General features: G+C 42.7%; 1 protein-coding gene across 1 annotated transcript; it reads right to left on the minus strand.

The window, feature by feature from the left end:
• Positions 1-19,012: 19,012 nt before the first annotated feature.
• On the minus strand, positions 19,013-112,580 carry LOC126273398 (uncharacterized). The gene is made up of 5 exons (XM_049976951.1): positions 112,428-112,580; positions 108,945-109,170; positions 83,811-84,115; positions 42,437-42,649; positions 19,013-19,543 (listed from the first exon to the last, which is right to left on the minus strand). Exons 1-5 carry the CDS (start codon positions 112,578-112,580, stop codon positions 19,019-19,021), a joined length of 1,422 nt encoding a protein of 473 aa, XP_049832908.1. The 3' UTR covers positions 19,013-19,018.
• Positions 112,581-144,179: the final 31,599 nt, after the last annotated feature.

Raw genomic sequence — 144,179 nt, forward strand, 5'->3', positions numbered from 1 at the left:
GTTCTTGATTTATCTTCTTTTATTACTATGTTCATGTCTCTCTGAGTGGATCAGAGTCGCCTGCCGGGGTTACCGAGCGGTTGTAGGCGCTGAGACTGGAGCCGAACGACGGCTATGGTCACAGGTTCGAATCCTGCCTCGGGCATGGATGTGTGTGATGTCCTTAGGTTAGTTAGGTTTAAGTATTTCTAAGTTCTAGGGGACCGCACATTTTTGTTGCAGCATTGTGCACCCCTTCCCGTGTTCAACACGTGCGGAGGAGAAAAGTAGATGACTGAAGTTATTTGAGATCTCGCCACTACGAAAAAGGTCTTTTGAGTGATTCCCACACCAAAATAACTCGTGCGATACTCTCTTCCCTTTTTCGAAATCCTCCTCCTGTTCGGTAATGATCTTAAACGACGCAAAAGTAGTAGGGAAGTGGATAGATAAGCTCAATGTAGGCAGTCTCTTTAGTAGATCTGTTGTATCTCCGAAGGGTTGTGGCAATAAAATGCAGTATGGTTCGACCTCTCCACAATCTTATTGGTACAATGATTCCCATTAATTTTTTTGTAGTTGTAGTCCCTAGGCATTTAGTGAATTAAGATGATATTTAAATTTGTTTAATTTGTGGTGCAACCTAAATTAAACGTTTTTTACTCATTTAGAAGACCTCTTATACATACACCACAACGGAATGTAGGAGTAAGATTGTGTTAGTGCTTCAGTCACAGTTGCCTGCGTTATAAAATCAACTACAAAGCAGAGAATTGAGAATTACTCTGAATAAATTAAATGTTCTGTTAGTGCACTGTAACCAGAACCGAAAGGATAACGCCAAGTGGGCAGCACAAGTATATTTAGTAACTACATAGTGACACATAGTTACAAATGGTGGTCAAATGAAATTCAGTATGCAATATTCCGCACTTAAATATAAATACATTAAAAGTTAAGCAAATAGAGCGCTAACTAAATTACTATATTACATACGTAATTTAAACAACTTACTATTTGTGTGTGTGTGTGTGTTTGAGTCCACGGTCTCCTCCCAAACTCCTGGATCGATTTCAGGGAAATATGGCACAAAAACAGCAGGGCACAAAAGTGTTAACACTGTGAGGTTTGCCGGCCAGTGTGGCCGTGCGGTTCTGGGCTGTGCAGTCTGGAGCCGAGTGACCTCTACGGTCGCAGGTTCGAATCCTGCCTCCGGCATGGATGTCCATAGGTTAGTTAGGTTTGATTAGTTCTAAGTTCTAAGCGACTGATGACCTCAGGAGTTAAGTCGCATAGTACTCAGAGCCCTTTGAACCAAATGTGAGGTTTGTAACTACCTAGCTCCTATTGGAGCAGAGATATATGCGAAACGAAATTTTCTAGGGCCCTGTGGTATTGGCTGCCCTGCATGAGAGGCATGTTGTGTTGGCACAGTATCGTAGGAAGCAGGGCTGGATGAGATGGTGAAGAGAGAAGGGGAAGAAGGAGAGTTATAGAGAGAAATGAGGGAGAGAGAGTTGATGGACAGAGAGGGCAGTACAGACAGAAACTGATGCAATTCATCTTTATGGGAAATAAGACATTGTGCTATCAGTTCGTTCCAGATTTTGAATGACAATGGAATGATGTCCGCTCTCTTCTCCACCGGCCTAAAATGAATCATCTGTTAAAGTCAAATATAAAGATTCTTTTGCTAATCACTTCGTTTACAAAGATTTAGTCTACCGGAAATTCGTGCATCACCCCAATCTTCAGTGCAAAATTTTATGAGGAAGTTTGCAAAAATGTTCAAAAATTCTGCGGCTTCGACCAGAGGTGTACGTGGAAGAGAAGTGGTGTTTGTAGCACGCCGACGACTGCCTCAAAAGTGAGAGCCGTGTGTATAATTTCGTGGTTAAGCGTGAGGCAGTTGTTAGAGAACGTCAGTGATATTCTCCAGATAGGGCCTAGAGTTTTATGTATGTTTCCCTGCGTTAGAGGAATCCTGCCAGCACTCATTGGATGGACATTCCGGACTTACAGATCTGTGTGACAACAATGCTTCTGTCCACTATAGATGCATCCTTGAGTGAGGTTGCTCAGCAACGTCTGGATTTTTTACTGTAGTATGTTGCTGTCAATGCAAAACTCCTTTGAGTGCAAAATTTGATTTGTATCTGGCGTTTTCTTGTGTAATACCAAAAACGCTCCTTCTGTCTCTACTGGATATACTGCTCAAGAAACAGAAGTACGAAATTAAATGTTACTGTACGTTGCACTTCAGAAAGTTGTTCGAAAAGGCAACTGGGCAAATGAGTGAAAAATATTGACTGGTCAGACATTTTAATATGGTCTTTAACTGTTACGGCGTAAAGTAAAGCGCCGGATCGTCAGTCACGAACGGTACAGCAGAGAGGGCTGGGAGAAGAGGTCAGACAAATGCACTGTCCTCTCCAGGACAACAACACGGCAGCAGCAGGCGAAGAGGACATAAGCAGCGCGCCCGACTGGTCGCTGCCCAGTCGAAGAGAAGGTTCAAGACTAGTGACATTAATAGGAGCATAAACTTCATTACTTTGCTTGTAATAGCATCGTATATACTGGAGTACTTTTTATTTTGCATGTCGTTCTTTGTTTGGGATAAATCTTTGTAATACTCAGGGTTCGGTATTGTCATTTATTTGTTCATAATAAAACTCATTAACGCGATTTGGTTGCATTGTTGTCTGGCGGATCTGACAAAGCAGCTTTCTTAGACACCCCATATTCGAATACAAGGCAGGATTTAACATTAGCGCTACACTTCGTATTTCAGAAAAGCAAGTGGACAGCTGTAAGCTGCAGATAACACGAGCAGATAAAGACAGGGATTACATTTCTCTCCCACTTTATCTCTCGACACAAGGAATGCTGTGGTATTTATCGCGTCCGACATAAATCCAAGAGAACGAGTGAAATAGTTATTATGTGCGCAGCTGGGTACGTTTCGCAGTCCTGTATTTGCCTTCTAAACCTTCGCCTTGACATGACGTAGTGGAGCTGATACTTTTCCGTGTTTTCCGGTCATTTCTAAGGATATGTTTCCCCTAGTGTTTTCTTGAGATCATGTTTACTACAGTGAGAGGGATCCTACCACAGAACACCAACCTTTAACGTTTCTCTCCCCTCGCACAGATTCTACCAGTGAGTGAGTCGCTTCAGGGTTCTGGCAGTGTCCTCACATCCGGGAGAGCGGTGCTCAAAATCACGTTAGGCCATCCCATTTAATGGGGTGCATTGTTTCATTGTATCGATTCAGGTCATTGACAGTAGTATTCTTTCGAAAAGAAAAAATTCGATTCCTTATCCCTTCTCATCCAATCCGTTCCTACGTCCGTCTCTAATGATCCCATACGGGACCTGATGTTAAACCAAGTCTTCCTACTTAGCTACGATATCAGTATGTAACGTGGCAAGTTATTACGAGATGACATTCGTTGCAGTAAGGCAATCAACCGTTTGGAACGGTGCCTGCAGGATGGCTACGCTTTTTTGTCGCTTTGCTCATAGCGCAGCTGACGCTGCCTGCCGTGAGAACTGAATACCGTAACGGTCAGTCAGTACCAAGATTCGTACCCTCTACGAATGTAAATAAGCCGCATTAGTTATACGCAGCTTTTGTTATTAATGAAATGATGCTGTCAAAATTTTAGATTTTTATTTATTATAGTGCCGGAGATAAAGAAAATTACCTGGAAGTCATATTACCAATGATTGTTTTTTAAAACCGTGTTATGAACAAATACAGAATGACTTGCATTATCATTTGAAGCCATTACAAAGTTACCAGTGCATAAAAATCAGGTACACTAATGGCCATTAAAATTGCTACACCAGGAAGAAATGCAGATGATAAATGGGTATTCATTGGACAAATATATTATGCTAGAACTGACATATGATTACATTTTCAAGCAATTTTGGTGCATAGATCCTGAGACATCAGTACCCAGAACAACCACCTCTGGCCGTAATAACTTCCTTAATACCCTTGGGCATTGAGTCAAACAGAGCTTGGATGTCGTGTACAGGTACAGCCTGCCCATGCAGCTTGAACACGATACCATAGTTCATCAATAGTTGTGACTGGCGTATTGTTACGAGCCAGTGGCTCGGTCACCGTTGACCATACGTTTTCAGTTGGTGAGAGATATGGAGAATCTGCTGGCCAGGGAAGCAGTCGAAGATTTTCTATATCCAGAAAGGCCCGTACAGGACCGGCAACATGCGGTCGTGAATTATCCTGCTGAGATGTAGGGTCTCGCAGGGATCGAATGAAAGGTAGAGCCACGGGTCAAAACACATCTGAAATGTAACGTCCACTGTTCAGACTGCCGTCAATGTGAACAAGAGGTGACCGAGACGTGTAACCAATGGCACCCCACATCAGCACGCCGGCTGATACGCCAGTATGGTGATGACGAATACACGCTTACAATGTGCGTTCACCGCGATGTCGCCAAACACGGATGCGACCATCTTGATGCTGTAAACAGAAACTGGATTCATCCGAAAAAATGACGTTTTGCCATTCGTGCACCCAGGTTCGTCGTTGAGTACACCACCGCAGGCGGCCCTGTCTGTGATGCAGCGTGAAGGGTAACCACAGCCATGGTCTCCGAGCTGAGAGTCCATGTTGCTGCAAACGTCGTCGAACTGTTCGTGCAGATGGTGGTTGTCTTGCAAACGTCCCCATTAGTTGACTCGGGTATCGAGACGAGGCTGCACTATCCGTTACAGCCATGCGGATAAAATGCCTGTCATGTCGACTGCTAGTGATACGAGGCCGTTGGGATCCAGCACGACGTTCCGTATTACCCTCCTGAACCCACCGATTCCATGTTCTGCTAACAGTCATTGGATCTCGACCAACGCGGGCAGCAATGTAGCGATACGATAAACCGCAATCGTGATAGGCTGCAATCCGTCGTTTATCAAAGTCGGAAACGTGATAGTACGCATTTCTCCTCCTTACACGAGGCATCACAACAACGTTTCACCAGGCAACGCCGGTCTACTGCTGTTTGTGTTTGAGAAATCGGTTGGAAACTTTCCTCATGTCAGCACGTTGTATGTGTCGCCACCGGCGCCACCCTTGTGTGAATTCGCTGAAAAGCTAATCATTTGCATATCACAGCATCTTCATCGTGTCGGTTAAATCTCGCGTATGTAGCACGTCATTTACGTGGCGTAGTAATGTTAATGGCCAGTAGTGTAGTTAGACTTTAACTTTTTAACCCTTTGGTCACTGTGCATTCCGTAATACAAAAACGCGTCAAAATTATTATTTCATTATATTTTGTTGTGTGAGTGCGTGAGAATGTCTGAGAGAGTGTATGTGGGACATACGTTAAAACGTAATGTCATTTTTCATATCACCTTGTACAAATAGACCGTGGGAGAATTATGGTGCAACCATGATTCAGATGGCGTATGTCGGTGTGTGCTTGCTTTTGTATAAAAGCAGCCATAATGGAAGACGGAATAAGTTTATTTATCAATTTGGAAAATGGTTCAAATGGCTCTGAGCACAATGGGACTTAACATCTAAGGTCATAAGTCCCCTAGAATTTAGAGCTACTTAAACCTAACTAAACTAAGGACATCACACACATCCATGCCCGAGGCAGGATTCTAATTTGCGACCGTAGCGCCCACGCGGTTCCCAACTGAAGCGCCTAGAACCACTTGATCGCAGCGGCCGGCTATCAATTTGGGGAATAATTTGTACATAGCTTATTTTGATTAAACTATATACTAGAAATTTAAGTTCTGATGACGTTAATTACTATCAGATCATTGGTTGGCTAAGATAACTGCTGCCGCGAGGATGATCTGGAAGCAACATTCTGATTGGTCGCTTTGATCAACAGCCAGTCAGAATTAAGCTGTTCCCTCACGAATATAGTGGACTCGGCAGTGAGCAGAATAGTTCGAGATAGTCACTTGCTAAACAGCCTACGGATAACCTCATGTTAGATAACTCCGTAAAAAAAAAAAACCAGAAAAATAAAAAAAATTGTCAGTTAATTGCGGTTCGAATACCTCGTCAATGAAGCTACTGTAGTTACGAACATTTTAATGAAAGTTTGGTGTAGTTTGAGAGTTATGACTGTGTGAACTTCCTGGTCGTAGTAAAAATTCCGCATGGCATGTTTCGTAATCTGTGCAGAATACTTTGGAGAGCACTCCTTACGAAGAAGACCACTGAAACGACCGAATGCTTAACTCGCGAATAGTTGTGGGTCGGTGACTGATAGAGCATGAAAACTGGTCGCGCAAGACTTGGAAAATTCGGACTACTTTTTCGAGTGAAACTATGTTGTAAAGAAAGTGAACTTTGAATGATAGAGCATTACCATATTAAATACAGATATGATAGCCATATTAATGTGTTTCCATATGAATAACAAGAAGATTCAATATAATTTTAAATGCTTTCTGCAAGGAGACTGCATCCTCCGAACACAAGATTTAAAAAAAAAAAATGAAATTTCAGGAACCGATTTTCAACTCGAGTTTCACGGCCTCTGTGTGGTAGGTATTACACTAGTGCCATTAAAATTGCTACACCACAAAGATGACGTGTTACAGACGCGAAATTTAACCGACGGGAAGAAGATGATGTGATAGGCAAATTAATAGCTTTTCAGAGTATTCACAGAAGGTTGGCGCCGGTGGCGACACCTACAACTTACTGACATGAGGAAAGTTTCCAACCGATTTCTCATACACAAACAGCTGTTGACCGGCGTTGCCTGGTGAAACAGGAGCGCCTGCGATGGTGTACTCAACGACGAACCTGGCTGTGGCAAAACGTCATTTTTTCGGATGAATCCAGTTTCTGCTTACGGCATCATGATGGTCGCATGCGTGTTTGGTGACGTCGCAGTGCACACAAATGGGAAGCGTGTATTCGTCATCGCCATACTGGCTTATCACCCAGCGTGATGGTATGGGATGCCATTGGTCACACGTGTCGGTCACCTCTCGTTCGTACTGACGGTACTTTGGACAGTGGACGTTACATTTCAGATGTCTTATGACCCGTGGCTCTACCCTTCCTTCGATTCCTGCGAAACCCTACATCTCAGCAGGATAATGCTCGACCGCATGTTGGAGGCTCGTGTTCAAGCCTTTCTGGATACAGAAAATGTTCGATTCTTGCCCTGGCCACAACATTCTCCAGATCTTTCACCAACTGAAAACGTCTGGTCAACGGTGGCCCAGCAACTGGCTCGTCACAATACGCCACTCACTACTCTTGATGAACTGTGGTATCGTGTTGAAGCTGCATCGACAGGCTGTACCTGTAGACGCCATCCAAGTTCTGTTTGACCCAATGTCCAGGCGTATCACGGCCGTTATTACGGCTAGAGGTGGTTGTTCTGGGTACTGATTTCTCAGGATCTATTCCCCCAAATTGCGTGAAAATGTAATCACATGTCAGTTCTAGTATAAGATATTTGTCCAATGAATACCCATTTATCATTTGCATTTCTTCTTGGTGTAGGAATGGCCACTAGTGTAGGTAGCGGTTTCATCGACATTGCTTTACACTGTCTAGCACGTATCTGCTACTACCGAGTGAAGGGACGTCGGAAAGAAGTATATCGAGGTAGGTGGACTTTCGGTAACTGTAAAAGCGAGAATACAGACGAGCGACCCCGGCCCGCCGACAGTATAGTGTGAACGCTGTGTCAACCAAGGCTTTCTCATAGCACTTAGCACTTTTGTCCACTAAGCCAGAATCTCATTATGCAAACTAAGACATTATACCTAATTAAGCTCCTTCTCACCTGTTCGATTAACATTTCCTCATATACTGTCTGTTACCAGCGGCCGAATTGCGGAAATGTCGTAGCCGTGTGAGACCAACACAGGTGACATTTTTAGCCTTCTGGTTTAATCTGACACGGTTGCGACATTTACGTTGCTACCGAAAACAAATTAACACACGATAGTCAAATTTAAAATGGGGTGCGCCCCTTCGCTTTCGCTTCTCTAGTGGTGTGCTGCGGTACGGTGGCGCTGGGATTTGAATATGTACCGGGACTGCAGACATTTACCAGCGAAGGCAGAATTATCTACGCTACTCAATTTCTTGAAGGTAGCAGTTAGACATTTTTTATTCCGGCTCGCATGGATCCACTTCTCACTTTAATGTCGCGTTGGTCCGACTCTCTGATTCTTGAATTCGCGAAGTCAGAGATCATGAAATGTAATGTACTGTTAATAGTGCATAATCTGCTGTATAAAATTCATACATCCTTCAGTTTCCACAAAAAAATAGTGTTTTTGAGGTCAGTAGTTGACTTGTGTCATCTGCTATAATATAAAGTTCAGTTCTGCTCACCTGTTTCATGAAATTTTTTCCTTGGCATAAGAACCTTATTTAGGTACTTTCACCGTCTGTGCTAGGCAAGCAATTGTGGTTACGATTGAGCCTGTGGGTTCCTTAAATGATCGTATGGCCCTGTTGACCGGGAGGCCCCATGCGGGGAAATTCGGCCGCCGTGTTGCAAGTCCTTTTCAGTTGACGCCACTTCGGCGACTTGCAAGTCAATGATGATGAAATGATGATGAGAGACAAACAACACCCAGTCATCACAAGGCAGAGAAAATCGCTGACCCCGCCGGGAATCGAATCCGGTACCCTGTGCGCAGGATGCGAGAACGCTACCGCATGGCCACGAGCTGCGGGCATTAGGACAGTGAATAATGGTGTTCGTCATCTTGCTATTTGGGCTGTTGCCACATGTCTCCCCAGGACCTGATACTAGGTAAAAAGTAAACAAGTTTCTAAAACACTACAAATTCTTAAAATGTTTCTTACGGATATTAAAAGAGAAGGCCCCCAACTGTATTTAAGATTGAAATCTACACGAGAAAGGGCTCTTACAGTACAAAAGAATAGTCCACAACAATCCGTTAAATGTCTAACTTGCCAAGAACTCAGACAGCCCTCTTACCACGCCGTAAATCTTATTGTATCTGTATGTATGGCGTTATCTGGTACAACAGAGCCGGCATAAGACTGTAGCTCCATCGACTAGAAAAAAGTTACTGGCTTTACGTGATGAAGATATGAGTGGTTAAAGAGAATATTTGTTGAGTCTTTTAAAAATAATGAAGCATCCGTTATATAATGAAGTAACGATAGAGTGAATTTTAGATTTTTGTATTGACTCAGTGACAAGTACTACACATACTCTGAAAGTTATGCAGCAAAAAAGATATGGAATAATTACAGAATGAAATCATTTATCGTTTCAGAAGTATATATGTGCATAGGGAGCAGCAGTTAAAGCATTCCATGAATGGAGCTTATAAATAAACATAGATATATAAACAATTGTGTAGGAAACAGTCGAAATAAATTGCTTAGGAAAGACGTCACTGACAATTTGAGCGTTATGAACAAATGTGAAGATTTTCAGCAGATATAATTTCAGGAACGATGGAAAATAAACATTGAGGAATTAAACAGACTTTTGGGGACATGAGAAAGATACAAATGGAAAATGACTCTTCCGAAGAGAGCAAAATTTGTTGGGTGTCTTAAGTGTCATGAACATTTTTAGAAATGAAAAGATCTGGTTACTAACATAGCAGACGAAGAGGTGGATCTTGGTATAGAATATCTGTGAAGCCATGCATATAATGATCTGCAGTGACGTCAAAAGTGTGGATAACATTATTCTAGATTAATGCAATAGATCATTCCTTTGTAGCATACGCTTATCTTACCATTTACTTTCTGTGTCCGAGATAGAATATTTAAACTCTCTTCTTCCTAACGACCTTGTCATTGCTTAAAACTAGATCTTCCATTGTGCAAATAAACTCCATTGTTGTGCACGGGAGCAAATGTTCAATAGTATGTGTTGCTAAGCATTCACACTGGTCATTGTCAGTGTAGGCCTACTTAACTTATCTGCTTTGTGTTTTGAGGTTCCTGCTCTTAATCTATCCACTGGTCTCCATGTAGTTGCTGCCTTTATACCATCTTTTATTTGGGGTACAGGTTTGTACAGTGCAGAGAGACCGAGTATAGTAATACACTGCGAGTCGACGATCATCCTTCTAGCGGTACTGTGCGTTGGATAATGCTCTTCCTTCACTTAAGACGAGTTGGAATGGTTTGGTGGTTTTACACACTTTTCGTCTGATATTTGGTGCTGTTATCGCCGCAAGTGGGTAAGGTGTAGGCCTCAGGCAAACGGCGACAATCCTTACTGTATCATTTAAACCGTCTTCCACTTCTTTGGAGTGGCAAGATGCCTCCCATATCGGTGCCGCATATTCTCCTGCTGCAAAACAGGGTCTTATTGCTGGTGATCGAAGAAGTTCAGGCTGAACTCCCCAGATTGATTCAGTTTACGAATAATATTCTCCTTTGCACACATTTTTCCTTTTAGATCAGTGCAGTGTTTATTAAATGATAGTTTGTGGTCCAGGCTGATTCCAAAGTATTTTTCTTTGGTGCAGTGGTGTAGCCTAATCCATCTCCTTTCTTTTTCCAGCTATCTTTATGCTTCTCTATGACTAAAGTCCAATGCGCTCATTTAATTTTTTTTCTGAAATAGGTTGCAGGTGATTATTTTTGTAGTAGGTCCCCAAGATATCCACAGCCTTTGTCAGTTCTCGTTAAACCTATTCAAATGTTCTTCTTTCAGTAGTGTGGCTGGTCATTTGAGAACACATTTCGCCAACTTTCGGCTTGCGAACGCGACTGTTCTGTCTTCTTTATTTTCTCCTTCTCCTACCTCTAGAAACTATTCTACTCCTAAACCATAATTAGATGTGTCTGTTCCCTTATGGAAAATAATACCAGGCAAGGCATTCCGCTTGACAATATACACACCATCCCATAGACCCTCGAACTTTGTCATACAGTGAGGATTACTCTACAATCTTTTGATGCACTGTCGCTTCCAGGATGATCTGAACTGAATCCTATTTAGCAATCCACGGGGACCATCAAGAAAATGGTTCAAATGGCTCTGAGCACTATGGGACTTAACTTCTGAGGTCATCAGTCCCCTATAACTTAGAAATACTTAAACCTAACTAACCTAAGAACAACACACTCATCCATGCCCGAAGCACGATTCGAACCTGTGACCGTAGCGGTCGCGCGGTTCCAGACAGTATCGCCTAAAACCGCTAGGCCACTCCGGCCGGCCCATCAAGAAAGATTCATAAAACTTGGACCCAATCCAACCAGTGTGAATGTATTGGGAATGGAGGTTAAGCAGTCGTCGATCAGGATGGTTCTCCTAAGATTTCGTTTTCTTGCAGTGTCCATGGACCCTCATAAGGGCGAAATGTTGGACACGAAAACACTAGATAGGTTTCTCTAGTCATCTGATTATGAGTGTCTGCTAGTAACATCATGGTCATGGCCATACAACTCATCCTGCGGATCAGAGAGAGAGAGAGAGAGAGAGAGAGAGAGAGAGAGAGAGAGAGAGAGAGAGAGAGAGAGGGGGGGGGGTGATTTTTTAAAGAGGATTGGGAACGGAGAATGTTGTTTATTAGTCATCTAACTATTTTGGTGTGACTCACCACGACTTCCTCTTGTGTGTCAACCTCTTCATCTCAGAGTAATGCCTACAAACAAGATATTCAGTTTTTTGTCGACTAACTAAAGTTTTGTCCTCACTTTCAATTGGCATTGAGTTTTAATGCAGAATTGTGAATTAACATGACATGTCCTCACTGGAGGCGAGAATACTAGAGTCGACCTACAATCCTTATGTACTGGGGTGTCAAGAATAATGTGACTTTGAAATAAAGAATAGGAGCATTAAAATAATTGTCTAGTTTTAAATATTAATAGATATTTTCCTGAAACCAGTGAATTGGGATTTGTTGACTCAGAATTTCAACCATATAATAATCTCTTCTTGAAATGACACCCATTAACAAACACAGTATAACAGCACAGAAACGTTTACTTAACATCTGTTGATTAGTTGGGCATCAGCTATTTTCTACCCTCTTCCCTTTCACATTGAGACAAATTGTCTACAATAATACTTCAATATGAGGCATCAATTTTCTATGTTGTATGTTCTACAATATTTACATAAAAAACATCATGACAAAAGAGAAAACTTTTACTTCGAATTTTTGAAATCTTGTTTACAATAGAAATACAAAATTTTGTGAGTAAGCAGTAGAGATCATCACACTGGAAGAACTGCAAACACATGTAGACTCTTTCTCAGCAACTGAGAATATAAATCAGGGGTGATGGGATACAGAGGGTCGTTTGAGTGCACCTCTGACCAGAAATGCGTCATTATTAGTAGGGATTAACTGACAGAAGCCATGTCATTCTGCAGCATTACATCCTCAGAAGTGGAATAACTATTTTGACACAAATTACAATTGAATTGTTCTTGAAAGCAGGATTTTGACAATTAAGAAAATAGAAGAAGAAGAAATAGGTAAGAGGTAAGTCAGAAAGTACTGAAGACAGTAGTGGCAAACACTACATTTGCTGGAGAGTTCAACAATGTAATGAGAAGAAGAGGAAAAGGATCCTACAGGAAGTAATTAGCAGGTGAGAAATACAGGCTGGTCCAGTACGAAACTGGTGAAAGCGGGGTAGAGACATAAGAAGAAACTAGATAGTAAGGATATGTTATGGAGAGAAGTAGCAAATTGGTAACAATTGAAATTCATGGCCATAGGAATTTTATGTGGAAGAGAAAATTGTACTTGTTATATGAAACTACTCTTTCACAAAATTATTTAATAACTGTCCTTCGAATACAGAATTTTAGTCAGTGATTACATGTGTGAACATACACATTCATACATTTCTGAAGCACTGACATGTGAACAGATGTGTCCCAGTTTTACTGCACTTACTTAAACATGAAATGCACAGTATGAAAAAGTGTATATAAAATTACGCAATTTAACACAAATGTTGATGTAATTATAGTAAATGTGCATCTCAGAATTTGTAACTACATTTCTTTCCCATTATCCTATTAGAAGTCAGCTCTTATTCATGATGTTTGATATTATCTGTTTTTATGCATTAACTGCCCTTTATTAATGTGATTAATGAGGATATGAGACTTCCCAATCTATCAGGTAAAACTTCCTGTTACTTCCCAATCCCAAACAGAAATAACAATCTATATAAACTTATGCACTGTTTAGATATCAACGATGAAGTTCTGTCAAATACCAGAATGACTAATGTATTTGGGTTTGAAAATGATTAAAAGACTACAGTGGATAATATAATGACATCACACAATAATAATTTTTTTAATTACTCAGAAATTTGCATAGCTACAGTCACATACATTTGTTTCAATGTGCTAACTGCACTCAAAATTCGATCCAACTCTCCACGTTCTCTCTACAGACTTACCTCCTTTACCAAAATGACTGTCTGCTGACGGTTCCAAATGCGAGATACTAACCTCTCCATTTCCTCATCTGGTTGTCCTGTGAAGCACAGATCTCCACAGTTTTATGTGATGTATGGAAACTTACTGATCATCAGTTGTAAAACATATATTTAAGTACTCAGAAGCTGCAGCAGAACATATGAAATAGTGTGATAAAACAAGGTGACAACTAACCTACATGAGAATATATTAATTGGTCATAAATCAGCTAAATACTTTTAAGGGAAATCTTATCTTTAGGAAAATACTAGCACTATTGTCTACGTAACGTTGGAAGTTTATCACAAAGGTAAACATATAATAGTGTACATTGAATGAATAAGTAATCATCCTAGCAACATTAATGTTGATCTTTAAAGGAAATGCTAAAATAATCTCTGCTGTCTGTTTGTTGTGCATTTAAGCATTATTTCACTGCAATACCATCTTTGAGGTGTACATCCATCCAGATATGATCCATCATTACTACTAATTTTAGTAAGCACCAGAGGAACAGCAAAGTCGTATGTTACTTACTTATCTCTTTCAGTTACTCAGGACTTTCAACAATCATAAATCGTAGCACCTACATAACTGAGAACAGTCTGCCTTCAGTCTCTTATTGGCAACATTGGTTTGAGCACCCAAAAGTTCTCAAGAAAAAATACTGATTTCTGCTCTACCATATGTTACAAGTACACTAATCAGCATGTATAGTATAGTTCGAATACTGTAGTCACCAGTAATGTCGACAATGATATTTTGTTGGTAAAATATTTTCTATAATATACATGAGAAAATTTTTCATCAGTATAATCCAAGTACGTTTTGTTCCACATGCACTCTTATAAAACATTGCGTGTTCTATAGTTGATGAATGAACCAATGTCTGCATGATTTTTTTATTTACAAGATTAATTATGTCTTAGATTTAACACAGTCAAAACGTGATTTAGATATACAAAGTGCATAAATACTCATAATGATGTGACAACTGTGACTCAACAAGCCACAAAAAAAAACAGCTTTAACAGTAAGAGTACTTTTAACACAAAATGGAAGTTAATATGAAATATATAAAAAATATGTCATCTTGTGTGAAACTTGTAATAAGTAAGAAAAAGTTTTCTACAAAGTAACAGAGTTTCTCAAGATGACTAAACATTTTATTGAATCAATCTTACGAGTGGTTTCAGAAGAAAACATTGATTCTCAAGTGGATTAAGGGAACTGACTTTTTCTTCTGAATTGCACAGATATCTCATCTGTATTATTGTTTCCATAGCATCCCATATCGTCTGTGATGCCTTTTTAGCCTTTAAGACTTTTGGCTGTGTTCTCTCCACTATTTAGCTTAGTATGTGACTCACTGTCCTTTCTCTTAGCGGAATAATATGCAAACTACCTCTTTCTGTCTGTCACATACAAAGTCCACTCATTTCATTCTCTATCTATCCACATAAGCAGAACAAAAAATTAATCATTTCTTTTGCGGCAAATTACAAATAACAAGTATTACCCAAAAATCAAAAAGTAACAAACGGTAATCAGTAAAAAAAGACTGATAATAATAATAATAATAAACTTATGTTAAGAAATGACAGAACACCTAGAACGACTAGAGATATTACGTTCATTTATATATTTATTTAGCGTATGGCTCATAACATCACAGTAAAAATTACAGAAACAACACGATTTAAAAAAAAATCACATATGTATAAACCGAGCAATAAATAGCAGTTTGTAATAAGGACACCACCAATTGTAAATTTACACTCACAGAAGAGCAATCACAAGCAGACGTCCAGCTTAGATAATAAATAGTCGATTGCTTCTTGGGTCGAGATTAGGAAATCCTGTGGGTCACCCTCGTATGTCCTTAGTGGGCATTCCTGCACGATGTGTTTGACCGTCTGTCTCTCAGCGCCACAGTCGCAAGCGGCCGAAGGAGGTTTACCCCATCTGTGTAAGGAGTCGGCGCATCTCCCACAGTTGGTTCTGATGGGATTAAGAGTTCACCAAACTTTGTGAGGGCAATCAAATCCATTTGGTTTACTAAAGATGCATGGCATACTGTGGCAGTTTACTGCTGTTCTGCTCTCCCATTCCTCTTCCCATCGGTTCATATTAACAGGACATGTAAATTAGTATGTTCTGTAGAAAATATTAGCATTTCAACCATGTCGACACGTGGGTACGAGGTCAACACCGATATCGGAGGAGGAGCAGCAGATTAGTGTTTAACATACCGTCAACGACGGGGTCGTTAGAGACGGAACGCAAGCTCGATTTACGGAAGGATGGGGAAGGAAAGCGGCCGTGACCTGTCAAAGGAACCATCTCGGCATTTGCCTGATATGATTTAGGGAAATAATGCATCGATTTCGAGGTGCAACTTCACCTGCCCATAAAATGTGCCCGCATCTCTCATTGTCGCTATAAACCGAGGGTGAGGGATTAGTCTGACTTACAGGGTGACAATTATTGAACCATATTAAATACAATGGTCATAACTTCTGAACGATTGGCGTTAGGACGTTCAAATTGCACTGTTGGCCGCGGGGCATGATGGAAATTGTTGATGTGAACATAGTTTGGTTTAGCGACAAAGCCCACTTTCATTCTGATGCATTCGTCAATGAGCGAAAGCCCAATCACAGAATAATCGGTGCGATATTCCTTGATGGCACAGTGATTACAGAACGATACGTGAAGGTTTCGGAGGACGATTTCAGCCCCATTATCCAAAGCGACCCTCATTTTGACAAGATGTTGTTCACACAAGATGGCGCTCGACCCCATCGGAGCTAGAGAAAGATGTACTGCAGGAGCACTCTGGGGACCGCATTCTGGCTGTGGGGTCCCCAGAGGCCAGTGGCGTGGGCCTCGAGTGCCGACATTATTGTCCGTATCTTAACACATGCAACTCCTTTTAGTCGCGCTATATTAATGACAAGGTACACAGAAACAATCTCTGAGCTGAAAACAGTCATTCAGGAGGTCAAAGACAGCAAAGGTGATCGATCCTACACTTCAGAGGCTCATGCAGAATTTTGCTACTTTTCTGCGCCACATCATCGCCAGTGACGGCAGGCATATCGAGCATGTCACAAGCTAGATTCGAATATCTGTAGTGACGGTTACATGTTGAATAAAGTGCACGCACGCAGTAGTTTGTAACTAATTTGCGTTTTTTTTCATATAGTTCAATAATTGCCAGCTATAACCGACACGCAGTATGCTTCGCAGACGTATGGCAAACCATGCGGTAAAATCAGTCAGTGTGAAAGAGGGCGCATTATGGGCATGAAATAATGTCATGCATTCATCCGGGAACCTGCTGCTCGTGAAGGACGAAGTGTTACGGCAGTGCAACGGGTGTGTGCAGACTGATACGTAGAAAGCCGTAGAACACGACTAAATGAGTCAGGCCGCACCATCAGAAATCCCTCGAAAACATCGGCGTCTCATCGGAAAAGGAGAGATCTGCGTCCACTTCGGCTGTGGCCTAACAGTGGAACACTGTAACACAACGTACTCTACGAGGAATGACAATCAGTCGCCGTTTATTACGTTATTTGTTACGTGCGCGACGTCCACTTCTCTGACTACCTTTGACGAATGTGCAGTAACATGCTAGACGGCAGTGGTGCATCGAACGTCGTCCCTGGGGACAGGAATGGCATCAAGTATTGTTTTCGGACGCATCCAGGTTATGTTTGTTTCAAAATAACTGCCGCATTTTGCTTCACTGCAGACAGCGGGAGTGGCATCACAGTGACTAGATTCGCACACGCCATACAGCGTAATTCAAGCCCTGTGGTTTGGGGTGCTATTGGATACAACCACAAATAACAGTTGGTGCTTGTACAAGGCACTGTGACTAGTGTGACCTACGTGAATGATATCCTGTGAACCGTAGCCATATTCTATCTGCACAACATCCCAGGTGCCATTTTCCAGCAAGGAAGTGCACTAAAACATGTTGATGCACGAACACGTGTCTTCTCTGTGTCACAGGATGTCAGCCATTTGCCCTGGCCCACCAGATTACCAGACTTGTCACCAAATCGAAAATGTGTGGGATATGGTGAAATGATGAAATCAGTAATATGACCAAATGCCACCTGCCACAGATGAACTTTGTAATCAGGTAAACGCAGCATGGAAGGCTATATCGCCGGCCGAGGTGGCCGAGCGGTTCTAGGCGCTACAGTTTGGAACCGCGCTACCGCTACGGACCTCAGAAGTTAAGTCCCATAGCGCTCGGAGCCATTTGAACTAAGGCTTATATCATAGGACGGCATTCGCGCCTTATACAAGTCGATGGCATCATCCACGGAACAAGTTACCTTGGCCCATGGCGAACCCTTTGACTATTAGGCAACAGGATGCAGGCTGAAATGAAGTAACTGAAATGCTTATCATTTCTGCAGAACATGCTAATTTATATGTCCTGCAAATATGAACGCCCAATCTCTACTCGTTTAAGGTGTTCTGTTGCTTTTCAACATGAGAAGCAAACAAATAAAGTGAAACTGTAGCTATGTCATACTACTGTGCTGCAAGTTTGACAATACTGATATAATCTAAGTAATATAGTGCCAAACTTATAGTGCTTTCATTGCAACACTGGCTTCTAAACACTGCACAAATCTTGCATTACAAGGAACAAAAAACTTTGTTAAACACTTCATGTACCATGAACTGAAGCTCAAAATTGTAGGGTACTTCTACCTAGCATAAACATGTAACTATACCTTATACACAATATTACAAGGTAAAATTGGTGAAGTCCTTAGTAATAAAAACACACGTTGCATTTACTCTAAAACAATTGTGTTACGGAAACTGTTGCAAAAAAAACCAACATTTTTTCTTTCGCCATTCCAGTTCGGAATGCACAAACTCCCTAAGTACACCGTTTTTATTTATCACATTGCCTGTTTACAGTATGGACAAATTGTGTCCTGTTTCTCTACGGCATTTGTCATCAGTTTCTCTATATCATTTATCAGTTCCTCAACGTGATCTTTGTACCGATGATGTACCTTATGAACATAACGAATGAAGGCTTTGGACATTTGAATTTCGTGTTTCAGATCGAAACGGTCGTTATCTACGAACTTATGAATCTGTCTTTCAAGGTGCAGAGTTTCATCATATGTAGCCATCATTTCCCTAACAAGCTTGCTGACGTGGTACCAGATAAGCTGCCACCATTTAGCGTATTTATTGTTGGTCCTGGAGCACATCAGATGTGTGAGCTCATTCACAACTGACATCATAAGCACAAGCTCATTTCTGCCTATGTTTATCCGTTGTATTCCCTGCTGCAGCTGTGACGTAAGTGCATTTATTGCCTCCGTCGCGTCACTGCTCAGCGACGTGTTTCTACCAGAGGAGCCTGCAGTGTTAGAGTTGAGTACTAAGTCAAAACGAGCTCTGAAAGTGGCATCGGATATTTTGCCCTGCGATGCCTGCTTGGCCAATGAGAGGAACTCCTTCCTTTGCACTTTGCCCAGCTCATACAACTTCATTGGGTGTATTTCTGCACCACCATTCACGATAATGTTTCCATTTTCAGAAAAAATTGCTTAGTGGCCACCAAAGTCTTTTCTCGTCCTAACGATGCCAGCAAAGAAGTCGTCCTTATTATCTATGCTATGGATGCCCCTAATAACTCTTGCATTGCCGTCCACCAAACTGTCACCAGTAGCTGCGGTGTTACTTGCCAACTTCTTGAACGCTCTCCTGTGTCTGTTGCTCCGCAGACTCTTCTCGTAATCTTCTATTACTCCCCTTTGAGTGTCCTTGATTATCTGTGAAGCTGTCTGGAAGTTGATTGTTGCATGGGCGAAAAATAGCACCGAGGCACTGAACTGGAGCACTTCGAGAGGTGTTGCCTCGCCCTCCTTGAAGCGCTCACCAAGGCTGAAGGCTCCGATACCAATACCCGTCGCGTTGACAGCGAGCGAGGTGACGTTGAGGGCGTTGCACGCTATTTGGCCCGTCCTGCTCATCACGTGACCGTTGCTGGCCAAAGCGGCCGCTCTGCTGGTCGCTGCCCCTGCAGCCACTCCGACCGCGCTTCCCGCCACGGACAGCCACGACACAGCCGCCTGTGAAGCAGAGCACGAGATCAGGGCGCTGTCCACAGAAAGATGGAAGCAAACATAAAAACGTTCCCTCTGCCTGTAATTACATTCTCGCCACTGGCACATTTCTCCCTCTCCCCCTCTCTCTCTTTCTTTCTGTCTCCCTCCCTCCCTCCCTCTCTCTCTCTCTCTCCCTCTCTCTATTCCTCTCATCATTAGTATGTCACTGAAAGATCTGAGGAATTCAGCCACAAATACACTGCGGTCGAAAATAAACGCAACAAACGGAAATCTTGCAAGGTAACATTTACACTACTGGCCATTAAAATTTGACCGACAGGATGAAGATGATGTGATATGGAAATGATTAGCTTTTCAGAGCATTCACACAAGGTTGGCGCTAGTGGCGACACCTACAACTTGCTGACATGAGGAAAGTTTCAAACCGATTTCTCATACACGAACAGCAGTTTACCGCCGTTGCCTGGTGAAGCGTTGTTGTGATGCCTCGCGTAAGGAGGAGAAACGCGTACCATCACGTTTCCGACTTTGATAAAGGTCGTATTTAGCCTATCGCGATTGCAGTTTATCGTATCGCGACACTGCTGCTCGCGTTGGTCGAGATACAATGACTGTTAGCTTAATATGGAATCGGTGGTTTGAGGAGGGTAATATGGAACGCCGTGCTCGATCCCAACGGCCTCGTATCACTAGCAGTCGAGAAGACAGGCATCTTATCCGCATGGCTGTAAAGGATCGTGCAGCCACGTCTCGATCCCTGAGTCAACCGATGGGGACATTTGCTGGACAACAACCATCTGCACGAACAGTTCGACGACGTTTGCAGCAGCAGGGACTATCAGTTCGGAGACCATGGCTGCGCTTACCTTTGACGCTGCATCACAGACAGGAGCGCCTGCGATGGTGTACTCAACGACGAACCTGGGTGCACGAATGGCAAAACGTCATTTTTTCGGACGAATCCAGGTTCTGTTTACAGCATCGTGATGGTCGCATCCGTATTTGGCGACATCGCGGTGAACGCACATTGGAAGCGTGTATTTGTCATCGCCATACTGGCGTATCACCCGGCGAGATGTTATGGGGTGCCATTGGTTACACACCTCTATCACCTGTTGTTCGCATTGATGGCACTTTGAACAGTGGACGTTACATTTCAGATGTGTTACGACCCATGGCTCTACCCTTCATTCGAGCCCTGTGAAACCCTACATTTCAGCAGGATAATGCACGACCGCATGTTGCAGGTCCTGTACGGGCCTTTCTGGATACAGAAAATGTTCGACTGCTGCCCTGAGGAGCACATTCTCTAGATCTCTCACCAATTGACAACGTCTGGACAATGGTGGCCGAGCAACTGGCTCGTAACAATACGCCAGTCACTACTTTTGATGAATTGTGGTACTGACTCAATGCCCTGGCGTATCAAGGCCGTCATCACTGCCAGAGGTGGCTGTTCTGGATACTGATTTCTCAGGGTCTCTGCATCCAAATTCCGTGAAAATGTAATCACATATCGGTTCTGGTATAATATATTTATCCAATGAATACCCGTTTATCATCTGAATTTCTCCTTGTTGTAGCAATTTTAAGGGCCAGTTGTGTATTTTGCCTTAAAACGGTATATAAAAATGATAGTAAAGTAGAAACGACGTAAAGCATACAGATGTAATCAACTGCAACATGCATAACGGTAGATAAAAGTGTTGTTCGTTCTTTTCTGAACTTAATGTTTTCTACTCATACAATCTGACAACTGGTTAATCTGCTCACTATGGAGTGTGACCACGTCTGGCACCAATACACGCCTGACAACAACGGAGCTTGCTGTGAATGATGTCATCAACCTCAATTTGAGGCAATAACGCTGAGCTGCTCACTAGCCTTGGAGAGTGGTTGGTTGATGCTGACTTGATGCAACCCGTCTCCCTTGTGCATCCCAGACGTTTTGTATGGTATTCAAATTGGGAGCGCACGCAGGTCACGCCATGCCTGCAATATTTCCGTTTCCAAAAAACGCCTATGAGGTCGGACATCATCGTCCATCAGTACGGTGTCTGGGTCTACAGCACCAAGCAACAACCGCAAATGAGGTCTCGAGATGTCGTCACGATCCGTAACAGCAGTTAAACCTTGCCGATTCGCCTGCACTCTACTCAAGACGGTCCTCCCATCTGAAGTCACACGTGGTCGGCCCTGCCTTGGTTTTCGGGATACAGTTTCGGTGTCTACAAACTTGTCGCCTCATTCGAGAAACAACAGAACAATCTACACTAAGCCATCAGTTTACGAGCCCCCTGCTTCCAGTCTTCCTATGGCTTCCACAGCAGAGAGACAGTAGGCGTCTTCTCTGTGCCATACTGCACAGTCTGCGGCTGTGTACTCAACGATTGTGGATGTGGTTCTAGCCTGGAAACATTACCCCGCTTGATAGGTGCCATGATGGCATCGTGGGCGTTGTTTTCCGTTGACCGAGATGCCATCTTCCGTGCTGAATACGATCGTTGAAGATTTGTATGACTGTACCGTGGATGAGACACAAGACGGGAAAACAGCAGTTTGGTGATTTGATTTTGGACACCAGTGTACCTGACCAACTACTCAATGATCTAAGAAATAAAATAATAGAATGAACCTCATCAACTAAAATCTTTCTACTTGACACTTCACTGAGAAAGTACAGCGAAAGTAATATACTTCGTGTGCCACTTATCTCGACCATCCACTGCCAATTAAGCTGAAGTCGAAGAAAGTACCTTTTCACGTAATATTTAAATATCTTTGTCATGTCCAAGACTGCTTCGTCTTCCATCGCAGGAGCCTTAAGTGTCCCATTTACGGGACTATGTAGCAACTTGGGATGCTAAAATGTCAGCGCAGAAGCTTTGTCAAACATTTTCACATTATTTTTCACTATCTTACTTGCAGCAGACAATCTTCACTCTTCATGGCCCGTAATGAAGTTACCTGTTCTGCTACACACTGAAACATTTACGTTTATGCTCTCATTTTTAAATTTTTTCTCTCATCTGAAAAGTTTAATGGTGGTGCATTGATACACAGTAACGAAAGCAATGGCTCAAGAACGGAACACTGAAGCATCATCCGCTTTACAAGACTCCAATCAGATACAAATTTGTTTATTCTTGATAAAAACAGCACATAATCTGCCTACACTCGTGGCTAATTTGTGAATAGTGGAATACCGTTATCGTTTGGTGTCCCTCACGTTCTATTCACAGACAGTGTAAGGGAAGAACAACTGTCGGTAAGTTTCTTTGTCAAGTGGTGTCTATAATCATCATCGTTATCTGTCATACAACGACGAAGGGAACTGAAGGCGAAAAATATGTATGAGACAGACCAGCCTAGCGTCGGTCAGTACCCGCATGACGCTCGCTCGTTAATCCTGAGCATGGCAGCTGCTCGGGAGTGAGTGTGCGAGTAACTCGTGGTTTGAACACAGGCGCTCACGAGTTAGGCAACTGACTCATACTCATTATTTCATCTTCATAATATTTTGATCTTTGCATTTTAGTTCTACCATGCTTAGAAATACTGTACAAGGTGTACAACTTGGCTTCCGCCGTTTTTTCCCCAACATTTGAGGCTTTAATGAAACTAATTGGTTACACATGTATCATTGAAAGTATTTTCCATCGATAGCCACTACTTTCTTCCATCTTTCGGGCAGTGTACGAATCCCGCGTCGAAAAAGTTTTGAAGCGATCCAAGAATCGATCCGATTTGTGAATTCCTCATGAGATCGGAAGTGTTGGTCAGCCAGGCCACGCGCCATTGATCTAAACAGGTGATAGTCAGAGGGAGCAATGTCTGTAGAATACGACGGGTGGGGTAGGACTTCCCATTTTAAAGTTTCCAAGTACGTTTGGATCTCTTTTGCAACGTCGGGTTGAGCGTTGTCGTGCTGCAAAAACACTTTATCGTGCCTCTCACTGTATTGCGGCCTTTTGTCTTTTAATGCTCTGCTCAGACGCATTAATTGCTTTCGATAACGAGCACCAGTGATTGTTTCACTTGGTTTTAATACCTTAGAGTACATGACGCCGAGCTGGTCTCACCAAATGCAGAGTATGATCTTGGAGCCGTGAATGTTCGGTTTGGACATCGACGTGGAAGCATGGCCGTGATATCCCCACGATTTTTAGCATTTAGGGTTATCGCAATGAACCCATTTTTCGTCCCCGGTCACAATGCGATGCAGAAATCCATTGAGTTTTTTGCCTCTGAAGCAACTGTATCAAACACAGAGACGCCGTTCAACGTCTCTTGGTTTCATCTCACACGGGTTCCAAGTTACTTCTTTGTGAATCATACCCATAGCCTTGAGACGTATTGAAGTGGCTTGCTGTGTTACTCCCACTAATCGTGCCAATTCTTCTTGAGTTTGACGTGAGTCTTCACTCAGCAATGTCTCCAGTTCTGCATCTTCAAAAACATTCTCTCTTCCACCACTATGCCGGTCTACGACGTTAAAATCGCCGTTCTTGAAGCATTTAAACCACTCACGACACATTATTTCACTAACAGCGTCCTTACCATACGTGCCTGAGAGCATTCAATGAGACTCAGGCCCTGTTTTCTTCATATGGAAACAAAACAGTAACACCTCCCACAAATGACGAGATTTAGGGTCGTTAACTGACATTTTCAATCAAGAACAACTTTATGATACAAACACAGTTCGACTAATGTTTGAATGAGGTTACGTTGACCGAGGTCCAAGCTAACTGCCTGTCTGTTTCTTTCAACCGCTACTTACCGTTGTCGCCACCTATCGGCAAACGGCGGAAGCAAAGTTGTACACCTTGTAGAAATAGGAAATGCTCTCACGATTCATTCGTTGAACACGTGCCAGGAAGTAAAGCTTTTCCCCACTATAATCAAACGCATTTCATGACTGTTTAATGGAATCAATAATATTATTTATACTTAAGTAAAAAGTAAGATTAAAACTACTAGAGTAATGAATGATCAAATTGAATCAAACTATGAAGTTGAGATTGAAGATAACGTAACACAGAACAAAATATGTTGGTAACAGGAACTTGTGAATACAAACCTGTATACTACACTTATATTATAGAAGTGGAGGCTATTTAAAACAGATTGTTTGTGTTCCATCTCGCGTGACATTACTGTCTTCATACAATCATTTCCTCGTCCTTCTTACTGTTATGAATTAAGAAAACGTTATTGACACGTTCTGGATCGATACAGCAGCGCTTCTCCGATGCACTTAAGCCTGCCCTGGTAAAATTGTTTTCGCTCGCTGCCCTACGATCGGAAATGCAGAGGATTTGTTTCGCCACATATTAAAGAGCTTGGGGAAGGCAAAGGCTTTTGCCTACGACCGCGACAAAACATTCTTTACGTCATAGCCTAGGACGTCCATGTTCAAATATTTCACCAGGTAATCTTTGCGTTTAGGTGTTGATGAACGCCACCTTCAGAAGTTTTTTTACGGGAGAAGGAATGGAATCTTCTTCCACGACTACACTGTTTCGGTCCTTTTGAAAAATTTTATAAATATTTTCTTACCTCGATTCACTCAGCAGTAAACGTTCCTAGAAATATGAAGGAAAAACAGTAGCCATATAATGAGAATCCTTTAGTTCGTTAACGGCTTTCTCTTTTAGGTAGGTTTCTGCACGTCCTATCTGCGATTTGACTACTGCATTGCTGCATTGCCATCTACACTTTGGTATATACCTAGTAAACTAAACGCCCACTGCACCACAAAAGGCAGTGACTGTTCTGTCCCACCTTCAAGGTTCCTTCTCGCATTTTAAAAGTTTCAATAAATTTAATTGTCCCCTCCACTACATCAGTTTGGTACAGAGATATCATTTCCTGATTGTTTTCTTTTTCAATTTAATTTTTTTATGACTGAAGCGCATCCAACATCATGTACATGCTGTTCCCTCTCGTTTCAACATCTTGATGTAACGTTTTTTGAAAAATTGCCACCAAGCCAGGGTATTTCATATACCCTGCAGTTCTGCGCACTGCCTAGATGGATTCATAAATATCAGGTAATTCCTGTCTAAGAAACTTGTGATGGAATGTGTGTCTTAACGTAGTGTTCAAAGAGGTCACTGCCCATTGCAGACGTTTGTGGCGTTGAAGAGCTTTCTTTATGTTCGGCCCTTGGCCCGTTACAAATATCACTTTGTTTAGTTCCAGAACACATGTACCTATCTCAGACAATTTTTCTTATAACTCTGTAAGAATACATTCACTCGTTTTTGAAACGTTCAGAAACTTCATTGTGAGGAGCATATTGTTTCTCAGTTGAAACCAGTCCTCAGAGTTTACAACAATAGTAGGATGCGACAGTCAGATAACGTATTTGTGATAATTATCAGCCAAAAGATTGCACGTCATATAACACTCATTCTGGTCAATAGATTTTTTTTACTTGCGGCAAGATCTCACTTGGTACTCGATCGGCAATATCTTGTATATGTCGAGAGACAGCTCTCGGAGAAGGCTAAATTTCTTGCGCTGAGACTGTCCCGCACTTGACACCAACATCGATTAGCTATTGTCAAAGGCTATTAAACCCCTCCACACTAACCATGTTGTATAGCCGTAGATCCGACACACACATTTTCACACAGCTGTCCCTAATTGACTCTTCAAGGCTGTTCAAAACTTTTGTAGAAGTAGAATGGGTGATACTTTTGCTCTCTATGTCTTTTCATGCTCGTGGTGCTTCTCTTGTACACGAGTAGGGCCTTGCATGCCTCTCTTCGGCATTGTGGGCAGACCGCGGGTTCACACACATCCCCTTAAGCTATTATATAAAGTTAAAAATGGCGTTAATAAACATCAGTTCGGTCGAATACAGATCCTGGTTTTTTCCCGTATTCCTTAGCATAATGCAGCATTTTCTTTTCGGAAACTATGAAGCAACTAAAAAGCAAAGCGTAAAATATTTTAGTTGATTTCTCACAATGTCCCGAGTTGAAATCTTGTAGACAGTGCCTTCAGTACATTATAAATATCATTAGGATCTCGGGGTAAAGTCGAAGGAACCCAATTCCGTTCGCAACAAAGTATTTTTCATTTTATGTCATTTTATCTTTAACAGCGACCTTTGTCCGTGACTCAATTTTTCAGTTTTATGTGGAACTGAGTTGACTTAAGTTAGACTATGACTGAAATAAATGCATCAGTTTCTCTAGTTTGTAGTTTGCACGTCCAACCTTCTGCCTAGCTGGTGTTAATTGTGTTAGCCAAAGCTGTGAATATTATTTATATAAACTGCGCATTGCACACGTGAAAATACGCCAGATAACGAAACATTGTACTACATACCACACTGTTATTATGCCATTAGAGCAGAAGAAACTTCAGAAAATCTACACTTTAATTTGTAGAGGCTGTTCGACAAACTTGCATTAAGCGGTGCTGATAGCTCTTCGAAACAACACGCTTTCAGCGAGCTGTGTCGCTTATTAAAGCAACTTATGTGATAATGTGACAATTTAAACCAGGCACTCAAAATATCTGGTAGACACCGATTTATTTCCACTATTAAATACAGATCGTACATTTGCTACAAGTCTTAAACAGACGGAGCGAACACTGGAAGTAAGTAAGAGATCAATTGGAATTTAGTTTTATTAGCATTTTCAACCAGCAAGTGGAAGCAACTAGCAGCACGGAGTACAAGAGTTGTAACTTAACAGAGCGTCTCTGGTTCACTTACCGGCAAAGCGTAACTGTTACGTGCCCACGAAGTCCACATTCGTAATAACATTCGCAAATAAACAGAACGCTCTAATAATGTACCACTAGCCTTAACCAGAAAGCGAAAGAGATGTGAATACAAATCTTGAGCATTCTTGTTATACATGGCTCTAAGAATAAACTTCACGAAAATCGGGCAACATTGTCGTTGGCACCTCGTTTCTATAACACTAAATGACTCAAATTACTAATAAAATTAAACTAGTGCTTTACTTTGTGACGGGTGTTCCGTTTTCATCTGACTGTCACTCATAATGAGGCTACATGATGCAGACCGGCAACAGCAAGAAATCAAAGAAATTTATCTTGTTTAGTTCCTACATCTACATCTACATTTATACTACGCAAGCTACCCAACGGTGTGTGGCTGAGGGCACTTTACGTGCCACTGTCATTACCTCCCTTTTCTGTTCCTGTCGCGTCTGGTTCGCGAGAAGAACGACTGTCTGAAAGACTTCGTGCGCGCTCGAATCTCTCTAATTTTACATTCGTGATCTCCTCGGGACGTATAAGTAAGGGGAAGCAATATATTCAATACCTCATCCAGAAACGCACTCTCTCGAAACCTGGCGAGCAAGCTAAACCGCGATGCAGAGCGCCTCTCTTGCAGAGTCTGCCACTTGAGTTTGCTAAATATCTCCGTAACGATATCACGGTTACCAAATAACCCTGTGACGAAACGCGCCGCTCTTCTTTGGATCTTCTCTATCTCCTCCGTCAACCCGATCTGGTACGGACCCCACACTGATGAGCAATACTCAAGTATAGGTCAAACGAGTGTTTTGTAAGCCATCTGCTTTGTTGATGGACTACATTTTCTAAGGAGTCTCCCAATGAATCTGAACCTGGTACCTGCCTTACCAACGACTAATTTTATATGATCATTCCACTTCAAATCGTTCTGCACGCATACTCCCAGATATTTTACAGAAGTAACTGCTACCAGTGTTTGTTCCGCTATCATTTTCGTGGATAATGCATTAAACAGCGAGATCAGTTGTCCCTTGGTCAACAAGTAGTTCATCTGGAATTAGTGACGTATACCAGAAAGCTGATTGGTTATAGAAGTTCCAGGTACTTATAATTAAACCAAAGGTTTTGTAAGTGTTACAGTGTGAGCTGTATACATCACAAGATGCTGAAATATCGTAGATATTAACGGATGAACTCGTGGAGTATGCTGAAAAAAGTAATAGTTCTACTGAAACTTCCTGGATGATTAAAACTGTGTGCCGGACCGAGACCTGAACTCGGGACCTTTGCCTTTCGCAGGCAAGCGCTCTAGCAACTGAGCTACCCAAGCACAACTCACACCCCGTCCTCAGAGCTGTGAGTCTCGGTCCGGCACAAAGTTTGAAACTGCCAGGAAGTTTCATATCAGCACACACTGCGCTGCAGAGAGAAAATCTCATTCTGAATAGTTCTACTTTCTGACACCATATGAAAATATGGTACTATAGGCAATCAGAATGTGGTATGGGTACAGAAAAAAAAGGGGTGGAATGATCGAACACATGACATCGGTGGTTCTGGCACGTTTGTTAGGATGCGCTCACATGTTACAAAACACGGTCTGCCGACTCAGCAATATGCCGCATCTGTAAGAAGGTATAGTTGACGTTCGCTCACAGCGCGCTCGGAGTAATCAGCGCCAAATGTCGGCGTATAATTATCCTTCAGACTAGAAAGAGTCCAGTTGCGACCTTGATAACACGATCTTTCAGAAATACCCACAACCAGTAATCACACGATGCTAGGTTGGACAGTACTGTAGGCCACACAGTTTGAAATTGGCTATAGATGATGTGGTCGTTACCTAAGGTTTATCGAAGCAACTCTTTGACCTGCTAAGTGACAAGTGATACAGCTCCATCCTGCATTACAGTATTGCTGTAGCTACAGTTGCATTCTTGTAAGGCTCGAACCACGTGGTTCACAAGGACGTTCAGATGGCACTTGACACCAGCAGGTCCGCGAGGTGTCATTTTCTTGAAGAAAAATTCGGGAAGAGGACGGTTCAATCCCACGTCGCGCCATCGTGATATAGGTTTCTCGAGATTTCCCTAAATCGCTCCAGGCAAATGCTAGTGGCCTGCCGGAGTGCCGTGCGGTTCTAGGCGCTACAGTCTGGAGCCGAGCTACTGCTACGGTCACAGGTTCGAATTCTGCCTCGGGCATGGATGGGTGTGATGTCCTCAGGTTAGTTACGTTTATTTAGTTCTACGTTCTAGGCGACTGATGACCTCAAAAGTTAAGTCGCATAGTGCTCAGAGCCATTTGAATCAAACCAAATGCCAGGATGGTGCCTTTGGAAGGGCATGGCCGACTTCCTTCCCCATCCTTCCCTAATCCCATGAGACCGATGACCACGCCACAGTTCCTGCACAACATGTGGCAAAGTAGAACGCCATACGCAACATTTCTGGGCCTTCACGGCACAGTGCAGAGTGAAATGTACCTCGTCCATCCAAAGAATGTTCCTTGGCCTCACGTTATCCTAGTCACAGCGTGGTAGCCTTTCTTGGGGCTACATTTGGTGCACATTCTGAATCTTGTAGGGATACCAGTGTAATCCGAAAAATCTTTTTAAATGTTGACCGGGGAGAAATAATTTCCATGACTCAAATCGAGCACTGGCTAAGGATTTTGAGCCACGTACTGCACGGTCGGTTGTAGCTACGGAAATTTCATCAGCAACTGTCATGGAACTGGGAGGCCTCCATCTCCCTGGTGCACCACCTAATTCATCCGTTTCTTCAAATTTCTTGATAATGTGCTTTAGCCCACCTCTTTCGAGCGATATTGCTGCAATGCAGCGCTGTAATTGATGCCGTTTTGATAAAATAGTTTTGCCAGTAGAGTACGGCATCTCTTCTCAATAGCCGTTGCGTTTCACACCGAAAACTTGAACCCTTTTAACCCTTTACACCAACGGTCACTTCACAAACGAAATCAACACGTGTCACCACGTGACAAACATCATACTGATATAAAAACAGGAAGGTTTCACATTCTGACTGCTTAGAGCGCCATATTTGCAAGTGGTGGCAGAAATAATTAGTTTTTCAACACACTCCGCAAGCGAACCCATTAATGAACGTACACTCCTGGAAATGGAAAAAAGAACACATTGACACCGGTGTGTCAGACCCACCATACTTGCTCCGGACACTGCGAGAGGGCTGCACAAGCAATGATCACACGCACGGCACAGTGGACACACCTGGAAGCACGGTGTTGGCCGTCGAATGGCGCTAGCTGCGCAGCATTTGTGCACCGCCGCCGTAGGTGTCAGCCAGTTTGCCGTGGCATACGGAGGTCCATTGCAGTCCTTAACACTGGTAGCATGCCGCGACAGCGTGGACGTGAACCGTATGTGCAGCTGACGGACTTTGAGCGAGGGCGTATAATGGGCATGCGGGAGGCCGGGTGGACGTACCGCCGAATTGCTCAACACGTCGGGCGTGAGGTCTCCACAGTACCTCGATGTTGTCGCCGGTGGTCGGCGGAAGGTGCACGTGCCCGTCGACCTGGGACCGGACCGCAGTGACGCACGGATGCAGGCCAAGACCGTAGGATCCTACGCAGTGCCGTAGGGGACCGCAGGTGAGCGCCACAATCAGGACTGCATACGACCGAGGCACACAGGGCGAACACCCGGCATCATGGAGTGGGGAGCGATCTCCTACACTGGACGTACACCTCTGGTGATCGTCGAGGGGACACTGAATAGTGCACGGTACATCCAAACCGTCATCGAACCCATCTTTCTACCATTCCTAGACCGGCAAGGGAACTTGCTGTTCCAACAGGACAATGCACGTCCGCATGTATCCCGTGCCACCCAACGTGCTCTAGAAGGTGTAAGTCAACTACCCTGGCCAGCAAGATCTCCGGATCTGTCCCTCATTGAGCATGTTTGGGACTGGATGAAGCGTCGTCTCACGCGGTCTGCACGTCCAGCACGAACGCTGGTCCAATTGAGGCGCCAGGTGGAAATGGCATGGCAAGCCGTTCCACAGGACTACATCCAGCATCTCTACGATCGTCTCCATGGGAGAACAGCACCCTGCATTGCTGCGAAAGGTGGATATACACTGTACTAGTGCCGACATTGTGCATGCTCTGTTGCCTGTGTCTATGTGCCTGTGGTTCTGTCAGTGTGATCATGTGATGTATGTGACCCCAGGAATGTGTCAATAAAGTTTCCCCTTCCTGGGACAATGAATTCACGGTGTTCTTATTTCAATTTCCAGGAGTGTATTTACCATGAATTAGTTTTCTGCGATGTATATACCCCACACTGCAGAATTCGAAACACTATCGGATTACTTATTACCATGCCGAAATCAGGAGTGGTAAAATTAAGGCACTGAAGGAAATATTGATGACAGAACTTAGAAATTATGGTATCTGGTAAGGTCACTACGTGGGTCATGGCAAACAATACGTCTCCCAGGACTCATCTGTTGCAAGAAAAATCCCACACCATCCGAGCCCCAGCCAACTCTACTAATGCCAAAGGTACTTGCAGAGTGAAGAATGCCTTTTAGCCAGAAGAGTCGTAACAGTAAAATTGAGAAGGCTAAAAATGTAAAGGATATCAGTTGGATCGACAATAAATCAAGATGAGAAAAATAACCAAATCAGCGGACGGGTAGTGCCATACGAGGACCACCCATGGCTGTGCTTGCCTGTGGCGTAAGCAAGTTGTTAACAGTATCTAAAAGCAGAAGTGAAACAGGGGTGACCGAGACAACTGGCAAATGAGATTGGGTCGATGGTCACCCAGACACACTATGTAAAGAGGGACATACCAACCCCAATACACCACACCGAAAATCGTTTTTAAATGTTAAGCTGAGAATACTTCTCAAAAGTAGTTTTTTCGCTTCTTTCAACACTGTGTCAAACTCAATTTGGAGTACTCTTAAAAGCCTTTCTCCTTGTTGTCCTGAAGACACCTTTCGCCCACGCGAAGTATAATGTTCATTCCTTTCGACGGGTTTTTTGTCTTCCTTAATCCTGCTTAAAGCCTGCTAACTTTAGTGCCTGTATCCGGGGCCTCGTGTATTTACTTCTCTACTGAAAGTTCCTTTCACTTACTTCATTGCATGTCCCCTCTAACATATCTGTTTCATCAAGCTACCGCTTGAAGTAAGTGTCAATTCCCAACTTCATGTCAGGCACGCCTTACAAGAAAGAAAAGCAGCACACTGGTCCAAAGAAATACTGTTTCAAGTGTAGTATACAACACAAGTAGTAACAGTACTCTCAAATAGCAAATCCAATTTCACAAGGCGATCTCTGTAAACTACATCGAAGTTTGTCGCACTTCGGGTCGATGCAAGATGCGTCTATAGCTGTCGTGGCTGGCTGTGGACCTACTGGACATCTGCTGACATCTCTCTTGGGGAACTGTCCAATTCTGAACACCAGAACAGCTCTCAGGAACTGCACTTCAGAACTGTTTTCGGAACTGACTGCCAGCTCACACGTGGGGTGTGTCTTATGTTTTAGCATGGAGCTTTACTATGATTCTGCTCCGTTGGTTGCTAGTTTGGAGCGATAGGAGATCTTTGCACGATTGACTTCACATGACAAGTGACCTGCAACACAGGCCCTTGCAATTGTGGAGGGCTACCGGAATACTGCCGTCTTAGCATTGCCTGCTGCGTGTGTAGTCCCATTTGCTACCGATGGCTCAGGAATGGAACGGACTCTGCAGTAGCGTTTGTGACAGACTCACATCGTCATTTTAAAAATTGGACGAGAGTGGCGGTATTCTGCAATTCTGGCTTTCACCATTATCAGTCCGAAATGGCTTTTCTGGACCTTCCAGACTTTTACTCGTAAATAACTGTTGAACGAAGACACTGATCTCTTTCGTAGTAAATGACGATTACATTTCTAGTGATTCTGATGTGCCTAGTGAAATATATCGGCAGTTCTGGATGATTGTCATAAACAAAATGAATAGGTAAATGCCCAATTACGCTGGTAAAATCAAAGGCTTTGTATTTCCTCAGAAAGACACAAGCACAACCAATATAACATGTTAATCACTAAGTCCTATGTTAACGTGAATAGCGATTTCCTATTTTTCTTGTAGTTCTTGGCTTCATTCCGTGGTATAGTTTGATGTAGTTCTCCTTACTACTCTATCCTGTGCACCTTCATCTCCGAATAAACTCTAACATTTTTGACCCCATACGTCCCTCCAAAACTTAACTCTTGATCTCTTCATGTCCCAGAACGTGTGGAATCAACTGATTCCTCCTTTAGTGAAGTCATACCACACATTTTTTTTCGCCAAATTCTATTCAGTATCTCCTCATCTGCTATGTGATCTACCCATCTAATCTTTAGCATTCTTCTGTATCATCTTATTTCAAACACTTCTGTTCTCTTCCTTTTCTGAACTGCTTAACGTCAACGTTTCATTTCCATACATAGCCACACTCCACACATACGCACAGAAAAGACTCCCTGACAACTTTCTCTCCGAGTTTAACGAATTCATCATCAGCAGAAACGCTTTTCTTGCCACTATCAGTCGAAATTTGGCATCCTCTGTAATTTTGCAGTAATTAGTTATTTTACTGTCTAAATAGCAAAAGTTGTAGTGCCTCATTTCCTAATCTACTTCCATTATTTAATTAGTCCTCATTCCATTGCCCCTGTTTCGTTTTTACTGATGTTCGTCTTAAGTCATCCTTTCAAGGCACTGTACATTTCATTCAACTGCTCTCCCATATCCTTTGCTGTTTCTGACAGATTTACGATGTCAACTGAACATTAATTCCTAGTCCAAATTTTTCGATGTTTTAATTTCCTGCTTGCTCAACGTATAGATGAGTAGTATCTGGGACAGGTTACAACGCAGCCTCTCCTTTCTCATTCACTGACATATTTGCCCTACGAAACATAACAGCCATCTGGTTTTTGTTCAAGTTGTAAATAACATTTCATCTCCTGAAATTTACCACCGCTACCTTCAGTATTTCAAGGCAACGGCCTTGCCGCAGTGGCTACGCCGGTTCCCGCGAGATCACCACAGTTACATCTACATCTACATCTACATTCATACTCCGTAACCCACCCAACGGTGTGTGGCGGAGTTAAACGCTGTCGGGCGTGGTCGGCACTTGGATGGGTGTCCATCCAGGCCGCCATGAGCTGTTGCCATTTTTCTGGGTGCACTCTGCCTCGTGATGCCAGTTGAGGAGCTACTCGACCGAATAGTAGCGGCTTCGGTCAAGAATACCATCATAATGACGGGGAGAGCGGTGTGCTGACCCCAAGCCCCTCCTATTCGCATCCTCCACTGAGGATGATACGGCGGTCGGATGGTCCTGGTAAACTGAGTGCTTACCTTCAGTATTTCAAAATTTCAAAAATTGTATTTCACAAATGTGTTGTCTCACGTTATCTATAAGACTAAAAGTGCTGAAAACGTAGGTTCACCTTTCCTTATCATATCTTCTAAGAGAAATCGTAAGGTCAATACTGTCTCATTTGTTCCTAGGTTTCTCTAAAATTGAAACTGATCTTCCATGATGTCGTCTTCTACGAGTTTTTCCATTCTTCTCTAAGTCATTTCTGTCAGTATTTTGAAACGATGACTTATTATACTGAAACTTAGATAATATTCACACCTGTCGGCAGCTGCCTTTTTTGGAAATCAAATTATTACACTTTTGTTGCACTCTGATGGTACATCCTCTATCTCATACATCTTGTACACCATGTGAAATAATTCCGTCATGACTAACTCTCCCAAGGGTTTCAGTACTTCTAAAGGAATGTTGACTTCTGCAAGTACCTCATTTTGACTTGGGTCTCTCAGTTCTCTGTCAAATTCTCGCAGTATCATATCCCCTATCTCATTTTCATCTATATCCTCTTCCACTCCTATAATATTTCTTTCAATTTCATGTTACTTGCGTAGACCCTCTGCCTACTCCTTCTACTTTCCATCTTTCCCTTCGTTGCTTAGGACTGATTTGCTGTCTTGATATTCAGACAGCTGCTTGTTTCTTCTACAAAAGCCTCTTTAGTTTTCCTAGAGGGAATCTCGTTCTTTCTCTATTAGTATGTGCTTGTATAGCTTTACATTTATCCTCTAGTCTTTGCTGATTAGCCATTTTGCACTTTCTGCCAATCTCATTTTTTGGGGTTCTGTGTTCCCTTTTTTATCAACTGCTGCATTTTTATATCGTCCCCTTTCACCAGTTCACCAGTTAGTATCTCCTGTTATATGCAAGGGTTTCTACTAAGCCATGTCTTTTCGTTTGTTTGATCCTCTGTTGCCTTCACTATTTCGTCTCTCAAAGCTATCCATTCCTCTTCTTCTGTACACTTTTACCAGTTTCAGTCAATTCCTGCCTAATGTTCCGTTTCAAACTCTAAATAAGCAATGGTTTGCACGAACATATCCAGGTTCCGTCTCTTAAATGTCCTATCTGTTAGAAATTTCTTTGGTTTTAATCTATAGTTCTTAACCAATAAATTGAGGTCAGAGTTCACATCTACCCCGGGAAATGTCTTACTGTTTAAAATCTTGTTCAGATATCTCTGACTTATCATCATATAAACTATTTCATACGTTCCGGTGTTTCCAAGTTTCTTCCACGTATACAACCTTCTTTCATGATCGTTCAGTCACGTTTAGTGGTAGGTAAATTGTATTCTGTGCACAATTCCAGCAGGCAGCTTCTTCTTTCATTCCTTTCCTCCAGTCTGTATTCTCCTACCATTTTTCCTCCTCTTATGCTTCCTACTATCGACTTTCAGTCCTCCATCACATTTAAATTTTCTACTTTTTCCCTTAACTATCTGGACAGTTTCTTTTATATCATCATACATTCATTCAATCTCTTCAACTGCTGCGCAAGTTGAAATAGAAATTTGTACTATTGTGGTGAGTGTTGGCTTCATACTTATCTTGGCTACCATAATGCTTTTACTATGCTGTTCATGGTATCTTACCCAGATTTTATATCTTATTCGGTATTATACCTACTCCTGGAAATACCCCTATTTAATTTTTTAGTTATAACGCTGTACTCTCTTGACAAGAAGTCCTGTTCCATTTGCCATCAAACTTCACAAACTACGCAATGACTGACATTTACCTATCCAATTTCCTTTCCAAATTTTCTAACCTACCTGCATGATTAACGGATGTAACATGCCAGTCTCCAACCCTCTAAATTCCAATTACGACTGTAGTTTTCCTTGCTTTCAGCTGCTCACAGAACCAGCACATCAAGACCAATTTGGCTGATGTTATAAAATCAGTTTAGTTAATCATCCAGACTATTACCCATGGCACTACTGGAAAGGCTCTTTCCCCTCTTCAGGAACCACATGTTTGTCTGGCCTCTCAACAGATACAGTCATTAGATAAAATAGGTACAGATACGTAGCTTCCAGGGGTGATAGAGTGCAATGTTATCATTAACGATATTGTCTCTAGAATGAAATTTTCACTGCACAGCGGAGTGTGCGCTGATATGAAATTTCCTGGCAGATTAAAACTGTGTGCCGGTCCGAGACTTGAACTCGGGACCTTTGCCTGTCGCGGGCAAGTGCTCTTCCAACTGAGCGAAAGGCAAAGGTGCCGATTTCGAGTCTCGGTCTGGCACACAGTTTTCATCTGCCAAGAAGTTTCATCAACGATATTGTTTGCTGAAATGGCGTGATCGGTTTAAAATTTATTAATTTCGCAGTTTACTGTGAAAATATTTAGTCACTATAAATTACTGAGTTCTGCAGTTTTCAAGATACTGAACATATTGTTGTCTTACTGAAGGCGACTCTTTCTCCTGAGATCTCAGATGTCTTCAAATTTGCTCTATTGTTGAGCTGTGGTTTATTATTGAATTTCTAATTGGTGTATGTAACCATGATTTAGACTGCAATAGACTGCGCCGTAACAGGTACATCTCCTGTACTCAATCCAATTTACTGTCGTATGTCATACCTGCATTGGTCATATCAGATAAGCCCCTAGTTTTATTTTGCGTAACGAGCAACCCCCACATTGGGGTTGTGGAATCTTAGAGATAGTAGATCACGTCCTGGTGGAATGCTCTTCCATCTGGACATCCCTCCTAAGCATAATTTCATGATTCTTTGCCTCTAATACAGACGACGACTCATTGACAGTTGAGCTGGTTTTCTCTACCTCTATGAAAATGGATTTTATTCTCAGCTTAACATTTAAAACGATTTTCAGAGTGGTGTATTTGGGGTTGGTATGTCCCTCTTTACATAGCGGGTCTGGGTGACCATCGACCCAATCTCATTTGCCAGTTGTCTCGGTCACCCCTGTTTCACTTCTGCTTTTAGATACTGTTAACAACTTGCTTACGCCACAGGCAAGCACAGCCATGGGTGGTCCTCGTATGGCACTACCCGTCCGCTGATTTGGTTATTTTTCTCATCTTGTTTTATTGTCGATCCAACTGAAATCCTTTACATTTTTAGCCTTCTAAATTTTACTGTTACGACTCTTCTGGCTAAAAGGCATTCTTCACTCTGCAAGTACCTTTGGCATTAGTAGAGTTGGCTGGGGATCGGATGGTGTGGGATTTTTCTGGCAACAGATGAGTCCTGGGAGACGTATTGTTTGCCATGACCCACGTAGTGACCTTACCAGATACCATAATTTCTAAGTTCTGGCATCAATATTTCCTTCAGTGCCTTGATTTTACCACTCCTACATTCGGCATGGTAATAAGTAATCCGATAGTGTTTCGAACTCTGCAGTGTGGGGTATATACATCGCAGAAAACTAAGTCATAGTAAATACGTTCATTAATGGGTGCGCTTGCGGAATGTGTTGAAAAACTCATAATTTCTGCCACCACTTGTAAATATGGCGCTCTAAGCAGTCAGAATGTGAAACCTTCCTGTTTTTATTTCAGTATGATGTTTGTCACGTGGTGGCACGTGTTGATTTCGTTTGTGAAGTGACCGTTGGTGTAAAGGGTTAAAAGGGTTGAAGTTTTCGGTGTGAAACGCAACGGCTATTGAGAAGAGATGCCGTACTCTACTGGCAAAATTATTTTTTCAACACGGCATCAATTACAGCGCTGCATTGCAGCAATATTGCTCCAAAGAGGTGGGGAAAAGCTCATGGCGGCCTGGATGGACACCCATCCAAGTGCCGACCACGCCCGACAGCGCTTAACTCCGGCACACACCGTTGGGTGGGTTGCGGAGTATGAATGTAGATGTAGATGTAGATGTAACTGTGGTGATCTCGCGGGAACCGGCGTAGCCACTGCGGCAAGGCCGTTGCCATGAAATACTGAAGGTAGCGGTGGTAAATTTCAGGAGGTGAAATGTTATTTACAACTTGCACAAAAACCAGATGGCTGTTATGTTTCGTAGGGCCTGCAAATATGTCAGTGAATGAGAAAGGAGAGGCTGCGTTGTAACCTGTCCCAGATACTACTCATCTATACGTTGAGCAAGCAGGAAATTAAAACATCGAAAAATTTGGACTAGGAATTAATGTTCAGTTGACATCGTAAATCTGTCAGAAACAGCAAAGGATATGGGAGAGCAGTTGAATGAAATGTACAGTGCCTTGAAAGGATGACTTAAGACGAACATCAGTAAAAACGAAACAGGGGCAATGGAATGAGGACTAATTAAATAATGGAAGTAGATTAGGAAATGAGGCACTTCAACTTTTGCTATTTAGACAGTAAAATAACTAATTACTGCAAAATTACAGAGGATGCCAAATTTCGACTGATAGTGGCAAGAAAAGCATTTCTGCTGATGATGAATTCGTTAAACTCGGAGAGAAATTTGTCAGGGAGTCTTTTCTGTGCGTATGTGTGGAGTGTGGCTATGTATGGAAATGAAACGTTGACGTTAAGCAGTTCAGAAAAGGAAGAGAACAGAAGTGTTTGAAATAAGATGATACAGAAGAATGCTAAAGATTAGATGGGTAGATCACATAGCAGATGAGGAGATACTGAATAGAATTTGGCGAAAAAAAATGTGTGGTATGACTTCACTAAAGGAGGAATCAGTTGATTCCACACGTTCTGGGACATGAAGAGATCAAGAGTTAAGTTTTGGAGGGACGTATGGGGTCAAAAATGATAGAGTTTATTCGGAGATGAAGGTGCACAGGATAGAGTAGTAAGGAGAACTACATCAATATATACCACGGAATGAAGCCAAGAACTACAAGAAAAATAGGAAATCGCTATTCACGTTAACATAGGACTTAGTGATTAACATGTTATATTTGTTGTGCTTGTGTCTTTCTGAGGAAATACAAAGCCTTTGATTTTACCAGCGTAATTGGGCATTTACCTATTCATTTTGTTTATGACAATCATCCAGAACTGCCGATATATTTCACTAGGCACATCAGAATCACTAGAAATGTAATCGTCATTTACTACGAAAGAGATCAGTGTCTTCGTTCAACAGTTATTTACGAGTAAAAGTCTGGAAGGTCCAGAAAAGCCATTTCGGACTGATAATGGTGAAAGCCAGAATTGCAGAATACCGCCACTCTCGTCCAATTTTTAAAATGACGATGTGAGTCTGTCACAAACGCTACTGCACAGTCCGTTCCATTCCTGAGCCATCGGTAGCAAATGGGACTGCACACGCACCAGGCAATGCTAAGACGGCAGTATTCCGGTAGCCCTCCACAATTGCAAGGGGCTGTGTTGCAGGTCACTTGTCATGTGAAGTCAATCGTGCAAAGATCTCCTATCGCTCCAAACTAGCAACCAACGGAGCAGAATCATAGTAAAGCTCCATGCTAATACATAAGACACGCCCCACGTGTGAGCTGGCAGTCAGTTCCGAAAACAGTTCTGAAGTGCAGTTCCTGAGAGCTGTTCTGGTGTTCAGAATTGGACAGTTCCCCAAGAGAGATGTCAGCAGATGTCCAGTAGGTCCACAGCCAGCCACGACAGCTATAGACGCATCTTGCATCGACCCGAAGTGCGACAAACTTCGATGTAGTTTACAGAGATCGCCTTGTGAAATTGGATTTACTATTTGACAGTACTGTTACTGCTTGTTTTTTATACTACACTTGAAACAGTATTTCTTTGGATCAGTGTGCTGCTTTTCTTTCTTGTAAGGCGTGCCTGACATGAAGTTGGGAATTGACACTTACCTCAAGCGGTAGCTTGATGAAACAGATATGTTAGAGGGGTCATGCAATGAAGTAAGTGAAAGGAACTTTCAGTAGAGAAGTAAATACACGAGGCACTGGATACAGGCACTAAAGTTAGCAGGCTTTAAGCAGGATTAAGGAAGACAAAAAACCCGTCGAAAGGAATGAACATTATACTTCGCGTGGGCGAAAGGTGTCTTTAGGACAACAAGGAGAAAGGTTTTTAAGAGTACTCCAAAATATAATTGATGTTTTCTAACCATCCAAATTGAGTTTGACACAGTGATGAAAGAAGCGAAAAACTACTTTTGAGAAGCAATATTACACAGAATAGTCAAAGCAAGAAAGATGCCAGAAATAAAAAGCTTTTTTCTGCTGACAGACTGATATGGTAATAAAGACTCCCCAGAAAGTATTATGTCTAGGTAGATCATGGATCATCGGAAACGTGTGGAAGAAGAAATTGGGAAGTTTGAAATGTGGTGGTATAGAAAATTGTTTAATATGAGATACGCAGACAGAGTACAGAAGGAAGAAGTTCTAATAACTGTAGTTGGGAAAGAGCGTTACTTGAAGATGGGACTCGTTAGTGAGGCATACATTGTGCCATTCATGAACAGTAAGGGGAGAAACAGCAGGGGGAGCAAAGACTAAAATATGATAAACAGATTAGAGAAGACGTAGGGTGCAATGTTTGCATACGAAGGTAAATGTGAGCGTAAGGAAGAACAAGATAGTGTGCAATGTCAAACTACGAGAAAGACTGGCGATTTAAAAAATATATAAAATTATGTTCTTTGCTTTGTGAGCCCAAACTTCGGAATTTACCGTGCTGACGAGAGGAATAGCGTTAAATATCCAGGTGCCATGTGGTATGTCGAAATACAGACTCGTAAATGTGCTGAAGAGACTATTCCACCATATTTCGAAACATGGTCAGTTCTCTTGGAAATATCGGCAATTCTGAGAAATCACATCTAACGAACACATGTTCTTCACAACCTCTGCCATAACAAAAGTCACGTAATAAAGAAGATGTGTCTAATAATGTTACCTCTCGCTGACACATACACAGTTAATCTTCTGTCTTCGTAAACCGAGTCAACCACAGCTCCAGTAAATACTTTAAGAAGCTATGAGTGGCGTTGTTCCGAATTGGGGCCATCATGATGGGGCTAACAGTTATGACTGAAATCCCCACAAACACTGCATAAGCCGCGGCTTCAAGATACTGACAACAATTTTTAGGAGTAGAACAGCGATCTGGTACAAGCCCACCCTGAGAAGATAAGCTTCGGTTTCTGAAAAATGTAGATATGTATGAGGCATGTTTTAGTAGATATGTTGAAGAAAGGTTCTTGCTGCGCTTATTCACAAGAAGTACGATAGTAGCACCTAATGGAGTATGTGTGTGTGTGTGTGTGTGTGTGTTTGTGTGTGTGTGTCGAAATTTGTTAACTAGAACCTGAAAAACAGTGTTTCACGAGAAGTACGCGAATCGAGGACGGACTTCTTCACGCAGTGTTGGTGGAATGTCAAAACGTAATTATAACTCCTTATGCGGTGAAGCTACTGTATTCATGGATATTTATCATGAACGATTACCTAAAGAAAAACAGTGCCAAAAACACCATCTGTGAGACAGTCTTCTGACTGTTTCGATGTAGACCACCACGAACTCCTCACTTGTCCCAACCTGTTCGTCATAGTAGCACTTTCACACTACGGCCTTAACTATTTGTTGGATGTGTTTCCATCCCTCTCTTCCCCCACGGTTTCTGACCTCTACAGGTCCGTCTAGTACCAGGGAAGTTCCACCCCGATGTCATAACACATCTCATATCATTCTGATCTTTCTTCACCCGCAGATTCTACGGAGAAACTTCTCATTACATTTTTAGTCCACCTGTAGGAGGACACAAGTCTACGATTTACCACAGATAAATTACCTGACGATCGTCCAAGGGGTTGATAGTTTGGCCGTGAGCACCACGGTCGATCAGTGTCGAGCTACTGCGTATTGCGTTGTACAAGCCAGTAACAGCAGTACAAGTACTAGCTGCTGCCATCAGTGGACCCAAAGGCGTAAACAGACCGATGACGCACACAGCTGTCCCTGCAAGCTTAGCCGCACCACTGACCTTATCCACAGCCTCAATCACCTGTAAGAAAATGAAAATATTGCTCAAGTTAAACACCTGGTTCAGTAAGGGAAACAGAGTTTCAAAGGTAACTAGGTCTGTTTTTCAGACAGAGAATACAACGGCATTTTTCTGTAGCTGTCTTTGACGAACAATAATTTGACAACTGTGAGTCAAAGTCGTAGCTTCTACAGAATATTACTGGTCAAGGTTATATGTAAAAACACTAAATTTTTATTCAATGTATATGTGTAATAAATGCAGATATCAGACAACCGACTTCGATTTGTATAATTAATAGCTACAAACACATTTTAAATACCATTACTGGTAAATCATAACAGTCACTGTCATGAACAAGAGGAACTTAACTGTATAGTGAACACTTACTATCTTAGCTTCTCTGAAATTTAACTGGATCTAGCGTGTAGACAATTTCATCGAAACCACTGAATTAAATTGACCAAAACCACACCCACACCCAAAATCACACATATCAAGAGAAAAACATCAAAATCGGTCTTTTTTAAAAGGGTTTAAATCAGGGAAACCAACTTAGTGGATAAATTAAAAAGGTAACTATTTTCGAAGAGAAATACCAAGAAATAAGAACGTCTGCTCACATGAACTGGTAGTAAATGTCCCCTTGATTGGTGTATAACTGTTACACAAATTCTAATATTTGCAACGTTATTGACATTAAAAATATGAAAACAGCAGCCCCTTTCCCTAAAAAAAAAAATCGGTACCATCCGATCGCCGTGTCAACCTCACTTGTAAATGCAGATAGGAGGGGCGTGGGGCCAGCACATCCCTCTCCTAGTCGTCACGATGGTTTTCTTTGAACGGAGCCGCTACTATTCGGTCTAGTAGCTTCTCAATTGGCATCACGAGACTGAGTGCACCCCAAAAAATGGCAACAGTGCATGGCGGCCCAGATGGTCACCCATCCAAGGACCTGCCACGCCCGACAGTGCATAACTTCGGTGATCTGATGGGAACCGGTGTATCCTCTGCGGCAAGGCCGTTGCATAGCAAAAGGAACATGTGAAAATATTGGTAAAGGTACATAAAACTCAAATCTTTTCACTTATGGAGAGCTGTTCCTCAGTAATTATGATATGCAGTACTACTTTCGGTAGTCCAACTCAAAAGTTCTTCGTAGAAATGCTTGTGCTTATTTGGAATTAACTGCTGCGTCCTTTCTAAGTTTTGGATTTTTTGCTCATTAATTGACGTTCGTCCTACTGGGTAGGGGCGGCTTGTTGGTGGAGGAACAGGTTCTCCCTCATGTGCCACGAAGAATGTGTGACTCACTAAACCGCTCATACACCTCCAACCTTCGATGAACCCAAATCTGGAATCGAATACGCAAAGTGAGAGAAACTGCTGATTGCAAAGTTATATCTGTCACATCAGGGTTTGTTTATTGTATCTTGATAAACTGTCGTCTTCTTGTAATATTTTGTCCACCAGCCTTTAAATTCAGAATGTTAGATGTTTCAGCTTCCCTAACTATAAACGTTCTACATTCTGTGCCACTTTGTAGACAATGCTGTGTTATTCTATGAACATTGAACATCGAGTAATTCTATTGAAGATTCCTTGAAATGATGACAGAGTCTCGATCGCACTGTAAGAAACTGTTTCCTGTCACTGGGAAATACTGCAGAATACGTCCGAGACGTGCACAACCTGTCGTGGAAGTAGGAATCTACAGAGCGTTTGGTTTTTGTTCTGTCTCGTGCAGCTAGCACAAAGCAGTCGAATCTCCGTTTTATTTTCAGGGATGGATTTCAGATAATCAAATAAAAAGGAACCCACTTCATTGGCACGATTTCCATCTCTTCCTTCAAGGGCTTGACCACTTTTCGTGTCCTCGATGTTTGTACTGACCAGACCGTCGCCAACCGTTCAGCTTCAAAAGGGCGCAATTCAGTGACTTTCACCCATTTAAAACAAAATGGGATTTTCAGTTCCATTTTACAAGGCAGCCGCACGTGTTGCACACGCCCTTTTAAACACAAATGATAGATGTACCCTCATAATGTATGAACCAGAATAAAATGCAACGTATTCAAAGTAGTGACCTACGCTCTTTTAGAACAGACCGATTCATACTTTACCCTATAACTTTACCGTCGTGGTAAACTTGTGTTTGTGTGTGTGTGTGTGTGTGTGTTTGTGTATATGTGTGTAGATACGGAACACTTTTCCATGCCAGACTAAGTATTATGGGACAGACAAAGAATAAATCGGCCGTAATTCAAATTTGCTAAGTGTCCTACATAAAAATAAATTCTTTTAAAATAGGAACCCCTATTTTTTATTAAATATTCGTGTAGCACGTAAAGAAATATGAATGTTTTCGTTGGCCTACTTTTTTGGCTTTGGGATAGATGGCGCTGTTATAGTTACAAACATGTGGTTCACAATTCTAGACGAACAGTTGGTAACAGGTAGGTTTTTATAAATTAAAATATAGATCGTAGGTACGTTTGAACATTTTATTTCGGTGATACACGTACCTTTGTGAACTTAACATTCCTGAGAACGCATGCTGTTACAGCGTGATTACCTGTAAATACCACATTAATGCAATAAATGCTCAAAATGATGTCCGTCAAGCTCAATGCATTTGGCAATACGTGTAACGACATTCCTCTCAACAGGGAGTAGTTGGCCTTCCGTAATGTTCGCACATGCATAGACAATGCGCTGACGTATGTTGTCAGGGGTTGTCAGGTGATCACGATAGCAAATATCCTACAACTTTCCCCACAGAAGAAATCCGGGGACGTCAGATCCGGTGAACGTGTGGGCCATGGTATGGTGCTTCGAGGACCAAACCACCTGTCATGAAATATGCTATTCAATACCGCTTCAACCGCACGCGAGCTACTTGCCGGACATCCATCATGTTGAAAGTACATCGCCATTCTGGCATGCAGTGAAACATCTTGTAGTAACGTAGGTAGAACTTCACGTACGAAATCAGCATACATTGCACAATTTAGATTGACGTCGATAAAATGGGGACCAGTTATCCTTCCTCCCATAATGCCGCACCATACATTAACCCACCAAGTTCGCTGATGTTGCAATTGTCGCAGCCATCGTGGATTTTCCGTTGCCCAATAGAGCATATTATGCCTGTTTACGTTACCGCTGTTGGTGACTGACGCTTCGTTGCTAAATAGAAAGCGTGCAAAAAATCTGTCATCCCCCCGTAATTTCTCTTATGCCCAGTGGCAGAACTGTACACGACGTTCAAAGTCGTCGCCATGCAATTCCTGGTGCACAGGAATATCGTACTGGTACAGTAGATGTTGATGTAGCATTCTCAACACCGACGTTTTTGAGATTCCCGATTCTCGCGCAATTTGTCGGCTACTGATGTGCGGATTAGCCACGACAGCAGCTAAAACATCTACCTGGGCATCATCATTTGTTGCTGGTCGTGGTTGATGTTTCACATGTGGCTGAACACTTCCTATTTCCTTAAATAACGTAACTATCCGGCGAATGTTCCGCTCTGGCGGATACAACGTACTTATACGTTTGTGACTACAGGGCCATCTATCACAAAGCGAAAAAAGTGGTCCAACTGAAACACATTTCTTTACGTACTACACGAATATGTAATAAAAAATGTGGATTCCTATTTTAAAAAGCGCAGTTTATATCCGTTTGACCTATGGCAGCGCCATCTAGCGGGCCAACGATAGCGCCATCTGGTTTCCCCCTTCAAGCTAGACGAATTTCGTTCTTTGTAGTTTTTTCGTTTGATGCTTATTTCGTGAGATATTTGGCCCGGTCACTATCAATGGACCACAATGTATACTCAAGAATATTTTGTCGAGCGAAAAGTGACCAGTGTGGGGAGGTACTCATTTCAATGTGTTTAATTTTAAGAAAAGCATTATCCTTTCAGTGATGACGAAACGACTGAACTATTTTAAGGAACTGTGAACGTGAATGGCCTGATTTACCGGAGTTATGAATACGCGCCACTGCTGGACCTCAGTGTCTTTCGTAGTATGCTAGTCTTTTGTAACAGGCTGTTTGGTGCGGATGGGTCTGGTGGGCAGTTGGTGACGACACTCGGTGGTTCTCTATAGGAGCTTAACTCAGTGCCTTCGTGACAATCCAGCGGCAACGTTCCAACGCTTTAAAAATCTTACAAGTGTAAGAATTTTGGGCAGTACGTGGGGAGTTAGATATTTTCAGTTTTCTTTCAACTATGTTTTCGCGACGGAAAGTCTGACTTTGAAGCAGAGTTGATCTATTTCATTACGTACTTTAGTCAGAATCAACACTGAGGAACTCAGGATTAGCACATACTGGGACTTGGACTTTCGGTCTGCTTTTAGCTACTGCCAAATCTTTTTTCGCTATTCGCTCAATATTTACGACACTTATTCATAGTTGCGATCATAATTCTTCAACATCCATGTGAAAACAGCGTATTTAACGGTTTTATGTAGGGCTACCATATTTATTTCTATCTGCCAGAAAAATATGACCACCTTCCTACTATCGGTATAATCCCGTCCAGGTGATAGCAGCGTCACCTAGCGTGCAATGACTGCTAATCAGACAGACGCACTGCGCAATTAATATTAGTGAGCGTGCTGTCCGTGTGTGGAACGGGAAGACGCGCGATCTATCTGAGTTGGACCGAGGGCAGATTGTGATGGCCCAGAGGCTCGGAACGAGCATTTCGAAAATCTGCATGACTTGTCTGGTATCCGAGGAGTGCTGTGAAGAGAGTCTTCAACATGTGGCGAAATCGAGGTGAGACCACGTCCAGATGGCGTGGGGCTGGCTGGCCATCCCTCGGTACAGATGTCGGCCGTCGTAGCCTGGGCAAGACTGGTAAATCAGGGCAGGCGGCGAACTGCGGTGGAACTGACATAGATTTTAATGTCGGGCAAGTGTGCCTGAATACACAGTGCACCAACAGTAACGATTGGCCTCCGCAGCCGACGACTCATGTGTGTGAAAATGTTAACACTATGACGTCGGCCACTGCGACTGGAACGGGCACGGTATCGTCGGCACTGCATGTTGAGCAGCTGAAAAATGTTGCATGGTCAGATGAATCCCGATAACGCTTTCACTATGCCGATGGGAGGGTGCGAATCCGTCGTCTTCCAATGAAACAGCTTCTTGTCATCTGTACTGCGGAGCGGAGACTTCGTTATGCTCTAGGGAAAATTCACGTGATATCCATGGGTTCAGAAAGCTCGTGCACTGCACCATAACGGCCAAGGTGTTTCGTACACTGGTTGCAGACCACGTATACCTCTTCATGACGATCATGTTTCACGACGGCAATGGCATTTTTCAACAAGATAATGCCCCATATCACAAGGCCAGGAGTATGATGGAATGGTTTTAGGAACATGGTGATGAGTTCCAATTGATGTGCTGACCACACCCCCCCCCCTCCTCCCATCCCAACTCACCACATATGGGATGTGACTGAACGTGGCACCAGAGCTCATCGAACCCCTCCCTGGAATTTGTGGGAATTAGGTGGCTTGTGTGAGTAGATGTGGTTCCAGTTCCCTCCAGGGACCTAGCAAGGTCTCACTGCTTCCATGCCACGACGCGTCGCGTTTTAAGTTCTAGGGGGACTGATGACCTCAGAAGTTAAGTCTCACAGTGCCCAGAGCCATTTGAACCATTTTGTTCTCCGTGTAAAAGGTGAACATACCGGCTACTACGTAAGGGGTCATGGTAGTCTGGCTGATGAGTTACAGTACCCTAATCGCCTTCGCCACTGTGTTGACTACATTCATTAGCTTTTTGTTTCCACAGAATTTTCGATAACTATATTTGACTGAATGTGTTAATTCGGCAACTACTGGAATGTGATCTAAACTTCAGGAGTGTAAATAAATACTTACCTGACAAAACCTACTGTAAACAGCTTATGTTACTAGGACATATGAACAACAGTCCACCGCTATGATTGTAGAGCCGCTCTTTGTCTCTACGGTCGTTCCCTAGAGCGAATCCCAGGAAATCCTAGAGTTAATACGAGAACATTGACGGAACACATCTTGATAAATAACTTCGGACGCCAGCTTGCTTTCGGCAACTAACGGGTGTATTCGGGAATGTGTTATATTCGCTGGTGTATTTACTGCATTAATGTCAGTCTGTCGTCAATCTGAACACTTACTATGAGCCTGAGTTACTTCTACAAGACGTACATTGAGTATGTCAACGGAACGTCTGACGATTCCAAAGTTCACCGTTTACGTTCCCTTACCAAAATTACCATTTTAACTTAAAAGATTCGGGACATGCTGTACAGTGAAACATTGCTTTTCTAGAAAACACCGGTAACAGAGCGGAACCTGCACTGCATCCACAAAGTTTTCAAAGCGAAAGGATATTGTATTGCCGGTTTGCACAAATAATCACATTGTGATGAACATATTAAGAATTCGGAAAGAAAGAAATTAATTTTATTTTGATTGCTAGCCTCTAGACGGAAATCGTCAAGTATGCGGAAGTAGATATCTGAAGCGTTTTGCTTTAGTTTGATCCTTACGTGTCTCTTCAAACGAGGGGCTCAGAGCTTCGACTTCGCATCACAGTATCCATCTTAAGCCACTGCTTCAGTGGGTCTCTTTCCGTTTACAGTAGCAGCTTATAACCCTTCGTATGCAGTTTTGCTATACACTGTCTAATAGATAGATCAGAAGTAAAATTTTTTCTTGTGTTTTTCGTTTATAAGACGGTTAAAGTGTTTTCCTTACACAATGTGCGAAGTCCAAATTTTGTTCGTTCCATTGTCGATCATAAGAGTACGGTACAGAAAAGGCATTCTGTATGTATCATACTATAGAGGAAACCGAATTTGATGTAGTGACTTCAAATGCTGAAGTGTAGAGTAGATAACTATTGTATGTACGTTCCGGACTTGACCATTTCGAACCAATTAGAAATAAGAAGACATGGGATAACATATGTAGGAAATATAACAGGAATTTTGACACTTTGCCATAACAGGAGAAGAAAATATCAGGAGAAGACACTCGACGCCTCCCCATTCATCTTATAATACAATATGGGAAAAATCAGTTTTTTGTAATTTTCAACTGCTGTTTTTTTTTACAACCACTCTATAATTCTAACACATTTTGCTTGTTTTAGCAACGAATAAATTTGTTTTATACTCACTTTGGAGCCACTGCCTGAATCTCTTCCATAGACGAGTATTTTCTGTTTTTTCTTTTTCTTGAGTCATCTGTCTCCCGACTGGTTTCATGCGGCCCGCCACGTATTATTTTTCTCCTGTGTCAGACTCTTCATCCCAGAGTAGCACTTGCATCTTACGTCATCAGTTTTTCGCTAGATGTATCCCACTCCCTGTCTTCCTCTGTATCTTTTGCCCTCTACAGCTCCCTCTAATACCGTGGATGTCGTTCCCTGACGTCTTAACAGATGTCAGTGATTTCCACATATTCATTTCCTCTCTGATTCTGCGTAGAACATCCTCGTTCCTCGCTTTATCACTGCACCTTCAAATGGCTCTGAGCACTATGGGACTTAACATCCGAGATCATCAGTCCCCTAGAACTTAGAACTACTTAAACCGAACTAACCTAAGGTCATCATACACATCCATTCCCTGGACAGGATTCGAACCTGCGAACGTAGCGGTCGCGCGGTTACAGACTGAAGCGCCTAGAAGCGCTCGGCCACAGCGGCCGACTCACTCCATCTAATTTTCAACATTTGTCTATGGCACCGTATTTCAAATACTTCGATTCTCTTCTGTCCCGTTTTTCCCACAGTCCCATGTTTCACTACCATAGAATGCTGTGCTCCAAAACGTACATTCTCAGAAATTTCTTCCTCTGATTAAGGCCTAAGTTTGATACTGGTAGACTTGTCTTGGCTAAGAACGCCCTTTTTGTCATTTGCCAGTGCTACTCTGCTTTTGATATCCTTCTTGCTCCGTCCGTCACAGGTTATTTTGCTGCCTAGGTAGTAGATTTCCTTACCTTTATCTACTTCCTGAGCATTACTCCTTATGTTTAGTTTCTAACTGTTCTCATTTATGCTACTTCTCATTACTTTCTTCTTTCTTCCATTTACCCTCAATCCATATTCTGTACTCATTGGACTGTTCCTTCCATTCAACAGACCATGTAATTATTCTTCCCATTCACTCTGGTTAGCAGTGTCATCTGCGAATCATATCATATATAATGTTTCACCTTGAATTTAACCCGACTGCTGAACCTTTCTTTTATTTACATAAGCGCTTCTTCGATGTACAGATTGACTGTAGGGGCAAGAGGCTACACCCTTGTCTTACGCCTTTTCTAACCAGAGCACTTCGTTCTTGCTCGTCCACTCTGATTATTCCCTCTTGGTCGTTGTACATTTGTAAACTGCCGGTCTGTTCCTATAGCTTACCCCTGTTTTTCTCAGAATTTCGAACATCTTGCACCATTTGACATCGTCTAACGCATTTTACAGATCGACAGATCCTATGAACGTGTCTCGATTTTATTTAGTCTTGCCTCCATTATCAACCGCAACGACAGAATTGCCTTTCTGGTGCCTGATCTTCATCTAACACAACCTTAGTTTTCTTTTCCAATCTTCTGTATAAAATTCTTGTCAGCAACTTTGGTGCATGAACTGTTAAGGTGATTGTGCTATAATTCTCGCACTTCTCAGCTCTTGCATTCTTGGGAAGTGTGTGGATCACAAGATTAGTCGGTTTGTTGTCGCTTGCCACAATGAATTTAATATTGTTTCCAAAACTTTCTTAAATTCTGGTTCTAACACTGGACCGCCTCTCTCTTCTAAATCCACTCCTGTTTCTAGCTCTATCACATCAGACAAGTCTTCACCCTCAAACAGGCCTCTAGTGTATTCTTTCCGCCTATCCGCTCTCTCCTCTGCATTTAACAGTGTAATTTCCGGTACACTCTTCATGTTACGACCCTTGCTTATAATTTCACCGAAAGTTGTTTTGAATTTCCTATATGCTGAGTCAGTCCTTCCGACAATCATTCTTTTTCGACTTATTCACATTTTTCATGCAACCATTTCGTCTTATATTTCATGCACCTGCTGTTTATTTTATTCCTCATCGACTTGTATTTCTCTCTTAGTGTCATACCATCACACACACAATAAGGAATATCTTGAATGTGTATTCCGTGACGATCGCTAGCGAATGATCCATGATTAAATTTCATGCGAATTGTGGAACTTATAAACTTTTTATTTGCTCTGATTGTGTGGATCCATAGCTTCCGAGAATCAGTGAGCGGGAATTTGGCTTGGTGCGCCTAATTGTGAGGAAAGCCCACACGATGGCCGCCGTTTCGCGGCTTGAAAGACACAGTTCTATGAGCCTACCTGGTGCGAATAGAGACTGCTTGACCTCCCGGCAGTCACACCAGTACAGGTCAAAGGTCAGCGCATGGTGGCTGCTCTGCGTACTTTCTTGAAGATTTTAATGAAACTAAATGGTAATAAGAATTATTATTTCGTATCTTATACCCTCACTTATTAACTTCACAGTGAACTGGCTATCTTTTCGTTAGTGGTCATAGGTGTAGCGAAATTTAGAAATTATGTAACCTACTGCACGAAATTACAATAATTTGCTCTTAAAAATGCAGGTCGTTATTATCCTACGAGTGGTGCACATTACGTCATTTGAAAGGGAAGCAGTGTTTGGAAAGGGGGTGAGACATGGTTGTAGTCTATCCACGATGTTATTCAATCTGTACTCTGAGCAAGCAGTAAAGGAAACAAAAGAAAAATTTTGAGGTTTTCCGACGACATTGTAAATCCGTCGGAGACACCAAAGGACCTGGAAGAGCAGTTGAACGGAATGGATAGTGTCTTGAAAGGAGGATACAAGATAAACACCAGCAAAAGCAAAACGAGCATAATGACTCTGAGCACTATGAGACTTAACTACTGGGGCCATCAGTCCCCTAGAACTTAGAACTAGCTAAACCTAACTAACCTAAGAACATCACACACATCCATGTCCGAGGCAGGATTCGAACCTGCGACCGTAGCGGTCGCGCGGTTCCAGAGCGTAGCGCCTAGAACCGCTTGGCCACTCCGGCCGGCCGAGCATAATGGAATGTAGTCAAAGTAAATCAGGTGATGCTGAGGGAATTAGATTAGGAAATGAGACGCTTAAAGATGGGTTTTGCTATTTGGGGAGAAAATAACTGATGATGGTCAAATTAGAGTGGATATTAAATGTAGACGGGAAATGACAAGGAAAGCGTTTCTGATGAAGAGAATTTGTTAGCATCGAGTTAAGATTTAAGCGTCAGTAAGTCTTTTCTGAAAGTATTTGTTTGGTGTGTAATGTAATCCATGTATGGAAGTGAAACATGGACGATAAATAGTTTAGACAAGAAGACTATAGAAGGTTTCGAAATGTGGTGCTACAGAAGAATGCTGAAGATTAGAAGGGTCGATCACGTAACGAATAAGGAGGTACTGAACAGGTTTGGGGAGAAGTGGAATTTGTGGGAGAACATGACTAGAAGAAGGGATCGGTTGGTAGAAGCTATCACCAATTTATTATTGGAGGGCAGTGTGGAGGGTAAAATTTGTAGAGAGGGACCAAGAGACGAATACACTAAGCAGATTCAGAAGTATGTAGATTGCAATAGTTACTTGGACATGAAGAAGCTTGCACAGGGTAGAGTGTCATGGAGAGCTGCTTCAAACAAGTCTCTGGACTAAATACTACAACAACAACAACAACCTGTCCAAGATATAAAAACTAAATTATATTTGCTCATACCACGATATGACAGTTAGTTTCAGCAAATTAAATTGCCACCTACAAAGCTGAAGAAGTGTTATAAAAATTGTTTTAGTTTAATAATAGTTATTCAATACAAAAAAATTTATTACTGAATTTCATATCGTCTACATACATAAATCGATGTACCACCCTAATTGTAACAGCTAGTTGCTGACTATTTTTCACTAGTCTAGGTCTACTGTACATATAACACCCACAAGCGATTGTGAACCCTACTTTTATTTTATCGCTATACTTTCGATGTAATTCATAAAATTTTTAAATATTTGCCTGTATTACCCTTTAATGTACGCTAATCTTTCGTTGTTCATGGAGAGGAACCGCCTTCTGACAAGTTCCTTGTTTCCACCTACATTGTCCTCCTTATCCTGTGATTCTAATCGTCAGATTTGTTGGAATGATAATGTTTTGAGTAACTTGTATTGACTGTACAATACTTTCAAATTTTATTCCTTTTGTATCTGATTGTCACTGTCACTTCTTATCTTCTAATAGAAGGAAAATGCATGTCCCTTGTTTGTAGTAATGAAACATTTCAGTCGCAGATTATCGCCATCTTTTTGTGTGTTGTACAAACGCTGAAAACATTTAATTATTATGTTTCTAAGTTATCGTGTACAAGAATGCTGCCACCTGATACTATCCCTGAACACCACATAGTCCGTTAGACTATGCTTGGCATTTTGCCGTCAGCAGTGAACATGGAATCATTAGGCAATATCCTATGAGCCATATATAGTATACTTTACCAGAAATTTTTGTGCGTGTTTGCCACAACTATGGTTTTTTGTATAACGTGTTTCGTCACACTGGAGCGTGATCTTCAACGACGTATGTTCATCTCAGGCATGTTACGTTTTATACTTTTTAGTTTGGATTTTCCATAACCGTTTTTATCTTCATTAGGACTGTATACGCCCATGACTAAATGACCATGCACTACAAAGAGAGACACAATGGTCTCTGTAGGTATGTAATATGTGTATTAGAATTTCATTTTTTAATGAGCAACGATTATTAGACAGTAAAATTTTCTCTAATATTTTTTTTCAGATCTGAAGATGGCAATTTAACTTTCCAAACTTCTGTAGTAAGAGGATTTAATTATTTAAATTGAGGGTGGCTCTCCTGCTAGATAAAAGCTAGTTTTTGGTAAATAATAGCCTACAAAGAGATTAGTATTTTGCCATGTGGTTAGTATGCAAAACCGTGATAGCTCTGAGACAACACAATAACTGTGACCATTAAGGGAAACATAGGAAGTTCGCAGTGAATCTTACATATGAGCCAGTAAGATGCGTAAGAATGAATCTCTTCCTCTCATTGGTTTGTTTAAAACTACTTGCGAAAGATTGCACAGCAGCCGGCGTGCAAGCGCTGGAGTTAATCGTATAAAGTAAGTTGGTCACCAGCCATGCTGGAGAACACTTCGTTAATTCCAGCCAGCGGTGCGCCGCCTGTCCTCTGTTGCGGGTAAGAATGGTATTCCTTGCCCTCCTTCAAGTTGACTCACGCTTGCTTCGAGTACGGAGGTAACCTGCTTCCTTTGAGCATATTTTTATGACTGCCTGCAAGAAATTGCTCACGGCACACAAATCCACAACCCCATGGCCGACAACTTCGCTGCTACCTGTGCCCTGCACTAGATTACAAAAAGATTATACATGTCGCTAGCAGTACGATACTAAAAACTCACACTGCTCTTACATCTCTTCCTGCTGTAACAAAGCACCAGGCAATTAAAAAAAAAATATATTGACCATTACCAACAGTAACTGATCGCCAGCTGGTCTCTCAGTTTTTGCTAAATGAGAAGAAATGGAAACCCATACACGATTTTCTTCTTACCACCATGAATGCTGGACAGGGATACTCTCGAACCAGACAGAGATCGCATGACTCAAGAAAATGATTTAGATCAAGCAACCACAAGAAAATTTGTATTATTACGAACAATCACTTTTCCATCACAAATAATCGTTTGTCAGTACACATTGCTTCAAAAATGTTAAAATGTGTGTGAAATCTTATGGTACTTAACTGCTAAGGTCATCAGTCCCTAAGGTTACACACTACTTAACCTAAATAATCCTAATGACATACACACACACACCCATGCCCGAGGGAGAACTCGAACCTCCGCCGAATACACATACCTGTCTGTAGAGTGCTGTAATGAAGTAAAGCTTAAAAACAGAATCCTGATTACCGGAAATTATTGACGCCATTTTTATTCTATCTCATTGACTGGCAGGAGCTTTCATGGTCCACGTTGGTCCGAAATTTTAGCCACTTCCCATTTTACGATATGAAACACAATAATACAACCCACTACATCAAGAGCACCGACCATATTTGGTCATAAATGCCAAGTAGGAAGCAGATTACAGCAGAGCCACCTGCAGGCAAGCAGAGATGTTATGCCTTACAAAATATAACATAGCCATTGCACATTCCGAGGCGAACTGGCCAGGTGGGGAGATAGCCAACGCAGTAGCAGCTATGCAGAAGAAGGTGGAAGCTTTTACACTCCAGAAACCGCGGAAATATTTAGTATTCCTGCCGTGTCACCAGGCGCAACAAAACCCATGCAAACACAGCCCGTGTTCATATAATAAGCTAGCCACATTTACACTGAAATCATCTTGTATTGCTTATCGCAGCACCACCACCTTGGTTCTGTGACGCCTGAGGCGCCATTAGGAATACTGTATGGCGTCCACAGTCCGACTACGCTTCAAGGCGGTCTGGTCTGAGACACTAGACACGGAACCGTGACTGCTTCAGGGACAGCCGAGCCCTGGGACATGGCACGCTGGACATAGCGTGCTGGCCACAGCTTTACTGTAGTGGGTCGTTGGCGATTCATCACCTGTTGCCGCCAGCCAGGCAGCGCTGGAGGTAACAGCCATATCTAACTTCAACCTGTCCATTTCCGTTTTTAAATTTTCTGACCTACCTGCCCAATTAAGGGATCTGACATTCGACGCTCCGACCCGTAGAACGCCAGTTGCCTTTCTCCTGATAACAACGTCCTCCTCAGTAGTCCCCGCCCAGAGATCTTAATGGGGGACTATTTTACCTCCGGAATATTTTACCCAAGAGTACTGCATCGTCATTTAACCATACAGTAAAGCTGCATGCCCTCGGGAAAAATTACGGTTGTAGTTTCCCCTTGCTTTCAGCCGTTCGCAGTACCAGCACATCAAGGTCTTTTTGGTTAGTGTTACAAAGCCAGATCAGTCAATCATCCATACTGATGCCCCTGCAACTACTCAGAAGGCTGCTGCCGTTCTTCAGGAACCACACGTTTGTCTGCCCTCTCAACAGGTAACCCTCCGTTGTGGTTACACCTAATGTACGTCTATCTGTATCGTTGAAGCACGCAAGCCTCCCCACCAACGGTAAGGTATATGGTTCATGGGGCGGGGTGGGGGGGAGTACCAAGTAACTTTTCAAAAATTTAAAAGACGCATTGCTCAGTGATCAACGCTTAGTTCACTTTGATCCCGACAAACCAGTTGTATTGCAAGTTAACGCTTCTTCTTACTGAATCGATGCAGTGCTTTCGCATAGAATTGGTGATAAAGAGAGGCTTATCGATTTCTCATCAAAAGTGTTGTCCCGAGTAACTAGTGACGGATCACTAGGCATTGCAGTCCTTGTTTCATCCGCGAAGTGCCCAAAAACTGTGAATATGGGCTTTGTTGTTGTCTCATTACCAGTACGAGATAGGGTATCGTCCGACAGCTTAACATGGCAATGCGGACGCACTTTCACGTTCGTCCGATTCCTTATCGACTTCATTTACGTCCGGTACGATGGACGTGGAATAATTATGGGCAAATTTTAAAAGCATTGTAAATCACGCATTGGACAAGTATGTGCCGAAAAAGTGAGTTACGGACGGAAAAGACCCACCGTGGTTTGACAGCGCAATTCGGAGACTGCTCAGGGAGCAAAGGCAGTTGCACTCGCGGTGCAAGAAAGATCTGGAGAGTGAGGACATGCAAAAGTTAATAGAGATTAGTGCTGCTGTAAAAAGAGCGATGAGCGAAACATTCAATCACTACCACCGTCATACCTTACCAAAAGATCTTGCTGAAAACGCAAGGAAATTCTGGTCTTACGTAAAATCGGTAAGCGAGTCGAAGGCTTCCATCCAATCACTCACTGATCAGTTTGGCCTGGCAACGGAAGACAGCAAAACGAAAGCTGAAATTTTAAATTTTGCGTCTGAGAATTCTTTCACGCAGGCGGATCGTACAAACATACCGCCGTTTGAGTCTCGTACAAATTCCCGTATGGAGGACATAGACATCCCTGGGGTTCTGAAGCAGCTGAATGGGTTAAAAATAAATAAATCGCCAGCTCGTTATGGGATTCCAATCCGGTTTTACAGAGAGTACTGTACTGCATTGGCTACTTACTTAGCTTGCATTTATCGCGAATCTCTTGCCCAACGTAAAGTCCCGAGCGACTGGAAAAAAGCGCAGGTGACGCCTGTATATAAGAAGGGTAGGAGGACGGACCCTCAAAATTACAGACCAATATCCTTAACACCGGTTTGGTGCAGGATTCTCGAACATATTCTCAGTTTGTATATAATGAATTTCCTTGAGACTGGGAAGTTGCTGTCCATGCATCAGCACGGCTTCAGAAAGCATCGATCCTGCGAAACGCAACTCGCCCTTTCTTCACATATCTTGCGAACCATGGATGAAGGGTATCAGACGGATGCCATACTCCTTGACTTCCGGAAAGTCTTTGACTCGGTTCCCCAACCGCAGACTCCTAACTAAGGTACGAGCATATGGGATTGGTTCCCAAGTATGTTAGTGGCTCGAAGACTTCCTAAGTAATAGAACCCAGTACGTTGTCCTCGATGGTGAGTGTTCATCGGAGGTGCGGGTATCATCTGGAGTGCCCCACGGAAGTGTGGTAGGTCCGCTGTTGTTTTCTGTCTACATAAATGATCCTTTGGATAGGGTGGATAGCAATGTGAGGGTGTTTGCTGATGATGCTGTGGTGTACGGGAAGATGTCGTTGAGTGACTGTCGGAGGATACAAGATGACTTGGACAGGATTTGTGATTGGTGTAAAGAATGACATCTAACTCTAAATTTAGATGAATGTAAATTAATGCAGATGAATAGGAAGATGAATCCTGTAATGTTTGAATACACCATTAGTATTGTAGCACTTGACACAGCCACGTCGATTAAATATTTGGGCGTAACATTGCAGAGCGATATGAAGTGGGACAAGCATGTAATGGTAGCTGTGGGGAAGGTGGATAGTCGTCTTCGGTTCATAGGTAGAATTTTGGGAAGCCGTGGTTCATCGTTAAAGGAGACCGCTTATAAAACACTAATACGACCTATTCTTGAGTACTGTTCGAGTGTTTGGGATCCCCATCAGGTCGGATTGAGGGAGGACATAGAAGCAATTCAGAGGTGGGCTGCTAGATTTGTTACTGGTAGGTTTGATCATCACGCGAGTGTGACAGAAATGCTTCAGGAACTCGGGTGGAAGTCTCTAGAGGAAAGGAGGCGTTCTTTTCGTGAATCGCTACTGAGGAAATTTAGAGAGCCTGCATTTGAGGCTGACTACAATACAATTTTCTGCCGCCAACTCACATTTCGTCGAAAGACCACAAAAATAAGATAAAAGATATATGGGCTCGTACAGAGGCATATAGGCTGCCATTTTCCCCTCGTTCTGTTTGGGAGTGGAACAGGGAGAGAAGATGCTAGTTGTGCTACGAGGTACCCTCCGGCATGCACCGTATGGGGGATTGCGGAGTATGTATGGAGATGTAGATGTAGGCCCTGACAGAGCCTTTGACGCTTCTGCTGCATCTTGTTGTCACATCGATACTAAGGATTCTTAATTGGTCCAATCTTTTCCTCTTAACTATAGGTAGATTGCACAGGCCATGGAAGCTGATTCAGACTTGAACATTTTGGTATCATACATTCATACATTATAGTGCACCGATACTTGGCACATCGTCATAGCCTCGGTGTACAGAAAGTTGTGATTCTTGTACAGACTGGAAGTGGCCAGTCACGTGTGTTGATACTTAATGTTTTGCAAATAGAAGTGTTGCAGTTACTTCACCAAAGACACTGGGGGATTGTTCGTACAAAAAAGTTAGCGCGTCGACACTGTACTTGGCAGAGTATGGACACCAAGTTAGGGCAGATGACGCCACAGCGTCTTATATGTGTGGAAAATCAGTCTGCTCCGCCACAAAAGTTCTCTCTTTGGTGTAAGTTGCAATAACCATGGCAACGTGTGCTCTTAGAGTCTGTGGGACCTTTTTGGAACACTTGATGGTTGATTGTGATTGACTTGTTTGGCAAGTTCCCTTTTGCTGTGCCAGTGAACTCGGCGACATCACGTAGCACAACTCAGGTGTTGTCCTCTATTTTTTGCCTCGAAGGTCTGCCTGAAGTCATAGTGTAGGACAACAGCCCTCAGTTCTCGTCAAATGAATTTGAAACATTCTGTGAACTCAATGGCATACAGCATCTAACAAGTGCACCGTTCCATCCACAGCCAAACGGCGAAGTGGAACATTTTGTCAGAACTTTCAAGCAGCAGACGGCCAATCTTTGCTCCGCACACACCAGGGATCAAGCATTGCAACTGTTTCTCACCTCCTATTTCTCGCACACATGAGATGGATCATTCCCCGGCGGAATTGTTTCAGGATGGCCACCCTTCTCAGCATCCGGCGCCGAAGGAAGGGCGCAAGTATCGCTTCGCGCCGTATGATACTGCGACGGTAGGGGCGAGGCGAGATCGTCCGTCGAATTGGCGCTTGCAAGTATTTCATTTCAGGTCCAGACCAATTGCAACGCCGACTTCACAATCAACTTCGCCACTGCCATGTGCACGGTGATCCTTCCGTATTTCCTCCCCCAGATTCACGGATCCCGTGGTCACCGCGGCCGCAGCCGCCGCCAGAGGTGTCATCTCGACACCGTGGGATGACCCCATGGAGACGGAGCCTCCGCCTCCTCCGCCTCATCTCGTCTACATCTAATTTTACATTATACTCCGCAAGCCACCCAACGGTGTGCCACTGTCACTACCTCCCTTTCCGGTTCCAGTCGCGTATGGTTCGCGGGAAGAACGACTGCCAGAAAGCCTCCGTGCGCGCTCGAATCTCTCTAATTTTACAGTCGCGATCTCCTCGGGAGTTATAAGTAGGGGGAAGCAATATATTCGATACCTCATCCACAAGCGGACCCTCTCGAAACCTGGACAGCAACCTACACCGCGATTCAGAGCGCCTCTCTTGCAGAGTCAGCCACTTGAGTTTATTAAACATCTCCGTAATGCTATCACACACCAAATAACCCTGTGACGAAACGCGCGGCTCTTCTTTGAATCTTCTCTATCTCCTCTGTCAACTCGACCTGGTACGGATCCCACACTGATGAGCAATTCTCAAGTATAGGTCGAACGAGCGTTTTGTAAGCCACCTCCTTTGTTGATGGACTACATTTTCTAAGGACTCTCCCAAGGAATCTCAACCTGGTATCCGCCTTACCAACTATTAATTTTATATGATCATTCCACTTCAAATCGTTCCGCACGCACACTCCCAGATATTTTACAGAAGTAACTGCTACCAGTCTTTGTTCCGCTATCATATAATCATACGATAAAGGATCCTTCTTTCTATGTATTCGCAATACGTTACATTTGTCTATGTTAAGGGTCAGTTGCCATTCCCTGCATCAACTGCCTATCTTCCCGTATTTCGGTACAGTTTTCTAATGCTGCAATTTCTCTGTATACGACAGCATCATCCGCGAAAAGCCGCATGGAACTTCCGACACTATCTACTAGGTCATTTATAGATATTGTGAAAAGCAATGGTCCCCTAACAGTCCCCTGTGGCACGCCAGAGGTTACTTTCACGTCCTACCCATGGAGTCGGACCCACCCACACGGCAGCTGACGACTCCTTCTACATCTCAGTAGGTGGACGCGTACCCTTCTGGTTGTTTTCCACGGGACGTTTCCGCCAGAGCGAGGGCTGTATGGTGGGCTACGACCGGAAGCTTGACGTCCCCTGCAGCCACAGCTTCCGGTCCAGCGAAGCGTCCGCACTGCTGCCTCCCTCGTCGTTGTCGCGCTCTCTTCACAATGACGGTCCGTACTTCGGAGGGGAGGAATGTTCCGGCTAACGGCAATCGCCGGCGCGACGATCCACAACGGAAGAGCAGAGAGGGCTGTGAGACTACGGTAGCCATAGTACGCTGACGAACCCCTCCCTAGGACGACACCAAGACAGGAGCGGCCTCTACACGAAAAGAATACAGGCGCCGCACTGCCTAGTCTGGCCAAAGCGGAAGACGAGCAGTCGTACAAACGCTTGAACACTGACTTACGAACTGTATTGTTTTGCGTGCATTGATATTGTGTATATCAAAGTACATGGATTATTTGCATGTCGCTATTTGCTTGCGACACACCTTTGTGAATACACAAAGTTATGTACTGTCAATTTAACTAAACAAATTCATTAATACGATTTGCTTGAATCGTTGTCTAACGATCTGAGAAAACAGCTTCCTAGGCACCCTATATTAACGAGTGGGCAGACACAATAGTGCGAAAGTGGGATATGTAAGGATGGATTTGTTCCAGCAAACAGATGGTGTGAAATAAGGCAGCTCATTGCCACCTCTCCTCTTCATTGTGGTGTTGGGTCAGATAATAACTAAGGTGGCAGAAATAACGGGAGAAAACAAGATGAAAACAACTGAGTTTACAGGTAACTTGATCACCTGGGAAACAAGGAAGAACGGGTTCAGTAACAGCTGGATGCTTGGAAACAAACTAAGAGACAGTATGGGATGAAAGTTAGTCCAAAAAAATTAGAGAACTTGATTATAACAAGAAATAAAGAAAGTAGAATAAGGAATGGAGGTGAACTAATGAAGTTTCAAATATTTGGGAAGTGGTATAGAGGAAAATGGTAGAAGTGAGAAAAATATTTGCGAATGAGGCAGACAGACAGAAGTATTTCTGCGAAGTGTTAGGAGCCTGGTTTGGAACAAAGACATCCCACAAAACTAAAAAAAATTCTTATATGCCGATTACCACATCCCAGTATTGATTCAAACATCTGAAATATGGATAATGAAGAAATGAGATGTTAGCAGATTACAGGCATGGGAAATGGAGTTCCTGGGATGTAGGATAGTAGTAACAAGGAGAGATAGGATCATGAATGAAAGGGTAAGGGACATAGAGAAAGGGCAACCCTTGCATAGCACGACAGAAACATCAACGCTAAGATTGTATGGGCACTTAAAGGGAATGTAAAACAAGAGGATTTCAAAGAAAATAGTCGAAATGGAGATGTAAGGAAACGAACAAGAGTATGACCAATGAATATATGGCTGAAAGGTGTGGAGGAATGTGGTAAAAATGAAATAAAATAAAAGAAGAGGCGAGGACTGGACCAGAATGAAAACGGAAATGCAGTGGGAAAGCAGGACTGGATGTCGAGGCTTGTGTCCCAAACATACCCAGTCTGGGTTGGAAACTATTCTAGATGATGGTGATGATAATGATGACCTTCAAAACGTCAAGAAGAGACGGACAGGATGTCCGACTTATCTGTACTCAGCTGTCACATCAGCAGTAGAATTTGAAGAAACTGACACGTCAGTCAGAGTGTACGTCAGAGAGACGCTGTTTTCAACCAGTATAAGGTGTTATAGATATGAAAAACAGGGCGTATGAGGTGGCAGTGATGCCATCCTCGGGACAAAGGGAGTAGAGCCACAGGTTTCAGTAGTTTCAGAGGTAGAGAACCTTGTAAGAACTAGACATTACACGTCAAAGGAAACCCAAGGTCCACCAATGGTCAATCCCAGTAAGATTAAATACTATGAAGTCGTATGCATAGGTGGATTGTGCTGTCAGAGGGACATTACGAAAAGGGAATTGCAGAATGTTGTTGGACACAGGGTCGTATGTGGCAGCTGCCAGCGTTGATCTGCTGGAACATAAGTAATAGAATCCACCATGGTACAGATTACGTGTTAGCGAATGAAGGTGTCACACAGTTGGGATCAGTGGACTTCGATTTTTGCCTGGGTATGGTTCAGTTCATACAATGTCAAGCGGTATTGCCACATGTGAGTGAGGGTTACATGTCTCTGGGGTTGGATATCTTGTATCAGCACTGTGCCAAAATCGATGTTTGGTACCATATGATGGACCCTGACAGGAAAATGTTTCAGTTTGTAACCGCTCAATGTCATTCAATACGATCACGACGACACCCCTCGATCGACGTTAACACTCGTGGTGTCACTCGCCTTCATACATGGCAGTGGACGTTTGAAAATTCGTGACGCTAGCTCAATGGTCGTCAATTGATTTAAATGTATTTCCCGGCTGACTCTTAATTCAATTGCTGCCACGGAGGTGAGGAGAAAGAACACATCCTGGTGGTAACAGCATTATGCGTATTTAGATGTTCGATTAATCAGAATGGTTTGCTATGTTCCAGCGATTCTATTCGAACTCTATGCTGATGTACCGACAAGGACCATTTTCGCAGATAAACATGCAAGTACGTAATGGATGTTCAGTTTCTCAATATAGTTCGTCGCACTCACACATTATACATCCGCTGTAAGAACAATTTCATGCATTTACATTTTTGGTGTCCCACAATATTGGTTGGCTAAATATTATGACGATACGTTGCATGCAACTTCCACAGATATTGTTTGTCACGTAGTCAAGACTACGTAATGAAGCCAAAATCGTGCATAAAATTGAAATGTAGTTTGTTTATTAACACTTCTCTTTTCACTAATTAAATATGAAATATGAATCCAAAATTGGAGGTGACGATCCTATCCTTCTTTTTTAGTATTTTAGGTCCCCGTTAATTAATACCTGGTAGTCAATAAGCGAAATATTTTTTATGCTGGCGCGTTGTTTGTATCAGTTACTCCCGCAACCGTCCAAGGATAAGATTCTATTAACGTTTCGCACACACACACGTTTAACCATTTTATAAAATGCAGAATTACGTAAACTATAGCTTTCCGTTGCGGACAACTTCCATGGGTTCCAACACCATAATAGTTTCCCAAGAGTATTTTTCCCAGCTAACACAAAGTTCGAATTATGTTGTCGAATTCATTTTCACTCCACCCGACAATAAACGTCTCTGATCACTTCCTCACACGTAATGCATTTTAAACGTGCTTGAGAAGTCTTTAAATAACCCCCTTAACGGATTTCGCAGTCGCGTACCACTTTTTCATCGACTAGCCCGATCGCAATAACTGTAGGTAGAGATCTCAATAATGTGTTATATGTTCTTTTATATGTATTAAAAAACAAACGTGCCCCTATATCTTTCTGTCCCGCTTGGTCTTTGCTACTTTGCTTTATATTACTTTTTATTATATTGCTTCTTAGTATTGCTGTGCAGTTATTAAAGTTTCGTATTAGTTTCCTCTTTTTAATTGTTCGAAAATAAAATCTATTTATCCCCATTTTCATTAATATGATGCTAATTGACACGCCTGCCCGCAAAGTACCGTTATAAGTTGGGTGAAGCCGCTGCCGGTGTAGGGATGCGGTGAGGTGAATCTATCACGAATGACAGACTACTTATACTACGATCACTCTAAGATTCGACTCACACAACTGTGTACCTGTGGGTACTGGGAAATCGGTTTGAGTTAATGCTGAATATAGCTTATGTCTGGTGGAAACGTTGTAAATAAATCAAATATTCGATATGGCAGAGTGCTCACTGAAGAGAAGTGCTGAGAGCGTATGAGAGTAAACGGTGGGAAAATGGTACCTGTACTTTCAGCGCCAAGGATTTAAGGTTAATGAAGTGGTTGTTGATCGCCATAGTGGGTCTCCTGGAGAAGGAAAAGTGGGACACAAGGAGTGTTGGTAACAGCCATTCGCCAAAAGTCACTGAATCAACATTACGAGGAAAGGTAAAGCACCTGAGGAGAAGTGACAGGAAATTTAGAGATTTGTACTTTCCAAAAATGCTACTGTCAGCGACATATTTTATGCAATACCGGATACCAAAAGTAAATGAACCACCACTCTACCGTAAAATGTATGGGACACCGAAATTTTTCCAACTGTTTTTGGAAAAATTTATCTATTAGCAGCTGAAGGATGAGATTATCGAAGAGATTAATAGCCCGTGGTGTGCCAGACTTGCAGTCACGCCTAAGAAGTCAGTGGATGGATCACGGAATTATAGATTTTAAGGCACAAAGGGATTACAGACACTGGCTGCGAATGGGCTTTGATTGAAATCAATGGGGAAAGTTGAAAATTTGTGCCAGACAAGTATTCGAATCTGGTTCTCCTGATTACTAGACAGACGCGCTGACCACTAAGCTATCTGCTCACAGTGGTCCCCGCAAATGCATGGACTACCCTAGCACGCCTCCCGTCAGACCCAAGTTCTCAACTTATCCACACACTACGAAGGTAGCGCCTTTGCCCATTATCCTCAATTTACTCTTTTGTTTTGACATAGCCACAGTAGTAGCAAGCATGGAGCAAACGTGTATATTTAAGAAGTTTCCGGTAGCGGGAAAGCAGGGGTAGTACCAATATTGTGTAGTCTACTTATATCCCATTAAGTGGGGGGTGCTGAAGAAGTTTGTCAGAGTAAATATACAACGGTTGTTACTGGCTACACAGCATGTAGGTGTAAATGGAAGAAGTTGAGATACAGAAGTGTAAGAGGAGTGAGGTCACGATTTTTTCAAACGGGTAGTGAAGAAGGTCAGAATTCCAGGACGCTGAAGTTCCTGCTAGTTGAATATACTGCTGGGTCAGAAAGCGGAGAAGGATTGCGAGAACGAGTTGGTTAGACCTGAGCTCTACTCCCAGCAGATTAATGCACATTGGCTATACTCTACCTTTTATAAACTAGTAGTTGTAGACAGTTGTTTCGAGCGTGGTAAACTCACGATAGCAAAAAGTTTATAGACGGGAGTCGATTATTAGCACACGGGACATCATGTGAAATAGTGGGACCTGCTTTCCATCTACCCGCCCCAATTTTGGTGATAACCTATGTAAGCATTTCGCAACCTCGATTGTATTGGCCAAAAAAACGCATGGATGTGTTACCAGCTACAAATCTACGTTAAACGAGACTTGCGAACCCGAGTTATTGCAGTCCGCAGACATACTCGTTAGCAAGAATGAGGGTCGAATTTCCCTGGAGATTCTGACTAAGCATGTGAGTCAATACAAGGAAAATCAGTACCAGAGTGAAACAACATTGACTGTTGTCGTACCACCCTCTGCAGCGACACTTACTCTGCTAAGCATAGTCCTTGCTTATAAGAGCGAAAAGTGGAATACAAGACTACGTTCTGACACAGTTGTTGTTCAGATTCTTGAGACCTGGATTCCCAGAGCCTAGGAGCCAGTAGAGAGAACTTTAACAGTAAGTTAAGTCGAGGAGATAACTAAGGAAGTTAGACTGAGTAGTATTTAAAGGAACTTGATGGTAAAAGTTTTGTTGAAAGAGCAGACTAGAGACAGTTGGGACAGCCGCCAAGATCTGTCATTCTAATGTTTTAGGATAGTTTAGTGGAGGCGACCCAAGTGACCAGGCCTCTTTATGAGGAAGGAAAATTTAGCACAATGACCATATTCAGTCACAAACGCGTGAAACACAGCCAGCCACATGTGAGCGGAAATGTTGAGCCTTGTTGTTGTTCTGGTCTTCAGCACAGACACTGGTTTGATGCAGCTCACCCTGCAACTCTATCCTGTGCAAGCTGCCTTATCTCCGAGTCACTACCTCAACCTACATCCTTCTGAATCTGTTTATCTGTTTAGTATATTCATGCCTGGGCCTCCATCTACGATTTTTACGCTCCGTCCTTCCCCCAATACTACTAAACTATCAAAGGATACGTTCTTCTAATCAAAATTCCTCTTCTCGCAAGTTCTATTCAGTACCTCCTCATTAGTTACGTGATCTACCCATCTAATCTTCAGCATTTCTCTGTAGCGTCACATTTCGATAGCTTCTATACTCTTCTTGCCTACACTATTTATCATCGATGTTTCACTTCCAAAATGGATACACTCGATACAAATATTTTCAGAAAATGCTTCCTGAGACTTAAATCTTACCCAGCGTTAGCAAATTTCTCTTCTTCAGTCTACATTTAATATCTTCTCTACCACGACCATCACCAGTTATTTTGCTTCCCAAATACTACTACTTTAATTGTCTCATTTCATAATCTAATTCCTTCAGCATCACCTAATTTAACTCGACTACATTCCATTCCGGGAACATTCCATTAGAACTACTGACAGCCTTGGGAGAGCCAGTCATGACAAAACTCTACCAGCTGGTGAGCAAGATGTATGAGACAGGTGAAATACCTTCAGACTTCAAGAAGAATATAATAATTACAATCCCAAAGAAAGCAGGTGCTGACATGTGAAAATTACCGAACTATCAGTTTAATAAGTCACAGCTGCAAAATACTAACGCGAATTCTTTACAGACGAATGGAAAAACTGGTAGATGCGGACCTCGGGGAGGATCAGTTTGGATTCCGTAGGAATGTTGGAACACGTGAGGCAATACTGACCTTACGACTTATCTTAGAAGAAAGATTAAGAAAAGGCAAACCTACGTTTCTAGCATTTGTAGACTTAGAGAAAGCTTTTGACAATGTTGACTGGAATACTCTCTTTCAAATTCTGAAGGTGGCAGGGGTAAAATACAGGGAGCGAAAGGCTATTTACAATTTGTACAGAAACCAGATGGCAGTCATAAGAGTCGAGGGGCATGAAAGGGAAGCAGTGGTTGGAAAAGGAGTGAGACAGGGTTGTAGCCTCTCCCCGATGTTATTCAATCTGTATATTGAGCAAGCAGTAAAGGAAACAAAAGAAAAATTTGGAGTAGGTATTAAAATTCATGGAGAAGAAATAAAAACTTTGAGGTTCGCCGATGACATTGTAATTCTGTCAGAGACGGCAAAGGACTTGGAAGAGCAGTTGAACGGAATGGACAGTGTCTTGAAAAGAGGATATAAGATGAACATCAACAAAAGCAAAACGAGGATAATGGAATGTAGTCAAATTAAATCGGGTGATGCTGAGGGAATTAGATTAGGAAATGAGACACTTAAAGTAGTAAAGGAGTTTTGCTATTTAGGAAGTAAAATAACTGATTATGGTCGAAGTAGAGAGGATATAAAATGTAGACTGGCATTGGCAAGGAAAGCGTTTCTCAAGAAGAGAAATTTGTTAACATCGAATATAGATTTATGTATCAGGAAGTCGTTTATGAAAGTATTTGTTTGGAGTGTAGCCATGTATGGAAGTGAAACATGGACGATAACTAGTTTGGACAAGAAGAGAATAGAAGCTTTCGAAATGTGGTGCTACAGAAGAATGCTGAAGATTAGATGGGTAGATCACGTAACTAATGAGGAGGTATTGAATAGGATTGGGGAGAAGAGAAGTTTGTGGCACAACTTGACTAGAAGAAGGGATCGGTTGGTAGGACATGTTTTGAGGCATCAAGGGATCACAAATTTAGCATTGGAGGGCAGCGTGGAGGGTCAAAATCGCAGAGGGAGACCAAGAGATGAATACACTAAGAAGATTCAGAAGGATGTAGGTTGCAGTAGGTACTGGGAGATGAAGCAGCTTGCACAGGATAGAGTAGCATGGAGAGCTGCATCAAACCAGTCTCAGGACTGAAGACAACAACAACAACATTCCATTATCCCTGTTTTGCTTTTGTTCATGTTCATCTTATATCCTCCTTTCAAGACACTGTCTATTCCCTTCAATTGCTCTTCAAGGTCATTTGGTGTCTTTGACAGAATTACAATGTCGACGGCAAACTTCAAAGTTTTTATTTCTTCTCCATTTATTTTAATTCCTACTGCAAATTTTTCTTTTGTTTCCTTTACTGTTTGCTGAATATAGAGATTGACTAACATCTACATCTACTACATCTACATCCGTACTCCGCAAGCCACCTGACGGTGTGTGGCGGAGGGTACCCTGAGTACCTCTATCGGTTCTCCCTTCTATTCCAGTCTCGTATTGTACGTGGAAAGAAGGATTGTCGGTATGCTTCTGTGTGGGCTCTAATCTCTCTGATTTTATCCTCATGGTCTCTTCGCGAGATATACGTAGGAGGGAGCAATATACTGCTTGACTCTTCGGTGAAGGTAAGTTCTCGAAACTTCAACAAAAGCCCGTACCGAGCTACTGAGCGTCTCTCCTGCAGAGTCTTCCACTGGAGTTTATCTACCATCTCCGTAACGCTTTCGCAATTACTAAATGATCCTGTAACGAAGCGCGCTGCTCTCCGTTGGATCTTCTCTATCTCTTCTATCAACCCTACCTGGTGCGGATCCCACACTGCTGAGCAGTATTCAAGCATTGGGCGAACAAGCGTACTGTAACCTACTTCCTTTGTTGTCGGATTGCATTTCCTTAGGATTCTTCCAATGAATCTCAGTCTGGCATCTGCTTTACCGACGATCAACTTTATATGATCATTCCATTTTAAATCACTCCTAATGCGTACTCCCAGATAATTTATGGAATTAACTGCTTCCAGTTGCTGACCTGCTATTTTGTAGCTAAATGATAAGGGACCTATCTTTCTATGTATTCGCATCACATTACACTTCGCTACATTGAGATTCAATTGCCATTCCGTGCACCATGCGTCAATTCGCTGCAGATCCTCCTGCATTTCAGTACAATTTTCCATTGTTGCAACCTCTCGATACACCACAGCATCATCTGCAAAAAGCCTCAGTGAACTTCCGATGTCATCCACCAGGTCATTTATGTATATTGTGAATAGCAACGGTCCTATGACACTCCCCTGCGGCACACCTGAAATCACTCTTACTTCGGAAGACTTCTCTCCATTGAGAATGACGTGCTGCGTTCTGTTATCTAGGAACTCCTCAATCCAATCACACAATTGATCTGATTGTCCGTATGCTCTTACTTTGTTCATTAAACGACTGTGGGGAACTGTGTCAAACGCCTTGCGGAAGTCAAGAAACACGGCATCTACCTGTGAACCCGTGTCTAAGGCCCTCTGAGTCTCGTGGACGAATAGCGCGAGCTGGGTTTCACACGATCGTCTTTTTCGAAACCCATGCTGATTCCTACAGAGTAGATTTCTAGTCTCCAGAAAAGACATTATACTCGAACATAATACGTGTTCCAAAATTCTACAACTGATCGACGTTAGAGATATAGGTCTATAGTTCTGCACATCTGTTCGACGTCCCTTCTTGAGAACGGGGATGACCTGTGCCCTTTTCCAATCCTTTGGATCGCTTCGCTCTTCTAGAGACCTACGGTACACAGCTGCAAGAAGGGGGGCAAGTTCCTTCGCGTACTCTGTGTAAAATCGAACTGGTATCCCATCAGGACCAGCGGCCTTTCCTCTTTTGAGCGATTTTAATTGTTTCTCTATCCCTCTGTCGTCTACTTCGATATCTACCATTTTGTCAACTGTGCGACAATCTAGAGAAGGAAGCACAGTGCAGTCTTCCTCTGTGAAACAGCTTTGGAAGAAGACATTTAGTAATTCGGCCTTTAGTCTGTCATCCTCTGTTTCAGTACCATTTTGGTCACAGAGTGTCTGGACATTTTGTTTTGATCCACCTACCGCTTTGACATAGGACCAAAATTTCTTAGGATTTTCTGCCAAGTCAGTACATAGAACGTTACTTTCGAATTCATTGAAAGCCTCTCGCATAGCCCTCCTCACACTACATTTCGCTTCGCGTAATTTTTGTTTGTCTGCAAGGCTTTGGCTATGTTTATGTTTGCTGTGAAGTTCCCTTTGCTTCCGCAGCAGTTTTCTAACTCGGTTGTTGTACCACGGTGGCTCTTTTCCATCTCTTACGATCTTGCTTGGCACATACTCATCTAACGCATATTGTACCATGGTTTTGAACTTTGTCCACTGATCCTCAACACTATCTGCACTTGAGACAAAACTTTTGTGTTGAGCCGTCAGGTACTCTGTAATCTGCTTTTTGTCACTTTTGCTAAACAGAAAAATCTTCCTACCTTTTTTAATATTTCTATTTACGGCTGAAATCATCGACGCAGTAACCGCTTTATGATCGCTGATTCCCTGTTCTGCATTAACTGATTCAAATAGTTCGGGTCTGTTTGTCACCAGAAGGTCTAATATATTATCGCCACGAGTCGGTTTTCTGTTTAACTGCTCAAGGTAGTTTTCAGATAAAGCACTTAAAAATATTTCACTGGATTCTTTGTCCCTGCCACCCGTTATGAACGTTTGAGTCTCCCAGTCTATATCCGGCAAATTAAAATCTCCACCCAGAACTATAACATGGTGGGGAAATCTACTCGAAATATTTTCCAAATTATTCTTCAGGTGCTGAGCCACAACAGCTGCTGAGCCCGGGGGCCTATAGAGACATCCAATTACCATGTCTGAGCCTGCTTTAACCGTGACCTTCACCCAAATCATTTCACAATTCGAATCTCCGTCAATTTCCTTCGATACTATTGCACTTCTTATCGCTATAAACACGCCTCCCCCTTCACTGTCCAGCCTATCTCTGCGGTATACATTCCAATCAGAGTTTAGGATTTCATTACTGTTTACGTCTGGTTTCAGCCAACTTTCTGTTCCTAGTACTATATGGGCGTTGTGACCGTTTATTAATGAGAGCAGTTCTGGGACCTTTCTATAGACGCTTCTGCAGTTTACTATTAGCACATTAATATTGTTATTCCTTGTTGCATTTTGCCTACTCCTGCCTTGCCGCGTCTCAGGAGGCGTCTTGTCGGGCCTAGGGAGGGAATTCTCTAACCTAAAAAAACCCCATGTGCACTCCACACGTACTCCGCTACCCTCGTAGCCGCTTCCGGCGTGTAGTGCACGCCTGACCTATTCAGGGGGACCCTACATTTCTCCACCCGATAGCGGAGGTCGAGAAATTTGCACCCCAGCTCTCCGCAGAATCGTCTGAGCCTCTGGTTTAAGCCTTCCACTCGGCTCCAAACCAGAGGACCGCGATCGGTTCTCGGAACGATACTACAAATAGTTAGCTCTGATTCCACCCCGCGAGCGAGGCTTTCCACCTTCACCAACTCCGCCAACCGCCTGTACGAACTGAGGATGACCTCTGAACCCAGACGGCAAGAGACATTGGTGCCGACATGAGCAACAATTTGCAGTCGGGTGCACCCAGTGCTCTCTATCGCCGCCGGTAGGGCCTCCTCCACATCTCGGATGAGACCCCCCGGCAAGCAGACAGAGTGAACACTGGCCTTCTTCCCCGACCTTTCCGCTATTTCCCTAAGGGGCTCCATCACCCGCCTAACGTTGGAGCTCCCAATAACTAATAAACCCCTCCCCCCGTGTGCCTGCTCGGACCTTGCTGAAGGAGCAGCCACATGTCCACTCACAGGCAGAGCGGGCGATGCCACACGGCCAGCCTCCACATTGACCCTCCGTCTCGTGCGCCGCGAACGCCGCTGAACCCGCCACTCCCCTTGGGGAGAGGGTGGCCCAACCGCGCCCGGCACCCGCGAAGATGTCTCGACAGCAGGGACAGTGGGTGAAGCATCTAACACCTGGGGTGCACCATGCGACGCACCAGACTCCCCACTACCGCTACACTCCGAGGCAGCAGCCTGAAGACGGCTGACCGCGGCCATCAACACGCTCAGCTGTTCGCGAAGAGTGGCCAGTTCCTCCTGCGTCCGTACACAGCAGCCACACATCCTAGCCATCCTAAGAAATCAGTTTACTATAGAGTGTTAATCAGCTTTTAACTAGACTGCTAATTCACTAAAGGCGGTTGATTATTGACTAAACTGTGATTGCTAACCACTTCTTGTAGAAACAAGGAAAATAGCACTACCTGTCTCTGGACGGTATTGAAAACAAACACTAGCACTACGAGCACTATGGCTGACTAAAGGGACTCTCTGACTGTATTCGAAACACACACGAGATCTATGGAACACTTAATAGCACTCTACTATTAAAGCTTCCTAAAAGCAAAAACACGCAGAAGAAGAAGTGACAAGTAAGAAAAATACAGATAATACTTAAATTAAGGTAGCTCGCTGCACAGCAGACGTGAAGCAGACGGCGGTTAGGGCGATAGGCTAAAAAATCTCACTCCCTTCTCGACCATTGCTTCCATTTCGGGCCCCTCGACTCTTATAACTGCCATATTGGTTCTGTACATACTGTAAATAGGCCTTCGCTCCCAAAATTTTACCTCCGCCACCTTCAGAATTTGAAAGAGAGTATTCCCGTCAACATTGTCAAAAGATTTCTCTAAGTCTAGAAACCTACCCCCATGAACCATGGACCTTGCCGTTGGTGGGGATGATTGCGTGCCTCAGCGATACAGATCGCCGCACCGTAGGTGCAACCACAACGGAGGGGTATCTGCTGAGAGGCCAGACAAACGTGTGGTTTCTGAAGAGAGGCAGCAGCCTTTTCAGTAGTTGCAGGGGCAACAGTCTGGATGATTGACTGATCTGGCCTTGCAACACTAACCAAAACGGTCGTGCTGTGCTGGTACTGCGAACGGCTGAAAGCAAGGGGAAACTACAGGCGTAATTTTTCCCGAGGGAATGCAGCTTTACTGTATGGTTAAACGATGATGGCGTCCTCTTGGTATCATGTTGAGGAGGTAAAATAGTCCCCCATTCGCATCTCCGGACGGGAACTACTCAGGAGGACGTCGTTATCAGGAGAAATAAAACTGGCGTTCTACGGATCGGAGCGTGGAATGTCAGATCCCTTAACCGGGCAGGTAGGTTAGAAAATTTAAAAAGGGAAATGGATAGGTTAAAGTTAGATATAGTGGGAATTAGTGAAGTTCGGTGGCAGGCAATTACGCGTTTCGTCCTTTCGGGGCATATCAGATTGACGTAAAAATCAATATGGAAAACCAACGAAAGGACAATGGTTACAGATAAAATTTTATCTTAACGATGTATACGGGCATTAATGGACAAATACTGGTTTCCCACATAGATTTTTGCGTCAATCTGATGATGCCCAATAAAGGTGAAACGCGTCATTGCCTGTAAATAAAGAAAGATTTAGTAAGGAAGACTGTTTCGCTTCAAGGAATCCTCAGAATAAATGTAGCCGAAAACATTGATATTCTTTTCAACATTCAGTTAGTGATGCAACATGTGATGCTGGGCTATAAGAGATCTGACACTACAAAGTGTCCAGATCAGTACAATGAGTTCGTCAGTTTGGGGAATCGCTTCAGACCATCCGCCAAACGTAGATGCTGTAGTGGCTTTGAAGGAAAATCTTTAGCAGTCAGACAAAATACGAGCAATTAAAAGGAAGGCCAGTGTTGGCCATAATATTGATGTTTCTTTGATAGCAGAATCGACTTTAGATCACGTAGTGATCATCTACAGTGCTGTACAAATTAAACTCAGACACTGTTATCAAGTTATCAATAACCAAAACTGAGAAGCGATCACAATATTGAGTTATTGTGATTGCTTGTAACTTTCGTCATTAATAACTTGATACCCGTGTCTGAGTTTAATTTTTACAGCACTGAAGATGATGACTAAGTGATCTAAAATCGATTCTGCTATCAATGAAACATCAATATGACGGCCAACGCTGACCTTCCTTTTAATTTAACATATACGGTCGTTGTGCACAGAGCACTCCATGGGGTCGCCAATCAATAAAATATGAGCATTTGCAACTTGCCTGCACAGGACCTCAATTTCTTTCATCGTTATCGCTGAAGACCCATCTCAGATCCACAATATTTGGCTTTCCGCGCTTCAGAAAGACTGAGAAGATACCTATTTCCTATAAATGGAATAGCTCTTGGTTTTGTGCTTGCTTTTGGGTATGTAGTACGATGGGTGGATCAAGCTGACTGGAATCGTACTATATAAAAGTGATGTATTACGATACAGAGGATATGTGTCATACACTGTAAAAATTGGAGTAATTAAAAAGTGTAGCATCGTTGCCAAACATTCCTTGCCCCATTTCTGTGAGGTACTCCTCTTGCTCGCTTACAGAAGTAAGGAATGACAGCTTATAAAATTACGCTGCATTTACGAGTAACCTTATTTGGCAGTCATCATTTTCAAGGAGTTGCAAAGTATGCCAAGGAATTTAAATAGCCGCGCGGGATTAGCCAAGCGGTCTACGGCGTTGCACTCATGGACTGTGCCTCTGGTCCCAGCGGAAGTTCGAGTCCTCCCTCGGGCATGGGTGTGTGTGTGTTTGTGCTTAGGATAATTTAGGTTAAGTAGTGTGTAAGCTTATGGACTGATGACCTTAGGAATTAAGTCCCATAAGAATTCACACACATTTGAACGTTTGAATTTAAACAGAAAATGCTTTTTTTAATAATAATTAGCATCTTTCTCCAAAGATCCTGAGATTACGGTTTTGACCATTTCCACTGCTCTTCTTCGTGGATGCTCAATATCCGCACTGTGGTTACATGGTACGGAGGCATTACGTTTTACACTCAGGCCACAGTGTGTAATGTAGCAGACGGCTTATGAAACGTCTATTGTACTCTGATCGGAAATATCTAGACATTCCTGCATAATTCAGAAATGACCACTAGATGGCATGAGTGTTAGACCCACTAGTCCAACTGGAGGCCGGAAGTAGTTTGTCAAGAGAGAAAAAAGAACAGCAACAAGTGTCTGTCTGGAGAACTCAGTGAGCCCAAACGTGGAGTGGTCACTGGATCTCAACCGAGTAACAAATCTGTGAGAGAGATTTCAATCCTTTTGAAGCTAACCATGTCGACTGTTCATTATGTGACAGTGAAGTGGAAATGCGAATGAACAGCCACATCTAGGCGAGGAACAGGCAGACCTCATGTGCTGGCGCGCTGCGTCCGTCCAGCCTTGCTGAGGATGGTTGTAAGAAATCGCACGGTATCACCGGAAGGGAGTTCCATGGTGCTGCCAGACAGTGGAAATGCGTGAAGCTAAAAAGAATGGGGTTCAAATGACGAACAGCTCCTCATAAGTCACACACTTGTTTAGCAAATTCTAAGCAACACTTGAGTTTAGGGCTATTGATAAAGTACCGATACATCGAATAACCGAAATATCGATATGTGAACGCCAATATCGAATGCCGACATTTTTCTTTATATTACATTTTATCCGCAATTACCGGCAAATATTTGAAATCGTTCTTTTTAAATAGTAGTATAACATAATTTTGCTTTCACTATATGAAGGAGCGTTACCACATTTGGAGCTTCCGTCGCGTCCAGTTTTTATATTTGAGTTAGTGAAGCAGGTATAAGTGGCACAGAAAAGAAGTGTGATTGCACTCGGGGTGGTGGGGTGAATGGATAACAAGATTTCCCATGTTAAGAAATAGCACACCTGTTGCGTTAAGAGCCCGCATCTCGTGGTCGTGCATTAGCGTTGTCGCTTCCCACGCCCGGGTTCCCGGGTTCGATTCCCGGCGCGGTCAGGGATTTTCTCTGCCTCGTGATGGCTGGGTGTTGTGTGATGTCCTTAGGTTAGTTAAGTTTAAGTAGTTCTAAGTTCTAGGGGACTGATGACCAGAGATGTTAAGTCCCATAGTGCTCAGAGCCATTTTTTGTTGCGTCAAGAAACAATTTTTATCGCAGCTGGTATGTTATTTCTTCACATCGACATTCTTCAGAAACAGTTACTGAACCGGGTGAACAAAAATCTAAATTACGAGACTGCTCTTTGCGGAGGGCAGAGACGTGCGAGGGGAAATGCTGCCGTAGTAGGCGCTCGGCTCTTCCAACAGAAACTCCAACGTTTAACTTCACCACTCAGTTTTGACACTACAACTGCAAGTTCACTGGCGTTTGCAGAAACGGAAAACTGGGTAGTCGACATTAAGTGTTCCAGTGAAATCCGATGTGTGGCGAAACTAACGACGGACCCGTCGGATACCATTTATTGTGCCACTTACATGCTGTTACCATCGTTATGGAAGTGGTTACCGTCAAGCATGAAAATGCAATGTTTTCCTTTCAGTTCTTGTTCTAAGTGGTCATGACAGTTACGAATAACTTAAATTCGAAGGAACACACAGAAAATGTTATGGGGAAGACTAACCAAAGACTGCGATTCATTGGCAGGATTCTTAGAAAATACAACAGATCTACTAAGGAGAATGCCGTACACTATGCTTGTCCGACCTCTTTTAGAATATGCTGCGCGATGTAGGATCCTTACAAGACAGGACTGACGGAGTACATCGAAAAGCTTCAAATAAGGGCTGCACGTTTTGTATTATCGCGAAATAGGGGATAAAGTGTCACTGAAATGATATACGATTTGGAATCGATATCATTAAAACAAAGGCGCTTTTCGTTGCGGCGGAATCTTCTCACGAAATTCCAATCACCATCTTTCTTCTCCGGATGCGAAAATATTTTGTTGACACCAACCTACATAGGGAGAAACGATCACCATTGTAAAATAAGGGAAATCAGAGCTCATACGGATCGATATAAGTGTTCTTCATTTCCGCGCGCTATACGAGATTGGAATAATAGTGAATTATGAAGCTGGTTAAATGAAATCTCTGCCCTGCAATTAAATGTGATTTGCAGAGTGTCCACGTAGATGTAGATGTAGAAGAAGTCTGCTAGCTTTTTGATTTACAGAATATCCAATAATAAATTAATAGTATTGGTTAAAAACAGTCTTGGTTGCAGTTTTGGTTCCTTATTTTTCAACGACGCGTTTCGCCTTATTTAGGCATCTTCATGTTTTCTTAATTTGGTATTTCTTAGAAGAATCCTTTAGTCAGTGTAGTATTGGTTAAAAACAGCCTTGGTTGCAATTTTGGTTCTTTATTTTACAACGACGCGTTTCGCCTTCTTTAGGCATCTTCATGTTATCTTTATTTGGTATTTCTTAGAAGAATCCTTTAGTCAGTGTAGTATTGTTTAAAAACAGTATTGGTTCGATCTTTGTTCTTTATTTTTCAACGACGCGTTTCTCCTTATTTAGGCATCTTCATGTTATCTTAATTTGGTATTTCTTAGAAGAATGCTTTAGTCAGTGTAGCCGAAGGGTATCGTCTAATATATCAGCCCAACATCGCCTTCGTTAAACTAAGTAAAAACTGTCGCTCCTATTAACGGGAAAGCGTTATGCACATCTTGGTGTCACTCGCGTCCACCTGAAATGTTTTATTGAGTTTAACGAAGGCGATGTTGGCCTGATATACACTCCTGGAAATGGAAAAAAGAACACATTGACACCGGTGTGTCAGACCCACCATACTTGCTCCGGACACTGCGAGAGGGCTGTACAAGCAATGATCACACGCACGGCACAGCGGACACACCAGGAACCGCGGTGTTGGCCGTCGAATGGCGCTAGCTGCGCAGTATTTGTGCACCGCCGCCGTCAGTGTCAGCCAGTTTGCCGTGGCATACGGAGCTCAATCGCAGTCTTTAACACTGGTAGCATGCCGCGACATCGTGGACGTGAGCCGTATGTGCAGTTGACGGACTTTGAGCGAGGGCGTATAGTGGGCATGCGGGAGGCCGGGTGGACGTACCGCCGAATTGCTCAACACCTGGGGCGTGAGGTCTCCACAGTACATCGATGTTGTCGCCAGTGGTCGGCGGAAGGTGCACGTGCCCGTCGAACTGGGACCGGACCGCAGCGACGCACGGATGCACGCCAAGACCGTAGGATCCTACGCAGTGCCGTAGGGGACCGCACCGCCACTTCCCAGCAAATTAGGGACACTGTTGCTCCTGGGGTATCGGCGAGGACCATTCGCAACCGTCTCCATGAAGCTGGGCTACGGTCCCGCACACCGTTAGGCCGTCTTCCGCTCACGCCCCAACATCGTGCAGCCCGCCTCCAGTGGTGTCGCGACAGGCGTGAATGGAGGTATGAATGGAGACGTGTCGTCTTCAGCGATGAGAGTCGCTTCTGCCTTGGTGCCAATGATGGTCGTATGCGTGTTTGGCGCCGTGCAGGTGAGCGCCACAATCAGGACTGCATACGACTGAGGCACACAGGGCCAACACCCGGCATCATGGTGTGGGGAGCGATCTCCTACACTGGCCGTACACCTCTGGTGATCGTCGAGGGGACACTGAATAGTGCACGGTACATCCAAACCGTCATCGAACCCATCGTTCTACCATTCCTAGACCGAAAAGGGAACTTGCTGTTCCAACAGGACAATGCACGTCCGCATGTATCCCGTGCCACCCAACGTGCTCTAGAAGGTGTAAGTCAACTACCCTGGCCAGCAAGATCTCCGGATCTCTCCCCCATTGAGCTTGTTTGCGACTGGATGAAGCGTCGTCTCACGCGGTTTGCACGTCCAGCACGAACGCTGGTCCAACTGAGGCGTCAGGTGGAAATGGCATGGCAAGCCGTTCCACAGGACTACATCCAGCATCTCTACGATCGTCTCCATGGGAGAATAGCAGCCTGCATTGCTGGATATACACTGTACTGGTGCCGACATTGTGCATGCTCTGTTGCCTGTGTCTATGTGCCTGTGGTTCTGTCAGTGTGATCATGTGATGTATCTGACCCCAGGAATGTGTCAATAAAGTTTCCCCTTCCTGGGACAATGAATTCGCGGTGTTCTTATTTCAATTTCCAGGAGTGTATTAGATGATGCCCTTCGGCTATGCTGACTAAAGGGTTCTTCTAAGATATACCAAATTAAGATAATAAGAAGATGCCTAAATATGGCGAAATGCGTCTTTGAAAAATAAAAAAATAAAATTGCAACCAAGACTTTTTAACCAATACTGTTAAGCACTGGTTTGCTGTGTGCCACATATGGAGTGGAAGAATTTCTTATAAATCAGTGCCTCAAAATACAATGTGCAGCCGATATTTTTATAGGCCAGTATGTCGATGTTTCTTCCGTCGGTATGTCGATATATCGATAATTTTCTTCACTATAATTCGAGAGCCGACAGTAAGTTTTCTTTAAATATCGATATATCGGACTCCCGATAATTTTTTAAAAAATGTCGACAGTCCTAGTGTTAATGCAGGTTCCCGAAAATCACAGTTAAGCGCTGTCGGGTTTTGTTTGCACTTGGATGGATCACCTTCAGGGTCTGCAAGGCGCTGTTGGCCAGCGGGATACACTCAGCCCTTGTGAAGCCAATAGGAGAGCGACTTGACTGAGTAATGGCTCCGGCCACGAAAACTGACAACGGCCGAGAGAGCGATGTGCTAACCGTATGCCTCCACCATGTTCACATCCCGTGACGCCTATCGGCTCAGAATGACACGGCGGTCGCTCCGTGCCGGTGGGCTTTACGAGGCCTCTTCGGACGGAGTCTCCTAAATATCTGCGTACTTTTAATCCCACAGTGTTAGATACATTTTAACACTGTACAGCATTTGGATTTTGAGTAAGTAGTCATTTGACGACTCTTTAATCTTAATGTATAAATACATGTATTTTCTCACTAGGTGAGAAGGAAAGGTGAGCTACTAACGCGGTCACTATGCACTGTAGGATCTGAATATTTAATTTCAGAGTAATAAGCACCGTAGATTATTAAACAGTATTTTAATTAGTATGCTGGGCGGACGTTACAACGGCTATTTAATTAGAAACGGTTTTTTTGTCGGTATTTTGCTGACATACACAATACACAGAAAAGTTTTGGTACTTAGAGTGGTGGAGGTTCGGCAGATTGAAAGAAAGCGTGACGGATCTATCGATCCAAAAAATTTTTCAGGGAGAAATGTTTAGGTTAATCCGTGTTTGTGTCGACAACGAAACTTAATGCTTTTTTTTTGGTCTGTGAACGCTACCGGTCATTTTAAGCGATCGATCTCAGCACCTTTGTCCAATTCTTGTCCAATTTTTGAGCGAAACAACATTTAACTCTCTGTCAGGAACAATCGCATTAGTACGTGTAGTAGGCAACGAATCAGGTTATCACCTACAACAGCGTTATTCACTACTCTCGATAAGGTTGTCATTCGGTTTCATTGTTAGGGTCATTAGATGAATCCAAATTACTTAAGATTAAAGGTGCTAGATGACCCTAATACCATCTCTCGTTTATTTTTAACATTGCTGAATCTTACTGTCCCCAATGGTTCATTTATATTCCCGGAAAAATCACTCACCCCAGTGTCCGCAGCTCGTAGTCCAGTGGCTAGCGTTGCTGCCTCTTTATCACGGGGTCCCGGATTTAATTCCCGGCCGGGTTGGGGATTTTCTCTGCCCAGGGACTGGGTGTTTGTGTTGTCCTGTTCATTTCATCATCATCATTCGTTATAGTGGCTTGACTGGACTGTGAAAAAAATAGGTGTGTGTAAAAATTGGTATGTGTAAGGCCGCTGATGACTGCACAGTTGAGTGCTCCACAAACCAAACATCATCATCACACCACCTAGTAGGAGACACATTTTGATAATTTAGCGATTAGAGATCCACGGGTTTTATTTCTTTGCTACAGGGACAGGTGGTCATACCGGAAAGCTAAAAGCTCAGAACTTTAGTAAATATCAAAACTGGTGTCAACTGTTAAGCCAAAACCCACTCAGAGGCGGAGTTACTGTACAGATCCACGTAATATTCAAATGAATATCGTGCACTCGTTTGGGAGGTAATATATTGTGCAAACTATCTGCAGGTTTTGCAATGAACAAAATCACGACACGTGCTTTCGATGATCGCGTCTCAGTTGAGTTTCTGAACAGGAAATTTGGTTGATGAAATAAGTTAAGTTTTGTTTATTCAAATGATCTCACGCTCTCATCATTAACAATCAAACACAATGATGGCGCCAGTCCTTTGAGCTCTCAGGAAGGCAAGTCGCCACATAACTAGATGCAAGAATAATTTCTAGCTGACGAACCATTCTGCACTGGTAGATGAATGATCGTTAAAGAAGTAATGAGTGTATTAAGCAAAAGATTTTTCGATGCGTTACATGCCTTTCCTTTTAGCTGACGTATGTCATTGGATGCATTTAAATAACGGATAATCAACTGTAAGCTTTCTTAGGGCGCTGGCACCGAGAGAAAGCTCGCTTAAGTTCCATAGTGCAGTAGCTAAACCACTTTCTGCTTCATTCTCTTACAGTGAAAGTTATCCTTCACTGCTGTTGAGTTACTGAAAGCCCAATGTACAATGAACGTTGCAGTTACGGCGAAGATCCTGCTCATTCCGAGATTTCTGAAGAACTGAACAGCATGCTTGAACGCCGACGCCTTTGTGTTTAACTGACATGTTCTGTGTGTGGGAAGAGCACTCTTGAATCTCACAACAAAAGAAGGCGATGGTTGGTCATTTATTTTCTACTCATCAGCGAAAATATACATCACATCTGGCCACTGCAATTGCACGGCTTTCGTGAACAGCTTTATTTAAGTTTGATGAGGAAGGTGAATCACGTACGAAGTATTTATCCTAGAAAAGCAATTTGAAGAGCGGATAGCAAGGAAACTTTCCTGTTAAGCAGGGGTTATACTTCAGAGCTTTCTTATTGTAATTGAAAAACGACAGATGATCTAAACAACTGCTAATTTGTAAACAATTGGGAGAGGAGCTACATAAATTTGGATTCTACCCACAGTAAATTAATCTATCAGGGATTACCGTCGAAAAAGGAAAGTTCAAATAGTTCAAATGGCCCTGAGCACTATGGGACTTCACTTCTGAGGTCATCAGTCCCCTAGAACTTAGCACTCCTTAAACCTAACTAACCTAAGGACATCGCAAACATCTATGCCCGAGGCAGGATTCGAACCTGCGACCGTAGCGGTCGCGCGTTTCCAGACTGTAGCGCCTAGAACCGCTCGGCCAAAAAAGCAAAGTAATTCCTGCTGCATTCGAGGCAAAACCACAGATCAGATTTTGAGAAACAGCACCGATCCGGAGTCAAACAGAACGCTAATACGTTTTATCTAATTTGGCGAGCGCTAGTTTGAACGCCACTGAGGTAACGACAGTAGCTAAGTCTGATTGAGACAGCATATGCGAGCCAGAGACGTCACTTGGATTATCATAGTTGATGTTGAGGAGGTAAAACTCGTTTTAAACAACGTGTGGTTCCACATTATGGAAGCGAAGGGTATTACATACTGAATCATGCTACAGTTACGTAGGTGCGTATATGGGCAAAAACTTCTTATGGACCCGAACCTCCTGTACTTACTACCAATAGATGAATCTGACAACATAATAAGTAATCTAACTATAAGAGCTAAGCACAAACAATACACCAATATGTTTACCTTTCTGGCTGGTTCTGCTGCAGGTGTTCTGCCCCACTGAAGCTCCACTTTGTCTCCGTAGCCACCACGGTAGATGCCGTTGACAGGGTAACAAAACTTCCCTTCCGGTAGTTCATTAAATATCAAGTAATCGTTCCATGATGAATAAACACGACAATTAGTATCTACGAATTTCCACAAGGTTTTCGTGAGCTCTATTCTGAACACAGGGTACTGCAGCACCTGCTTCTCCCATTCCACAAAGACAAATATAATTGCCATATCAAGTTGATTTCTGCGTCTTGTCTTCTCCTTGTTTACGTCCTCTTATTGATTCCACGACATCCTTGATAGTATCGTACTTTTTGTCACTGTACCCAGTGTGGGCATTCTTACATTTCGATTTTTCGTCTGGTACTCCGTATATGGCGTAACCCACTTTTTTTCGCAGTATCAACAGACCGCGGCAGGTATTGGGTTCATACGCGCAGACGTCACCCAACAGTTCGCAATATCGCTTCTGGTATTCGGTTGGATCCCTGCTCCACCGACAGTCCATTGTCCGCAATTCCGTCTGCAGGAAACGTCTGTAATGTTTACCTGTAAGAAGAGAATATCAGTCAATCAGCACATTCGTAATTTCACTCAACAATAGAAAGTATCCAAAAATTAACGTTAAATGATACGAATCAGCATTTTCTCGTACTATGAAAATTAGAATACTCTTGCGGGTGACGCAACCCGTGGGGATAGCGTCGTAGGCAGTCGACCGAAATTATTCGGAAAAAAAAACTACGTACGTAAATGGCCAGGGAGGGAGGTAAAACAGTGACGTAGGTTCAAAATGGCTCTGAGCACTATGGGACTTAACTTCTGAGTTCATCAGTCCCCTAGAACGTAGAACTACTCAAACATAACTACCCTAAAGACGTCACACACATCCATATCCGAGGCACGATTCGAACCTGCGACCGTAGCGGTGTTTGCACTAGGCTGCATCTGCTTTTTATGCTCACATGACTCTAGAAACAGGTCTATGCTGGCACAAACCGAGTTCAGTGGTCTACTGAGTTACTTACGCGTACTTTAACCTGGTACTCGATCTGTTGGCCACCGAACGTGAATTTCGGAACAGAGTAACAGTGAGCCTAGGTGGTGTAGGTGGTGCAAAGCTGGAAAACACCACACGGCGTAGCAAGGTGTAGCTGTTATTATTAGTGAACCATTGCGCGATCAATAGGTTGCGCCACCGTGTAGTAGAATATCTTCGTAGTAGGGGTGTGTGGTTCGAGGAGAAATGGGAGCCGAAAGGAGTGACAGTGTTGTAAGTAGGCTGTTTAGGTTTTTATCTTGATAACGCCACGTAGCGCTCTATACGAAAATCAATGACTGTGCTGTGTGAAGGCTGTGATTGGTTTCCATTGTTGGAGTGTACGCTATTGTAGTGTTGGGCAGTTGGATGTGAACAGCACGTAGCGTTGCGCAGTTGGAGGTGAGCCGCCAGCAGTGGTGAATGTGGGGAAATGGGGAGTTTTTGCAGCGGATGAGCTGGACGTGTGTCTATCGGAGACAGTAAATTTGTAAGACTGGGTGTCATGAACTTATATACAGGGTGAGTCACCTAACATTACAGCTGGATATATGTCGTAATTCACAACAAATACAACAATGCAACAAACGGTACTGATTACGTATTTGTTTATATGTTCAGATGTGCTAACAAAACTAACGGCGTTCCATTTACAAAAAAAACGTAGGTTTGTGTTAAGAAACATACTACCGAGCATTTTTTTATGGTTTGTATTAACCAATTACATTAGCCCCTCTCCTCACGTTCGGCCTGTGGAATCAATTCGTCAGTATTTAATGTGGTTTACGAAATATATCCAGCGGTAACGTTAGGTGACTCACCCTGTAGACATTATGACTTTTGACCACTATTAAGGTAAATACATTATTTGTTCTCTATCAAAATCTTTCATTTGCTTAGTGTGCCTATCAGTAGTTAGTGACTTCAGTAGTTAGACTCTTTTATTTAGCTGGCAGTATTGGAGCTCGCTGTATTGCAGTAATTCGAGTAACGAAGATATTTGTGAGGTAAGTGATTCATGAAAGGCACAGGTTGTTGTAAGCCAGGGCCATTCTTTTGTAGGGATTGTTGAAAGTCAGATTGCGTTGAGCTAAAAATATTGTTTGTCAGTTTAGTGATGATCAGAATAAGTAAAGTGAGAAATGTCTGAGTACGTTCAGTTCTGCTCAGCTGTTTGAAAATCACATAATGTAAGAGGTTTATCAGCACAGTAATCCACAACATTTTTCTAAGGGGACGTTTCATAGTGGGAAGTATAAGGTGAAAAAGTTCGTTCGGGGTGTAGCGGCCGAGTTGGAACCCGGAGGCGAGACGAATAGTGTGTCGGCAATTTATGGCTAGTGCAAGTTCGGTAGTTAACGGTCACCGGCTCTGAGCGTAGCAGCGGTACCAACAAGAGACACTCTGGCCGGTTACTGGACTGCGATCCATTCGCCCCTCGTTTGCGGCGGGCTGCAAACCTCTGGACGTCTGGCGCGCTTACAGAGGGAAGGAGCGTGTTGTGTGCTCCAACTGAAGGCGGACGGAAGACCGCCGCTGTGTTGAAGTCGTGTGTCGGCTCCACGCTGTCCTTCCTCCATCGTTGTACGGATATGTCTGGTGAGCTTCCGATTTGAGTTATCGGATGCGAGTGAGGCGAGCATCGGCAGTAACCACAGCTCTAAATACCATTTCCTGTGTCAGCACTGTGACTGTTTAGTTCAGTAGTTGTATGGTTGTCTGTTCGAGATTTTCGGTCGCTTATGTCTCTAGGCAGTAAAGTTGTGTGTGCTCTCCTATTAAACTATTAAATTCGTGTTTTTATTTAAAGCTCCAACCTGAGTGTTACTTGCCAGATTAGGTCTCAATTTCCTAATTGGCTGCTGTAAGGCATCGGGTTTGTGACGGCGCGCCTTTCAAGTCTCACGTCTTGCATATACCATTACCGGAGCGCACAATTTCATTTGTCGTCTTATTGGGTGCTCATACTATCAAGTTTAAACATGTTTTTGTTTTGTTTGTAAATATGGGGCCTCTCAATCATTAAGTCTCTCTCAGTGAGGACCTTATTTTGCGTTTGTTACTGTTCCAATGTATTTCCAAAAGTTATGTAGTATCCGCTGCTAGTCATGGGTTCGTTAGCCAACCGAACGCATTATATTGGCCACTGTATCTCCATATTTCTAGAGATGGTTGCGGGACTCGGCTGTTCAAGACAGACTGTCAAATGAAACACCTTTCAGCCGTTTAGTTTACAGACTTGTTTTATTTGGCTGCCGGTTTCAGCGTCTTACTGCGTCATCTTCAGGCCCCTGGCCGACTTGTAGGAAGAATCCACCTCGGTTCTGATCAAAACAGGGGCCACAAATACTGGTATTAGTAGATGTTTGCAACAGTGATCACTTGAACCTTCACCTTCCGACTCTTAAGATGATGGCAGACCATGGTTGAAGTGACCGCTAAAGCAAAAATCTGCTAATACCAGTATTTATGGCCCCTGTTTTGATCAGAACCGAGGTGGATTCTTCCTGCAAGTCGGTTAGGGGCCTGAAGATGGCGTAGTAAGACGCTGAAACTGGCATGCAAATAAAACAAGTTTGGTAACTAGAGAGCTGAAAGGTGTTTAATTTCACATCCCGCAATAAACTGGGGTTTTGTGTTCCGCTTCGCGTGGCTTTTGCTTGTTTACCATCACCCACGTGGCGGGAGATTTGTACAATTTGTGGTTGGCAGTTGTACTTCCTGCTCGCTAACTACTTTAGGAACCTGATTCAGATTTGGTCGGCTTACTAGTTTCGTTGATTTGATTCCGTTTAAACACTGAAAAAAGATTTACTTGGTTTTCTTGTTGTTGCTGTAATTTTGACTGTCGTGCGGGGCATTTGGTTTATTTAGAGGTCCGGCCCAAATCATGTACTCAAAACTGTATTTCTCCGTTAATTAGGAAACCATCTGCGTTTCTTTTTGTGTGACTTGTGGACGAGGCGTGGGCTCGACCGCAGCCAGAGTTCAAATGTGTGTGACATCTTATGGAACTTAACTGCTGAGGTCATCAGTCCCTAAGCTTACACGCTACTTAACCTAAATTATCCTAAGGACAAACATACACACCCATGCCCGAGGGAGGACTCGAACCTCCACCGGGATCAGCCGCACAGTCCATGAACGCAGCGCCTCAGACCGCTCGGCTAATCTACATGACTACTCTGCAATTCACATTTAAGTGCTTGGCAGAGGGTTCATCGAACCACAATCATACTATCTCTCTACTATTCCACTCCCGAACAGCGAGCGGGAAAAACGAACACCTAAACCTTTCTGTTCGAGCTCTGATTTCTCTTATTTTATTTTGATGATCATTCCTACCTATGTAGGTTGGGCTCAACAAAATATTTTCGCATTCGGAAGAGAAAGTTGGTGACTGAAATTTCGTAAAAAGGTCTCGCCGCGACGAAAAACGTCTATGCTGTAATGACTTCCATCCCAACTCATGTATCATATCTGCCACACTCTCTCCCCTATAACGTGATAATACAAAACGAGCTGCCCTTTTTTGCACCCTTTCGATGTCCTCCGTCAATCCCACCTGGTAAGGATCCCACACCGCGCAGCAATATTCTAACAGAGGACGAACGAGTGTAGTGTAAGCTGTCTCTTTAGTGGACTTGTTGCATCTTCTAAGTGTCCTGCCAATGAAACGCAACCTTTGGCTCGCCTTCCCGACAGTATTACCTATGTGGTCCTTCCAACTGAAGTTGTTCGTAATTTTAACACCCAGGTACTTAGTTGAATTGACAGCCTTGAGAATTGTACTATTTATCGAGTAATCGAATTCCAACGGATTTCTTTTGGAGCTCATGTGGATCATCTCACACTTTTCGTTATTTAGTGTCAACTGCCACCTGACACACCATACAGCAATCTTTTCTAAATCGCTTTGCAACTGACACTGGTCTTCGGATGACCTTACTAGACGGTAAATTACGGCACCATCTGCGAACAGTCTAAGAGAACTGCTCAGATTGTCACCAAGGTCATTTATATAGATCGGGAACAGTAGAGGTCCCAGGACGCTTCCCTGGGGAACACCTGATATCACTTCAGTTTTACTTGATGATTTGCCGTCTATTACTACGATCTGCGACCTTCCTGACAGGAAATCACGAATCCAGTCGCACAACTGAGACGATACCCCATAGCTCCGCAGCTTGATTAGAAGTCGCTTGTGAGGAACGGTGTCAAAAGCTTTCCGGAAATCTAGAAATACGGAATCAACTTGAGATCCCCTGTCGATAGCGGCCATTACTTCGTGCGAATAAAGACGCGCCGAACGGCCAGTTCTGTGCATTCGGTCCTGTACCACTTAATCTTTCCGAGCCCACTACGCCTTGACAAGACAGGTTTATATAGCGAATCGACGTATTTATTTGGGTCTAATTGCACTCCTAGTGCATCTCTCCTTTTTTTATTTATATGTATCTTGTTTTAGTGTTAACCGGCTAATCTGCCAATTGAGTAATTCCTAGACTTATTTACTTAAAAGTCCAAAGGAACTTTGCATCGTAATGAGAATAACATAGGCACTGCAGTATCGTATTTATCTGCCGATAACGGCCAAGCGACATTCAAATACAACGTCTGACCAGTAGAGGAATACACGCAATGAAATACTAGCACACGTCGTAGATGCGTCATTGCCAACATATGGAGGTTTGGGTCTAGCCGTGAGTCGTACACGGATAGCGGAATAGTAGGGCGATCGCTCGCAGCAAGCGGGATATCGTGGTTCAAGTCCAGGCCCAGAACAAATTTTCATTGTCGGAATTCCATTCTACAGCTAATGGTTGTCCTTATTCGCAATTGTGAATTCATGTAATGTATTTCATAAGAGCTGTAGTCACCGCAGTGCCTGTTCCTTTCGTCATGCATTCATGTGTTAAGGAACTTGGCATCGTAATCAGAATAATACGGGCACTGCAATATCGTACATTCGAATAATGCCGAAATAAGTAATTTCTTCGCATGAAATGTTAGAAAATGTAAAATAATTTTGGATATACATGCGGACGTCACAAGCCGAAGATAAAAAATAAAGAAACTACACTAGTGGCCATTAAAATTGCTACACCAAGAAGAAATACAGATGATAAATGGGAATTCATTGGACAAATATATTATAATAGAACTGACATGTAATTACATATTCACGCAATTAGGGTGCATAGATCCTGAGAAATGAGTACCCAGAACAACCACCTCTGGCCGTAATAACAGCATTGATACGCCTGGGCATTGAGTCAAACAGAGCTTGGATGGTGTGTACAACTGCTTCAACACGATACCATAGTTCATTAAGAGTAGTGACTGGCGTATTGTGACTAGCTAGTTGCTCTGCCACTATTGACCAGACGTTTTCAATTGGTGAGAGATCTGGAGAATGTGCTGGCCAGGGCAGCAGTCGAACATTTTCTGTATCCAGAAAGGCCCATACAGGACCTGCAACGTGCGGTCGTGCATTATCCTGCTGAAATGTAGGATTTAGCAGGGATCGAATGAAGGGTAGAGATACGGGTCATAACACATCTGAAATGTAACGTCTACTGTTCAAAATGCCGTCAATGCAAACAAGAGGTGAACGAGAAGTGTAACCAATGGCACCCATACCATCACGCTGGGTGATAAGCCAGTATGACGATGACGAATACACGCTTCCCATGTGTGTTCACTGCGACGTCACCAAACACGGATGCGACCATCATGATGCCGTAAGCAGAAACTGGATTCATCTGAAAATATGACGTTTTGCCATTCATGTACCCAGGTTTGTCGTTGAGTACACCATCTCAGGCGCTCCTGTCTGTGATGCAGCGTCAAGAATAACTACAGCCATGATCTCAGACCTGATAGTCTATGCTGCTGCAAACTTTGTCCAATTGTTGGTGCAGATGGTTGTTGTCTTGCAAACGTCCCCATCTGTAGACTCAGGGATCGAGACGTGGCTGCACGATCCGTTACAGCCATGCGGATAAGGTGCCTGTCATCTCGACTGCTAGTGATACGAGGCCATTGGCGTCCAGCACGGAGTTCCGTATTATCCTCCTGAACCCACCGATTCAATATTCTGCTAACAGTCATTGGATCTCGACCAACGCGAGCAGCAATGTCGCGATACGGTGAAAGGCAATCGCGAGAGGCTACAATCTGACCTTTATCAAAGTCGGAAACGTGATAGTACGCATTTCTCCTCCTTACACGAGGCATCACAACAACGTTTCACCAGGAAACGCCTGGCAACTGTTGTTTGTGTATGAGAAATCGGTTGGAAACTTTCCTCATATAAGCACGTTGTAGGTGCTGCCCCTGGCGCCAACGTTGTGTGAATGCACTGAAAAGGTAATCATTTCCATATCACAGCATCTTCTTCCTGTCGGTTAAATTTCGCGTCTGTAGCACGTCATCTTCGTGGTGTAGCAATTGTAATGGCCAGTAGAGTATATGAGAATATTGAACGGATAATTCAGTACGTAAATGGGATGAAAATCAGTCATGGGAGTCTGGAATGCAGTTGGAGGGGAAGAGTAAAAGAAAAAGTTACAGGAGAATGTGGGCTCGGTGGAAGAAAAAGTTCTCCAATAAATATCAGTAATACCGAATACTCTTTCAAGAATCACAAGAAGAGCTGGTGTACTTGGAAACAGCCAGGAGGTAGGGGGAGATTTCAGTTAGATTTATATCATTGTCAGGCAGAGATTTCAAGATCTTATATTGGATTTTAAGGCGTACTCAGGAGCAAATATGGACTCAGGTCACAATGTAGTAGTGATGAAGCATAGGCTGAAGTTTAAGAGTTTAGTCAGCAAGAATCAGTGTCCAGAGAAGTGGGATACGTAAATACTAAGAAGTGAAGAAGTACATTTGAAGCTCTTTCAGGCTATAGACACTGCGATCATGAAGAGTCAGTAGGCAGAACAGCTGAAGAAGAATGGCCATCTCCGAAGAGGGAATTCACACCAGTTGGAAAGAACACAGTAGACACAAGGAAGACAGCTGCAAATAAATCATGGATAACACATGAAATACTTCAGATGATGGCTGAAGGAAGGTAGTATAAAAATATCCAGGGAAATTGAGGAATACAGAAATACACATCACTTAGGAGCGAAATAAATAGGGAAAGCAGGAAATCTAAAGCAAAGAGGTTTCGTGTAAATATGGGGAAACTGAAAAATAAATGATTATCGATGGACAGATTCAGCATATAGGAAAGTCAAAACAACCTTCGGTGAAATTAAAAGCAAGGGCAGTAACAGAAGGAGTTCAGTGGAAATTGCATTGTTAAATGCGGAAGAGAGGGCGGATAGGTGGATAGACTACACTGAAGGCCTCTACGAGGCGGAAGATTTTTCTGATAATGCATAGAAGAAGAAACAGTAGTCGACAGGGAAGACGTAGGGTATCCAGTATTAGAATCAGAATTTAAAATAGCTTTGGAAGACTTAAGATCAAATGGGGCAGAGGAGATGGATAAAATTCGATTGGAATTTCTAAAATCACTGGCGAACGTGACAACGAAGCGACTACTCGCTTTGCTGTGTAGAATGTATGAGACTGGAGATATAACATTTGACTTTCGGAAAAACATCATTCACACAATTTCGAAGACAGAAAGAGAGGACACGTAAGAGAATTATCGCCGAATCAGCTTAACAGCTCATGTAACCAAACTGCAGACAAGGATATTATACAGAAGAATTGACAACAAAATTGAGGACGTGTTAGACGACGGTCGGTTTGGCCTTAGGATAGGCATCGCAGAGGCAATTCTGACGTTGAGGTTTATAATGAAAACGAGGCTGAAGAAAAATCAAGACACTTCATAGGATCTGTCTACGAGGACAAAGTGGTCGAAAATGTAAAATGGTGAAAGATGTTCGAAATTATGTGAAAATAGCGGTAAGATATAGAGAAATAAGTTTAATATGCAATATATACAATAACCGAGAGGGATCAATAAGATTCGAAGACGAAGAACTTCGTCTTAGGATTAAAAAGTGTGTTAGACAGGGGTGTAGTCTTTAACCCATATTGTTCAATCCGTAGATCGAAGAAGCAATGATGGAAATAAAAGAAAGGTTCAAGAGTGGTATTAAAATGCAGGGTGAAAGGCTATCAGTGATAAGATTCGATGATGACATTGTTTTCTGCAGCGAAGGTGAAGCAGTACTGCAGGTTGTGTTGAACGGAATAAACAACGTAATGAGTACAGAATATGGATTAAGAGTAATCGAAGAGAGATGAAAGTAATTAGAAGTAAGAGAAACCAGAACTGCAAGAAACTTAACTTTACAATTGGGGATCACGAAGTAGACGAATTTAAGGAATACTGCTACCTAGGCAGCAAAATAAACTATGAACGACGGAGCAAATAGGACGTAAAACGTAGAGTAGCACTGGTGACAAAGGCATTACTGGCCAAGAGAAGTTTGCTAGTATTACACATTTGCCTTAACTTGAGAAAGTAATTTCTAAGGACGTACGTTTGGAGTACAGGATTGTACGACGGAAGTGAGACATGGACTCTGGGAAGACCAGAACAGAAGACAATCGAAGCCTTTAAGATGTAGTGCTACAGAAGAGTGTGGAAATTTAAGTGCGATAATAAGGTATGAAATGTGGAGATTCTCCGCAGAATCGACGAGGAAATGAGTGCATGGAAAACAATGGCAAGAAAAAGGGAAAAGAATGATAGGACATCTGTTAAGACATCGGGCGATAACTTGCATGGTACTAGAGGGAGCTGTAGACGAGAAAAACTGTAGAAGAAGACAGAGACTGGAATACATCCAGCAAATAAATGAGGACGTGAGTTGCCTGTGCTACTCAGAGAAGCAGAGGTTGTCACAGGAGATGAATTCATGGCGGGTGGCATCAAACCAGTGAGAAGACAGATGACTAAAAAGGGAAAGAAAAACGTTAAGGCCGCCCAGAAACTTTACCCTAGGACCACGAAGCTTTAGCTTTCTCACTGCTCTTAGATACTGAAAAAATGCGGGGTGTGCTGAAACATAATGCCTCCCCATTCTTTATTCCGTTCTGAAGATCCGTTAAGGTATTGCATGTCATGCACATTACTCGATCGATTTTAAATCCCCTGCGAGTGGAGGGCTCCGAATTGTAGCATGTAACATGGCGGTGTGTAACGTAGCTACGTCGATTTACCTCGAGACCCTCAAAAAACTGAAAGCTCAAATTCCAAGAGATCGTCCGCAGATGTAGCACCGTCTCCTTCAGCATGACTATGGATAACATACGAGCGTAGCAACATCTTCAACAATCCGACGCTATACTGTCACTGTCGTGGGTCACCCACCCTCCATAACACTCTCGACTTGGCCCCATCCGGTTATCATGTTTGCAGCACTTAAAGAATACGTTCGAGGACCTCACTTGACCCAGATGAAGTGGTACAAGCATCGGTGAGGTTGTCGCACGGTCAACAAAGTCAAACGTTCTAAAATGCTGATACGAACCAACTGATCTCTCGTTCGGACTAATTTTCTCTCTAGGGTGACTTCCTTGAGGAATAAGTATATATAAATTAAGAATAAACATTTGGAATGTTAATGATGTTTATTTAAAAAGATTCAAGAATTTTCTCATAAGAAATTCGGAGTCATTACTTTTCAGCACGGCCTCTTAGTTAAAGGAAAGCCTGGTTCGCCCTTCCTTTCTATCACCCTGTGCTGTTCAGTTAATATTTGTAAGAAAACTCCATGCTCAAATACTCTGATGAGTGCTAAATAGTATTGTATTTTCAGTTTACTGTAGTGTGAAACTATAAATTTAATCCGTAATTTCGTTTACATAGGGAACTATCAGTGTCTCGTATTATGAATTAATGTTTTGTTGAATACTATACGAATCGATGTATCTAAAATTCTCATTTAATTTAGTTGGCGCTTGTAGATTCTTCCTTTCATACTACAGCAGATTGCACGAACTACGTCTCTGACAATGGACTTAGAAATCAAAAAATTTGTAAAGTGAAATAAAAGGTAAAAAATAGGCAAACATGTGATTTCCCTGTGTAAGCACAATGTTTATCGCTTCACGCTAATAATCTTATTTACTCCTGTTTTAAACTATTTTCGATAAGATAAACAGAATACAATATAATCAACCTCTATTTCTGTAAACACATGATATTAGCAGTTTCATAGTTTTGTTGTAGGAATGACTTATCATACATCACTTAAAAAATATTTCCTTGTATTATTGACTGGGAAGTATTGGTGAAAGAAGCAGTGGCCTTGTCTCTTTTATGTAATTTAAAGAACTCTTTATATTGTGTACACATAGTTGTGTTGTTAAAACATTACATAATTTAGAACGGCGTTAAATTAATCTACGTTAAAATTTGTTGTGTAACAGTAAACGAGCTGACGTGCTACGGAAATACAGTATTTGGATGTGTACGTTTTCATAGGCCCAAACGGATCTGCTTATGTTCTTGATGCACTCGTCCATTCACAAGGCCCCCATAGAAGTTATTCCGAATATCTTTTGTTTGCAGATCACGAAATCATAATTACCACATGTTCAGTTCTGGATCAGAATGATGTAGCAGATGATATTCAGGAGAGAAGCAGCTCCTGGTTTGCTGTTAATTGTGATGACGTACAGTATTATCGGTTTGCTTCACACAGCTTTGTTCATTATGACGCTCTCCTTGCATGGCACCACGATCAGAAGGTCAGTAAACCGGTTTCCGGGATTTAGGGTACATGGGAAATTTATCTGAAAGCGGATACTTTTAGAGTATTGTCCATAATACTATCCCATATTATATTACTGCCAGTGTCTTAAACAGTGTACCGCATCGCTCGATTGCGAATTTCACGCACCGATCAATGAAAGATGGATGAAACAGGACATTAATGACACTGGGCAGATGGGGAGTCCCAGAACTGGGCTGATGCGTGCAATTTACTTTAGAAACATTACAAAAATAAATCAAATATTTATCCCTCTCAACCTTATTTGCCTAAAACCAAAACAAATCAAAATGTGCTATTCTGACACAATTGCGGTAACATCGAACAATAAATAATTCTCTGGCACTAAAATTTTTGAAATCAGGAATTAATCGCAGATTTTACTAGAAAGAAATATCAGCACTGACATGAACAGGCTTCTGCCAGCAAAATATTACATCAAGACACCTGCTCAATAGCGCGGTGTAACTGGTGCATGCCTCGAAACAACGGAAATGACATAAAACAATAGAATGTCATCGAACAAAAACCGATCTACAGTACTTGTAACCAGCACGGGAGGAACCCATCAACATTGTGTGGGCTCATCGCCGACACGTGCATGTGCACAGCGTCAGGCCAGCGTCCCTCGCACCAGCCTCCTCACATCAGTTGTGGATTGGCCATTCTGTCGGTCGAACTCTAGCGGAAGAAGGCTCTACATGCGGCGCGTATACCGACAAGTTTACGAAAGATAGTGCTATATAGTGAAGACGGTAATACGAAAAGCAAAACAAATCTTTCAGGGTCAGAAATGTGATGATATTGACTCAGCCTTATTCCTCGACCGAGGGCTGTATGAAAACCATTAAGGAACTTGAAAACAGTCATGAGAGAACAATTTACGACTGATACTATAGACATTGAAGAGTGGAAGCTTTACCTATTAAAGGAAACAAGGACGTTGCTCCAAGGATTAAGTGAAAGATAGCTTTTAGGGTCAGCAATGTAATGAAACTGACTCAATGGTATTTCTCGACCGAGGACTGAATGGGAAACGTTTATGAAGTTGAAAAGAAAGAAAAGAAAACGACGGAAAAATTTACAATTGATAAAATGGACATTGAAGAGCGGAAGAATTACTTATTAAAGGAAACAATGATAGAGCTCAAAGGCTTGAGTTACGAATTACAGGTGGTAAGTCAGAACTATCGAGAGGTAAGAGTGTAACGTATTTCTGGGGTACAGAAGAAAATAACAACTCCAAAAGTCCAGGAAGTATACCTGTCAGTTGTCTAAATGAGAAACAGTTCCATTAGGGTGGAAATTCGCTGAAGTAAAGTCTACATAAAAAAACAAAAAAGAAGTGCCTGTGAATTATACGGTATTGAACGCGACTATTTCGTCATCTAAATTTTGTGGATGACTTTCACGACGTAGAATTCATAATTTTAAGATGTATGACTAAGGTCAGCGATGGTTTGGGACTAGATGACCCTTAAAGCATAATCCGTTTATTGTTAAACAACTAAAAGCGGGGTATTCTAAATACCTACCGAAAATTGTGTGACCGTCTACAAACATTAAACTGTGGATAGCAAACCAGCTAAAGTTAATGGATGGAAAATATCTTAGTGTCTTTAAAACAACATGTAAACGGAATATATCTAGAACTGGGCTAGCACAGGTTTTTCAGCTGACATGAGATGATGGAAATATATACCATAGACTAAGTTGTCACCTTTCACAAGTATTATTCAGAACACACTGGCTGACAGAACAGTGAAACACTGAGAAGACATGATCGGATGTCAGTGTAACTTTGTACATGTACACATCGTGGGCGGTTATGTAAATTATTAGAGTAGATTGGTTTGGTTGTTTCGGGGAAGGAGACCAGACAGCGAGGTCATCGGTCTCATCGGATTAGGAAAGGACGGGGAAAGAAGTCGGCCGTGCCCTTTGAAAGGAACCATCCCGGCATTTGCCTGCAGCGATTTAGGAAAATCACGGAAAACCTAAATCTGGATGGCCGGACGCGGGATTGAACCGTCGTCCTCCCGAATGCGAGTCCAGTGTCTAACCACTGCGCCACCTCGCTCGGTATTAGAGTAGAAAATGTCTGTAGTAGGTACAACGACCCCCATAGAGCAGTAGTGTTGTTCGTGTTTAGTGTTGTCAACAGGCCTGGTTGAACATACGAAGCGCGCGAACGGCGTGAGATGTTGAGTGATCACTGTCAAGCATACGAAAATGCCGGGCACACCCGCGAGGTAGCGTGGCAGGAATCTACTGATGCACATTTGTATGTGGTACACGAATATGACTTTATAAACGACGTATGTCTTTGACAGGCTTTACATCGCAGACCCGGAGCTACTGCTAGTGTTGGAGTAAGAGAGTGCTTGGTGCACAGTTGTAGGTAGCTGTCTGCGAGGGAAAGACGATGTAGTAGGCAGTTTTTGTGGTGTGCTATGTGAAGCCACCAAGTGCTCGAGTAATCTAGGTATGTCAACATTGTTGAACATGGAAGCAGATTTCTTCATGCAAGCAAGGTAAAGATGTTACATAAGTGTGATAAGTGTTTTTGCCAACGCGTTAGTATAGATTTGGCTGATAATTGGTAATTGTTCAGTAGCCCCAAAATGTATGTAAACTGTTTTGATGGAAAGGCTAGTTAGATATTTCACTTTTGTAATGTTTCTATGATTTGTTAACAGAGCTATATTTAATTTCATGATTTGCATTTACGTTGGATTAATGACGTTAGATAGTACTTGCTGTTTAAATCTCATTGTTTGTGAATCAAGTGTGAGAAATGTAACTTCAATTTTCAGATGTTTTTGAAAATACAAACTTAACTTGCAATATAATTTTGCTAAAAAAATCTGTGTTAGTAATTCACCATAGTCAGTACCGCCCTCCGGTCCACGTCATATATTTTTAATGAAGTTGTCTCTTATTAGATGTCCTCGTTTATCAGCCAAAAGAATTTCTCGAGCATTTCAAAGTATTATGGAAAAGACTGCAAACTGCTGAGCCTGTAGCTAGCATATTTATATTTTTTTGAGAGACCACACTACATCACGTCCCATTGTTGCTGCTCTAGAAGTAAGATAATTTAATTTATTGTTATGTGCGGATGGCCAAAGTTATCAGTTTTGAACAGGCCCTGATGATTTAGTGCCAAAGGAGCTGAATGTAGCATTTTGCAGTGACTGTATTCTTTATTGTTATTGGGAGTTGCATTGCCCAATCAATTCGTGTTTTGCTAAAAATAACACAGAGTAAGCGCACCACTAGCACCTACAACACGCACACAACTATTCGAGTTCAGTACTCATTCTACAGATCAGACACTCATTCAGCGTAATGGTGAAGTTTATTATTTCATTTTTAGGCAATGTTACGCTTGCCTTAAAAGAACGTTACAAGCGTTACCAGCACACGAGAGCGTTTTCTAGGTGGTGTCCATTTGGCATGTAGTCTAATCGTGCAATACTTAGAGTTTTTAAGGGATTCGGATCATGAGAGCAGACACGCTCTTCAACGTTCTCCTCGAGTATGTCTTACCACAACAAAGGACGGTCGTCGTATTGTGCACCAGGCTCATCGTAACCCCTTCACATCTCTGTCTGCCATCCGAGAACAAGTAACCCAACATTCTCTGTTGTTCTGTACCAGTTATCAGAGACTGGGAACAGTCGGGACCCGGGGATTATCATCCCGCGCGTAGGCTGCTGTTCAGTCGGTAAGCTACTGTGGGGCCTAACTGCTGAGGTCATCGGTCCCTCGGCTTACACACTATTTAATCCAACTTAAACTAGCTTAAGCTAGAGAAAATACACACAATCTTGCCAGAGGGAGGACTCGAACCTCCGACTGGGGGACCCGCGCGAACCGTGGCAAGGTGCCCAAGACCGGGCGGCTAGGCTGTCGTTAACACCACAACACAGACGGCTGTGTCTGGAATGGTGCTGTGGCCGGTGGGTACGGACTGCTGTTGGATGGCGTCACACCGTCTCCAGAGATGAACTGCTACTGTGGACTTACCTGGCTGTCCATCGTCAGCGAATATGGCGAGCTTTCATTCTCCTAATGTTCTCCTGGCATCATAGTGTGGGGAACGAAGATGTATAGAAGCGGAAACGTTTGCATTCGTTCGACAATTTAAGACCTGAAGAGCTACTAATAAAAATATCACCCACCGTCTCCCCACAAGTCGAAGACGTTAGTGGGAATTTCTGTCATCAATGACTATGGGTGGGGGGGGGGGGGGGGGGAGGAATAACGATGGAGGTTGACAGGGTATGTGGCGCAGGTAATCATCAGGGAATAGAATGTTAGGAAGTAACGTTCTACTGATGAAACGATTGTCACAGATTTGAAACTTGAATTGCACTAGAATGAGGAAATAAGCCAGGCATATCCGTTTCGAAGCAACCACTTCAGCAATTAACCTAATCGATTTAAGGAGGTAGCAGAAATCCGAGTTCTAGAATGTGAGTCCTGTGTCCTGAACCACGTGACATCTTGTTTGATATACAGGGTGGTCCATTGATCGTGACCAGGCCAAATACCTCAAAAATATCACGGTTCAACAAAAAACCTACAAAGAACCAAACTTGTCTAACTTCAAGGGGGAAACCAGATGGCGCTGTGATTGGTCCGCTAGATGGCGCTGCCATAGGACAAACTGATATCAACTGCATTTTTTTTAAAATAGGAACCCCCATTTTTTTTACATATTCTTGTAGTACGTAACGGAATATGAATGTCTTAGTTGGACCACTTTTCGCTTTGTGATAGATGGCGCTGTAATAATCACAAACGTATAAGTACGTGGTATCACGTCCGCCAATGTGGACGGTATTTGCTTCGTGATACATTACCCGTGTTAAAATGGACCGTTAACCAATTGCAGAAAAGGTTGATATTGTGTTGATGTATGGCTATTGTGATCAAAATGCCCAACGTGCGTGTGGTATGTGTGCTGCTCGGTATTGTGGGCAACATCATCCAGGTGTCCTGACCGTTCGCCGGGTAGTTACGTTACTTACGGAAACAGGAAGCGGTAACGTAAACCGGCATAATATGCACTATTGGGCAACAGAAAATCCACGATGGCTGCGATAAGTCGAACATCAGCGACTTTGTCGGGTTAATGTATGGTGCGGCATTATGGGAGGAAAGATAATTTCCCCCATTTTATCGATGGCAATCTAAAAGGGTCAATGTATGCTGATTTACTACGTAATGCATGTGCGAAAATTATGGAAGGCAACTACTCACTGTTGAGAGGAATGTCGTTGCACGTATTGCCAAATGCATTGAGGCTGTCGGACATCATTTTGAGCATTTATTGCATTAACGTGGTATTTACAGGTAACCACGCTGTAACAGCATGCGTTCTCAGAAATGACAAGTTCACGAAGGTACATGTATCACATTGGAACAACCGAAATAAAATGTTCAAACGTACCTACGTTCTGTATTTTAATTTAAATACCTACCTGTTACCAACTGTTGGTCTAAAATTGTAAGCCATATGTTTGTGACTATTACAGCGCCATCTATCACAAAGCGAAAAAAAGTGGTCCAAGTAAAATATTCATATTTCTTTACGTACTACACGAATATGTAATAAAAAATGTTGGTTCTTAGTTAGAAAAACGCAATTGATATCCGTTCGATCTATGGCAGCGCCATCTAGCGGGGCAACCATAGCGCCATGTGGTTCCCCCTTCAAGCTAGGCAAGTTTCGTTCTTTGTAGTTTTTTCGTTTGACGCTTACTTCGTGACATATTTGGCCATGTCACAATCAGTGGATCACCCTGTATAAGCGGAAACGTTTGCATTCGTTCGATAACTTAAGACCTGAAGAGATACTAATAAAAATATCACGCACCGTCTCCCCACAAGTGGAAGACATTAGTGGGTCATCAATGAATATGGGGGGGGGGGGGGGGGGGGGAGGAATAACAATGGAGACTGACAAGATATGTGGAGCAGGTAACCCTCAGGGAAGGTTAGGAATTAACGTTCTGTAGATGAAGCGATTGTCACAGATTTGAAGCTTGAATTGAACTATAATGAGGAAATTAGCCAAGCATATCCGTTTCGGAGCCACCGCTTCAGTAATTAACCTAATCGGTTTTGGGAGGTAGCAGAAATCCCAGTTCTAGAATGTGAGTCCATTGTTGTGAACCACATGACATCTTGTATGATATATATTACCAGGATATATAACACCAGGAGAAAGTATGATCTTCACTATTCAGGGTTAAATATGACTTTGGCACAGAAAGGGGTAAATTATGCTGCCACAAAAGTCTTTGGTCACCTACCAAACAGCACCAAAAGCCTGACAGATAGTCAACCAACATTTAAAAATAAATTAAAAGAATTTCTGGATGACAACTCATTCTACTCATTGGCTGAATTTTTAGATATAAATTAAGAGAGGGGAAAAAAACTAACTTAAACATTAGTGTGATGCAATATTTTGTGTAATGTAATATCGTGTACAGACATCATTACGAAGTGTCGTATTCATGATCCATGGATCAAGTATTAATGTAATCTAATCTAATCTTACTGAGAACGTAGGCGGTGTGAAGCATGAAAAGATACTAGATAGACTATACGTTATTTCAGATAAAAATAAAAAGGAATCGTTGTGCTGCATATTACGAGCACTCGCCAGTGAAGGTAAAGACAGGATCCAGAGCTAACAACTGAGCACTAATGACAGTGTCATTGTTTCAGCTACATGTATTTTCTATCTCTTTCGGTGACAACATAGCTTTAGCTACGAAATAAATATACAAATATACAGACAATTCCAAAGGAAAGTGTACTCCATAATTTTAAATGTAAAGTCCTCAGTGGCAACTCTTGTAGTGGTCTCGATACTGTAAGCAGTGCGCTTTTGCTCAGTGTATAGACCAACAGTTCGAGAGTTCAAATGGTTCAAATCGCTCTGAGCACTATGGGACTTAATATCTGAGGTCATCAGTCCCCTAGAACTTAGAACTACTTAAATCTAAGTAACCTAAGGACATCACACAAATCCATGCCCGTGGCAGGATTCGAACCTGCGACCGTAGCGGTCGCGCGGTTCCAGACTGAAGCGCCTAGAACCGCGCGGCCACACCGGCCGACCTGTGAGAGTTAAATGTTTTGTTTTCTCGGTTGCAGTTTAAAGTTTTTGCTAGATATCTGAAGCATCATGAAGCTGTGTTCCTTGTGAATCATCCTAAAGGCCCGAAACTTTTATTAGGAGCTGCTGCTACAATTTGTTCTAAGTCGAAGACATTCGTTGCACTGTGGGTCAGACAATATTTAAAGGTTGGAAACGTGGTTGACTTACCGGAGAGAGGGCAAAGATGGCAAGCTATAATCGATAATGGCCACGATTTGATTAACTATTAGGTAACAGTTCAATAATATGTATTTTCATGCAAACATGTATTTATAATAGTGTCTTCTATTTCATACTGATAACGGTCTACACTTTCTTGTGCAACTAATTGTATATGTTTCCAATGACTTCCTCTCAGTTTCGTGAGGACATCACAACAAAATAAAGAAAACTTAGTACATGGCACGCAATCTGCTAAAGGGACATCAAAATAAAAACTATTTCCCCTTTTCTCAAATAAAAATAAGAACTAGTAAAAAGATGCTGCAAGAAATGTTCTTTCATACCAAAAGAATTGTATGTCAAATAAAACTTTCTCGAAGGATCGGACCAATGATATCTTATCTGGTTATCAAACGTGTAACTGCAACGGCGCTGTTACTTCACTGATAAGTCATGAGGAATTCCAAGCTAAAAGGGCCATCTTATCTAGAAGATTTTGCCATCAAACGCTTCCAAATCACCCAGCCATGAGCTCTTCCGTTCATAAGTTCACACGTAGCCAATATTGCACAACAATCACTAAATGAAATCGCCACAGGCAGAATTATAGGAAAATACTATTAAATATTGTAGGAAAACAATAACTCAGTCACAGTATTAAGAAATAGGTAATCATGCTCGTAGCTACAGTTCTAAGATAAAAATGCTTCTAACAATATTAATGCGGAACTTGTGGTCAGTAAAAGAAGAATTAACAAGAATGTTTGAAAAATTTCGTATTAGCGCCCTGCGCTGCTGGTGAAAGACAGCAACCAGCTCTGCGTGGTGTGAATCTGTTCACAGCGTTAATGCTGATTGCAGTTACAACATGAATGTGTGCATCCACAACAGAGTTTTTAAAAATTGACGACGTAATTTATGTTACCTTATACCCTCTTTACTTCGGAAGTGCAAGTGAATCGAGTAAACATACTTTGCACAGACATGAAGGGACGAGGAGCTAAAGTACAGACAGCACGAGACTACAAGCTTTTGAAACGTCGCGTTACAGGAGAATGTAGAAGCTTTGGTTAGGTATGTCGAGTAAATAATGAGGAGATACTGAATAAAATTCGAGAGAAAAGATATCTGGCAGAGAGACGGGATAGTCTGATGGGATACATCCTGATGCATTGAAGAATAATTAATTTCGTAACTGACTGTAGTGTCCGGGGGAAAAACAGTTGAGGGAGACAAAGGCGGGAATTAAGTACGCTGGTTCAAGGTTTATTCAAGTTGCAGTAATTATGTATGGTGTAGGAGAGCTCAACATGGTGCGCCAGCGTGGAGAACTCCAGCAAGCCAGTCTTCTAACTGAATATTATCCAAAAATACATACTTTCTGAAAAAATGTCCTTCAATGAAAATTATATTCATTGCCGAGATTATACGTAACAATTTTCTAGGTTTTTGGCAATGTCGTTGTTGAACACCAACACCCTTCTTTCCCCAGTTGCCCACACTTGCATTAATATGGTTACTACCATTCTCTATTTTTCGACATGGTTTCTGATAGAAGCATCACATTTCATGATCAACAAATTTGATAGTAAATTTCATGATCAACAAATTTAACAGTACATTTCTCCAAAACCAAAGTTTAATGTTTCATTGGTATATTATGTACTCAAAAAGTATGTAATACATACGTTTCTGGAGTGAGTAGGGATATCTTACAGAAAACTACAAAGTGACCCTTACGTAGAATGTGAGAGCATACATAAAAGAAAAAAATGTTAAAATTGTGTTACTGAGAAGGGTAACAAATAAATATAAGCACATTGATGCGATCGAATTAATGTTGCCGGCTCATGGCGTATTCTATGTCATAGAGAACGTGTATTGAAGAAGTGAATGCTGGGAGCGGAACATTTAAAAACTGATGTGCAGATTCTCACTCATGAAACATCGTAGTCATATCACATTAAACATAGACAACATCCTCCGTTCGTGCAAATAATAATGCATGTCGAGTAATAGGTACACGACGTAACAGTATTCACCAGCACAGATTACCTGAGCAAGTTCTGAAGAAGGTAGTCGCTAACGTTCGGGTAATATACGAACGTGTATACTTGTTTTTCCGAAGAGCGGTAAATAAATACTGGCGGCCTGAAAGTCAGGGAGGTGGCAGGCCACAAAATCTGAGAGACAGTGTTCATTTCCTGATTGAATATAGGATCTTCGCTGACAGTTAGTTCCTCTCCTCCATCAATGCACTGTGGACGTACCTTGACACTGAGCTGTATAATGGCCACTTGCACGCGTCCCACAAAGGGTAGAAAAGAACGATGTACCATCTCACATGGCACCATGCTTAGAACAGGTTCAATAACGTAGTATGAAATCCCTACATCAGAAAACTATTTACTTGCAACTCAAAAAAAAAAAAATGGTTCAAATGGCTCTGAGCACTATGGGACTCAACTGCTGTGGTCATTAGTCCCCTAGAACTTAGAACTATTTAAACCTAACTAACCTAAGGACATCACACTTATCCATGCCCGAGGCAGGGTTCGAACCTGCGACCGTAGAAGTCGCACGATTCCGGACTGCGCACCTAGAACCGCGAGACCACCACGGCTGGCGCTTGCAATTACTTCATCACATGATGAATAGAAATTTCAGTCAGAAATAATCCAATAAAGGTGTTGAGAGTCTAGAAATATGAGTTCGTTGCAACGTTGACAGGACATGACACATTTAACCTTTAGAAACTATTATAATTGATAGAAAAGCCAGTTTACAAATGCATTATCGTAAATGTGGATGATGACAACGACAGTAAGGTATTTTTGTAGACTGAAGACCTGTAGCATGTGATAAGTAAAACTGGATGACTCATAAAAAAAGTATTCTTACCAAAGATTAATCCGGAATACGAATATAGTAAATAGCAGACAACGGCTATAAAATTATCCCTTTAAAAATCTGAATGTTAGTGCACTTACGTCATGTAAATAATAGGGTCTTCAGGCCACTATGACCAGAAGACAACGTCTCTTCTTTCAAGAATGCGAAGGCCCGTACAGCTGTTAAGTGCCCTACAGAACGCTTACTGTGCATATATAAAGCAGTAAGCAGTGTTCCTCCGTTCCGTGTGATGATAGCGGCGATAAAACTCAGCCTTGTAACGATCACTATCTCTGTTGTCTCTGCGTACGTGAGGCAGATAAAAGTATATGGAACGAACATCTCATTGTAACCTCAACAAGAAAAAAAAAACTGTTTTTTTTTTCAGCCTGCTTGGCTAATTTGAAACTTCATCAGTTCATAGTTTTGTTATAACTAGGAATAACTCAATAGTTGTTATAACTAGGAATAACGCACTAAATAAATCATCGTTCCACGGTTTATTGACACAATACTAATACAAATAATTTCGTTACCAAGCACAATGTTATAGATGAACAATTTACGGAAAGTTATACAGGGCGTTACAAAAAGGTACGGCCAAACTTTCTGGAAACATTCCTCACAGACAAAGAAATAAAATATGTTATGTGGACACGTGTCCGGAAACGCTTACTTTCCATGTTAGAGCTCATGTCATTACTTCTCTTCGAATCACATTAATCATGGAATGGAAACACACAGCAACAGAACGTACCAGCGTGACTTCAAACACATTGTTACAGGAAATGTTCAAAATGTCCTCTGTTACCGAGAATACATGCATCCACCCTCCGTCACATGGAAGCCCTGATGCGCTGATGCAGCCCTCGAGAATGGCGTATTGTATCACAGTCGTCCACAATACGAGCACGAGGAGTCTCTAAATTTGGTACCGGGGTTGCTTAGACAAGAGCTTTCAAATGCCCCCATAATTAAAAGTCAAGAGGGTTGAGGTCAGGAGAGCGTGGAGCCCATGGAATTGGTCCGCCTCTGCCAATCCAACGGTCACCGAATCTGTTGTTGAGAAGCGTACGAACACTTCGACTGAAATGTGCAGGAGCTCCATCGTGCATGAACCACATGTTGTGTCGTACTTGTAAAGCCACATGTTCTAACAGCACAGGTAGAGTATCCCGTATGAAATCATGATAACGTGCTCCATTGAGCGTAGGTGGGAGAACATGGGGCCCAATCAAAACATCACCAACAATGCCTGCCCAAACGTTCACAGAAAATCTGTGTTGATGATGTGATTGCACAATTGCGTGCGGATTCTCGTCAGCCCACACATGTTGATTGTGAAAATTTACAATTTAATCACGTTGGAATGAAGCCTCGTCCGTAAAGATAACATTTGCACTGAAATGAGGATTGACACATTGTTGGATGAACCATTCGCAGAGGTGTACCCGTGGAGGCCAAGCAGCTGCTGATAGTGCCTGCACACGCTGTACATGGTACGGAAACAACTGGTTCTCCCGTAGCACTCTCGATACAGTGACGTGGTCAACGTTAACTTGTACAGCAGCAACTTCTCTGACGCTGACATTAGGGTTATCGTCAACTGCACGAAGAATTGCCTCGTTCATTGCAGGTGTCCCCGTCGTTCTAGGTCTTCTCCAGTCGCGAGTCATAGCCTGGAACGTTCCGTGCTCCCTAAGACGCCGATCAATTGCTTCGAAAGTCTTCCTGTCGGGACACCTTCGTTCTGGAAATCTGTCTCGATACAAACGTACCGCGCCACGGCTACTACCCCGTGCTAATCCATACATCAAATGGGCATATGCCAACTCCGCATTTGTAAACATTGCACTGACTGCAAAACCACGTTCGTGATGAACACTAACCTGTTGATATTACGTACTGATGTGCTTGATGCTAGTACTGTAGAGCAATGAGTCGCATGTCAACACAAGCACCGAAGTCAACATTACCTTCCTTCAATTGGGCCAACTGGCTGTGAATCGAGGAAGTACAGTACGTACTGACGAAACTAAAATGAGCTCTAAGATGGAAATTAAGCGTTTCCGGACACATGCCCACATAACATCTTTTCTTTATTTGTGTGTGAGGAATGTTTCCTGAAACTTTGGCCGTACCTTTTTGTAACACCCTATATAAATTGATGGTGGTTATACCAATGTCCAGGAAGTGCTAGTAAATTGCATAATTCCAGCAAAAATCACAAGTCCGTTGACATACTAAGCCTAGTGAACGTTGAAATCCATGTTCCGGTATGGGATTTGTGTTCTAAGTCCAGAGAGCAGCCGAGTCAACATCGAACGCAGATCCACAGCAGCATAGCACTTCCCAACTGTCGAGGAGCAACATAGCACGACGAGAACTGGCTTGTAGACGTTAGGAGCGGCATTAAATAACGCCCTATAGCTAATGGAGCCGACGGCTGCAGCCGCTGTATATTCTGAGCGGGTAATCGCTGAGTGTTACTGATGGCCAATAGCTGTGTTTTGAAGCAAGCGCTCTTGAAGCGATGTTAGCATTTGTCGGCCATGCGTAATGGAGCACGCTGCTGCTCGATGCGGAGATTTAATAGTGGTGGATGTCACACACCTTCCCTCTTAGAGAAGTGGGGAAATATCTGCCGCGAATGAAAGCCACATCCATGTGGTCCTCCGAGTCCTCAGCGATGTTGGTGACTCGGGGCACAGGAGCATACCGACGAAATAACCCCTGCCAGGGACGGTTGTATGGCATGGACCTCGTCAGCGGAGCCGGTGGAGCAGGGGGAGCCAGTGGCATGTCTTGATTTTCATCCGGAGGTACTCGTGGTTGATAACGAGGTGACATCTCGTAGTCTGGGAAAGGAAGCCCCTGGGGCTGGGCGACGTCTGGGGTAAGTCGCTCTTGTTGGAGGTGCGGTATTGGTCACCCGGCTTTGGACAAAAGGCACGTATAAGTCTGGTGTTACACTGGCTGGGTGTAGTGGATGGGAACTAGGTGACTGGTAGTGGTGGTGCAGAGAGGTGGAAACTATTGGGGTACGAAATTGATTCGCGTGTTGTAGAAGCTACCAGTCTGGAAGCTGCACTCAGAAGAGCTTCCATCCCCGACGCTGGAAGATTGTTCCTGAAATCCAGGCTGGTTGTCAGCCAAAGCGGCCGGCCAAATCCTTTCGCCCACACCAAAGTCGCAGGGCGGAACTTGGAAGCAGGCAGTGGCAGTGGTGTTGGAATGAGCAGGCTCGAGAGGGTCCGGGGCTGCCATCCATAGAGAAGATCCTCTCTGATGGGTGTCGATCTGTAACCGCTCAGAAAAAGTTAGTCATGAATCAGTGGAGTGATCCTGGAGACATTTCTTCATCTGAGTTTTGAAAGTGCTGACCATCCTCTAAACTTCTCCATTCCATCTGGATGGAAGGGAGGCGTTGGAATGTGGCTAATGCAATGCTGGGCACAGAAACCACGACACTCCTCGCTACAGAACTGTGGTCCATTGTCGGTTATGAGCACTTCTGGGAAAGCTTCAATCGCAAAAACTTTTTCTGAAGCTGTGATTGTGTTGGTGGTTGACGTGGCATTGTCTCAGACGATGTGTGGAATTCTCGAATAAGCTTCAACCACTATCAAGAACATGGCGTTAAACACTGGCCCAGCAAAATCAAAGTGTACCCGCTCCCAAGAGGCGAGCACATTGTGCCCAAGAAGCAAGTGAATGTCGTGGCACTGTCTACCGGCTTTAGTAGGATGGATATGTTTAAGTGAGTCGTTCAACCTCCTGGTTCATGACCGAACCTGCGAGCCAGGAGCGTAGTTCGGGGTCATCCCCCCCTCCAGTGACCTTGGTGCAATAGTTGCAGGACGTGCCGTTATAGGGAATAAGAAATAACTACATGTGGATGTCCCTCATTGGAAACGAGTAAAATTACTGAACTGACCAACATGAGTTGATTGCGGGCATTACAGAACTGACGAAATGCCGCAGAAGCCTAGGGAGATTGTTGTTCGGGCCATCCAAAAGGTATGTGACTCTGGACTTGTTGGAGTACCTCATCGCTTCCGGTTGCGTCTACGAGCTGGTAGAGGGAAAAGAATCTGCGGTGGCCTCTGCTTTTTAATCGATGTGAAAACACAGAATTTCTTCTTTGTCGAACTCTGGATCGGATCCCCATGGAAGGCGGGAGAGGACGCCATCGTCTGCACGCTCAGTCGTGTTGTAGAAGTGAAACTCATACGGGTAACGCGCCAAACATAAATCCCAGCGCTAGAAATGGCGAGCAGTCCCATCTGGAATCTTCACTGCTGTATTGAATAAGGAAATCAACGGTTTATGGTGTATGTCGAAATGAAACTTTGTGCCATAAAAAGTGGAATTTCTTTAATGCGAAGATGATAGCAAGCCCTTCTTTTTCTGTTTGGAAGTACCTGCGTTGCATGTTAGTCTATGTTTTCGATTCATAGGTCATAGGGTGCTCAGAGCCATCCGACTCCCTGTGTGCCAGGACCGCTCCGATGCCTGTATCAGATGCGTTCGTTGCAATAGCTATTTGCTTTGTTGGATTGAAACGTGCGGTGCAAGGGGCCGACAAAAACTGGGATTTCAACCTGTGGAAGGTGCGCTCGCAAGCTGGCGTGCATTGGAAAGACATCTCTGTTTTGCATAACATGGACAAGGGGGCGGTTGCGGTTGCTGCTGCTGGTAAGAACTTCGGTAACACCATATCTTCCCCAGAGAGAAACGAAGTTGTTTAAGCGTTGTTGGTCTGAGAATTTTGATTATAGGATCGTTATGTTTATGCAGGGGACGAATGCTCGAGCTGGAAATGATGTGGCCCAGGTTCTGAGGCTGAAAAAAAGAACGTTTTCCTTTTCTGCAATTTTGACCAGCTTCCCTTTGGACTCTGGATAAGCAATTCAGATTGAGATTGTGATCCTCCGTGGTTCTCTCTGTTACAATGATGTCGTCTAAATAGTCAATGTATCCATCCACTTTGAGTACTACGTGCGGTTCTAGGCGCTACAGTCTCGAGCCGAGAGACTGCTACGGTCGCAGGTTCGAATCCTGCCTCGGGCATAGATGTGTGTGATATCCTTAGGTTAGTTAGGTTTAATTAGTTCTAAGTTCTAGGCGACTGATGACCTCAGAAGTTAAGTCGCATAGTGCTCAGAGCCATTTGAACCATTTCAGTACTAATTGCTCAAAAAAAGAAAATCGTTAAAAATGGCGGAGGTACTTGCTATACCAAACATTAGGCATTTCAAACGAGAAAGCCCGTGCGCCGCGTTAAGTGTAAGAAACTGTTGAGTTTCAGCATCAAGGGGCCCGCATGTCGTGGTCGTGTGGTAGCGTTTTGGCTTCCCACGCCCTGGTTCCCGGGTTCGATTCCCGGCGGGGTCAGGGATTTTCTCTGCCTCGTGATGGCTGGGTGTTGTGTGCTGTCCTTAGGTTAGTTAGGTTTAAGTAGTTCTAAGTTCTAGGGGACTGATGACCATAGATGTTAAGTCCCATAGTGCTCAGAGCCCTTCAGCATCAAGGGGAAGTTTGAGGTATGCGTCCGCTAAGTCCGTTTTAGAGAAGAAGTTTCCGCCTTTTAATTTTGAGAGTAATTCTTCCTGCTTCGGAGTAAGATATGTCTCAATCTCCGATTGGGCGTTGACAATCATTTTAAAATCGCCCCACAGTCGGATCTTCCCGGATGGATTTCACACTATGACTGACTAGAATGAATTGGACCTAGAACTCTAAATGCAGTTAGGCGATCCAATTTTTTCTTTACTTCGTTTCTAAGAACTACCGAAGCGGGGCGGCTCGAGAGTTCCGCGGTCATGCATAATGTTTCTGTGTGACGTGCGCCTGAAAATCCTTTGCGGTGCCTCATAATCCTGACTAAGTATCTCTAGTTCCGAGTACAGAACATCTTCAGATGCCAAATTTACAGAACGGTCTATTGAATATCAAAATTTCTGAAAAGAGCCAAGTACAAACAAGTTCTCAGCGGAATCACTGTTAACGACTAAGAAGGTAATGTGTAGGTGACATAGTGATATGTCGTTAGAGTTCGATTGGACCACGTAATGGGATGGCATGTTTATTATACGCCATTGGATATCTCTTTGTCCCTTGCAGCAGACGAGCTTTAAGTTTCAAATAGGTACCGTAATTAAGAATGCTCAGCGGCTGCTACTTGTAATTGAACGGGTTCCTCTGCAATTTGCACTTCTACAAAAAACTTACTTGAGGTCTCTTGATAGCCTGTAGTAGCTACCAGATTAACATCCATCTCTTGGAGAGGAGGGTGTCATTCCTGACGGGACTTACGACATTCAGTAACTAAATAGCCGTTGGCAGAACAGTTTTGGCAGTAGGCCCATTTGTCTTCGCGTTGATCATTTTTCAAAACAGTCCGGATATGACGGCAATCGTTTCGGTACCGAAGACCGGTTTGATTGGCTAGAGTGGGGTGGAGGACATTGATGGTCAATGGTATGGCGTGCCATCTGTACAGTTGCTGATCCCAAATCGCCATTGTAGGCTGACTCGTATGCTTTTACACTAACGACTGCTATGTCGATCGACGACTCCAGTTCCTTGCCTGCTGCTCGGATCAAATCGAAGCTTTGTATTAAGTACGAAACTTTGTCTAATGATGGTTTTTCAAGGTGAAGTGATCTGTGCTGAGAATCCCTGTCTGGAGTACCCCGGATGATCATGACCCTGATCATTTCTTCTGCTATGACTCCTTACTTTTGGGGGTAATAAAACTGCATTTTCGTCCTAAACCTGGCAACTCTGCGGACCATTCTCTGATAGCCTGGCTTGGCTGTTTCTTGCGCTGATAAAATGTTACCCACAAGGAAATAATGTTGGTATGACACTGGAAATATTTAATCAGCAACGAACGAATATGTGTGGAAGGTGAGCTCTGAATGCTTAGATAATGTGGTCAATTTCCACAATATCCGGTAAATCTCAGGTTTTAACCATGACAAAAACAAAAATTTCATGAGGCTGGCGTCAGTTAAATTGATTCGTATGTTTCCCAATCCTCTAAAGCCTTATCAGAGGATGGAAAAGCCGGCACTGGCCATATTGGTTGCGTCTGCAGTAGGCATTGAAGAAGTGAAGTGGAGCTTCGAATATAGACGGTTGCTGGCTTTTGGCCATTTTATTGTGCTGTAACTAGCAATAGCACATTAAATATATTAATGTTCTACGGTTGGTTGACAAAACACTGGTACACATTGTTTTGTTACCAAGCGCCAAGTAGTAGATGAAGACTTTATGGAAAATTGTACAAATTAATGGTGATTGTACCAATGTCCAGGAAGTCCAAGTGAAATGCAAAATTCCGGCGTAAATCCAAGTTCTGTATAGCATTCGGATTCTAAGTCCGGAGCACAGCCGAATCAACATCGCAGCGTAGCACTTCCGAGTTGTAGAGCAGAAATATAGCACGATGAGAAATGGCATGTGGACTTCAGGAGGGGCGTTAAATAAGGCTCCGTAGTTAGTGTAGCAGGCGGCTGGGGTCAATGTGTACTCTGGGCGCCCAATCGCTGAGTGTTACGGGTGGCCAATAGCTGAGTTCTGAAGCGCGAGCGCGCACGCAAAGGAAGTGTGCGAAGCAGTGGGCCGCGCACGGAGAAGTGGGAGCAACGATGTATTTCTCGGCCACGCGTAATGGAGTGCGCCGCTGGTCCTTGAACAGATTTAATAGAGGTGAAGACCTTGTCTTACTCGTAGCAGTAAACCCTACTATAATCCTTAAGACTTCTTTCATTCCAAAGTGTCTGTACTATTGCTAAGTTTCATGTAGGTCCCCCATAGTTGAGCTATAGTACGGTTTTGGGATTGATATGCTTCAACTTTGACACTGAGTATGTCACACACTCGAAGTAAGAGATCATTCATATACGGAAATTTGCGCGAAAATTTTCTTTTGATTACGGCTGATCTGATTCTGTCTATATGCACAACAACAAATTAAGGATGATGGAGATTTATATTACAAGCGACGTAGGATGTCCGTCTTCACATCCTGGTTTACCCGATACAGGAGTACATCTTGTTTCAAGGCCTGCCGTGTTCTGGTTGATGCTACATACCTTGTTCCTTGAATAGTCATTCAGTCAGTGATTCACCCACAATGGACGTTACTCAGCCAAAATATGTGGCTAACAGCTTAGTGAAGCAATGACAGGCTCCCTATGTGAGATTCCACAGGACTATTATTGTTAGTCCCTCAGACACGAATCATTGCAAGGAAGCCGCCACTCGAGAGACTAATTACTGCTGTTATTCGTTAACGACAGCGATGAATTATAGTAACACACACGCCTGGGTACCTTCTCATGCGAGAGACGTGCCTTGTTGCGCTCGCTAGTTTCCTCTTTTCCAATGGGAGCTACTGCCTCTGAAGCGTTCATCCTTGACTTACTATCGTGAACGTTTACGAAAGTAGCTAAATGCCAAATGTGTGAATTTATCGCTATTATTGTGGTAAGTTCCTATGAGACCAAACAGGAGAGGTCATCGGTCTCTAGGCTCACACACTACTTAATCTAGTTTAAACTAACTTACACTAAGGACAGACACACACCCATGCCCGAAGGAGGACTCGAACCTTCGACGGGGGAGCCTCGCTGTTACTTACGTACATTACATTTACAATCCGATTTCCGATATTTCCTTTGTTTCTGAGTAAAATTACATCAGGTAAATTGTTTTAGAAACCCTAGATGAAGCATGGGCTCCCTTTGGTGCCTCGAGGAGTTGATACAGTGATTTACTTGGGGGGATCACTATTTGAACGCTTGAAAAATAGATGATATTGACTGATTTTTATTCAAGTAAAACGAAAAGTAATGCTAAGTATGATGATATATTTATAGTCCTTACTGTTTTGTTCTTTAAGAAATCATTTCTGTGTCCACGTCGGAGGCTGACTGTAACTGTTGCGCCAGAGTGGAAGGATACTTTGCAGCCGTAACATTGGCCATCGGTGGGAATTCCCGGAACACTCTTACTGGACCAGTGAGTAAATAATTTAAAGTCATTTTCAAATATATTTTCTTTCATATGATAATTTAAGAATATTAATTTCTGTCCAAATGGTGGCGTGTGGAAACAGATTTCATTTTCTTCAGCCACAAAATCGAGACAAAAGCGTGCACCGCAAATAGGCTTCTGAAGATGCCGCAAAACGGCTACGTACTCTGACAGAGAATTCAAAATTACACTTTTTCTTTTTTTTGTTCGTAAATCTTGTGATTGGTTTGAGGCGGCCTATCAAAAACCCTCACATGTGACAACCTTTCCATCTCAAAGTAGCATTTGTAACCTACGTCCTCAATTATTTGCTGGATGTATTCCAATCTCTGTCTTCCTCTACAGTTCTTATCCTCTGCATCTCCTTCTAGAAGCATGGAAGTTATTTCCTGCAAAGTTAACGGATGTCTTATTATCCGTCGCCTTCTCCTTGTCAGTGTTTCCTACATATTCCTTCAGTCTCCGATACTACGGAGAACCTCCTCATTTCGTACCTTGTAAGTCCACTTAATCTTCAACATTCGTCTGTAGCACCACATCTCAAATGCTTCGATTCTCTTTTGTTCTGGTTTTCCCACAGTTCATATTTCACTACCATACAATCCTGTGCTCCAAACGTATACTCTCAGAAATTTCTTCTTAAGATTAAGTCATATGTTTGATACTACCAAACTTCTCCTGGTCAGAAATGTCTTTTTTGCCAGTGCTGGTCTGCTGCTGATGTCCTCCTTGCACCGCCCGTCATGGTTGTTTTGATGCCTAGGTGGCTGAATTCCTTAACTTTATCTACTTCGTGTCCATTAATCCTGATGATAAGTTTCTCGCTGTTCTCTTTTCTGCTACTTCTCATTACTTTCGTCTTTTTTCGATTTAATCTCAATCCATATTCTGTACTCATTAGACAGTTCTTTCCACTCAGCACATTATGAAACTCCTCCTCATCTTCACTTATGATATCAATATCAACAGCATATGTTGTCACAGATATCCTTGCACCATGAATTGTAATTCCACTCTTGAATCTTCCTTTTATTTCCATTATTGCTTCTTAGTAGTATAGATTGAACACTAGGGTCAAAAGACTACGTCCCTGTTTTACAAACTTTTTAATCCGAGCACTTCGTTCTTGGTCGTCTTCTCTTATTATTCCCTCTTCGCTCTTGTACATATTGTATATTACCCGTCTGTCCCTATAGCTTATCACTATTTTTCTTAGAATTCCTTACATCTTGCAGCATTTGACGTTGTCGAACCCTTTTTCCAGATCGACAAATCCTACGACCGTGTCTTAATTTTTCTTTAGTGCTGTTTGCATTACCAACCGCAACGTCAGAATTGACTCCCTGGTGCCTTTACTTATACTGCTGTTTGGAAAAAGTGAAACATCAAGACCGAGAGATGTGATACTATAACACTACACTGCATCGCGTGTTATATCAACATAAAATGTGTATTACCAAAGATGGTATTACGATACAGTAAATGTTACCCCCTGGGAGTCTTTAAGTAAAACTCACCCATAAGTTACCTAATTGATTTGGATTATCGAACCTGAATTTAATATAACAGTAGAAACCAGAAAGCTAAAGATTTAAATTTGGAAAATGTTTTAAGTGACCAAGTTTGCTTAAATGAAATAATATATGTTCGCCAGCCTGATTAGGCATAGTAATATAAAACATTACTTTTAAAGAATCTGTATTGAATTTTGGTAAAGGAAAGCTAACATTGCTTCTTTCCCAGAGAAGTGCAATGAAATTTCACTATAATAAGATAAGTGATAAAGTGAATACTAGCAATCACAAATAGTATGTGCAAGCTCTCACAGGAACAAGCTCTTCTCAACAGTAATACTTTGTTGTGTAAAAATTATCTCATCAGCAAATATTGTGAAAGAAACTACTAAACCCAAAATGGACATGGACATGGTCCTGTTCCAATAGTTACTGTTCATATAGTACAAATATATTAAAAGTCACTGCCAACAGGATTTTTACACTCACTATGAAGTAAACTTATTTCAATTTTTATGAATAAAAGCAATTACTGTAACTTTATCTTTTGTAGGCAAAGACTTAGGTGGGGTCCTCAAGCTGGCTTTCCAATTTTCCTACACAAAGCACACAAAACTCAAAATTTACTTCAACTGCAATTAATATATTCTTTACTGAAGCAGGGTTATTTATTTTAAACAACTCAAAATGGGTGACTCTTGAACTGTTCATTACCATAAAGCAAACTAAACACACTTTCTGAGACAATTTGTAGGGTGCCAATTTTAGTATTAATCTTTTATTCAAATTTCACTCACCTTGCAGGACTTTTAAAACAGTTAAAGCCAGTGATTTTTCATACTCTAACTAACCTCAAAATATCGTGCTTTCTTTTTTTATTAGCACGACTATCAATTTTCACTAACGGAATTAAATGCAGTTAATCTTTGAAGCACAAATGCTTTGAATTAAGAAATAAATCAAACAATATGGAGGTTTTCATAAATGCAATACCAACTACCTCCCTTGATTTCAATGTAACCCACAGAATTTCTATACATCTTGTTGCATTCAGAATTAAGCAACACCAAATATCACTTATTTTCAATCGTTTTTCACGTACAGGATACTCGGATGTTAGTAATTATGTGGAATGGATCCTAAGAGGTATGATGAGAAGAACCAGTTCAAGGGTCGGACACAATTTAAAATAATTTGGCTTATTGCAAATTAAACAACACCTAAATGTACTGCTTCACACCTTGACCAAATCTGACCTCTTAGATTTTGCTAAATTGATGGCGAGTACATGGTGGCTACCTGGTCTCTCCTCTGGATGTCATTGGCTCTATTATCTTCTTCTTGGTGACGACATTTCCATTACTATAGTCATTTCATTAATGGAGCACCATTTTAAAGTAGTACACACACCCGAGGACTTTCCATATTAATCGAGGTACGGGATGCCAGACCGGCACTTGCGCTGTTCACTCACTTGCTGCTCAGACCAGACCATACTGTCCACTAGCTAGATGCCGACTGACTGTGCTATCTCACTTGGCGCCCAGACTGAGCGACACATCCACCTTTTAGCGCGTCCCTCCACCTTTTAGTCCCCTCCATCCACTTTTTGGCACGCCAACTCACTTCCTTTAGAAACGGGAAATACTGTTGTTTTTCAATTTCTACAATGCAAGTCAATAGGTATGAAATACACTCCTGGAAATTGAAATAAGAACACCGAGAATTCATTGTCCCAGGAAGGGGAAATTTTGACACATTCCTGGGGTCAGATACATCACATGATCACACTGACAGAACCACAGGTACATAGACACAGTCAACAGAGCTTGCACAATGTCGGCACTAGTACAGTGTATATCCACCTTTCGCAGCAATGCAGGCTGCTATTCTCCCATGGAGACGATCGTAGAGATGCTGGATGTAGTCCTGTGGAACGGCTTGCCATGCCATTTCCACCTGGCGCCTCAGTTGGACCAGCGTTCGTGCTGGACGTGCAGACCGCGTGAGACGACGCTTCATACATCCCAAACATGCTCAATGGGGGACAGATCCGGAGATCTTGCTGGCCAGGGTAGTTGACTTACACCTTCTAGAGCACGTTGGGTGGCCCAGGATACATGCGGACGTGCATTGTCCTGTTGGAACAGCAAGTTCCCTTGCCGGTCTAGAAATGGTAGAACGATGTGTTCGATGACGGGTTGGATGTACCGTGCACTATTCAGTGTCCCCTCGACGATCACCAGAGGTGTACGGCCAGTGTAGGAGATCGCTCCCCACACCATGATGCCGGGTGTTGGCCCTGTGTGCCTCGGTCGTATGCAGTCCTGATTGTGGCGCTCACCTGCACGGCGCCAAACACGCATACGACCTTCATTGGCACCAAGGCAGAAGCGACTCTCATCGCTGAAGACGACACGTCTCCATTCGTCCCTCCATTCACGCCTGTCGCGACACCACTGGAGGCGGGCTGCACGATGTTGGGGCGTGAGCGGAAGACGGCCTAACGGTGTGCGGTACCGTTGCCCAGCTTCATGCAGACGGTTGCGAATGGTCCTCGCCGATACCCCAGGAGCAATAGTGTCCCTAATTTGCTGGGAAGTGGCGGTGCGGTCCCCTACGGCACTGCGTAGGATCCAACGGTCTTGGCGTGCATCCGTGCGTCGCTGCGGTCCGGTCCCAGGTCGATGGGCACGTGCACCTTCCGCCGACCACTGGCGACAACATCGATGTACTGTGGAGACCTCACGCCCCACGTGTTGAGCAATTCGGCGGTATGTCCACCCGGCCTCCCGCATGCCCACTATACGCCCTCGCTCAAAGTCCGTCAACTGCACATACGGTTCACGTCCACGCTGTCGCGGCATGCTACCAGTGTTAAAGACTGCGATGGAGCTCCGTATGCCACGGCAAACTGGCTGACACTGACGGCGGCGGTGCACAAATGCTGCGCAGTTAGCGCCATTCGACGGCCAACACCGCGGTTCCTGGTGTGTCCGCTGTGTCATTGCTTGTACAGCCCTCTCGCAGTGTCCGGAGCAAGTATGGTGGGCCTGACACACCGGTGTCAATGTGTTCTTTTTTCCATTTCCAGGAGTGTAGCTTGTATGTAGTTGTAAACGAACATCTTTTAAATAATCTTAATATTTAAATACATTAACATGTCAACACAAAAGCCGCTATTAATATAACATTTTCCCCAAATTAATAGAAAGAATTTAAATAGTATAGAGATAACATTTTACACAACTTTCCACTTCATTACAATCGGTCATAGACATTACACAGTAAAAAAATACTTACTTGGCATGGAACAAAATTAATCAGTAGAAAATATTTACAGAATCAATTATGGTGTTACAATACCAATTAAATAAATTCCACCTAATCATATGATGCTACACAAATTATTAGCATTACACACTTGCTTGTGCACTGGGACTGTGAAAATTCAGTACGGTGCTGCGTGGAATCGAAACGCACGTGAATATCGTCCTGGGGAATAGCTGCCTCACTGTTTGTAGGCGCGTATACAAATGATCAAGCAAGGCTTTAGGAGGACCTGAACGAACAAGTTACCGACTGACCATATCCCAGACATATCCCATGGGCGACATGTGTGGCGAACGGGGAAGAGCCAAGGAAACAATGGTATCTGGGCACATTCCTCGTCACATGCTACTGAGCGTTGTCCTGCTGAAATATGGCATATGGAAGTGCCTGCAGGAGAGGCAATATGTCGCACTGTAAGATCTACCTGATGTAGCGGTAGCTGTTCAGGTTGCTTTCAAGACGTAGGGGTGGGATCGCGTGTTAGAGGCAATGGTGCCCAAAACAGTCACACTTGGCGTTTGTCAGCTCTGATGCTCAACAATACAGCTTGCCGGATTGGGTTCACTAAGGTGGTGTCGAACGTCTGTGCGACCTTCATGCTAGGACAAGTTGAAGCAGGACTCGTCCGAAAACACTACAGTTTTCGTCTCAGCAGGGCAATATCGGTGCTCACGTCGCCACTGCACTCTGTGGCATTGGTGCTTTGTGGTCAGTGCAAGCCGACGCCATGGCATGCTGTTGTGCTCGAACGTCGCACCAACACTGTGGCCGAATTTGTTCTGTACATTACGGCCAAGAGGACAAGATGGCAGTAATCTTGCGCTGTGGTCACATTACGTCACCCAGTATCCCGTGCACGCTCTGTGCGGCCGTCGTCTCTCCACTAGTTCCACTTAGGCCTTACTGTTGAAGCAGCTCGCCCTGCACGAGCCGCTATGTTACGGAACGACAGATCCATCTCCTGTAGACTAATTATTCTGCCCCATTAGTACATACTCACATGCCGATATTCCACGTTGTGATGTCGGCGAAGGGTATTGGTACTTGGCCACACGTTTCGAATCCGTACGACGGCTCTTCATGGACAGAGCGTTGCGTGAATCTGACCTTGAAACTTCCCCTTAGAAAAATTACACATGACTGTGTTCAAACTGACACAATATTTTTTTAGCGCAACGCAATCTGACTTTTAATAATCCCTACAAAAGAATGGCCCTGACTAACATTAACCTATACCTTTCACAAATCACTTATCTCACCAAAAATCTTCGGTACTCTAACTACTGCAATACAGCGAGCGCCACTACTGCCAACTAAATAAAAGATTTAACCTACTGAAAACACTAACTACTGATAGGCATAGTTAGCAAATGAAAGATTTTGATAGAGAACAAACAATGTATTTACCTTAATAGTCATAATATATATATATAGCAGCTCCTGACATCCAGTCTTACAAATTTCAAAACTCCGCCATCTCTCTCCCCACATCCACCACTGCTGGCGGCTCACCTCCAACTGCGCAACGCTACGCGCTGTTCACATCCAGCTGCCCAACGCTACAATGGCGAGTATTACAACAATGCCAACCAGCCACAGACTGCACACAGCACAGTCAGTGATCTTCATACAGAGCGCTACGTGGCGTTACCAATAAAAAAACATAAACAGCCTACTTACATAGCCCCCATGCTCCCCACAAAAAAATTTACAAGTTGTTTTGGGCAGTGGCCAATACAGATTTGAAAAATTGTTTCATAATTACAACACCAAAGAAATGGAATGCACACACTTATCGATACAATGTTGGTCAAAAGCTAAAATTTTCTCACAGTCCATAAAGACAGTCCTGATCGTTCATCACAGTAAAATAGCAGTGTTTTTGTTCAATGTCTGAGCAGTAAAAGAAAATGCACACGGAAGTAGTGGATTTCCATACAGTCTTGAAGAAGTAGTGTTGTCCTTCCAGCGGAAAGTCAGTGCTGACACTTGACATGCAGAGAGGTAATGGGCCACAACAGAGCAAACCCACAGCAGAGTCAGTCGAAGTTTTGAAGAATATTGGTAAGTTGGTCATCACAGAGCAGACCCACTGTAGTCCTTGTAGAGATGGCTAGCAGCCAACTGTTGTGACTGTGCAGGTGCGCAATCACCATTGAAGAGTCTTGTGGAGAATACAGCAAGTCCATAAACCACCACTTGTCCACTCACAAAGAATTTGTTTGAAATGTCCTTAGAACCAGCGATGCTGTTATCCAGTCCCTTGCTGAATTATTAACACACGTGCAAACACTATCAGTCCCTACTTCACACATATTGTCCATATACTATGACCAACAGAAACGTGTGCAGTGAAATGTAATTTACAAGTTACTTAATTTGATGAACTGGTGTAAATTACAATTTTATAACAAGAGAATACAATAACAAAGGTACAAAATATATCATTAAAGAACATAATAGTACAGATAACATTTGTAGTTACACAGTCTTTACAAAAGAATAGAAATAAACATATAAATCAGTGTTAAAGGAAGTATGATATTAGTAAATACTTTTTTTTTTGTCATCAGTCTACTGACTGGTTTGATGCGGCCCGCCACGAATTCCTTTCCTGTGCTAACCTCTTCATCTCAGAGTAGCCCTTGCAACCTACGTTCTCAGTTATTTGCTTGACGTATTCCAATCTCTGTCTTCCTCTACAGTTTTTGCCCTCTACAGTTCCCTCTAGTACCATGGAAGTCATTCCCTCATGTCTTAGCAGATGTCCTATCATCCTGTCCCTTCTCCTTATCAGTGTTTTCCACATATTCCTTTCCTCTCCGATTCTGCGTAGAACCTCTTCGTTCCTTACCTTGTCAGTCCTCCTAATTTTCAACATTCGTCTGTAGCACCACATCTCAAATGCTTCGATTCTCTTCTGTCCCGGTTTTCCCACAGTCCGTGTTTCACTACCATACAATGCTGTACTCCAGACGTACATCCTCAGAAATGTCTCCCTCAAATTAAGGCCGGTATTTGATATTAGTAGACTTCTCTTGGCCAAAAATGCCTTTTTTGCCATAGCGAGTCTGCTTTTGATGTCCTCCTTGCTCCATCCGTCATTGGTTATTTTACTGCCTAGGTAGCAGAATTCCTTAACTTCATTGACTTCATGACCATCAATCCTGATGTTAAGTTTCTCGCGGTTTTCATTTCTACTACTTCTCATTACCTTCGTCTTTCTCCGATTTACTCTCAAACCGTACTTTGTACTCATGTTCATTTCGTTCAGCAGATCATTTAATTCTTCTTCACTTTCACTCAGGATAGCAATGTCATAGGCAAATTGTATTATTGATATCCTTTCACCTTGTATTTTAATTCCACTCCTGAACCTTTCTTTTATTTCCATCATTGCTTCCTCGATGTACAGTTTGAAGAGTAGGGGCGAAAGGCTACAGCCTTGTCTTACTCTCTTCGTAATAAGAGCACTTCGTTCATGATCGTCCACTCTTATTAATCCCTCTTGGTTGGTGTACATATTGTATTTGACCCGTCTCTCCCTATAGCTTACCCCTACTTTTTTCAGAATCTTGAACAGCTTGCACCATTTTATATTGTCGAACGCTTTTTCCAGGTCGACAAATTCTATGAACGTGTCTTGATTTTTCTTTAGCCTTGCTTCCATTATTAGCCGTAACGTCATAATTGCCTCTCTCGTGCCTTTACTTTTCCTGAAGCGAAACTGGTCGTCACCTAGCGCATTCTAAATTTTCTTTTCCATTCTTCTGTAAATTATTCTTGTAAGCACCTTCGATGCATGAGCTGTTAAGCTGTTTGTGCGATAATTGTCGCACTTGTTAGCTCTTGCCGTCTTCGGAATTGTGGACGATGCTTTTCCTGAAGTCAGATGGTATGTTGCCAGACTCATATATTCTACACACCAACGTGAATAGTCGTTTTGTTGCCACTTCCCCTAATGATTTTAGAAATTCTGATGGAATGTTATCTATCCCTTCTGCCTTATTTGACCCTAAGTCCTCCAAAGCTCTTTTAAATTCCGATTCTAATACTGGATCCCCTATCTCTTCTAAATCGTTTTTTTCTATCACATCAGACAAATCTTCACCCTCATAGATGCTTTCAATGTATTCTTTCCACCTATCTGCTCTCTCCTCTGCATTTAACAGTGGAATTCCCGTTGCACTCTTAATGTTAACACTGTTGCTTTTAATGTCCCCAAAGGTTGTTTTGACTTACCTGTATGCTGAGTCTGTCCTTCCGACAATCACATCTTTCTCGACGTCTCAACATTTTTCCTGCAGCCATTTCGTCTTAGCTTCCCTGCATTTCCTCTTTATTTCATTCCTCAGCGACTTGTATTTCTGTATTCCTGATTTTCCCGGAACATGTTTGTACTTCCTCCTTTCATCAATGAACTGAAGTATTTCTTCTGTTACCCATGGTTTCTTCGCAGCTACCTTCTTTGTACCTATGTTTTCCTTCCCAACTTCTGTGATGGCCCTTTTTAGAGACGTCCATTCCTCTTCAACTGTGTTGCCTACTGCGCTATTCGTTATTGCTGTATCTATAGCGCTAGAGAACTTCAAACGTATCTCGTCATTCCATAGAACTTCCGTATCCCACTTCTTAGCGTATTGATTCTTCCTGACTAATGTCCTGAACTTCAGCCTACTCTTCATCATTACTATATTGTGATCTGGGTCTATATCTGCTCCTGGGTACGCCTTACAATCCAGTATCTGATTTCGGAATCTCTGTCTGACCATGATGTAATCTAATTGAAATCTTCCCGTATCTCCCGGCCTGTTCCAACTATACCTCCCCCTCTTGTGATTCTTGAACAGGGTATTCGCTATTACTAGTTGAAACTTGTTACACAACTCAATTAGTCTTTCTCCTCTTTCATTCCTTGTCCCAAGCCCATATTCTCCTGTAACCTTTTCTTCTACTCCTTCCCCTACAACTGCATCCAGTCGCTCATGACTATTAGATTTTCGTCCCCCTTTACATACTGCATTACCCTTTCAATTTCCTCATACACTTTCTCTATCTGTTCATCTTCAGCTTGCGACGTCGGCATGTATACCTGAACTATCATTGCCGGTGATGGTCTGCTGTCGATTCTGTTTAGATCAACCCGGTCACTGAACTGTTCACAGTAACAGACTGTCTGCCCTACCTTCCTATTCATAACGAATCCTACACCTGTTACACCATTTTCTGCTGCTGTTGACGTTACCCGATTCTCATCTGACCAGAAATCCTTGTCTTCCTTCCACTTCACTTCACTGACCATTACTATATCTAGATTGAGACTTTGCATTTCCCTTTTCAGATTTGCTAGTTTCCCTACCACGTTGAAGCTTCTGACATTCCACGCCCCGACTCGTAGAACGTTATCCTTTCGTTGATTATTCAATCTTTTTCTCATGGTAACCTCCCCCTTGGTAGTCCCCTCCCAGAGATCCGAATGTGGGACTATTCCGGAATCTTTTGCCAATGGAGAGATCATCATGACACTTCTTCAACTACTGGCCACATGTCCTGTGGATACACGTTACGTCTCTTTAATGCAGTGGTTTCCATTGCCTTCTGCATCCTCATGTCGTTGATCATTGCTGATTCTTCCACCTTTAGGGGCAATTTCCCACCCCTAGGACAAGAGAGTGCCCTGAACCTCTATCCGCTCCTCCGCCCTCTTTGACAAGGCCGTTGGCAGAATGAGGCTAACTTCTTATGCCGGAAGTCTTCGGCCGCCAATGCTGATTATTTATCAAAATTCAGGCAGTGGCAGGGATCGAACCCGGGACCGAAGACGTTTTGATTATGAATCAAAGACGCTACTCCTAGACCACGGGTACAAGTACAAGTAAATACATAAAAGATCAGAATAACTTTTGAAACATCATCTTCAGACATGAGCATTAAAACAGAACAGAATAAATAATGTCTAATCGTCTCTACATAGAAAATAACATATTATTAGAAAAATTCTGCAACCAACATGTCATATCAGCTAAACACATAAAGACAGGAAAAAACACAAATAACCCAGAGTACACAAACACATAGTGGGATAATCGAAAAGGAAAGGACAGGATTTGTTTTCAGTGTAACATTTGGTACTGCAGTCCAACCCAAAACTTCATTCCATAGATCTTTCGTCTTATTTCAACATTTATTTCCATCAAAAAAATCCTATCCAAGCATGCTTTCTGTATTTATATGTTCACGTATTTCTGACCTCATTATTTATTTTCCAGTATCTTACCTCATCATTCATTTCCTAGAAAATCCTACCTATACCTGCTTTCTGTACATTTTTCGTATAACGTCTCAATGCATTTCTTCCAATTCACCACAACTCGTTCTCTTATACAGTCTACACCCTCTTAAGCTAACTTAAATCTACTGAGCTCAGATGCTAAACTAAGGGACGAGGCAATGCAGCAGCATAAAACAATTAATACAAACAGCAATTTAAAAAAATCAAATTGCCAAAGCACCCAGAAATATATACATATATATAAGTTAGCGAAGAAAATGCAACATTATCACTAATATGAGCCAATCTGCAGCAACAAGAAAAATAAATCAGTAGTAAAACTAGCTTAACAGAGTAATACAAAGTGAAATTTAGTAGCACTATGCCTGGCAAACAGCAGCAGCAAATGCAATAATTTATATCTAAACATGACAAAGATCAAGCAGAAAAAATAGTACACTAAAGGCAACAATGCAGATAAGGGAAATGTATATTCACATCTTAATGTCTATATAATTAAAGTGATGCACCACAACAACTTATTCTATGAAATAAATTACCAACTACTTGAAAAGAAAATTATGTATGCAATTCCTGTGAAGGGCAATGTCTTTTTGTGCTCCCTCATTTTTTGGAAGTATATCACGAAGTTATTCTTTACTGGGTTTGTAGGCATAAAATATTTATATTAGTACATCAATAAAATTTTATTTTAACCAATGCTGCAGGGCAGCTAGAAACTAGATATTAAACAAAATAAGCAAAGCAAGGCGTGAAACGTCATTCACTAGCCATATGGCGTTTCATAATCCAGTAAACAATCTTTCAACTAGAAAGACAATAAAAGTGAAATGTTTCTCATCATTTCATTTCAGTAAATACCATAAATTAAGAATTCTACAGTGTAATCATGTTCAGCCCAGCTTCAGATGTTTACATTTACGAGGGTCATTCAATAATTAAAAAAGACAGACTGGTCTGGAGAAAATAGCGTTTATTTTCAGAAAGCAATACTTTTTCTACTTTTCAATAATATTCCCATGAACATTTATGCACTTGTTCCAACGGCCTAGAAGCTTTCTTATTCTGGCTGCGTAGAGCTCTTTTTCTTGATGTTTGAACCCGTTTCCCACAAACTTTTTCACTTCCTCGTTGTCCTAGAACCTCTTGCCACGTGGCCTCCTTCAGTGCATCAAACAAATGGAAATCACTAGGTGCTGAATCAGGACTGTAAGGGGTTTGAGGCAGTACGTACCAGCCCATATTGTCGATGGTTTCACGGATTAGTTGAGCAATGTGTGTACATGCGTTGCCTTCTGCAGAATCACCCCTCCCCTCTGAGGTCCAAGCCTCTCTCTCATGGCTGGCTTCACCTTATTTAAAAGCATATGTTCAGTGTAATCTGCTCTTCAACATAATCACAAAAAACGGGACCCTCAACATGACTTTTCCTGCTGAAGCTTGGGTTTTGAATTTTTTCTTGACAGGTGAGCTGGTGTGCTTACGCTCCGTGCTTTGCCTTTTTGATTCTGGCTCATAATAGTGGACCCAAGTTTCATCACAAGTTCAAATTTTGTTGAGGAAGTGCTCACATTCTCTTTCATCTCTGTGCACACTCTCATCCTTGTTTCATTGTGTAGCTGCGTCAACTCCTTAGGGACTCATCTTGCACATGTTTTGCGGTACTTCAGCTTGTTACAGATAATGTTATGAACTGTACTAGTACTAACTTGAACCTTATCAACTTCGTTTCCACCGCGATGGGCACGAACAATGTTATCAATTCGACTTAAAAGTGAGGGAGTTGAAACTGGAACTGGTCGGTCAGAACGGTGTTCATCAGTCGCTGAGTCGCGACCATTTTTGAACTGCTCTACCCACTTGTAAAAATGTTCACTATTCATACAACCTTCACCATAACCTTTAGTCATTCTATAGTTTATATTCACTGGTTTCTTGCCTTCTGCAAGGAAAAAACGAATAACAGAACGTTGTTCAACTAATGTGGACGTTTCTATCGGACTCCCCATCTAGAAATCTATTTTTGAGATTGTAAACAAAACAATGTTGATACATCAGCTGATCAGGGGTCATCTCAGTGATGCCACGGAAAAATAAATACTTATAAAAGTAACTGGTTGTCGCCAGTGCATACATAATACAAACTATAAAACATATGTACATGTGTATATGTGTGTGTGTGTGTGTGTGTGTGTGTGTGTGTGTGTGTGTGTGTTTGTTCTAAGTTACATGAGAGATTTTAACCAAACTTGGTACACATATCCTTAACTGTCAGTTAACAATCGCCGTGAAGGTAAGAACCAAGTACCTGCCATTGTTCAGGGGAGATACCGTCATAAATAATGAGATGCACGAAACACTGCCGCATCATGCTTGACCTTTAAGTTAATTTAGTAGGGGGCGAAGTACTATGGAGATGCTCATCCAACTCAACTGGCAGTCGCTATGAAAGAGGCGTCGTCCGTCGTGGTGCCGACTATTGTTAATGGTGAGAGAGACGAACAGCCTACTCAGAATAATGTCATGTGCGCCATTTCACTTGGCTGATAAAAGAATTATGGATTTAAGACGACAGAGACGACGGCCACGACGGAAATTCACCGGCAAGGCTAGGAAATACGACACTATTACATAAAGAGTTACAGAGAGAGGGAAATCCCATTGGACTTCGTATCTCGGTCAGCGAGAAGGATTTACTACGGAGCAGAAGGCAGTACGCATGTCAACTGCTATAGAATTTACTGTCGCGTCTGAATCCTGTCTATCTTTTCAGCAGTTCATCATGCCGGAGGACAAGAGCTTGAGCTACCTGTTCGATCCGGAAATAGAACGAGAGTGCTACGAAGTTCGTGTTCTTCTCCCTCGCCCTAAAATTAATCACACACGAATCTCAGAGGTGAAGATACTTCTACTAATCATTTAGTTTACAATCTTCAGTGCAAAAATTTAGGACGCTCTTTCGAAAAATTTGACAGTTACGTGTGTGCGACCAGAGTTGTTCGTTGGAGGAAAGTGGTGTTTGTCGCAAGCTGACGATCATCTCAAAACTGGGAACCATGTGCGTAGCTTCTCGGCTGTGCATGTTCGCGAACGTCTCCAGTACTCTCCAGATAGAGCCTACAGTTTTATTTTTGTTTCTCTACGTTAAAGGAATTCAGCAAAGCACCCATTGTAAGGACACTCAGGACTTCAAGATCATAGATGCATCCGAGTATGGGATTATTCAGCATCACCACTACCCTTTTCACTAGTGTGTTGTGGCCAATGCAAAAACACTTTGAGGGGAATATTTTATTTGTACCTGCTGGTTTTTTTCTATAATACCGTTCACCGGACTTTAAAGACGTTCCTTCTACTTCTAATGACAACGAGTGTATTGATTACTGAATAGAGGAAAAACGCCAGCAGCGCTAAAAATAATGTTATTGTTCGTTGCACTTGAAAAGGATGTTCCAAAAGGCTATTGGGTAAAACTGTTAATAATGTTCGACTACGGCAGATGTTTTAATTTGATCAGAAAGGCGAGACTTGTTATCTCAGATAAGCATATGTGTAACTGTATGCAGTAGATAACGCCAGCAGATAAAGGCAGAGACTAAATTTCACTCTCACTTTTATCTAGAGGAATGCCGTGGTACTTCACGTGTCCGACATAAATGCAAAAGATACAGCGAGATAATTACGGTCTAAGTACGCACCTGGGTATGTTTTGTAGTCCCGGATTGGCCTTCTAAATCTTTTGTCTTGGCACGACATAGTCGACAATTTCCCGCGCCTGCCGGTCTTTTCTAAAGATACATTTTCTCCGGTGATTTAGTGAGATCGTGTTTGCTACAATGAGACGGATCCTATCACCGCACACCAGCTCTTCCCATTTCTCTCCCCTTGAACAGATCTTCCCACCGAGTTAGGCGGCTCCAGGGTTCCGGCAGTGTCCTCACATCCAGAAGACCGGTACTCAAAGTCATGTCAAGCTATCCCGTTTTAGGGCTTCCGTGATTTTATTAAATCGATTATGGTGAACGACAGTAAAATCACTTTGAAAACGTCACAATCGATTTATCTTCCTTTTCTGGCCCAGTTCGTTCTTATTCCGTATTTCTGGTTTTCCGGAAGGCTTTTGACACTGTGCCACACAAGCGGCTTGTAGGAAATTGCGTGCTTAGGGAATATCGTCTCCATTATGTGACTGGATTCGTGATTTCATGTCAGTGAGGTCGCAGTCTGTAGTAACTGACTGTAAGTCATCGAATAAAACAGAAGTGATTTCTGGAGTTTCCCAGGGTAGTGTTACGGGCTCTTCCCTGTTCCTTATCTATATAATCGATTTGGGAAAAAATCTAAGCATCCACGTTAAGTTGTTTGCAGATAACGCTGTTGTTTATCGACTAGTAAAGTCCTCAGAAAATCAAAACAAATTTCAAAATAATTTAGAAGAGATATCTGTATGAGGCGAAAATTGGCAGTTGACCCTAAATGCCCCCTGGATTAGCCCAGCGGTCTCAGGCGCTGCAGTCATGGGCTGTGCGGCTGGTCCCGGCGGAGGTTCGAGTCTTCCCTCGGGCATGGGTGTGTGTTTGTCCTTAGGATAATTTAGGTTAAGTATTGTGTAAGCTTAAGGACTGATGACCTTCGCAGTTAAGTCCTATACGATTTCACACACATTAAAAGGAATCCGTTCAACTTCAGTTAGACGATAAATCAGTCAAATCTAAAGGCCGCAAATTCAAGTAAACACCTAGGAACTATAATTACCAACAACTTAAACTGGAACGAACACATAGAAAATGTTCTGCGGAAGCTAACCGAAGGCTGTGTTTTATTGGCAGGACATTTAGAAAATGAAACAGATCCACTAAGGAGACTGCCTACACCACGCCTGTCCGTCCTCTTTTAGAATACTGCTGCGCGGTGTGCGATCCTTACTGGATAGGACTGACGGAGTACATCGGAAAAGTTCAAAGAAAGGCAGCACGGTTTGTATTATTGCGAAATAGCGGAGAGAGTGTCTCACTGAAATTATACAGTATTTGGGATGGACATCATTAAAACAAAGGAGTTCTTCGCAGAGGATCAACCTTCTCACGGAATTCCAGTCACCAACTTTTCCTCTGAATGTGAAATTATTTTTTGGACGCTGACCAAAATAGGGAGAAATGATGGCCGTGATGAAATACGGGAAATAAGAGCTCGCACGGGAAGATATAAGTGTTCGTTCTTTCCGCGCGCTCTACGAGATTGGAATAATAGATAATCGTGAAGGTGGTTCGATAAACTCTCTGCCAGGCACTTAAATGTTATTTGTAGAATATCCATTTAGATGTTAATGTATATCCATCTCTAATGACCTCATAGTCGATGAGATGTTAAACCAAAACTTCCTTCCGGAATGAAAATTTCACTCTGCAGCGGAGTTTACACTGATATGAAACCTCCTGCCAGATTAAAACTCAGTTCATTCGGTAGAGTACTTGCCCGCGAAAGGAAAGAGTCCTGAGTTCGAGTCTCAGTCCAGCGCACAGTTTTAATCTACAACGAAGTTTCAAAACTTCGTTCTTCTCTAAGAGGTCAGCAGACTATACTGTGAATGCTGTGTCAACTGGGTTTTCCCATAACATGTAGCACTCTTTATCCACTAAGCCAAAATCTCATTTCGCTATCTAGATTGCAATAACTAGTCCGTACCACATTACTTAATGAAGATCTCCCTCACCTCACTGATTAACATTTCATATAATATCTACCTGTTACCAGAGGCTGAAATGTGGAAATGTTGTAGCCGCGTTAGACCAATACATGTGACTACTTTAGTCGCCGGGATTAATCTGACACGACTGCAATATTTCCGATGCTGTCGAAAACAAATTACTGCAGAATACTCAAATTTAAAATGGGATGAGCCATCTCGCTTTCGCTTCTCTAGTTTTGTCCTACGCTACATTGCTGCGGGGATTTGAGTGTGTACCAGGATTGCAGACATTTACCAACAAAGCAAAAATTAATTACGGCACTTAATTTCTCGAAGGTGATACTTAAAACTTTTCTTACTGCTGTTCGTATGGATCCACATCTCAATTGAATGTCAAGGTGGTTAGATACTCTGATTCCTGAATTCTTGAAGTCACGCATCATAAACTGTACTGTACTATTACCGGATTGTATCGTCTTGTTTACAATCCAACCCAATAAAGTTGATGTATCTAGCAGTTTCCATACAAAAATTGTGTTTCTGAAGTGAGTACTTGACTTCTGACATCTTATATAATATTACGTTCAGTTTTGTCCACCTGTTACATGAAACGTGTTTCTTGGCCGAAAAACGGTATTCAGGCATTTTTACTGTCGATACCTGGCAAGAAGTTGCTGTTACGTTTGAGTATGTCGGGGTCCTTAAGACGATCTCTTTATAACAACATCGGTGCTAACCAGGGCGGTGAATAGTAGTATTCATCTTGACATTGAGGCTCTGTCTACATTTCTCTCTGTAATGTGAAACAACGTGAAAACTGAACAAATTTCTAAAACACTACCTAAATTATTCAATATAGGCTTTCTAAAGGCTACCTAAATTCTTAAAACACTTTTACAAATATTAGAAGATAAGGATCTAAACTGTATTAAATGTAGAAAGAGGTCTTGCAGTACGAAAGTGTAGACCACAACCATTCTTCCAATGGCTAACTTGTGATGAACTAAATCACAACGCAAAGTTCAGTTTATCATGGTGTATGCCACAGAACTTGGTACACCAGACCGGGCAAAAACCTGTGCCACCTCCATTGCAAGAAAAGTTATTTGATTCTCGTGATAAGGATACTAAGTAGTTATATAAAATATTTCTGAAGCGATTTAAATAGAATGGAGTTTTCCATTATAAGCTGAAGAATATAAACAAATTATGACTACACACAAGTAGTCCAAAGGAACAACTAAATGACACAAATAATAGGTAAAATTCAAAGATGAAGAAGCGATAGAGTAAATTTTACAAATTTCGTATTGGCACAGTGGCTACCACTACACACATTCTTAAAGTCATTCAACATAAAAACATTGCAATGATCACAGAATGGAGTCATTTCAGAAGTGGATATGCGCACAGAAAGCAACAATGAAATAATTCCATAACTGGAAAATTACTGGAGTACATATGTAAAAGTAGATATAAACGCGGTCACGTAGGAGACAATCGTTATAGGCTGCTTAGGAAAGACGTCAATTGCAATTTGATTCATATCGAGGAATTTTAACGAAAATAATTGCAAGAATAATGGAAAATAAAAAGTAGAAAGTAAAACAGAATTTAGGAGACAAGAGAAAGATATAGATGGAAAATGACGCTTTCGAAGAGAGCTAGGATTGATGGTTGCTTTAAGCATCATGAAAATCTGTTGAAAAGATTTGATTATTAACCCAGCAGAAGAAGAGATGAGCATTGGTAAGGAATGCTGGTGTAGCCGAGCATTTACTAATCTGCTGTGACGTGAAAAGTATGCCGTGACTTTCTTCTGTGTTAAGGCAATGGTCCATCTCATTGTAACATACGCATATGTTATTGCTTACTTTCCGTGTCCGAGCGACTAAACTTAAGCTCTATTCTTCTTAAACTCGGCTGCTTTAGTGACCTCGCCATTAGAAAAAAAAAATAGATCTTCCACTGTGCAAACAAACTCTATCCATCGGCACATAAACAGATGTTCAATCGTCTATGTTTATACGCATTCACAATGGTTATCTTCTGGGTAGGCGTACTTGACTTGTTTATTGTGCTTTTTGAAGCTCCTGTTCTTAATGTATTCAATGCACTCCATGTATTTGCTGCCTCTGTGTGATCTCCACTTTTGAATATGTTGTTGTTGTTGTTATCTTCAGTCCAGACACTGGTTTGATGCAGCTCTCCATGCTACTGTATCCTGTGCTAGCTTCTTCATCTCCCAGTACCTACTGCAGTCTACATCATTCTGAATCTGTTTAGTGTACTCATCCCTTGGTCTCCCTCTACGATTTTTACCCTGCACGCTGCCCTCCAATACTAAATTGGTGATCCCTTGATGCCTCAGAATATGCCCTACCAACCGATCCCTTCTTGTAGTCAAGTTGTACTACAAATTTCTCTTCTTTCCAATTCTATTCAATACCTCCTCATTAGTTATGTGATCTACCCATCTAATCTTCAGCATTCTTCTGTAGCACCACATTTCGAAAGCTTCTATTCTCTTCTTGTCTAAACTATTTATCGTCCACGTTTCACTTCCATACATGGCTACATTCCATACAAGTAATTTCAGAAACGACTTCCGGGCATTTAAATTTAAACTCGACGTTAACAAATTTCTCTTCTTCAGAAACGCTTTCCTTGCCATTTCCAGTCTACATTTTATATCCTCTCTACTTCATCATCAGTTATTTTACTCCCCAAAGAGCAAAACTCCTTTATTGCTTTAAGTGTCTCATTTCCTAATCTAATTCCGGCAGCATCACCCGATTTAATTCGACTACATTCCATTATCCTCGTTTTGCTTTTTTTATGTTCATCTTATATCCCCCTTTCGAGACAATGTCCATTCCATTTAACTGCTCTTCCAGGTCCTTAACTGTCTCTGACAGAATGACAATGTCATCGGTGAACCTCAAATTTTTATTTCTTCTCCATGGATTTTAATACCTACTCCGTATTTTTCTTTTGTTTGCTTTACTGCTTTGAATATAGATGTGTCTTTTGCAGAGACATCTACTATAAAGATATGCGGTGTGTGTCAGGTCGTTTATAACGGTACTGTCCATTAGGCAATGCTCTTTCTTAAGACTAGTTGGATCTGTTTGGTGGTTATATATAGGGTGAATCAGGAGGAAAGGTACATGCTTTGAGGGGTAATACTAATGGTGATTCTGTACAAAATACTCCTAATAAAAATATGCCCTTTCTTAATCGTTTCCGGGAAAATCAATGAAAACAGCCAGGAACGGGAAATGTGTAGCCTCGTTCTTACAAAACGTGTCAGTACGCAGTTCACTTCCGAATGGTGCAACTGTATACCACAAGTCTCAGTCCGACAGTGCTTATCGTAGTGTTCCGTACTACAGTGTTGTTACGTGCACAACGAATACAGTTTTATATAACGAAAATGCCACGGATCTTCACATATGCTGAGTATGCTGACATGGTGTTTGTCTATGGCTTGTCCAATGGGAATTCCAGAGATGCTGTGCAAGAATGTCAACAAGGATTTCCAAATCGCTGAGTGCCAGATAGCAGGGTGTTTAGCAGAGTGTTTCACGGATTGCGTGAGCGGGGTACGCTTCCCAGCGTAAATGTTGCCTCTCAACGTTCCATAAAACAAACTCTTAATGCAGTTGAGAACATTCTTCAAGTAGTGGAACGCAACCCTACACTAGCTTTAGAAGAATTGCTGCTCAACTTGGTGTTCCACAAACACGAGTGATGTGCACAGTACACAAGCACATCCTGCATCCCTTTCATCGGCAGAGTGTACAACATCTGCATGAAGGAGATGCTGCCGTCCGGCAAGAATTCTGTCAATGGGTCATTAACAATGAGCGATTAATTGCACTTCTGTTCACTGATGACTCAACATTTACCCGCAACGGAATCAGCAACACATGCAACTCTCATGTATGGGCAAATGAAAATCTGCACGCTACTCTAGAAACGAATTTTCAACGGCTTTCCTCAGTTGACGTGTGGTGCCGTATTATTGATGAACAACTCATCGGTCCAGTTGTTTTAGATAACCATCTTACTGGGACACGGTATCTTGAGTTTCTTCAAAATTTGTTACCAGAATACGTGGAGGTTATCGGTTTGGCAATAGGAGCTCGTATGTGCTTTCAGCATGACGGAGCTCATACACATTCCGAAAGGCGAGTAAACACAGTATCTCGAGTCACCGTGGAGTCATTGCTTGGCCACAAAGTTCATCCGATCTTCAGCCACCCCCACAAACAGTAATCCAGTAGCGCCACATCCGGGGGCATTACATACTTCTATGTCATGTTAACAGGTAAAAGTCATTAAATGTAAAACCGTGTAAGTCAAAAATAAAATTCTTACCTTTTTAAATCCTCTAACTATTTAAAACCGTTGAACAGTAAAACACAACAGCACCACATACGACGCATATTACTAAGTTATATGCCATGTAGGCACATAAAAGTCATTAAGTATGAAGGTGTGATTTAAGTTCTTTAGCGGCCAGAGCCCGTCAATTTATTGTGCAGTGAGTCCATACTGCATCAGGAGCAGAAGCTTTAACTTTCTGTTGCTATCCACCATGAATTCCAGATACCAACCACGAGCCATCTGTGCTTACCCCGTTGCACCTATTCCGTGATGTCACATTTTGATTCAAAGAAGTATGGACCACATCGGAAGGCCTTGGAGCTGTAGCTTCACAGTAAAGCGGTTCCTCTCGAATGTTAAACTCATTCACGAAAGAAACAGAAGGAACCAAATGAGCGTCTTTATGAAAATCAGTCACTTGGTCCACTTTAAGTGCAAAACAGCTGTAACGCAATTTATCGATTAACTGCCCTAGTAAATCATCAGAAATGTCTGAAATTCTTCAACGCACTGTGTCATTAGATGGCAGCGCTTTTCAACCGACTTGAGGCCATTGTCAGAGCTAGATGGGGTGTCATGCAATAATAGTGTGAAGACACATGGTAATGATTAATCTTTTGCCTGTTACGCTAATTACCTCCACACCACCAAGGCGAGAAAGTTAGATAAATTCCACACGCATTAAGTCTACCAGCAGTTGCTCTTTCTGTAACGAACAGGAAAAAAAAAGAAAAACACTTTCACAAATCAAGTATCTGCTGGGCTTCAAAATTTAATACAGCTTCAGTCACTAGATAGTCATAGCCTGAGAAAAACTGGAATCCAATAAAAGCAAAAAACAAATGAGATTGAAAGACTGACTACGTTTCAGATGTCTATCGCATCATGCAGCCAAAAACAGATAATATTATAGTGAGTAAGTTCAGAGTATTTCATTAGATCTGTGCCAAGGCAAAATAGGTTGTGCTGTTATGGTTGCTGAGTTCAGTTCCAACACTGATTTGATGCACCTCTCCATGCTGCTCTATCCTGTGCAAGCCTTTTCATTTCCGAGTAACTACTGAAACCAACACCCTTCTGAAAATGCTTACTGTATTCACCTCTTGATCACTACCATTTTTAACCCCCCCACCCCCCCCCCCCACCGCCTCCGTCCAGTACTACACTGGTGATCCCTTGATGCTTCAGAAAGTGCCATAACATTCTTCTGTACCACATTTCAAAAGCTCCTATTCTCTTCTGGACTAAACAGTTCATCAACCATGTTTCACCTCCACATATGACTACATTCCATACAGATAAGTTAAGAAAATACTTCCTGACACTTAAATCTATACTCAGTGTTAACAAATTTCTCTTCTTCAGAAACGCTTTTTTTGCCATTGCCGGTCTACATTTTATACATTCTCTACTTAGACCGTCAGCAGTTGTTTTGCTGCCCAAGGAGCAAAACTCATCAATTACTTTAAATGTATCATTTTCTAAGCTTATTCCCTCTTAATCACCTGATTCAATTCGACTACATCCCATTATCCTAATTTTGCTTTTGTTGATGTTTATTTTATATCTTCCTTTCAAAACACTGATCATTCCGTTCAACTGCTCTTCGAAGTGCTTTGCTATCTCTGACAGAATTATGGTATTATCTGCATACCTGAAAGATTTCATTTCTTCGGCCGAGACTTTAATTCTTATTTCAGATTTTTCATTGGCTTCCTTTACTGCTTGATCAATATGCAGATTTAATAACAACGATGATATGCTCTGACCCTGTCTCACCTCCTTCTCAACCACTGCTTCCCTTTCATGCCCCTCGACTCTAATGACTGGCATCTGGTTTCTGTACAAACTGTAAATAGCATTTCGCTCCCTGTATTTTACCCCTGCCACCTTCGGAATTTCAAAGCGAGTATTCCAGTCAGCATTATGAAAAGCTTTCTGTAAGTCTACAAATGCTAGAAACGTAGGTTATCCTTTCCTTAATCTATCTTCTAAGCCGTAGGGTCAGTACTGCCTCGCGTGATTCAATATCTTTACGGAATCCAAACTCATCTTCCCCGAGGTCTACTTCTACCAGTTTCTCCATTCGTCTGTAAAGAATTCGTCTTCGTATTTTGCAGCCGTGACTTATGAAACTATAGTAATTTTCATGCCTGTCAACGCCTGTTTTCTTTGCCATTCGGATTATTATATTCTTTTCGAAGTCTGAGGGTATTTCGCCTACCTCTTATATCTTGCTCATCAAATGGTAGAGCTTTGTCATGGCTGGCTCTCCCAATGCTTAAGTAGCCCTAATGGAATTTTGTCTATTCCTGGGGCCTTTTTTTGACTTTGGTCTTTCAGTGCTCTGTCAAATTCTTCATTCAGTATCATATCTCCCATGTCATCTTCATCTACGTTCTATTCCATTTCCATAATATTGCCCCCAAATGCCCCTTCCTTGTACAGACCCTCTATATACTCCTTTCATCTTTCTGCTTTCCATTATTTGCTTAGGACTGTTTTCAATCTGAGCTCTTGATATTCATATAGTTGGTTCTGTTTTCTCCAAACCTCTCCTTAATTTTTCTGTAAGCGGCATCCGTCTTTCCCCTGGTAATATGCTTATAAATCTTTACATTTGTGCTCTAGCCATTCCTACTTAGCCATTTTGCTCTTCGTGTCAGCCTCGTTTTTAGACGTTTGTAATCCCTTTCACCTGATTCAATTACTACATTTTTATATTTTCCCCTTCCACCAATTACATTCAACATATCTTGTATTACCCAGGGATTTCTACTATCCCTAATCTTTTACCTAATTGATCCTCTGCTGCCTTCACTATATTATCTCTCAAACCAACCGTTCTTCTTGTACTGTATTCCTTTCCCCTGTCCTAACCAGTCGGTCCTTAATGCTCCCTCTGAAACAACCTTTGGTTCCTTCTGTTTATCCAGGTCCCATCTCCTTAAATTCTTACCTTTTCGCATATGATTCAGTTCTAATTCACAGTTGATAACAAATAAATTTTAGCCAGAGTCAACATCTGGGCCTGGAAGTGTCTTACAACTTAAAATCTGGTTCCAAAACCTCTTTCTTACCAGATTATCCGGAGGAAATGTATGTATCACCTGTAATCGATGACTTCTGAAGGAAGAAATGTCTCTTTGAATAACACGGCGAGACGGCAAATTGTGCAGAGGCGAGATTATCGGAGGAAAGTGGCACTCCAGAACCCAAAGACAGTGGCAGCGATGGGAAGGAGTCCAGTCCAGCCGCCGATAAGTGTCTGCCCGTAGAGAACTCACTTCCGCCGTCGTCTTCTTTGAAAAGGGTTCAGCCTCTTTGTCCATAGGGTACAGAACTTTATCTGAAGCTATTTCCAGGTATTTACTGCCATGGTCGCTGTTTTTGAACTTAAGATATTTTTGACGTCGTTCCGTGTGCCAATTTTTATTTTATGCTAGCTAATGTATGTTAGGCTTGTTACCTGCACGGTAGGGCTGTGGTCGGTGCCTTCTCTGCACGTACCTAGATATCGCAAGGGGAAATCTGACGAATATCGTGACTTACGAAATACACTGATGGAAAAAAACGAACACAAAGAAATAATTAATGTAAAGTAATAAATTTTTGGGAACACATTTTTCTAGGTGACCCTTTTAAGTAACTGGCGATGCAAGTTCACATCTAAATATAAGGGAGAAAAATGTTATTGTAAATGCGAAATTCTAGTACATTAATAACGGGAGTAACTTGAACGTTGAATCTGAGCATGCAGCCATGCATGAACTGTGCCAGACTGGTGTCGGATGTCAGCCTGTGGGATACAGTTTCAGGGGCGGTCAATTCTGGTTGTGGATGACTCTGGCGTTGTCGTCAGATTATTTCACAGCACATGTGATCGATTTGAGACATACCTGGTGGTCGAGCAGGTCAAAGCAATACGTCGACCCTCTGTAGAGCATGTTGGCTTACAACAGCGATATGTGGGCGAATTCTGCTACCTAGGCAGTAAAATAACCAATGACGGACCGAGCAAGGAGGACATCAAAAGCAGACGCGCTATGGCAAAAAAGGCATTTCTGGCCAAGAGAAGTCTACTAATATCAAATACCGGCCTTAATTTGAGGAAGAAATTTCTGAGGATGTACGTCTGGAGTACAGCATTCTGTGGTAGTGAAACATGGACTGTGGGAAAACCGGAACAGAAGAGAATCGAAGCATTTGAGATGTGGTGCTATAGGCGAATGTTGAAAATTAGGTGGACTGACAAGGTAAGGAATGAGGAGGTTCTACGTAGACTCGGAGAGGAAAGGAATATGTGGAAAACACTGATAAGGAGATGGGACAGGATGATAGGACATCTGCTAACATATGAGGGAATGACTTCCATGGTACTAGAGGGAGCTGTTGAGGGCAAAAACTGTAGAGGAAGACAGAGATTGGAATACGTCAAGCAAATAATTGAGGACGTAGGTTGCAAGTGCTACTCTAAGATGAAGAGGTTAGTACAGGAAAGGTATTCGTGGCGGGCCGCATCAAACCAGTCAGTAGACTGATGAAAAAAAATATTGGGCGAGCATTATGCAGTTGGAAAACACTGCATGTAAAGCCGCTAATAAAAGCACAAATTTTCAGTGAGGGTGCGCGAGATAAGCACGAGAACGCTCCTGCCATCATACGAGCTCGCGCCACAGACCATAACTCCAGGTGTACGTCCAGTGTGATGCAGGCACAGGTAGGGTTCAGCAGCTGACATTGCCTCCTAACCAACACATGCCCATCGAAGGCACCGAGGCAGAAACGGATTTCATCAGAAAACACAAGAGACCTTCACTCTGCCCTCCAGTGAGCTCTCTCTTGACACCACTCAAGTTGAAAACGCTGGTGGTTAGGGATCAGTGGAATACACACTGTAGGGTGCCTGGCTCTGAGCTGCCCTTGAAGTGGCTTGAACGAACCGATTTGTAACAGTTCGTTGTGTCACTGTGGTGTCAACTGCTACTCGAACTGCTGCTGGAACAGCTGGTGCAGACGCAGTACGATGCCCTACAGCCATATGCCAAACACGAAAGTCTTCCCTCTCGGTAGTGCCAAAGATCCGTCCGGACGCCAATCGTCTTCCGACCGCAGCTTCCCGTGACCACCGCTGTCAGTAATTACGTACAGGGGCTACATTCCTGCAAACTCTATTTGCCATATCGCATAATTAAGGTCCTACTTCTCGTAACCCTATTACGAGGGTCAGTCAAAAAGTAATGCCTCCTATTTTTTTTTCTACGTTTAATTGTCAGGAAATTTAAATGCAATTACATAGGTTGAAAACCACAACATTGAGGATCATTTTGTCATTTTTCAATGTAATCTCCGCCCATCTCTACAGTTTTGGTCCATCTTTGAACAAGGGCATGTATCCCAGCACGGTAAAAATCACAGCTCTGCTTCCTAAGCCATTGACGCACGGATGTTTTGACGGCCTCCTCATCTTCAAAATGAATCCCACGATGAGCTTCTTTTAGTGGCCCGAACAGATGGAAGTCTGATGGTGCCAGGTCAGGGCTGTATGGGGGATGAGGCAAAACTTCCCATCCAATTTTGACAATCTCGTCAGAGTTGTGACGACTGGTGTGTGGTCTTGCATTGTCATGCAAAAGAAGAACATCTGCCATTGATTTTGTTGGGCGAACTCGCTGAAGACGTGCTTTAATTTTTTTGAGGGTTGTGACGTATTGAACAGAATTTATTGTGCATCCCTGCTCCAAAAAATCAACCAGAATCACACCCTCTGTATCCCAGAAAACTGTTGCCATAACTTTCCCTGACGATCGCACAGTTTTGAATTTTTTCTTCCTCGGCGAGCTTGTGTGACGCCACTCCATTGACTGCCTCTTTGATTCGGGTTCAAAAAAATGCACCCATGTTTCGTCCCCGGTCACAATTTTTGTCAGAAACTCATCTCCCTCCCAACAGAAGCCCTGCAAGTGTTGGGAGGCTATTGTTTTCCTTGCCTCTTTATTCTGATCGGTTAACATTCTTGGAACCCACCGTGCACAAACTTTTGAGTACCCCAATTGTTTAATAATCGTGATCACACTGCCTTTACTAAGAGAAATAATGCGACACACTTCATCTGCAGTCACCCGACGGTCACCACGAATGATGTCATCAACTTGCTGAATGTTGTGTGGAGTCACTGCACTCACCGGCCTGCCGCTCCGCTTTTCGTCAGTCAACGGTGTTCGCCCTTCAGCTTCCTTACAACGACGAACCCATCGTCTAACAGTGCTGACATCCACTGTCACAACACCATACACCTTCTTCAGTCTTTCATGAATGCGTATGGGCGTTTCACCTTCTGCATTCAAGAATTCAATCACACAACGCTGTCTCAAACGAACATCGATGTCGGCCATCTTGCAAACTTCTGCTGTGCTGCCACCTGTTGACACAGAAAGTTACTACTGCAGTGGATTGCAGAAGAAGGTTTGAGGAATGGCGCCAAATTCAAATTTTTCACTTAACTTAATTTTTTTAAGTAGAAAAAAAATGGGAGGCATTACTTTTTGACCGACCCTCGTACATCACCTTGTTCAGATTCTGCGAGGTGCTGAAAATTGCGTTCTCATAGGCTTATAGGTATTCTTCAGTAACATCAATTCACTACGTCTAATGTTACAGGTAACTATCACTCACGACCGCTATAAGGTGTGTTTAAAGCCAAACTCATATGCATCCTCTTGGTGGCGCCACTCTTATGCGACTTGCGTGAAATCCGAAAAGCCAAAGAAACTGGTACACCAGCCTAATGTCGTGTAGCGCCCCCGCGAGCATGCAGAAGAGCCGCAACACGTCATAGCATGGGCTCGACGAATGTCTGAAGTAGTGCTGGAGGGAACTGACGTCATGAATCCTGAAACCTCCTGGCAGATCAAAACTTTGTGCCGGACCGACACTCGAAGTCGGGACCTTTGCCTTCCGCGGGCAAGTGCTCTAGCAACTAAGCTACCCAAGCAGGACTCACGCCCCGTCCTCACAGCTTTAATTCCGCCAGTACCTCGTCTCCTACCTTCCAAAATTTCACAGAGGTTCTCCTGCGAACGGTTCCCAGGAGAGCTTCTGTGAAGTTTGGAAGGTAGGAGACGAGGTACTGGCGGAATTAAAGCTGTGAGGACGGGGCGTGAGTCCTGCTTGGGTAGCTCAGTAGGTAGAGCACTTGCCCGCGAAAGGCAAAGGTCTCGAGTTCGAGTCTCAGTCCGGCACAAAGTTTTAATCTGCCAGGAAGTTTCATATCAGCGCACACTCCGCTGTAGAGTGAAAATTTCATTCTAAGATCATGAATACTGCAGGGCTGTACATAAATCAGTAGGAGTACGAGGGAGTGGAGATCTCTTCTCAACAGCACGTTACAAGGCATCCCAAATATACTGAATAATTTTCGTGTCTGCGGAGTTTGGTGGGATAATTATAGGGGATTGGCAGTAATCCATTCCGTTGTAAGATTGGGCACAAAGGTACTTTAAGATCTGATAAAGAAAGAAACAAGTCAGGAAGCAACAGAAGAGCGAACAGAAGTTCGTGTAGGAAGATCGCACAATTGTTCTATTTCGAGAAGGACCCACAAATGTTCGATTAGATTGATCTAGAAAAAAGCGTACGATAGTGTATCCACCAAAACTGAAAAGACGAAATTGGATTATAGATTGCTAAAGTATGTTGTAAAGTTATGTCGAAATAACAACGTGAGAGTAAGGATTAGGAATAGTGGGACAGAGGAAATCTAGGGTAGCGGAGTACGTGTGGCGCGAACATGGGGCTTTCTTAGGTTAGAGGACCCCCTGCCTTGGGAGCAAACACGATTTGCCTGTTAAATCAGCCACAATGACCTCAGACAATCTTGGTCCCCGCAGATCAGAAACAGAAAATATTAATATGATTTTAGTAAACTGCAGGATAGTAATGATGCTAACGATGGTGTTTGGTTTATGGGGCCCTCAACTGAGCGGTTATCAGCGCCCGAATAAATTCCCAACCTTTGCTCAGACCAATCTCGTCACTTTCA

This window comes from Schistocerca gregaria, chromosome 5, assembly GCF_023897955.1.
Source record: "Schistocerca gregaria isolate iqSchGreg1 chromosome 5, iqSchGreg1.2, whole genome shotgun sequence".
In the NCBI taxonomy this organism is placed as follows: domain Eukaryota; kingdom Metazoa; phylum Arthropoda; class Insecta; order Orthoptera; family Acrididae; genus Schistocerca; species Schistocerca gregaria.

Excerpts from the sequence above, each read along its gene's own strand:
- LOC126273398 (XM_049976951.1), bottom strand. The coding sequence starts at position 112,580 with ATGATCATCCGGGGTACTCCAGACAGGGATTCTCAGCACAGATCACTT. Across the intron at positions 84,116-108,944 it reads TGAGTGCAGCTTCCAGACTG|AGGACGTAAACAAGGAGAAG; the intron begins GTAGCTTCTACA and ends GGAATCAATAAG. Across the intron at positions 19,544-42,436 it reads ACCCCTTGGACGATCGTCAG|GCGGCTGTGTCGTGGCTGTC; the intron begins GTAATTTATCTG and ends TCTGCTTCACAG.